The sequence below is a fragment of the Heterocephalus glaber genome, unplaced genomic scaffold, assembly GCF_053883595.1.
Source record: "Heterocephalus glaber isolate CG9 unplaced genomic scaffold, H.glaber_assembly_v1.0 deba00001452, whole genome shotgun sequence".
NCBI classification, from domain to species: Eukaryota; Metazoa; Chordata; class Mammalia; order Rodentia; family Bathyergidae; genus Heterocephalus; species Heterocephalus glaber.
The window spans coordinates 19,324,836-19,469,014 of NW_028258302.1; the positions used below are offsets into that span (position 1 = coordinate 19,324,836).

The 144,179-nt window shown below is 44.4% G+C and overlaps 2 protein-coding genes and 1 long non-coding RNA gene across 16 annotated transcripts; 2 read left to right on the top strand and 1 right to left on the bottom strand.

The window, feature by feature from the left end:
• The first annotated feature begins 13,847 nt into the window (after positions 1–13,847).
• Positions 13,848–62,860, top strand: Wnt4 (Wnt family member 4). 12 transcript variants are annotated; one of them, XR_015452802.1, is made up of 7 exons: positions 14,648–14,948; positions 27,210–27,445; positions 34,736–34,867; positions 34,958–35,100; positions 35,747–36,115; positions 36,522–36,587; positions 38,709–62,860. XR_015452802.1 is itself a non-coding variant. In XM_087215612.1 (6 exons), the coding sequence occupies exons 1-6, from the start codon at positions 14,872–14,874 to the stop codon at positions 36,525–36,527; spliced, it is 963 nt and encodes a 320-aa protein (XP_087071738.1). In that variant the 5' UTR covers positions 14,648–14,871; the 3' UTR covers positions 36,528–62,860. The 12 variants fall into 12 exon arrangements, 4 of the variants coding, with proteins under 4 accessions (XP_087071740.1, XP_087071739.1, XP_087071738.1 ...); XR_015452803.1 differs by having other exon boundaries at positions 43,844–62,860; XR_015452804.1 differs by having other exon boundaries at positions 47,154–62,860.
• A 4,209-nt stretch (positions 62,861–67,069) lies between these two features.
• On the bottom strand, positions 67,070–119,090 carry Cdc42 (cell division cycle 42). 3 transcript variants are annotated; one of them, XM_021263019.2, is made up of 6 exons: positions 118,939–119,089; positions 85,799–85,941; positions 82,021–82,093; positions 74,322–74,431; positions 74,016–74,213; positions 67,070–68,553 (listed from the first exon to the last, which is right to left on the bottom strand). In XM_021263019.2, the coding sequence occupies exons 2-6, from the start codon at positions 85,901–85,903 to the stop codon at positions 68,464–68,466; spliced, it is 576 nt and encodes a 191-aa protein (XP_021118678.1). In that variant the 5' UTR covers positions 85,904–85,941; positions 118,939–119,089; the 3' UTR covers positions 67,070–68,463. The 3 variants fall into 3 exon arrangements, with proteins under 3 accessions (XP_021118678.1, XP_087071741.1, XP_087071742.1); XM_087215615.1 differs by lacking the exon at positions 118,939–119,089 and adding an exon at positions 110,169–110,242; XM_087215616.1 differs by lacking the exon at positions 67,070–68,553 and adding an exon at positions 69,156–70,016 and having other exon boundaries at positions 118,939–119,090.
• Positions 119,091–137,346: 18,256 nt separating this feature from the next.
• LOC147827261 (uncharacterized) lies at positions 137,347–138,938 on the top strand. Its single transcript, XR_015452805.1, has 2 exons — positions 137,347–137,637; positions 138,625–138,938. It is a non-coding gene; the product is annotated as an uncharacterized LOC147827261 (long non-coding RNA).
• The last annotated feature ends 5,241 nt before the right edge of the window (positions 138,939–144,179 follow it).

The window sequence follows — 144,179 nt, forward strand, 5'->3', positions numbered from 1 at the left end:
CTGCCCCACCCCCCCAGCCTCTGTAAGCCTTGGTTGCACCATCTGTAGCACCTAAGGATCTCCCCTCCTCTGCCAACCTCAGCACACAGCAGGAATTGTACAAGAGAATAGTTCCCTTGCCCTAATAAATGTAAGTTGAACTGTGCACTTGATCCTGGTCCCAATATTTAGCCTAGAGGCCGAGGTTTCTCCATAAGAGGAACTGGATTCACTCAGTTCAAAAATATAATCACCACAAAAAAAAAATCAAAACAAAAAAATATATAATCACCACAATCACCCTAACACCTGCCACCAAATCTGTCACTGAATGAGGTCTTTTCCAGGGCAGTGCCACAGCCATTGATTGCACACCTAGTAAGTGCTGGGTATTTGATTCACTTTCACTATCTCATTGCATTCTCACTACAACCAGAGGAAACCCTCATTTTACAGATGGGAACTTTGAGGCTCACAGATGTGAAGTTCCTGCTCAGAGACCACACAGAGGTGGAAAAGGACTCAACCTGCTGTGGTCTATGTACTGACACCCTGCTTCTCAGGCCAAGGGAGCCCCCACTCTCCCAGTACTCCAGGAAGGGATTCTGGGGAAGCCTTCAGGGAAGTGCAGAGACCCAAGCACTTCTCTAACCTGTGAGCATTTGACAATTTCACTGAAACCCCATCTCCCCATATCAAGGGCTCCTCCTTTCTAAAACAAAACCCAGGCTTCAGGGTGGACCCCACTGCTTTTTTGGACCTCTGGAGGGGCTGAAGGTGTTGTTAGGATGTTGAGGCACAATTCTAGGGTGATCCAACCCAAAAATAGACACATGAGGATGAGCATCCCCAGATAAATGAATTCAGGGCCATTCTAGCCAATCAAGGTCCCGGTGTCACTGCTGGAAAATTTTCAGGATGCTCTGGGTCTCACTGGAAAAGTACAGTTGTGACTAATAGGTTACAGCTAGGCCCCAGCCATGGGCCTGGGGGCTGTCAGGGACAGCTCGCTGGAAGAGGGAGCATTTAGAAGGCCTTTATGGACAGAGAGGATTCAGGCAGGCAGACAGAAGAGCACAATCTCCAAAGAAGCAGCCTGGCACAATAGAGAGGGTGGGCCACGGTGATCAAGCAGTCCTGGATTTGAATCCGTGGATGGATGGATGAGTATAATGGTGGATGGATGGATAGGTAGAAGGGTAGTTGGATGGGTGGATTGCTGGGTGGATGGATGGATGGTTAAATACATGAAAAATATAAAGGAAGGGAAGAGGGATTGATTAACTCTAAGGATGCATCTCTGTTATTGTCCCCATCTGCCCCTTCCTCTATAATCTATCAGTAGGACACCCTGGGTTACACTGCAGTAACCAACAACTCCAGAACCTCGGTGTCTGAAAGGTCTAATTGTCCTCACACTCCACACTTGGGAGTGACTAGGCCTCTGTTCTCTCAGGATCCAGGTTGTCACCATCCTGCTGGGTACTGGTTGCAGTCACATTCTGTCAGCCAAAGCCAGTTACATGGCCACCCCTAACTCCAAGGAGGTGGGAAGTACAGTCCTACAGGGGATCCGGACACTTATGGGAAGCCCATTGTTGCCACACACAGTCCTTATCCCAGGTCAGCTGCCTGCAAGCACTATCCCCAAGTCAGTTGGAAAGGGACTGGGTTGGGAGGGGACACAGAAAAGACCTTGGCCCTGTCTCCTCATTCCAGGGACCCCAGTGGCCTTCGGGGTCTTCACTCCCAGCTCTTCAGCCTCTCTCTTGCTGTGGGTAGATACTTGCAGTCAGCCAGTAGCCCAAGTCCCCATAGGATCTGGAGCAGCAATCTGGTCCCTGTCCAGTTTCAGACAGACCCTTGTTCCTGACTGTGTTCTCATGGGCCCCAGGACAGGTTTATGGGACACCCAAGAGGAGAAGTATGGGTCATCCAAGCCCACATGTTCCCTAGGGTTTATTAATCCGAGCCTTTTATTTATTTTTTTCTTTTAAATGTTTATTTTTATTAGCATGTGTCTGCAGTATATATTGATTATATTCATCTTGCGTCATTGGTACACGTATATAACATATCTTAATTCTTTTCATGTCCCCTTCCCTTTGACCCTCTCATTTAGGGAGAAACTGAGGCTCAGAGAGAGAGTGAGCCAGATTCCCAAGGCTCCCAAGGCTTGGAGATTGCAAAGCTGTGTCTAAAAGCCCTGTCCCTTCCACTCTCCAACTCCAGGCAGGTACCTTTGCAATGGGATACAAGGGACAAGGGTAATCTGCCTGCCCTTCCCCTGACCAGAGTCCCCCTGCTGAGCTTAGAGGGCAAATGTGGTCCTGGGTAGCAGCTGTGGGGCCCTTGATTCCTCTCCCACTGGCCAGGGACCTTTCTATCTTCAGGGAAAGTCAGGCAGTCACATCCCAGGGAAGTCCTAACCCACTGACCTCTCTGGGCCTCAGTTTCCTAATCTGTGACATGGGGACAATGATGCCTACCCTGCCTGATTCACTGGGCTCTGGGAAAGTATGCTAATGTCTCATCCCTTTGGGTGTGGCCTGCAGAGCTAAGCAAGGCAATGCCTTCATCCCTTCTCTGAAGCCAGCCTCTCCAGGCCTGGATCCCCAGAGACTAGCACAGGTCTGCACAGAGCAGTGGTCTAGACATGCTCTGATGAACTGGATTTTTATGTTCTTATTTCATGTCACCAAGCACCACCAACTCTGGGGCTCATGCTCTGGGCAACAAAATTACAAAGTCCCTCAGTCCTGGGAGAAGCCCAGACACATCTGTTAAAAAGGCAGAATGAAATCAACCAATAACCAATGCTGGCGGGGCTGTGGGGAAAGAGGAACCCTGCTCCACTGCTGGTGGGAGTGTAGACTGGTGCAACCACTGTGGAAATCAGTATGGAGATACCTCAAAGAACTAGGACTGGAAGTCCCACTTGACCCCACTATTCCACTGCTGGGGATCTTCCCCAAAGAATTAAAAGAATCATATCACAGTGATATATGTGCACCCATGTTCCTAGCAGCACAGTTTGTGATAGCTAAAACTTGGAAACAGCCCAAATGCCCATCAACTGGAGACTGGATAAAGAAAATGTGGTTTTTTAATAAAATGGAGTACTACTCAGCCATAAAAAATGAGAAATTAGAGACATTTATAGCTAAGTGGGTGCACATTGAGGCGATACTCTTAAGTGACATAAATAGGACACACATGTATAAATATCGAATAGTTTCTCTGGTGCGAGAAACTGAAAGTGTAAATAAGGACTAAATGTATAACAGGTAATGTGAAATAGGAAGAAAAGGGGCAAAGGGGAAGGAAGTGGGAGGGCTAGAGGAAAGGATAGAAGGGAATGGGATTAATATAAGAAAATGGAAAAATAGGAACAAAATCTTTGTAAATAGGGAGGAATGGAGGGGTTGAAGGGAGGGCTGGGCAAGGGTGAAAAATAAGAACCAAGAGAGACTATGTAAAGGTGCAAATTTCCAATGACGAATGTCATTATATTGTATACCTAAAATGTACCAATGATTAGAATGAATAATCAATAATGTAAAATAGGAAGAAAAGGTCCAAAGGGGTAGGGGTAGTGGGAGGGGCAGGGGAAAGGAAAGAAGGGAAAGGAAAAATGATGAGAAATGGAAAAAATGGAAATAAAGTCTTTGTGTATAAGGAAGGGTGGAGGGCATGAAGGGAGGGCTAGGAATGGGGAGAAAATAAGAACCAAGATGCATTATGTAAAGGTACAATTCCCAATGAGAAATGTAATTGTGTTGTATACCTACAATGTACCAATAAAAGAATTTAATTTAAAAATAAAAAATAAAAAGGCAGAATGAAGAGGTACCCACGCCATGCTAGGTACTAGATGCTCATCTGCTGATTACTCCATTCATCAATTTATAGCTCATCTTCCCCACTTAAGTAGATTGTGCTCTGAGTAGATGCAGGGATTGTATTTGTCTTGTTTCCTAATAAATCTCCAGCATCTAGCCTGGGGCATGCATGTAGCTCATCTTCAGTGAGTATTTTCTAGTCCTTATTTTTCTATTACAGGGACAATAAACCCAGGGATCCTTTACCACTGAGCTATATCTCTAATGCTTTTTATTTTGAGACAGGATCTTGCAGAGTCACCCAAGATAGCATCAAACTTGTGATCCTCTTGCCTCAGCCTCCTGAATAGCTATCATTACAGGTGTGTACCACCTTACACAACTTAATTAATATTTATTGACTGAAGGCTCTTATGGGTTGCAGCTCCATTTGTTCATTGTTCCTCTGAGCCTCAGAGTCTTTATGTGTAAGATGAGGAAGTTGAATAAATGAACTGAGATAACAATGAACTTGGCCGGGCATGGTGGTGCACATCTGTGATCCCAGGACTCAGGAGGCAGAGGCAGGAGGATTGCTGCAAGTTCAAGGCTGGCTTAGGCTACATAGTGAATTCGCTTGATCTTAGCCAAAAGGCCGAGAAGCGATGGCTACATAGTGAATTCAAGACCAGCCTGAACTACATAGTGAGACTCTGTCTCAAAAAACCAAGGAACCAAATCAAACCAAACAACAAAAGCACCCCCAAAAACAAAAACAATGAATTTGAAGACCTTAGTTTGCAAAGCTCCTGGGTCACCAAAGGCCAGCAATGGGCACAGCTGCAATTGTCAACACGAATGTTAAGTGCTATAATATCGTAGATATAGGAGAGGTCGGTTGGGGGCTACAGAGGGTGGGGAGGGCTCCAGCCTGGTCCACAGTGTCTGCCAAAATCCCACACACTTTGCAGCCTGCTGCCACCCACAACTCAAATTCAGCCTCTAGACAATGGTTCTTCTGCCCGTGTTTTAGAAGAGGAAATTAAGACCCAGAGAGGTGAGAGAATTTGCAAAGTCATGCAGCACCTAAGAGATTTGACCATGCAAGAGCATTTTCTGTGTGTCCCTGAGCGACACTTCAGTACCTCATTGTATCACCTCCATCTTACAAGTAAGGAAACTGAGGCTCACTGGGTAGCCGGAGACCCACAGCCACATCACAAAAAGAGTACCTCCTGTGCCAACCCAGGGCCTCAACCTCAGTTCCCGGTGTCCACTCCACCCTGGGGGCTGGGATGGGAGCAGCAGCCTGGCTACCCTCTGCCGATCCGGAAGTGCCCCGTGTCTGCACCTTGATTTCCACGCCCACGGTGCCAGGAAAGCCCAGCAGGGGCGGCGAGTGGCAGGATATTTATAGCGGACATGCAGAAAAGCTGCCACCCCCATCTGTTTACCCAACACAGCTCCTCTCCTGGACACTTGCAGCCCTGCCAGCCACAGACAGACCCTCGCGGCCGCCTCATCTATTTTTTCCTGCCCACTTAATTTTGCATCATCCCAGCTTCCAAAATAAACTTCCCCAAACCAGCCAAGCTCCTTCTGGCCCCATCCCTGCCTGAGAGCCCCCTTCAGCCCCTGCCCCCACCTCGGCCCATGCAGAGCCACAAAACCCAGCCCGGCCCCTCGGCTGCTTTTGGCCTTGATTTAGAAGCAGCTGCTCCTGCCCCAGCAGGTTTCTGACACTCCACTGCCGGGGCGTCTGCATTGGTGGGGTCGCCAGGCAGGCATCTGTGTGCATGGTTCCTGGCTGGAGCCTGAGGGTGCTGCCCTACCCCCAGCTGACCATACACATGCACACACACACAGACCACCGTGAGCTTTATCCCCCCTGGCGGTTTCCCTCCCATGTTCCCTCTGCCCTCTTCTAGCCCCCCCCATCTGGCCACCCACCGCTCTAAACTGCTTCCATTCCCATCACACCAAGGGGCCTCAAACTTGCTGTTCCTGCAGTCTAGAAATTCTGTCCTCTCACCACTTGCCAAGTGACCCTTCCTAATGCCTCAGGTCTAAAGTTAGATGTCACCTCCTCCAAGAAGTCCCCCTGATCAACACTGGGCAGCAGGTGTTCTGGGCCATCCTACCTTCTTTCTCAAAGGCCAGGGTATGCTTAGAAGTCACATTCATTCTCCACAGATTCCTCAGTCCAGTCCCCAGCCCTACACACATGGGCATACCTTCCCCAGGAGAAAATAATCCTTCATCTCAAAGTCTAGTCCATCTCCCTGTTGCAGAAGCCAAGGACACCTCAATCCATCCAGAATTACAACCTCAATTTTATGTCCAATCCCTTGACTTGCCAGTTTTTCAAACTAGCAGTTCAAAAAACTAATTACAGCTGGACGTGGTGACACACATCTGTAATCCCTGCTACTCAGGAGGCAAGAGGGTGGCAAGTTCAAGCCCAGGCTGAACAACTTAATGAAACACTCATTTAAAATTTTTTTTAATTTATTTTTTATTTTTTTGGTACCAGGAATCGAACTCGGGTCCTTGTGCTTGCAAGGCAGGTGGCGAAACCACTGAGCTAAATCCCCAGCCCTTCAATTTAATTTTTAAAAAGACTATTTCTTCTGAGTCTTTTTTCAAGGGATAAGAATAAGTTGTTGTTGCTGTTGTTGTTGTTTTGCTGGGCATGGTGGTGTACACCTGTAATCCTAGCACTCAGGAAGCTAAGGCAGAAGGATTACTGCAATTTCGAGGCCAGCCTGGGCTCCATAGTGAGTTCAAGGCCAGCCTGGGCTATATAGTGAGACCTTATCTTTAAAAAAGAGTAATATTTTTTGCAAAAGAAGCAATGTTTGCCTGATGTATTGATTTCCATTTAAAAGGAGGATATACGTAGCCCCAGTTTTTTAGATGGAGAAAACGTGGTGAGGAGAATCACAGCTCACTCAGGCAGTGCTAACTGAACTCACACTGGGTGCTAGGCACCCAGCAAAAAGGTCAGGCACGACCTCAGCCCTCTCAGAGATCAGAATCCACCAGAGGAGACACATCGCATAGATAATCTTCCTAAGCTAATACCCACTTTTATCAAGTAGATAGTGCTTCAGAGAAAAAGACCAGGTGCCCAAGGAAGCCCCTGAAAAGTCCACAGATTCTTAGAAATTAGTCTTGCAAGGAGGACATTGAAGGCATTCCTAGCAGAAGAAACAGCACATGCAAAGGCCCAGCGTGGAGACAGAGGGACAGAATCAACAATTTGCTGACCACACAGCTAGGGACAGACAGGCCAGGGTCACAGCCCAAGGCTCACTGACCCCAGGGCCCTTGCTAGTGCCTCTGCACATGAGGACACCCCTGGGAGCCACTCCATTGCTTTCTCTTTGTCCAGAAAGTTGGATTGTAGACATAAATGTGACAGACATCAGCCGCATTCAATCCACTTGGAAATGCTTAAGAAAATTAAGTCCTCTACTAGATACTTTCATAACTCATTTTTTTAAAGGTTCTAATAAAAACAAGTCAAGAAAATAATGTCCAAGAACAACTTGGCACCTTCTGCAGCCACCCTTAGCTGTCATTTACATTCCATGTTACCATGAACTTGACAGAATGCCTCTTCTAACTTACCTTGACGTCTTCTTTACAAGCCAGACCTTTTTCTGATATTCTAGGAGTGCAGGTTTCTGAGGTTTGCTGGGCTGTTTCTCTAGTGTGTGTGTATGTGCAGTACTGAGAAATGAACTCAAGGCCTTCATACTGAGCCACATCCCCAGCCCTTTTCTTATTTTTTATTTTGAGACAGGGTCTCACTAAGTCACTAAGTTGCCCAAGCTGGCCTCAAACTTGCACTCCTCCTGCCTCAGCCTCCCAGGGCACTGGGATTATGGGACTGTGTCACCACGCCAGCTGTTTCCTTTTTTAATAATCACTACAGGGTTAGCTTTTGATTCCTCCAAGTCCCTCTGATTTCTTCCCTCAAAAATACTGAGGCTAGGAGCCAGGGTCCTTTGCATGCTAGGCAAGCCCTCTCCACTGAGCCACACTGCCAACACTATATGGATTACCTCTGAGAAAAAAAATCAAGTTCCTACTGCCCATCCCCAAGTTCCTACTGGGCAGTGAGCTGCCTTAGAGTTCTCCCACAAGGAAGGAGTGGGACTCACAGGTCCCTGAGACCCTGAATAGTTGGATTCCTAGGCTGGGTCCTGATCAATATAGCTTTTCTCCTAATAGCAGCTTCGATTCGGGCTTAGACTCAACTTTCTTGTTCAGATCACAGCACTAATGAAGCCTCCCTGTTTCCTGGACACAGCTCTGCTTCCCCAGGGATCCAGCAGGCCCTCTCGCTCAAGCCATTTTTCAAGATTAAAGCAGAAGGCTCTACTGCTTTGTCACAGCTCCCTGCTTCTTGAAGGAAAGAACAAGCTCCCAGCTACTTCAGCAGGGTGGTAAGAGGAAGAAAATGAAAGGAATCTGTGTCCAGAATTCGACTCAGTTTGGGGGAGCAGTTGAGGACAGGGCCCTGTCTGCAGATCAGAACCACCACCTGAGCTGGGTCAGTGGCCAAGATCCCAAGCCTGCTACCCAGGGTGCACAGGAAGACAACGGGCAAAGGTGAATGCCCCCACCCCCATCCTCCAGGTGGGTGAAGAAGGGATCCTCATCTTCTCCTGGGCAGGGGCTGGGAGCACAACAAAATTATAACCATGATCACCACTGCAAGCATAGGACTTAAATCCTGGAATCATAGAAAATGTGGGGTTATTTTTCCCCCTCTGTGCTAGAAGAGACTTGGAAGAGATAAGCTTGAGAAATTCCAGCTTCCAGGGAGAGAAAATGAACTTCACTTAAAGCAGGAAAGGCTGCAGTTAGACCTGAGGTAGGAATACCTGCCCATCCAAGTGGCAGCATCTGGGTGTGAACTCCAGAAGACTCCCACACTTCTTCATCCCGGGGAGACCGGAATGTAGAAAGACTTGCCCTGGCTGGTGAGGCCCAGTCAGAAGGGCCCAGCTTTCCTGAGTTTGACCACTCCTCCTTCACAGCAAAGGTTTCATAATGGGTGTATTTGGACTCTATGTTGATGGTTAAAAACTACAAAGATTTTTAAGATCTTTTAAAAACTAAAATTACTTTTTCTGTCTTTTTTTTTGGTACCAGGGATCGAACTTGGGTCGTTACACTTTCAAGGCAGGCAGTGGAACCACTCAGCTAAATCCCCGGCCCTAAAATTACTTTTTGATGAGTTTGTATTTCACTTATCACGAAATCACCTACAAACATTGAAAAATTAATTTTGCACCCCATACTATTTATAAATCTTCTGCCCTTCCTCTCTGCCTTACCCAGAAAGAAAAGTTAAGCTGAACCTATTCAGACTCAGGAGTATGTACAGGAAACACAGGGACAGAGGGGACATGTTAATCAACAGTACCAGCAGGCAATGCAGAATGGGGGACCCTCGGATCCTCCTGAGACTTCAACAATCAAGGGCACACAGGGAGGATAGGTGGGTTCTGCTCCAGATTGAGAGAAATTGTGACATTTCACAAGTAAATGTCATATGAGGATCTCCTTTGAGTCCTGCATAGACAGAGCAGCTACAAAAAGACTAGATTTTGAAGCTACTGGCGACATTTGATTTGGATGCTAGTGTTCATTCCATTAGGTGAGATAATAGTACAGTGATTGTACAAGAAACTGTCTGTGTGTTTTAGGTGGTGGTGTGCAGGTAGGGAGATGTTTAACAACAGACTTCCTGAGGTAGAGAAGAGGAGAGGCTCTGGTTTATAGTGGCTGCCAATTCTCATGGTGTAAACACTCCCACAATGGCTGATTTCAAGCTGCCAACGAGATGTCATTGAACACAGAATTGGGAAGAAACAGACACTACCAGATCTGGCCCACCACTGATTCTGGAAGTATACACTGAAGTAGGGATGGGAGAGATGGTAAGACATATAACAGAATTTTGAAAGAATTCAATTAAGATTTATTATGGAAAATAAGCTTTTGTAAATAAGGAGAGGAAGAGGGGTTGAAGGGAGGGGAGGGAAAAGGGGAAAAAAAAAGATGAATCAAGATAAATCATGTACAGGTACAAATTCCCTATGAGGAATGTTATTGTTATATATATCTAAAATGTACCAATAAAATTAATTTTTAAAAAGTACTTACTGAAAATTGGACAAAATATGAATCATTGTGGAATCTGGATGCTGCATCTATGGGGGTTTATTACACTATTACTCCCTTCAATTGTATTTGAACACTTTCATAATAAATAATTTAAAACTATGATCATTTTATATATATGAAGAAACTTTTATCCCAAGAATTCTAGGTGTGCACATTGGTCCCTAGACCCCTGCTCTAACCCCACAGTCCCCAGCTATGTGAAAGCCAAGGACAGGAACCACAAGCATTCCCAGGCCAGGCCTAAGTCTGGATCCTCAGGAGGCCACAACCAGTTTTCCAGAGGCCCATGCTAAGCACAGGGTGGAGAACCCATAAAAGAAGCAGAGACATGGTCTTGATTGGAAGTCCTGTCATACCATCTGCTAACTCTGTGATCTTGGGCAACTTCTTCCAAATCTCTGAGCCTCTGTTTACTGATTGAGAAAGAAGGATACTAATAACTGCTGGTGAGGAGGAGATGCAGTACATATGCACAGCCTCAGTCCCAGTCTCTGACACACAGGAAGACACGCTTGTCCTCCCCATGGGGCTCTGTCAGGGGCTGCAAGCACAGGACTGAGCTGCATAAAATGTGGCCCCTGCCTGAGGGCACAGTCCCTCTTCTTCATGGGGGAAAGTAGGCCTCCTGTTGCCAAATGTCCCCATTTTTTCAAGAGAAACTGGGGCTCCAGCCCCTATAAAATCTCCCAGTGGTGAAATGTTGTCAACAAATCCATATATTTGAAAACACTGGGCAGGCCAAGCAAAACACCTCTGCAGACCAGGCCTGGGCAACTTCTGCTTAACCACAGAACTGACAAGCTCACCATTTGCTGAAACCGGGCCTGTACTCTGAAGGCTTTACACATGCTGCGCCTTGACATCCCACATCTCTAATGAGCCCCTTGTACAGGTGAGGAAACCAAGGCTCAGACAGGTGAGGAGAGCTGATAAGACTGGGAACAAATACAGGTCTTTCCAAGAACTTGATGTGCCACTTCAAGGCTCCTCCAGATTCTCAGGCCAGAGAAGGGCCACACAAACACAAATGACTGGCTGGGACTGACCAGTTTACCCACTCCCTTCCTGCTGAGTCTGTCCCACCCTTCGCCAGGTAGGCAGTTCAGAGGGGACAGCTGTCAGATCTGCCCAGCCATACCTGCAACAGTGCAGGCCATGGTGGCAGAGAAAGAACCTCGCCTTTTATCTCCTTGAAAAAGCATCTGCAGGCATTAAAATATTCTAGACCTCAAGCCTAGGTCCTTGGTTTCTCCACTTCAAAACTGGGTGGAGCTAGACTAAAACTCCCAGGCAGCAGCTGTGCAGTCACTCCCCGACCAGGAGCTCCAGGACTGTGCTGGAGACAGGTCCAGCCACATTGCTGTGAACCCACTCCCTGAGAGCTGGTGGGAATTTAGACACACAGAATGCAATTCTTTCTGATTAAAAACTGGCTGAGGGCTGAAAATGTAGCTCAATGGTAGAGTGCATGATTAGCATGCTTGAGACCCTGGGTTTGATCCCCAGGACCAAAAACAAATACAAATAAAAAATTAAAAGTGGCCAGGCTTCTCTTCCTCTGTGAATTTTCCTGGTTGTAAGAAAAGAGAACTCACTCCCAAATGGGCTGCCCAGAAAGTTGAAAAATGGGTCCCTTTAGGAAAGATGTGCTCACATTCCATTATGGGTGGGGCACTTAACGCCCTGGGCACAAAGAAGGCTCCAGAGAGGAGCAGCTTGACCTCAGGCCTAGAGGACGGACAATAACCTCTAGGAGACTACAGAAACCCCACACGCCTTCCCCTCTGGCCTGGACACTGATCCTTACAGGTGGAAAGCTCTTGACTACTGACCAGGGAGGGCGGTGACCATTTGCACCTAAACCCTGGCTGGGCTGCTTACTAGAGGTGAAACCCAGAAAAATAATTTACCACCCTGTGCCTCCATTTCCCCATACAAAATGGGAATCATTCATGTATCAGGGCTGTTGGTATTTCTCATAGCACTTTAAAACAGCATCTGGGCATGGCCATTTGTAAATGAGATTAATACTAATATCTACTTCCCAGGGCTATGGCTAGGATTAAAGGGGGGGGGTGGCCTCAGGGGTAGGGCACTTGCCTCACTTGCTGAGGTCCTGGAATCGATTCCCAGTGTGCAAAACCAGTAAGAACCTTAGCAGTGGCAAAGCCCTTGGAACAGGATCAGGGCAAGCCTTTCTGGCCAGGGCTCTCTCCACCATGGTTTAGAGGGCATGGGACAGCACACCAGGAGAAGAAGGTGAGCCAGAGACCCAGGTTGTCCCCATCTGACAGACACAGATTCTGAAGGTCATACAGCTTGCCAAAGGTCATGCATGTACTTCAGAGCAGGAGCTCAAATCCAAACTCCTGAGTCCCTGAGTGTTTCACTTTCCTTAGGCAAATCACTTTCTCTCTCTCATAAAATGGGGAAAATAATAGCAGCTGCTTCCTAGATTTGTTGCAAGCCTTGAATAAGTGAGAGCATGCAAAGCACTCAGAGCCAATCCTGGCACATGGGGCTCCATATTTGGGCAGAACAATACATCCTAGGTTGCCTGGCACAGTCCTGGTTTATGCCTGATCCTCCAGCAAACCTTCCAACTAGGGTCCTCTATCACTCTTAAAAAGAATGTGGAAGAAATTTGCTCTGGAAGAAAATTATATGACCACCTTAAAATAATTGCCTGCTGCAGTTTAAATTATCATTTATTATTATTATTATTATATTATTATTATTATTTTCTGCCATACCACACTGAGTCTCCAGGAAGTGAATAGTTTGGCTGAAAATAGCTAAGTAATTCAGTACCACCCTCAGACCCAGGTTAGAGTGGTCCCCACCCTTGGAATCCCACTGCGGCTCTCCTGTACCTAACTTCATATCACAGGGAGAGGAGACCATGGGGCCCAGGGATGTGCCCACCTTGAGCCTGGATCTCCTTCACTGGGTCACACTGTGGGCATCCAGGGCCTAGGATTCCGTACATAGATTGCCCTAAACCTACTTCCAGGTCATGAGAGTCTTGTTCCCAGACCTGGCCCCTGAGAACAGACTGCACCACTGGGGTGCCCAGCTCAAAGGCTAAGAGGACCAAGGGGCAGCTCTCAGCGTGGGTAGAGGCTTAGGTAGGGGACAGAGCTTGCATACGCAGGCTGAGATGTTCACAAGTGTACATATGACCCCTTGGAGGGCTGGGCAGAGACAGATTGGGAAGGGTGGGGGACAAGCCAGCCACTAGGGGACCCTCTTCCTGTATCAGCATGTTTCAGTACAAGGTTCCAGGAGTCAGTGAAGTCTACATCCAAAGCAGGTCTTTCATGTTGTTAAGAAAGTATATTTGTCAAAGTAGAAAGCTAGAACATATTTTATTTCACATTTTGTTAGCTTGATTTATAACCTGCAAATATTTAGACATATGGTATGTGAACTTCCATCTGTACTCTGCTGAGTTCCACAAATCCCTGCCACCTTCTGCCCAGTCTCAGTGCCAAATGTTTACTGAGCCCCTCCTTCGTGCTGAGCCCCAGTGACTCCTCCGAGGGAAGGGCACCATCCCAGCACCCAAAAGTGATCAACACTGTGCCACCCAAGGTCATGCTCAGGAAATAGGACCATGGAGTGAGGGCATAGGCCTGGTCCTTGCCTCTGTCCCCAGCCCCTCTCTGGGCTTTAGTTTCCCCATTTAGAGAGAGGCTCCTCTCTCTGTGGGATGCAACCAGGGGCAGAGTGAAGAGGTAGTCGAATTAGGTCAGTGACCTGGACAGGGTGTGGCTAGTCCTGGGCAGATAACTGTCACGGTGTGGACTTGAGCTCGAAGACCAGCCCCTTGCAGCCTATTCCATTTCATTCTTTGTCCCACAAGCATGGCAGCCACCCACACACTGTGAGGCACAGAGCAAGTTGCTGGCTCTGCCTGGTGTGGGAGGATAAATAAAACACCACAGACAGCTGAAACACAAAGCAAGACTTGGCAACGGTGCCGCTAAGAGAGCTTCCCTAGGTACCTTCCATCTTCCCAACCCCAGCATGGTAAGTCCGCTCCGAAAGGTACGGAGTTTAATCGAGACCTTGCTGCTTCAGGCGCGCCCAGAATTTGCGGCTAGCCAGACTCGAGGTTTCGGGTTCCCGAAGTCTCAGGACACTGTCCCAAGCTGCCCGAAGGTGCCTGGCGGGGGCAGCCGGGCGACACCGAGCGCCATGGTGCGCTGCGCTGGGCAACGGAGCGCGATCGTCTGGTGCGCGCGGGTAGCAGCTGCGCCCGGTTCGATCCGCCGCAGCCCGTCCGGGATCTGGGCTGCAAGGCGCCGGCGGGGGGCGGGGCTGCAGTGCCCAACGCGGCGGGCTGGGGGAGCTGTGCCCGCCTGTCCCCAAGGCCCAGGCAGGGACCAGGCAGCTGGGGCGCTGGGCCGTTCGCTCTGCCCGACTGGGAAACGAGCGACCGTGCGTGCCTGGGGCGGGCTCCAGCCCCAGTCTTCCCGGGCCCCCGGCCGGAGAGGCCCCCAGAGAAGCCGGGTCCCTCGGGCTAGGCGGGCACTGCCGTTCCGGCCCGCCCCCGGGGGTGTCCCGGGCCGCTGGACCCGCCCAGGTAACCCCATCCTCGGCCCGCCCCCGGCCCGCCCCCCCGCGGCCTGCCCGCCTCTGCCGCCGCCGCTGCATCCCGGCTCCAGAGCGGCGCTGACAGTCTGGTCCGCACCGGGCAGCGGGCGAGCAGCGGGCGAGCAGCGGGCAGCGGCCGCAGGCACGGAGGCTCAGCCGCCCGGCCCGGCTCGCGCCCCACCCGCCGCGGGGCGCCCACCTGCCGCCCCGACGGGAGGCCCCCCGCACCCGCAGCCGCCGCTGGGGGCCGGGCACCAGCGGCCGCACCATGAGTCCCCGCTCGTGCCTGCGCTCGCTGCGCCTCCTCGTCTTCGCCGTCTTCTCGGCCGCCGCCAGCAACTGGCTGTAAGTCGGGCCGGGCCGGGCCGGGCCGGGCGGGCAGGGCGGGGCAGGGCGGGTCCCTGGGCAGCGGCCGGTGCCAGGCGGCGCGGGGCAGCGGGCGCGGGGGCGTCCGGCAGGTGCCTCGACCGCCGGGCGGGAGGCTGCTCGCTGGCGCTGCCGCCGCCGCCACTGCCTGGACTTCCTCTGGACACCCCGGACCCCTTCTGCCCAGAGAGGCAGGGCTGGCTGAAGTGTCCGCAACCATAGGCGGCCCCGGGTGCCCGAGGGCGCAAGGAGTGCGAGCGTGGGGCAGCGGCCCAGGAGTGCGGGCGCCGCCGGGCGCAGCCACCAGAGGTGACAGATCGTGGAGAAGCAACTTACAGGGAAGGGCTCCGGGACATAATAGCAGGTTAATCCCTAGACGTCTGGGAGAGCTCCCTGCGCCGAGCTGCGCCGCGCTGCGTGCTGGGCTGGAGGCGTGCAGGGACCTGTTTCTGCTTGGGGGGGCGGGAGCCAGGCACAGGAGGAGGGAAGGGACCGTGACACCGAGCCTCTGAGAGCCAGCGGCTGGCTCTGGCCCGACCTTAGTTTTCCCTGGGCAGGAAGAAAGTACTAACAGCCTTCAAAGAGGACAACAGCCCCCATCACCTCTGTGGGTCTCGCCCAGGAGGAACGGCGTGGTATCTGCTGGTGACCTATCTCTCCTTTACTGGTCTGCGCTCGGCAAGCTGCCTGAGAAGGGGCAGACACTTTCAGAGGAAAGGGGAGCTAAAGGGATGAGCTGTGGTGAACTGGGGTAATAGGGAGCAAGAGGACCTGGGACTCCAATGCTCCTCAGTGACACTTCCCCATGCCCCAGGCTTAACCCTGGCCCTAGCTCCTCCTGCCCAGAGCTCTGCCCCCCAGCAGCTGTGGGCCACCAGTGGGGAGCCAAGCCCCAGTATTGATCTGAAAAGCATGAGGTGGGAAGGGGGATAGCCAACAGTGTAGTTGAGGTTTCCATGGAGACCATGGGAGAGGAAAAATTTCTCTCTGCATCAAGACCAAAGAACAAATATCTCCCATGAAATTGCCCCCAGTGTCCAATGGCTGTTGCTATGAGGTCATTGTGGCCAGCCGGGGCCCTGCAGGCTGGAAGGAGTGTGTTTGTTGGGGTCAGAGCCACCCAGGGCTTGGGGGATGGAGGTGATGTGGAATTCTCCCAGCTGTTCTGAGAGCGAGTGACTCCAAGGCAGCCGAAAGTGGCTGCGGAGCTTTTGTTTTTCTTGGAGGCTTAATTTGATTAACACTTCAGGAGCAGTGGCAGAGTGTACAGAAACCAGGGCACCACCACCTCCTCCCTCTGCCCCCCTGCAGGCTGCCCACAGCAGGGCCTGGATCACAGAGCTGAGTTTGGACTTGGGGGAGCCCGGAGTCTCTGGAGCTGGCTCTTAAATACATGGGCTCAGAGCCGGGGTCTCCAGAACAAGTCTGAGCATCAGGAGGCACAAGGAGCAGAGTCTGCCTGCCGCATGCTGAAGGCTGGAAAAGGAGGGAAAGGTAGCAATTTGAGCACATGAGGCAGGTCTTCAAGGAACACAGGGACATCCTGCAATGGAGAGGCCTTCGGAACACCTAGTCTTTGGATCCCTTTACAGATGAGGAAACTGAGGCCCAGGGAGAAGCTACCTGCCAAACTCAGAGCCAAGAACTGAATTCAGGTGCTCTGACTTCCAGGCAGGGAGATCCTACACCTTCCTGAGGCTGCCCCACAGGAGGCAACCCAGCTTCAGGGTTTGGGTCATGCAAACCATGGGGAATTCCAGCAACTCAGTTCTTGAACCTTCACTGTGGGGGGTGGGTGAGGAGGGGCAGCCTGGAGGGAGAAGAGGTTGGTAAACCTGTTCTCTGCAACTGTGATGGTTCAGGTTGCCATGCAGCAGGGCTTTGGATGACCCAGCTCACTCCTGCTGCACCCGGGCTTTGAGCCAAGGGTCTCTGCTCAGCCCCGGGCAAGAGGAGCAAAGGGGCTTCCCAGGACCCTACAGAACCAGAAGGGCTCCAAAGAAGTCACCCCAGGCACAGTTCCCCACCACCACCAAGGTTACTGCCATGTATTTATCTTCCTCCATCCCCAGCCAGGGCTTGGATCAGCCTTGGGGGAAATAGGTGTCACAGCATGCTTCCCAGGAGCAAGGTGTAGGTGAAAGGACAGGATAAAAGCGAAAGCATGAATGGGTGGTAGTGTGCATGCCACATAGCCCTCAGGGGCCAGAGCTGAGCATGAGCAACAGTCACAGAGGGGACTTGGCCTGGAGGCCTTAGAATCATGACATCATAATTATAATAATAACTCCCACTGTACTATCTAAATTCTGATTACATTTAAAATCTACTTTACAAATGAGAAGATTCAGGGTCATAGAGGTAGCAATTGCCCAGAGCCCCCTAGCTAGTAAGTGGCAAAGGTGTCTGACCCAAAGCTTCCTCTTCAAGGAACAGCCTCAGCCAAGCAGCTATCCATCCAGGCCAGGTGGTAGCACACCATCATTTCAAGGGTGACTCAAGCTAGAGATCTGGCCCCAAGAGGATGGCTGGCACTGAGGCACAAGGCCTGAGTGTCTTGTCCCCTGCCAGTACCTGGAGACAGGCTTCTGTCCAGGGCTGATGGGCTGGCTGGCTGCAGAGCTGGTGCTATCTATTGTCTCAGGAGGGCAGGTGATCTGCCAAGGAGGCCAGGTGTCCTGCTGTGCGCAGCTGTTAAGCAGGACAGAGCCTGGAGCTGGAAGAGCTCTGCAGCCTGAGGCCTGGGCAAGCCCGGAGAAGCTGGAATCTGTTGATTAGGCACACATCTGGTGCCAGAAATGAGTTGACAGCTTGTGGCATCTCCCACATGGCAGGAGGGATGCACAGTCCCTTGGTGGAAGGAAGGCCTGGGCTCTGCCCTCAAAGGACTACCCTGCCACAGACATAGGCTCAGAGATGTTTCTGAATGGCCCCTCCAACCAGAGGGACACTGAGCTGCACCCAGGAGACCTGGGTTCCAGTCCCAGCTCCATGCCACATGCTGGCTGGGCTTGGCTGGGCCTCTTCCTCAGAAGTTTGTTCTGAACCCCCAGTGGAAATACTGGGAAGAGTAAGGGAATAGATAAGCTAAGGTTTCATTATTGTGGGTATCTGGGGGAAAGCAGTGGTACCCTGATCAGCACCCCCAGCAGAAGGGAGGAGGGAGTCCCTGCAGCATTCTAAGGCAGGCCAATGGAGTGAGAGCTGGGTCTCTGGAACAGATAGCCTAGAGTCCCATCCCAGCTCTGTCACTGCAGCTGAGTGACTTAATCTCTCAGAGCCTCTGCAGCCTCATCTGTAAAATGGTACCCATTGGCACAAATGGTACACAATGGTGTTTGGGAAGAAAGTGCATGTGTTGTGCTGGGCCCAGTGCTAGGCATGCTGATAGAAATGGTAGCCATGGAAGCTGCTGGAAGCTGAAGGCTCCTATTAGTGAGTTGTGGAGTTGTGTCCCTGTTTATAGGGATGATAAAGAGAATGGGTTTCTAGGCTGCTCCCTAACTTGTTTGTCCCATACTGTCCTGTCTAGATCCTGTGATCTTACACAAATAGGAGGTTAGGCCACCACTTCCCTGCTCTTCAACCAGGGCCTTTTTAGATTCTGCACACAGCCAGAGTTGTCCAGCCTGGCACACAGGCAAACCCTGCTGGGCAGAGGAGTTGTCACTGGGAACACCCTGCAGTACCAATGGGGGAAGTGAAAGAGGCATCACACACCTCAGTGGCTCTGAGTCCCACAGGGATGCATTTTCAGGCCAAGCTCCAGTAGAGCTGGGTAACTTCCTTAGCTGCAGGCAGTAAGGCCCAGCACTTGGGGCACACTTGCCCATCCAGGTATGGACAGTGCCAGCCCCACAAGCAAAGATGTGCCCCCAGGAAATGTCTTTCCAGTCCCCAGCTAAAAACAAGCCCTCTCTCCTCTCTAAAGAGTAAAAACCCATCTCCTGGGAGCTCCCCCAGTGGTTCTGAGCAGTGACTTACAATTACTAACATACCCATAGCACTTTACAGTTTGCACTAGAATTTCTCCCCACCTTGGTACCATTAATATTTGGGGCCAGATAATTATTTGTTGAGGGTCTAAAAGATGTTTAGCAGCTCGTTGGGCCTCTACCCATGAGATACCAGCAGCACACACAGTGCCTCCCACTTGGTGACAACCAAAATTGTCTGCAGACATTGCCAAATGTGCCCTAGAGGGCAAAAGCACACTCCCATGTTAAGAATGAATGGCTTGCCAGGGATTTAGCTCAACGGTGCGGTTGCCTGCCTCACAGGCGGTTGCCTGCCTCACAAGCGCAAGGTCCCGAGTTCAATCCCTGGTACAAAAAAAAAAAAGAATGAATGGCTTACAAAACACTTTCACATCCACTGCCCTACTTCAGCCACACATCCTCCCTCTCCCTCCACTTCCAGAGAGGAGTGGGTACAGCTTTCAGCCCCACTTCAGAGGCCCAGAGGTGCAGTGACTTCTCCGAGGAAGCAGGACTTGAACTTGACTTGCTCTCACATGTCAGAGTCTCCTGGCCTTCACCCCGACCTATAGAACCATGTCATGTCATGTGCAACAGCTCTGCAGGTGGCTCTGCTGCTTCAGGAGAGGGAAGCTGGGGCACCAGGGCCTCTGAGCATCCCCTAGTGCCTGACATAGGGCTGCCACACAGTGGGTGCTCAGTCAGCACTTGATGGATGAATGAAAGAAGGGCTGGAGCACTTCTAGATGTCAAAGAGTGGCCATCTTCAAAGACTTCAAGTAGGAGGGAAGACTCCCTTCCATTGCCCCAAGGCTCAGGTGTCACGGTGGGAATCAGGAAGTGTGGCTGTCACCCAGCAGATCCACAGCCCCGCCTCTCCTGCCTTGGCCAGAGTAGACCCTCTGAGCCAGGTTGAGCCGTTTCTCACCCCTCCACCAAGCCCTTCCTCACCAGGCTCTGCCTGCGGGGTTTGCTCAGGCAGCAGCCCCAACCCAGCTGTCTGATACGGTTTGACTTCTTCCCTCAGCCCTGGATTAGCAATTGAGCAACTCAGCAAGCATCTGACAAGACAGTGCACCCCAAACCTGTTGAAACTCGCCCAACTCGGGCCCTCTGGGTGCACTTGGAAGGCTGAGCATTTGCACCAAGCTTTCTCCTCTTCCTACCTCTGGGAGAAGAAGCTTGGGTTGAGCCAACAGGGAACCAATTGGCCAGGGAGCGAGGCCCTGGGCCAGCAGTGGGTGGCAGCGCCTGCCATAGGCCCCTTCAGTTACCTCTGTACTCACAGCTAGCTCGCAAGGGCCGCTGCTGGTTTGCTCAGCAAACGCAGCTGGAAGGAGAAGCTGCAACCCGCTGTTGCTTTCCAGATTTCCATAAGAGTTGCCAGGTTTTATCTTTGAGTCCTGAACTGCATCTTCTGTGATTCAGCCAGACCCAGGAGAAGGCTCGCTCCCTGCTGTGACCCCACCAGCTCCCCCTTCCCCCCATATAACCCCTCTCCACCTCCCCTATCTCCTGGCAAACTTGAAAACAAACTGTTTTTAAAATTCTCCACCAAGCCAGAGCCAAGTCAGAACCCCTGCAGCAGCAGAGAAGACCTGATCTCCAAAGAGAGAGGAAGGGAGGCAGTGGGAGGAGGGTCGATGTGTCCTTGGGAGGGAAGGAACCCCCCCACACACAGCTCACATGCATTCTTTGAGGGGCCCATTCACACAGCAGGGAATTACTGACGGGCCTAGTGGGGCCTCTTTCCTACTGGGACTCTGAAGATTCCTTCAACCTCTATTTCTCCCTCTGTTCATGGCATCAGCCTTGTAATCCTAGGATGAGATCCCAGGAAATTTTTCCCCAAAGCTGGAGACAGCAGAGTATTCCTTCCGGAATCAGGGGTGCCCTGCTGTCCTGGAACCCCAGGCTTCAAGGACAAATCACAGATACCAGGGCTGGGGAGTTTTCAGGAACACTGAGCCTCCAGACAGGGGAGTGCATGCTCTGCCCCTTGCAAACATGTCAGGCATTCACTAGCATTAGGCACTATGCAGGGTCACACAGCATATTGGTGGTAAAGCTGAAGCTCCATCCGGGTCTCTTGACTGTGCTCTCAGAATGCTACCTGCTCCAGATGAAAGCAGGTCTGGAGCCCCATTCCCCTAACCAGGCATTCTGTGCAGGAGAGGATGAGCAGCTGGAGCAAGGGAGGAACCAAGGTTTGCCCTCTTGCTCTGGTAGGGATGGGTATGGGGGGTCAGTCACAGTATCTTCAAGACTGGACCTTTAGAAGGTCCCTGCGCAGGCCAAGGGACTCACTGGAAACCTGGAACCTCACTCCAGGAAGCCAGCACTGGCTGCGGACAAGACAGAGAAGCCAGTTTCCTTGTCCCACACTGCTCCCCACCCCCAGCCTCCCCCATCCCAGCCAGGGAGGGCACATCCATGGTTCAGTGGCCACAGGGCATGAAAGGCTCTCTAGGGACGAGGGTTGGGTGGGTCTCCACAAAGGGGAAGCTTCTACTGCCAAGTTAGGGGGCAAGGTGAGGTCAGGATGTGCCTTAAACTTGATACCCACTGGCCCCACAACTACACCTGCCTCAGGCAGAGAAGGAAAATTCTTACCTCCTGGCACAGCACCGGAGCCATCCAGGCTCAGGTCCGAGTGGCTCCTTCTTGGCCGTAGGTCAGCCACCAGCTCCCCTGGGGAAGTGAGATGGAAATGGGAGGGGGGCTGATAGGAAGTGGGGGACTTAGAGCTGCCAGGAGTAGTTTATGGGATGAAGCACCAGGATACTGTAAGTCATAGAGACAGAGAAGCCAAGAGACAGAAATGAGGGTCCTGAGGCTACTGGGAATGGAGAGAAAGGGAGGTGGGATCCCAGGAGACAGAGAGAAATGAAGGCCCTAAGACACAGGAGACAGGTGTGGGCTCCCCTGAGGAAATGCATGTGGGGCCCAGGGAACTGGGCCTGGACACTGAAGGCCCTGGAATCCTGCCAAGGCTGGGAGAAAGTGGGGCAGAGGTGGTGCCTGCCCCCAGCCACCATGAGTGTCTCCAATGCTGCCCCCTCCCCACTGGGTGTCCTCCGGGGCTTTCAGGCCAGCAACAGAACCTCCTTCCATGACCCCAGCAGACACCTAGACCACAGCCCAGAACTCACTGTCCAGGCTGCCACAGTAGACATCACCCTTCCCAGAATCCCTCCTTCCTGGAAGCACCCAACATACTTGCTATGGTTTAGAAAAGACACAGGGGGGCCGGGGATTTAGCTCAGTGGCTCTGCTGCCTGCCTTGCAAGCGCAAGGTCCTGAGTTCAATCCCTGGTACCAAAAAAAAAAAAGAGACAGGGCTCTAAAAAGACCCATCCATGAAACAATCAGGCCACCTCACTCAGGCCAGTATCTGGTGATGCCAGCTTCTCCTGCCATCTTTGGTGCCTGAGCAGCCAGCCCTGGCCACCTCACTCAGGCCAGTATCTGGTGATGCCAGCTTCTCCTGCCATCTTTGGTGCCTGAGCAGCCAGCCCTGGCTCAGAAACCAGAATGACCTGTTTTCAAGTCCTGGCCACCCCTGGCTGACCACATGGCCTTCAATATATACCTCTTGGGGGACTGGGGATTTAGCTCAGTGGTTCCGCCTCCTGCCTCGCAAGTGCAAGGTCCCAAGTTCAATCCCCAGTACAAAAAAATGTATATATATACACATATATACACACACATACCTCTGGGGGCTCAGCTTCCCCATCTGTAAAGTGGGGGAAGACACACGAATGGCCAGCCCTGCACTGTTGTAATAAGGGTATGTTGACGCACGTGACTATTGGCTGATGGCAAAGATGACGGGATGGTGAGGCCCATGCTTCTAATCACCTCCCATTCCCCAAACCATTTTCACTTCTCCTGGGCACATCTGAGCTTGTCCTAGATGCCAACGCCTTGGCCCTTCTCTTGAAAGTGCCATCCCTCACACCCCAGGCCTCAGGCAGATGGGTCAGAATCACTAGACCATTCTCTGACGCTGCAAACTCCACATCTGCAGTGGGGATGGCAGTGGAAGCCATTCCCCCGCTCCTGATGGAAGTGTGTCCCACCCCCAGGTGTGCTCCGCCAAAGAAAGATGGGGACCCAGGTGTAATAGGGCAGTGAGAGCCCAGCCAATGAAAAATGAATGGACAGAGCCCAGTGTGGTCTCTCTGAAGCCCTGCCAAGGGTGCAGCCTGAAGGGCAGCAGGAGGCTTCCGGGGAAGGCACCCATCACAGGCACACTTCATTCATTTAAGCCTCCTGGGATTAGAACTACTACTGGCCCCATTTTACAGATGAACATACTGAGGCTCAGAGATGTTCACTAACTCAGCTGAAGTGACATGGAGATGGGATTCTGATCCCGTACATCCCCTTCCCACACTGCCTGCCATGAGGAGGAACAAGGGTTTCCAGGACCCTCCAGGAAACGGCAGGCTATGCAGACCATGGTTATAGAAACATTCAAAGATCTTGAAATGACAGGGGCTATGGTGAGGATCCTCAAGAACCATGAGAAGCTAGTCCTGGATGGGGTCTGTGGTCGTCTTGCTTCTTCATCCATGTTCCCCAAGGCGGCTATACTCAGCAGACACTCCGTTTCCTTCCGCTCTCCCGCCCGCCCACTTGGCCTCCTTCCTCCCTGGTATCATAGGCACAACCACTCCTGAGGAGGCTCTAAATGTGGCCCGGGCAGCAGGGAGGCCAAAGGGAGGGGGCAAAGAGGCCTGGGCTGGCATCCCATCCCCCACCTGGACACCCACAGGGCCAGGGCCTGGGACACTGACCTGCTTAGACTTCCAGCACTTCTCCACTCATTTTGACACACAGAGTCAGATCCCAGGAAGAGTCACAGAGGTGGGGATTCTCCTAGAGAAATTTGTATATTTTGTTTAAAAAAGCAAGCAAACCTGGAAAAGCTTGGGACAAGCCCAGCTAATTTTAGTTTCTAGTGAAAACAGCAGGTGGCCGAGAGGATCTGATCTCCCTGGCAGGGCCAGGGCCCTCCGGCCTTGCAGGCTGCAGGCATGGGCTGAGCGGGGAGGGCCTCTTGGGAGGAGCCTGAAGGACCTGCAGCCCCCATTTGAGACCAGGGCACAAGCGAGCAGGCTGGCTGCACAGCAGGGGCAGCCTCGGCTGGCAGGGTAACCTGATCAATGGCACAACCGTAGCTGGAGTCCTAGGTGGCCAGGGCAGGTGGCCAATTGCTAAGCCTATACTCAGCAGCACCAGGAAGAAGCCTAAAGTGGGGCAGTACAAGCAACCAGAACAGGAGAAGACAAAGTGATGGCTGGGGCCCCCACATGAGCCCAGGTCAGCAACAGTGACACCCAGTAGGCCCTGGCTTTGTGTCCCTCCAGAAATGGCCTTGCAGTCAATATCTGATCTCAGCCAGGCTCCATGGGCAGCGAGTGCCATACATATCTCAGAAGGAAAAGCTGAGCTACCATGGAGGCGGGCAGAGCTCCCAAAGTCCTCAGGACTAGTTGTGTCCAGCCCTCAGAAGCCCCCCATCTTTCTCCCTCACTCCTGCTCTTCCTTGCCAGTAGGTGAGCAGAGGGGACCTCATCAGGACAAAGCCTTCCATGCCATGAGCCATGGTGAAATTTTTTTCCTTTTTTTTGTACTGGGAAATTGAACCCTAGGCCATGACACTAGTCCTTTCTATTATTTAGTTTGAGACAGAGTCTTGCCAAGTTGCCCAGGCAGGACTCAAACTTGGAATCCTTCTGCCTCAGCCTCCCAAGTGCTACGATTACAGGCATATACCACCGTGACCACCTGCAAGCAAGCATTTACTGAACACCTTCTATGCACTGTATGCTGCATGAGGCCTGATGTGTTACACAGTGAGATGCCAGCCCCCAGCCATTCAGCAGGGCAGATCCACAGCCGGGTACAGGGGAAAGAGGGTTGAGACAAAGCTGCTTGCTGCTCACTAAGGGACTTTGCCACTTTGCAACTCCTTTGTTTCACTTCTGTGGGCTTCAGTGTGCTTGTCTATAAACTAATACCAGATAGCAGGACAAGCCAACAGAAAGCATGCAGCCCAAAGCCCATGACACCCAGGGTCCTGACTCTCCAGCCTGTGCCTCAGCTTTGGCACCCAGCCCACCTTCCACCTAGACAAACTCCTTTGATTGGGAGGGAGGGGAGCCTCCCATGCACAGAAGGGGCAGCTGTTGTGCCAGGTGAAGGCAGGGGCTGGCCAGTGGGCACTGGTGCCACCAGAAGCAGTTTCTCGTCTTCTTCCTGGAAGCTGTCCCAGTGACTCACAGCCATGGCAGCCTAACAGCTCCCCCTAAACCCTGCTGTTATTAGTTCAGCCAGTTTCCCCACTGTGCTTCCAAGCCTAGAGGAAGAGCGTGTGGCAACTTGGGCCTTCCTTTCCCCTGGTTCAATGGTAAGGGCTCCTTCTACTAGCCTAGCATGGGACCAGGAGGCCTTGGAGGCCTGGACTGCCCATATCTGCCAGTAGAAGGAGGACTACAGATTCCAACAGCAGGAAAGGCCATGCAGACCTATTTATTGTATGCATGAAGAGACAGGCCCCCAGTGGGGAGAAGGCTTGTCCCGGAGTCCCAGTAGGCTGGGGACTCAGCCAGCCTCCCTAGCCTGCTCCTCCTCCCAGAGAACCCTCACCCTGAAATGCCTCCCTTCACCAAAGGCCAGGGCTCTGCACGGCTAGACCTAGCCCCCCGCCCCAGCTGGGCAGAGAGAACAGAGGCCTAGTTGGGGACAGGCCAGTTCTGTGCCCCCACATCATAGAGGGAATAAAGGGCCCCACCCTGTTCCAAAAAGAAAAGATCCAATGTTAGGCTCAATTCCTTGTCCTCTCACCAAAGGACACCTATGGTCTCCCAAACATGGACCTGGCCCATCGCCAGTAGCTAAGTTCTTGGCGCCCCCTGCGGGCCAAAACAAATTTGTGGGACTGGTCCTGTAGGAGATCCCTTCCCTAGTGGTTTAAGCGGGGGGCAACCAGGGGGAGCTGGGGAGCCAGTCATCCCACCACCACCACCAGATGCATTCCCTTCCTGCCTCCTCTCCCTGGCCAGGACATTACCAGTCTCTAGGCAGGACCTGGTAGACAGAAAATAGGGGACAGGAGAGGGAACTTGGGAGACCAGGGAGGCAAGGGGAAGCTGTACTGCCTTGCTCTGAGACCACCCCTCTCCCACTCACCCACCTGCTACTAGGGAAGGGAGAGATCATCACAATTACCAGGCTCCTAGCATGGAAGGTATACCTTGAGCATCAGACACGCCACCACACCCAATCATATTCATTCCTCACAGCAGTCCTCTGGGATTGGAACCATTACTGCATTACAGATATGGAAAGCCAGATTGGATCCCATAGCCAGGAGCAAATGAGACTTGTCCAGAGGCTGATGCCACAGTGAGGTGGACAGCAGTGTCCCAGACTGAGGCCCCTTGGGTTCAGAAGGAAAAACCACCAATGCTTCCTCAAGACTGCTCACCAGGCCAGTGGCTTCCCAGCTCAGCCTGTGGACAGGTCCAAAACTCAGATGCACACCAAGCCCCACCTAAGGTGGGCCCAGGCACTTGTGCTTTCCATCCCCACAGATGTTTCCAATGCACAGCCAGATTTGAGAATCATCATTCTGTTCCAACCACATGCCTGACCCATAGAACCTGGCTGCTGCCTGGTGTAGGGAGGCAGGTAACTGACACTACCTTGGCTGAGATCCCCAGGCTGAGTGAACCCAGTCCTAGGAGACTCTGTCCAAACTGTCAGTTCTAGTCCTTGAGTCACATAAAAGAAAACTGTCACAAGGCGGTGAAGTCAGCAAAACCAGATTCAAATCCACTCTACCTCTCACTGGCTATGCAACCCTGCACACAAGGCAAATTACTTATCTGTGCCTCCATTTCCTTCTCTTTAAAAGTGGGGTTCATAGGCTCACTGAAAGGATTTAAGGCAATGATATACTTAGCCCAGTCCTGACTGGGTTTTATTTTTTAAAATTTAGCTACCCTTATTATCAATTGTCCATATTTTAATAGGACTATCTATGTACTTTTTGACTTGGTCATCATTCCTTCATTCAGTGGCGAGTTCCTGCCTCATTTTCTGAGACTGTGTCAGATTTTACACACAGACCCCAAGCCCTGGGAGGCAGGCAGGACCAGTTTCTGGGACAGGCAACTCCCAGAGCCCCAGTGTGGAAAGAGGAGGCTGAGGCATTGGGCTTGATCTACATCACTTCTGCCCCTGTCACCAGGTACCTGGCCAAGCTGTCCTCAGTGGGGAGCATCTCGGAGGAGGAGACCTGTGAGAAGCTCAAGGGCCTGATCCAGAGGCAAGTGCAGATGTGCAAGAGGAACCTGGAGGTGATGGACTCAGTGCGTCGCGGAGCCCAGCTGGCCATCGAGGAGTGCCAGTACCAGTTTCGGAACCGGCGCTGGAACTGCTCCACACTCGATTCCCTGCCTGTCTTTGGCAAGGTGGTGACGCAAGGTGAGGTGTCATGCAAGGGCTGCAGGGCACCAGGGTGCGGGTCCTGCCCAGGAAATGATACCCTCATGAATGGCCAGAAAAGTCAAAGTCTGAAGCAGAAACAATGTGAGCTGGGCCAATGGGAGGTTATAAGGAAGGCAGCAGAGGCACTGGACAGGATGATGGGGTGGAGGTGAATCCCGGACAGGGCCATCCACGCAGGACCCTGCTGCCTGCAGTGTGGTGTCTCAGGGGACTGTGAACAGGAGCTGCACTCCTTGTTTTACAGAGGGAAAAACTGAGGTTCAGGTAAGGGATGAGACTGAACTTCCTGGGGTTCCTCAGAGTAGGGGAGAGAAGACTCAGGCTTCAGACCTGGGACTCCAACCCTCACTCAGCCCAGTGCTCTTCCCACCTTAGCATCAGCCTTGGATACCTGAGGCCATTTCACTGATTTGCACATTGGACAAGCCCTGAGGAGCAGCTCCAACATGGCCAGCCCTGAGACACAGCTTTTGTCCTCTTGGGCACACAGGCTGGTGGGGAGACAGGCGAGTCAGCAACCAGCGCACAATAGGAATAGTGTTTTACACACCTATGGCACCAACAGTGGGCCAGACACTGTGTAAGTGTTGAAAGTAACATACTCATTGACCCTTCTGGGACTCTCATAGGCTTCCATATTGCATATGAAGAAACTGAGGTTAAGTCATTTGCCCAAGATCACAGAACTAGAAGGTGGTAAAGCCAGGACTTGAACCCAGGCATCGTGCTGCAGGGTCTGTACTCTTTCTTACTCATGATGCACAGGACAGGAAGTTGAACACCTTCCCTGGCTAGGGCTGAAGTGTTCAGAGAAGGCTTTCCCAAGGAGGTAGGTCCTCCATTGAAACCAGAAATGCAAGGAGGGACTAAACCAGAGAGAGGGGCCAGGGCACAGAGGAGCTTCTGTTGAACTGGAAGGCTCCTTAAGAAACACCAAGTCAAGCCCCACCTTCGAGGAAGTGCTCTAACCCAGCTGCCTCTTTTTCTATTTCCTGAGCATGAGGCTGACACTTCTGAGCAACCGATAATTGACACGGCCCTTCCTCTGGCTGCAGGAATGAATTGCCTGGGCCAACCTTTGTCTTGGCGCCTAAAGGCCTGGATAGCCAGGGCTGCTGGGCTCCTGGCAAGCCATTTGTTGCTGGAAACCAACTGTGATAGAAATTTGGAAACCATTCTCCTGGGAGCTGATAGGGGTCAAAAAGGCTTGGTCATGCTTTGCACTGCCGAACATCACTGCTGTTGAAAAGTAGCAGAGACCCAGTGAGCAGCCTGGCAGCAGAGAATCTCCCAGGATGAAGGTGCCACTGCCCAGGACCCAGTGATGCCAGGTTGGTGAGGCCCAGGAGCCCACCTCATATAGAGTAGACCTCAGCCTTAGGAACTCCCTTGCCACAGTGGGTATGCAAGGAGTGTGTTTTGGACAGATTGGTGTATAGATCCACAGGTTGCATATGCCAGATCTATCACACCCCTTCTTGACCAGTTGGTTCTCTCTAAGCCCTTCCCTCTGGGCTCTGAAGCTCTGTTTATACTGGGGGGCGGGGGGGGCCTCTTTTTGTAACTTTCTAAATACCATTTCAAACTTACAGAAAAGTTGCAAAAATATTACAAGGAATTCCTGTGCACTAGTTTTTAGATTTATCAACTGTTTACATTTAACCAATTTGCCTATCATATATATCTTTGTCTAAAACATGTATTCCCACTGCTTCAATGCACCTTTCAGACTGAAGAGTGATATCTCCCCGCCTGATTACCATCACTGAGTCCTCAGGTCATCCCAGGTGAGGGTGACAGCTCACTTACCTGTTTCCTGGCACATGACCAAGCCTGGCATGGACACAGTCAGTGGATGCCATCTAATAATGGAAAGCAGGTCCGAGATAAGGACTTGAAGGGGCAAAGGTGAAGTGTGTGTCAATGCTGGCAGGAATCCAGCAGAGGTCCTCAGGACCCCACCAGGAGTGCCCTCCTCACTGTGGGCAGAAGTCTCAAAGGGACCTAGACCTGGTCAGCTAGTTCTGGGGAATACAAGAACACTACCAGGCCTGGTGGAAGCTGCTCTGGACTAAAATTCAGTCAAGTGACCAGTTCCCTTGGAGCTGAAATCAGGCTAGCCACAGCAGGCAGATGCCAGTCACATTTGGCAGACAAGTCTGAGCCCTTCCACTCACCAAACCTTTTGTACCTTTACTTTTCTTCCATAGAAAAATTCCTCTTAGAACATTAAATGATCCCTGCTGAGCAAGAGGAAAAGGGATTTGTTCATCTCCAGACTGAACAAAGCAATGGCTCTCGGGAAACCCAGGGATTGATGAGGCAGAGAGCATGGGCAAGCAGACCTTGGGCAGGTGACTTCTCTTGACTGAACCTCAGGGTCCACACTTGTCACATGCTTACCTCATATGGCTGTCACCAAGGTTCAGTGACTTAATGTGTGGGAAGTCCTTCATGTATGCCCTGATCCAAGAAGAGCTACCTGTCCTTACCAATGGCTGTCATCTTCAGCAACCACCAGTCTGGGCAGGCCTGTTGTAATCCCCCTCACCCCTAGGGGTGAGGAACCTGGCAGGTGGCAGCATATGTGAGCAGCCTGGCTGGAGTCATGGCCTCAGGCACAGAAGAGGCAGAGCTAACATATCCCATCCTAGATAAAAAAAAGAAACCCTCATTTGTTGAGGGCCTATGGTGTGCTCTCGTGATGGCTCTGGGAGCAGAAGGGGATACTGCACCCAGGTCCTGGACCTGCCACCTCTTTACCCTCTATAAGCCCCAGGATCCTCTTTCCTATAAAATGAGGACAAACCCAGACCAGCCTCCTAGGATTCCAGGAGGATTCAGAGACAGTGTCTCTAAAGGGCTGCCCAGTTCCCACAGTGCTGGGGGTGGGGGATGGGGTCTCCCAGTGCCAGCACTGTCCTAAGTCTCACAGCCCCCAAAACCCCAAGCAGTGGAGGCCACCCCTGCTCCTGGCCTAGAGACAGGACAGATGGAGAAAGAATGATAAACAGTGAGGCCAGTATGTAATTTAGGGCCAAGCTATGTGCTCTAAACTGAAAAAACTACTTGATAAAGATGGTGTTCATGGCAGCCAGGAAAGCAGGAATGTGGCAATTCTTGCCTCAGTAGACATTAAGAGCCAGATGAGGGAGGTCCCCTGTGTCTCACAGCACCTGCACACATTGGGTACCAGCAAGCACATGGTACATGAATGGAAGGGTTTGAGGGTGGCAGGGAGGCAGTGGAACTTGACAGAGTTGTGCTGGGTCTCAAGGTGGACCAGCCTGAGCAGCATGAGGAAGAGTAGGAAAGGTAACTCCTTTCATGCTTTTCTCCACCTGTACAGTGCCAAGCCTCCTCCTGCCGTTAGCATGTCTTGCAGTGACCTTGATCAAGTTCCAAGATTCAAACAGCCCCAAGGTTCCTGCAGGCTCTGCCCACCATGGCGGGGAGGCAATGTGTTATACTGGCTGTAGCAAAGAAAGGTTCAAATCCAGGCCTATGTGTCTGACTCATCTAGAGCACCTTCCTGACCATCTCAGCAGGCTGGACTTAATTAAGTAAATGCTCCTCAGTTCTAGGTGGAGCCTCCCAAAAACCTGTGCTCTCTTGCTTTTATTCTTAGTACTAGTATCAGGTTAGATGCAGGGAGGGGGAGAACTTTCTTTCCTTCCCAGAGACCTCTCTGGCCAGCCTTCCGATGCCATCGGATGAATTTTAGCTCTCAGGAAGATGTACTCCAAAGACACTCCCAACTGGAGTTCCTGCAGGCTGCAGAGGCCACACAAACACATGAGACAACTGGAAGATAAAACTATCCATGGTCTGATTCTGATGGCATGAGGCAGGCAGGCCAGTTAGAGAGTCTGAAGTCCCAGGAAGACCACAACAGTAGGATGGGATACAGGGGACATATGAGGGCCTGGGCTGCTGAGGCAGCACTGTCTCCGTGTTACATTTGGGAAGCTGAGACTCCTCAGAAAGGAAGGTCACATCACAAATGAGTAATGGCTTTGTCTGGCCCCAAAGACTTTCTTCTTTGCCCCATCCTACATTGTCTCTTAAATCCAGAGGCTTCTTCAAAGTGGTTTTTCTCACAGACCAGAGCCTGTTTGTCACCCCCCTCCCTTGGACTTCCACTGCCCAGGGCATCACCAGGCCCATGGCTTCCTTGCTGGCCCAACTCAGTCTCAGCCAGTTCTCCTCCAAATGTCCTGAATGTCCTTCCTTCTGGCATCTGGGTAGACACTAATGTGCTCCACAGACCCCAGGTCTTTTTTTTGTCTGTTTTTGTTTTGGTACCGGGGATTGAACTCAGGTCCTTATGCTTGCAAGGCAGGTGGCGGAACCACTGAGCTAAATCCCCAGCCCAAGACCCCAAGTCTTGAGTCAGATGGGTCTCAGTTCCAGTTCCCACTCAGCCATTCCCAGCTGAGGGACCCAGGCAAGCCACTGGGCCGCACATTTTCTTCAGATTAGGGCTGCAGAGTGCTGATCACTAAGTCCCTTGGAAGAGGTGGCATTAAGGCTGAACCTAGAGGACTTAGACCTAGAGCCAGGAGATAGAGGGCTCCGGGAAGCAATCACAGTAGAAAGAAGATGGGTGTAAGAAGAGCAAATGGCTGTAACAGAAAGGAGGAAGGCTGCAGGCAGCAGCTGGAACCTGAGAGCTCTGCCTTACCCAGGTCTAAGAGAGGACAAAGCAAGGATGACCACCTCCTGCAGCAGCAACAGGCACAGCATCTTCCACATCGCTGGGGAACTCCCCACTGCTGCACTCCCGAATCCCAGTGCCCTAAGTATGAGCAACCTCTGAGGAAAGCAAGCTCTGTTAGGTCTTCCACTAGAAAACAGGGCTCCAACCTGGTTCCCTGGGTGAAGAGGTGTGAGGGGCCACAGCACTTAAGTCCAAAGGGTGGAGGAGCGGCTGCCATAGGCTTCAGGGGCATAGCAGCACACCCACACTCTCCAGGCCAACTGCTCACCACACCCTGGTGAAAACCCCACAAGAGAACTGGGCTTATGCACCACATGAGATTTAGGGCAGGGCAGACCTAAGGAAACCCTCCTTGGCTTCATACACAAGAGGTGCAAGAAGATCAAGTGCATGTGTATTCCCAGAATCCAAGGCCTCTGTGGGTCTCGACAATGTCAAGGTGTGAGTTCAAATTCTGGCTACACCACCTCTTGGCTGGGTATTGTTGGACAAGGCACTACTCAGTGCCTGTTTCTTCATCTGTAAAAGGAGGGCTAAGGGACCAGGGATTTAGCTCAGTGGTTCTGGCGCCTGCACTGCAAGCGCAAAGTCCTGAGTTCGATCCCCGGTACAAAACAAAAAACAAAAAAAAGGAGGGTTAAAAGGATCTACTTCCTAGGGTTGTTGTGAAGAGTATATAAAGTAATATGTGAAGTACTTAGTGCACACGCTAAGTTCTCTATGACCTTTAGCTTCTGTTATTACCTTAAAAGAGTCTCTTCCTTCAGGGCTACTCTCGAGCTAGGATATGGTGTCCTTGCTCCCATGAGGCCAGGGCAAAGGGGACTTGGAGTCCCAGTCAATGGATTCTTGTTTAGAAAATGAGGTACCCATCTCCCTCAACCACCTCACAGGGAGACCTGCACCCCAAGGTCTACTAACACTTAGAAGCAGAGGTCAGCCCAGAGCTGAAGTTGGGCCAGTAGTTGCCCGCGAGCCAAAAGAAGCAGAGGAGGAAGGACTATAAAAGACCAAGGACTGAAGTTGCTCACCAGTCCCATCATCCCCATTTCCTGCTCTGACTTCCCTTCCCCTTTGGTCTTTGGGGCAAAGATTTGTGCTGGTTCAGGCCTGGAAATACCAGAAATACCAAAAATTGAAGTCGTCTCCCTTCAGGCAGCCACAGCATAAAACCAACCAACATGATCCTGCTATTAACCTCAATTAACTTGGAGAAGATTCCATCTTAGGCTGTCGAGGCTCCATTGCTCCAGCCAAGGCCCTCTAATGCTGGCCCAAAATGCCCAAGCCAGAGCAGAGAGTGGCAGTGGAGAGGGTGGTACCAGTACCCCCAGCTCAAGGGTTACACCAAGAACAGGCCGTCCTGAGTGCTCGGGGCTGAGTTGCCTCCCACCCAAGTGCTCAGCTTCTCCTGCCTCTGTATACAGACCCAGGGACAGAGGAGCTGATTGTTTCTGTCTAACCACGGTGACTGCTCCCTGGGGCAGCTGGGAGTACAGACCTGGGTGTCACAGAGGTAATTGCCAACCACAGGGCCAAAGCCTGCCCCACCACTCTTATAGACACAGACCCTCTGGCCAGAGACAGAAGGACAGTCACAGCACACAGAGGCCCTCACAGGCCTAGAAGAGGAGCAGGGCCTGCTGTTTGGTCACACACCCAACCGAGTGCACTCTGCTCACATACTACCCCACCTCACCCCAGAAAGACATCTCACAGCAGCTACACCCCAGGCACAGCTCCTAGGATAAAAACATCCATTCAGGCAGGGAGGAGGCTGGCACCAAAATAGAACTGCAGAACAGTCATGGGTAGAGGAGAGGCAGGAAGAACTTACTGGAGTCCTGGTTCTGCAGCCTCCTGGCTATGCAACCAGAACCAAGCCCTTCCAACCCTCAGTGAGATGGATACAGCTAAAAGTGGTGGGGGTGGAGGGCACCCCAATCATCAGTAGGGAGGGGTTAAGTAGTGGAGCTGTTGGTATTATGGTTTAAAGTCGTAAGGAGGCACGGCATTTTCAGCAACAGGCCCAACCTCAGAGGAAGGGCCAGGCAGGTCATGGAGGCAACCCTCAGAGCCCCAAGGAAGTCGCTGGGGAATAGACCTAAAAGGGAGCCAGACATGGGGTTGCAGTCCAGGTCTGCAGTTGCACAACTCTGTAGCACTGGTAAATCAGCTGACCTTGCTGAACTGCTCAATCTTCCATAAAACACCATGACCATCACTTGTCTTCAGGAGACATTGTGAGAATAGTGACCCATGGGAACTGAGCACGGGCTCTGAGGCCAGGCCATCTGCTGGCTCAGCCACATGCTCCATGACAAAACATCTCACCTCTCTGTAAAATGGGGTGACAGGACTGCCTGGTGGGGCTGCTGGGAGGACAAGCTAGTCCACACCAGTGGAGTGGGCAGTGCTGGGGACATGGTGAGATCCATTCCACTCCGGGCCTGGCTCACTCTCTTTGCCTCCAACACTCAGCTGGCCCCTTGTGCCCCTACCTCTCCACAAAGGACCCACCCTTGCCCTCCCTCTGCCTCCCACAGGGACTCGGGAGGCGGCCTTTGTGTATGCCATCTCTTCAGCAGGTGTGGCCTTTGCAGTAACTCGGGCATGTAGCAGTGGGGAGCTGGAAAAGTGTGGATGTGATCGGACGGTACATGGTGTCAGCCCTCAGGGTAAGAGCAAGAGTGGTCAGAGGGGAGGGCAGGGGCGTGGGCCCCTGGCCCACACTCACTGTGGCCCTCTCTTTGCTCTCTGCACCTCAGGCTTCCAGTGGTCAGGATGCTCGGACAACATCGCCTATGGCGTAGCCTTCTCACAGTCATTTGTGGATGTGCGGGAGAGAAGCAAGGGGTCCTCATCCAGCCGGGCCCTCATGAACCTCCACAACAACGAGGCCGGAAGGAAGGTAGTATGCACTACCCCCCAGCCCTGAGTACCAACATAGGAGCAGCAGGCAGGGTCCCTGAAACACTTCCTCCCAAGCGGCCCGCAGGAAGTGTCCTTTGGGCCCTCACCAGCACTGTGAACCTTCCTGAGGTATGAAACCGGGCAGGATGGGAAGCAGGTTTAACACAGCCAGTGTACATGGTCCCATCCATATATGTGTATATGTGTGTGCACACCCAGCCCGTGTAATACACACACACTCCAAACAAGCAGCACAGCTGGGATTTGACCCCTTCCATCATCCATAGGTCATGTGCTTAACTGTGACACCATCTGCCTTCTCAATGCCTACTCCTGAGGTTCCTGTGAAGATTAAGTGCAGAGGATCCCTGCCCATCACAGCACCTCTCACCCACTGTTGCACCTAACAGTGCCCCTTAGGGGCAGTCCTCTAAGTGCTCAAATGCCAGGACAGCATCTTGTTCAATTGTCCCCAGGCCTACTTACCAGCCCAGCACAGTATACAGTGGGGGCTTAATACTGAGGAAGCATGACGGTGAACCCTTCTGCCTCTGCAGCATGAACCCCTAGGGGCCCCAATTCTGGGGCCCCCCAGCTGCTCCAAAGCTTCTACCAATGACCACTCTCCCTATCCCTCCCCACAGGCTATCCTATCACACATGCGGGTGGAGTGCAAGTGCCACGGGGTATCAGGCTCCTGCGAAGTAAAGACATGCTGGCGAGCTGTGCCACCCTTCCGCCAGGTGGGCCACGCACTTAAGGAGAAGTTCGACGGCGCCACCGAGGTGGAGCCACGCCGTGTGGGCTCCTCTAGGGCACTGGTGCCACGCAATGCACAGTTCAAGCCACACACAGACGAGGACTTGGTGTACTTGGAGCCCAGCCCAGATTTTTGTGAGCAGGACATACGCAGCGGCGTGCTGGGCACGAGAGGCCGCACATGCAATAAGACATCCAAGGCCATCGATGGCTGTGAGCTGCTGTGCTGTGGTCGCGGCTTCCACACGGCTCAGGTAGAGCTGGCTGAACGCTGCAGCTGCAAATTCCACTGGTGCTGCTTCGTCAAATGCCGGCAATGCCAGCGGCTCGTAGAATTGCACACGTGCCGGTGACTGGACGCTGCCTGTGCCCAGCAACCACCTACGTGGCCCAGGGAAGGCCAGTAATTTAAACAGTCTCCCACCACCTTCCCCAAGAGATACTGGTTGTATTTTTTGTTTTGTTTTGGGTTTTGGGTCCTCATGTTATTTATTGCCAAAACCAGGCAGGCAACTCCAAGGGCACTAACTGGGGCCTCCCTAAAGCCTGAGCCTTTGTGGCCGCCACTGACCAAAGGGCCCTTGCTCATGCCCCTGGCTATTCACAAATGGTCATGGCTGACCACTCATTTGTTATCTGTGTCCATTTTTCTACTTTCAGATTTAATGTGGGTAATGAGGAATGTTACAGCCACAGGGCTACTGATGCTGCCATCTAGGGAAACAGGTAACTTTATGGCAAGGAAAGTAAGTACAATCTTGATGGAAATCACACTGCCTAGAAAAGAGCTCACACTCTTCACCTCACACATACACAGGGTCCTGTGGCAATTTGAGCCTATAGCCTTTTCTCCCCAAACTCCTGGAAAAGGAATGAGCAGTTACCAGGGCAAAGGCAAAGGGTTCATTTCAGCCTTTACGTGGACAGCTGGATGTTCAACCTATGTGGGGGCCCTTCCAAGCAGGAAGTGCAGGTGAAGTTCAAACAAGAGAAGGCTATACAGTCCTGCCCTGGAGCCCAGCCTGCTCCAGCCTGTCCCCTCTGGAAGGGAAACTCCCCACCCCCTAGATCCTCCTGGGCAGGTTTAGGCTGCCATCCTGGATCAGATCCTGCCATGGGCCTTTACAATCATGTCCCTGTGTGAGTCACCACCATAGGGCTGTCCTCATTGAAAGTGAGGATGGAAATCTCACACACCACAGGACAGAGAGCCATGCAATGAGTCCTTCCCATCATCTCATTTAAACAAAATTGATTCAGCAAATACTGAGTCCCAGGCCCTGCACTGAGGCATCTGGTCCCTCTGCCACTCCTTCTTGGCTCCTGTATCCAAAAACACAGATACTGCAGGTCTCCTTGGGTCTGATCTATGGGAAAGGGGGTCTGGCTGGGAGAAAAGGGACAGGGAAGCAGAAGCCAGAGACCACAGGCTGGGCTGGTACTATGTGGTGGCTAAGGGAGAGCAGGCTCTGAGGCAGAGCTAAACAGCTGGAAGACTGAATAGTGAGATCTCAGCAGCTGAGACACTACATCCTAGGACCTCCAGGTACCACAAGTACTGCAAAAGATTCCTCAAGAGACAGCACTAGCAGCCCAGGCTTGATCCTGTCCAGCAGCCAAAACAGGATCCCAGCCCAATCTTCCCTGAACAAGACACACAAAGACTCAACTGCTTCTCTGCTGGCTCCCAACCACCAGAGGAACTGTCAGCTTGGTCTCCAAGCTGCCCCCACAGTGCAGCTCTTGGCTCCAGGTCTGAGGGCTTGAGCTCTGGAGGAGTCCCCACTTGGGGCTGAGACCCTAACCTTTTGGATCCTAGGTTCAGTGGCTGAATACAAAGTCCCAGATTCGACATAGGGGCTTAGGCCTGCAGAAACTCTCCTCCAGGTCCTGTGGTTTATACCTTCTGGTATTGGCTCTGTCATGAAAAGGGTCAACACCCTTGGCCCCCAGCCAAGCTTTCTGCTCAGTGTCCATGCAAGAGGGAAGCCAAAGCCAAGTGAGATGCTGCAGCCACATTCAAATGTGGAGATAATCTTGAGGCAGGCTGGCTCTGATGTGGATGAAAGCTGAGCTGAACAAGGGTCCCCACAGCTACCAGCTGGGCCTATTACTCCTCTAGTGGACTTGGTTCAGCTGCCTGCTCCATGTCAGGGAAAACACTATCCCTCACTGACACAGCCAGATCCAGACAAGTGAGCAGTAGAGACCACCCCCTCTAGAGGAAGATGAACCACTCTCTCCCACTCAGGGGAGCAGTGGGTCTGGGCTACTTGCCGGTTTGATGGGTACTGCCCCAGGAAACAGGGAGAAGGTATGTGCCTGATCACAGGCTTCAAATTCCCACTTGCCAGGGAACTCGTCAAAGTAGATCAATCGTCCTGGGGTTCTGAATGTTGTGGCCTAGATCAATCAGATCACATTCTAGGAACCAATGCCGAGGCCTATTGCCATACCCAGCACTGCCAAGGCCAATGTAATCGACAGCCATAGGAAAAAGAAGCTACATCCCCAGCTGCAAGCTGTCCTAAATTTAAAAAGAAAAGAGTAAGAACTGACAAAGGTCTGATATAGGCTGCCCTCTCTTGGCTGTGCACAGGTCTGAAAACTGGCCAGAACTGCTCCTCACTATTCCTGTCCCAAAGCAAAAGTGAGGTCCTCTGAGGCCTAGGGTTGGATAAACCCCAGCTCTGGATGCTGCTACCCACTCTTCTGCCTCACCCCAACCCCCAGTTTTTATACTAGGCTTCTTGGCATTGTGACATCCTTTTGACATAATCTGATGCACGATAAAATGATTATTTCTTTATCTGGCAACTGTGATAGTGACCTTTTTTTAATAAACAGATTAAGAAGATAGACTTCGGGAAGGACATAGGAAAAGCAAGTAAATAGCAAATGCTACAGATATGAAAGTCCCCTTTGCCTTTGCTCTTCTGAGGGAACAGTTTTGAGGCCCACTGCTGTCTGAAAGTCCATTAACTAACACACAGTCGCTGTCTGCATTTCACTGAACTTAAACCTCAGCCTAAATAAGCTGATCAGAACTTTAATGAGTATTGATGTGAAGAGAAGGATCTGATGAATGGGTGCTGACACAGGTGGTAGGGGATAATTAAACTTAGCTCCTCACTGGGACAAAGGAATCCAAGGCCTGTGGCTAGAAGTAAACTCCAAGATTTGAACCAGTCAAGGATGCAGAGTTGGAACAGAGAACAAGTAAAAATCCTCAGCGCAAGAGGATCCCTGCTGATGAGGAGACCTAGTGGCTCCTCAGGATCTCTCATTCATCCTCACCAAGGGAGCCCAGGGCCTCGCCTTCACTTGCTCCAGTGCAGGTGAGGGGACTAAGGACCACCTGAGAGCAGTCAGGCTGTAGGGTTGGCTTTCCAAAAGCTTAGCGAGGTAAAGGATTGAAGAAAAGTACTTTGAGGACAGCAAGGTATGAATCCATTTGTGAAGAACTGGGCAGATGCTGTCTGAGGTAGGGATGAATAAAAAAGGGCACTTCATCCTCAAATGAAGGTACAAGGCATGAAAAGGGACTGGGGATATTGAGAATCCAGGACAGTAGAACACAAAAGCCAGTATCCAGGGCCAGTTATTTTCTAGAACTGTGAGAAAGTCCCAGGCTTTGAAACCAAACAAGCTGGGTTTGGATCCCACCATTGCCAGTTCTTCACTATATGGAACCTCAGATAATTCATTGTCATCTCTGGGATTGATTTCCTTATCTGTAATGTGCCCGTTCCCCTATAAGAGAATCTATTTCTTGGAGATATTAAATTAGGTTATACATATATATGTATGTATGTATATATATACACACATACATACATATATGTATCAACAAACAGCAACTTTGATTATAAATATTATTATTCCCTTTCCAGGAACATAAGAGAGAGGGTTAAGGTAGTTAGAAGACTAAGGAGTTAAAACGAGAAAGAGACAACATGGAACAGGTTAGGGACTGGGGCAGGCACCCTGAATTTGACCCTGGACATCAGAAGCAGGAGATCTCTGAGGATAGAGAGCTCCACATAGGGGTGCAGAGTCTCTCAGGGGTCAGGATACTCAGGCAGCAGCCAGCAAGACTAGGACAAAGCTTCCCTGAGTCACCAGCTGGAGGAACTATGCTGAGGTTCCACTATGGGAAGAAGGATGAGGTCAGGAAGCCGAGGTCAAAAACACTCAGTCAAAGGTGGAGGTGGAAGCGGCAGAGCCGAACAATGGGTGCAGAGCAGGCCCTAAGAGCTCCACCTGTGGGACGGAAGGCTTTTGGCCCACAAGCTGGGTCAGCTGGCACAGAGGCTGTGTCCAGATGCCATTCTGGACAGCTGCTGCCCTCCGAACTCAGGGAGAGTTGTAAAAACAAAATGATAAAGTGGACCCCTTGCCCTCTGCCTCTGTCCTGACAACAAGCAGTCCCCAGAAAGTACAGAGGGACCAGAGGCAAGCTTAAGGTCAACCAGGGGCCAAGCAAGAGCAAGAACAGAGGGCAACAGTGTAGAAGGAAAGTGAAGGAATGGGGCAACTGTGGGGAGGGGGTCAGAAGGGCTGAAACTTAAGTGAGGAAAATGTAGAGGGAGGGAGGAGAGATAGGAATACAGGGGGAAGGCAAACAAAAGTGCTGAGGGACCTAAGGGCTGAGGCTGAGGTGAGCCCAGCAGCTTCCTAGTAAGAGGAGAAAGTGCTGAGCTTCAGAAGGCATCTGATGCAGAAAGGGTGGGAGGGTTGGCAAAGGATGTGAAGGAGAGGTATGGAGTGTGCCTGGCTTGGCCCAGGAGATGATTTCATAGGCATCTCCCCCCACCCATTTCTTCCTGAGCCATCAGTCCTGGTGAACCCCTGCCTGCATCTCAAGGGTCTAGGCCAAGCAACCACTGACATGGGAGAGAAGGGGCCCTTCTGGGCCAGACCACGAAGGCTGGCACTGTGCCTGCTGGAGGAGGAGGGGATTAGAGACCCAGTCCTCATCAGCATCCCAGCCGGCACTTCGGAGGCAATTAGCAGCCCAGCTGAGCTAATCCCCCGCCTGGCTAGGCCAACACAAACAGGCCCAAGCCGGGTGCACACTTGCCTCCCTGTTTGCTGAAGGGCCCAGTGGCCCGCCAAGAACAACATCAGTAACCCAGGGCCTTCTCTAGGTTAAGAGTGGGACCAGGCTAGGTTAAGAGTGGGACCAGGGCTTGCTGAAGAGCTGATAGTGCCCGACAGAGCACACTCTGGATAGGCACTCTGGCTGCCCCAGAAAGGCAGCCACTGTTCCCAAACCATGGGTCAGTGGGAAGAGGAAGCTAGACACAAGGAGCCATGTATTCTGATTCAACACACACTCCCACCTCCACCATGCCACCTGTGAGAGAGAAGGCACTGCCACTTTGGCCAGCCCAATTGAAGCCAGGAGAGGTAGACCCTCTGATCAGAGCCTAAGGACACAGGATCCATACCAAGAGAAAATTTAGACCTTACTCTTGCCGTCAAGGAGCTCACAGTCTAGCAAGAAAAGCAATTATGTGTAGGACCCTGGAGCAGGATCAGAATCTAGCCCCAGTCAAACTTGGCAAAGCTGCAGTAGAACTTCCAAGAAGAGAAGGCAAAGGGGATCCAGGAGAAGAAACAAATCAAGACCCACAGATTGACAAATGGGGCAGATGGCACCAAGAGATGAAGGACCTAGGACAAGTTCTGCCACAACGTGGTCCTGGACCAAGAAATGAAACCAGGCCATCCTTCTCAGGCACCTCTGCTTCTGAATTCCAGACCCATCCTACCCGCATCAGCCCTAGGCCTGGGGGTATCTTCTTTTAGAACCAAACTCTCCATTCTCAATGTGGTCTCTCACCTACCCCAAGACCCCTTTCTCCTCAACCTCCAAGTCCTCACAGGTCTCCTGCCAAGAACAAAGGCCACAAACAGACTTTGCAGTAGAACTTCAGCCTCTCTGGAGTTTCCACCCAGGGAAGCAACAGCCACGGTCTCCCTGTGTGGGTCATACCTCCTCAAGACACTGTGTTCATCAGCTGTTCTCAGCACCACCACCATTTACAGAGGAACTTACTTATCACAACACCATACCAGTATCACCTCAGGGCATGGGCACCAGCACATAACTGAACATAAATATTCCCCACTGGGTAAGCCAGCCAAGAGGCAGATACATAATTTATCTGTGCTTCAGGGATGAGACTGAGGCTCACAGAAGGGAAGAGACTCCCCCAGGCCTTTTGGCTTCTAGTCAGGATGCAAGGTCACCAGAGCCTCTCCCTACTCCACAAGCCTCCACCCTCCCTTACTGCTGGCCTAGACCTGCCTTTGGTCCTCTCTGACCAGGGGGCCATAGAACCCTGAGCCCACCTTCTCCTCACAAAATAGTATCATCTATCCCTGGCTGGGCCAAGCTGAACTCTGACATGCTGCTGGGGACCTACACATTACTTTGCAGAAAGCTCTCTCTTTAAGGCCAAAGGGTGAGGGAAGCTGGAGTTGACTGCCAGGGCTGACAAAGTCAAAGCAGGAAACAGCAGGCCTCCCCACCACCCTGCTTCAGCTGGTGTGGCAGAAGACTTCAGGCCCAGGTCCAAGCCTGCCAGATGGACTGTCAGGTTCCTGCCCACAGCCCAAAGAGGCTGACAACCCACAGTCCAAACTCCTCTTGGGGTGCTTCCCACCCAGCCCTAGAACACTAGCCTGGACCAAGGTATAGATGAAATGACAAGTCCTTTCCCCCTTCAGTTCAGCCAAACAGGGAAGTGTTTTTTCAAAGGTATTTTACTAGGACACTGAAAGAAAACAAAAAGATAAGCACACAGAAATAAGCAGTTTTCTAAGCAGGACTTTAACCAGCACCCAATCAGAGGCCTACAGATGCATCTCCCTCTCATCCCCCATCCCTCAGGCAGCCTCTTTCTAGGCACTGGGAGATCTGGGGCCTTATTCTAACTCCACTGCTGACAGCTTGTGAATTCTAAAGCAAGTCAGTAAACCTCTCAATCTCATCTGTAAAACAGAGATGAAGATAATATAGGGCCAGGCCTGGACTAATCTGAAGCCTCTGTTCTACACAGCTTGCCACCCCCACCCACCTCCACCATTCTGGCTGTAGGAAGACTAGGTGAAACACAACTGTGGACACGCTCCATGGATTGAGAAGCACAGTCAAGGAAGCTGATGGTAGTCACTGGCCAGAACCTGCCTTTCCTTTAAGAGTGAGGAAAACTGTGTTTTGAGGTATGGAGGATGGCACTGTATTCCTGGTGCATCAGGTTTAGCTGACATGAGGGTTTGCTGAGTCTCTCTTCCCCTTGGAGTTCTTCTATCCCTCTTCTTCCCAGCACCTCTTGCAGCCTGGGCCTCCTCCCCCATCTCCATCTTGGACAGCAGCTGGAACCACCTGGAAAGCTTCAGGAATGGCTGATGGTTATCACAGCCAGGACAGGGCAAGTGGCTGTCCCTCAGATTCATCATAGAGCTGGAGTGGATCCAGAGAAGTGACCATGAGGATGTGGGACTGCTGCTATGAACTCAGACTGCCTCAATCTAGAAAGAGAAAGCCTGAGAGGGGGCAGCTCAACCACTCAAATCAGAAGAGGTATGAAGAGGGGACCTCTGAACAAGCATGGCGTGGCAGGAGAAGGCTGAGAGCCAAAGTTGTCCAAATCTGGATGGGACCCCTTCTAGACTTCCCTGGCTGGGTGACCTCAGATGAGTTAACCCTTATGAGTCTCAGCTTTCCCATCTGTACCATTTCAGAAGGCTACCATGAGAACTGAGCCATAACTCAGGTAGGTGGTCCAATAAATAGTCCCGTCTCCCATTCCCTTCATTTCTGACCTGGGTCGTGTACTCTCCTCTCCCACCTGGGCCAAAGACTATGGCAACACTCCACATACATGTACCTCAACCCTGTCCTCTTAGAACCTAGAATATGACATATGATTCCTGGTGGAAGCTGCTCACACACCCATTTTCAATTACAGCAACATGTCCCCTCAGTCTGACAGGACCCCAGCAGGAGCAGCAGCAAGAGAGAATGGCACGAGGCTCCCCTCCTATGCATCCCATGCAGCTCTCCCTGCAAAGGAACTGCTTCTGGGCAAGGAAGAAATTCTCAACCCTTATAGTCTCTTCCTATGAGTCACAAAACCCTGCCTTGTTCATTCCATCTGACATTTCAAAATAAATCTTGTGACTAAAACCAAATCTAGGGCCAGGGATTTAGCTCAGTGGTGCTGCGCCTGCTGCGAAAACGAAAGGTCCTGAGCTCCATCCCCAGTACCAGCAGAAAAAAAATCTAAGCAAGAGATTTTTAAAAATCTACACATCTGTCCATCAGGTATGCTACTACTCTCAAGACAATCTAGTAGTTAAAAGGTCTAGAGTCAAAATAACCCCACCTCTACTACTTCCTACCTATGTACATTGGGCAAGTTGTTTCACCTGCTTCCTCAGTTACAAAATAGAAATGAAAAGAGCAGCCATCTCACAGAGCCAGGTCAGGATAAAGCATGCAAAGTCTTCACACACTGATGGTCACTCACCCAGGCCTTGGTCATTAGCTATGACCACTGTGAATATGAAAGAATGCTTCCATCCCAATCCTAAGCATTCTGATCCAGCAGTTGTTCTAGGTGGACTCCCCAACTTTAGTTAAGCAGAAGACATACCTGACAGAAAAAAGCGTTAATACCCTTTTACAGGCTTGTTTCCCTCAGGCATATGACACATCATGAATACACACTAGTTCTTACATGTCTATATTCCCCTAAAACTTCGAGCTCCTAAAGAGGGGGATCTGGAACTTCTATTTCATATGAGGGTCTGGGAAGTAGAAACACTGAATAAAGATCACATGAACTGATGAGGCATTCAGGCCAGGGGGAGAAAAGCAACACAACCATCTATGAGCACCATACAGGTACATGACAGAGTAACCCCAACAAAAGGCAGGACGACAGGAAGCTCCAATCCTTTAAAATTCCAAAACACTACAGCTCTGTTTCCCTGGACCCCTCCCTTCTCCAGATTAAAGGAGTCTTGGAAATGGGTTAAGCTATCTCCTACTACTGTCCCTGAATTTCAACACTAACTAGCTCCTCCTTTCAGGGCCCCAAAGAAGAGCCTTGGCCTGGGTATGTGACCTTTGATCCCTGCACAAGGCCTCTCCGGAGGGCCAGCCCATACGGCTTGGTTACAAATGAAGTCCTGGACAGCCATCTGACCCACTGTCCCTTGGTCTCATCTCCAAGTTCCTAAAGCTTTAGCCAAAGACAACAGTGTGGGCTCATTTCTTTGGGGCCAAGAGTGGAAGGCTCCCCAGCACCTGGGAGCAGCTGGACACTACAACTCAAGGACGCTTCGAGGCTGGTCTCCCCATCCTGTGCCAAGTGCATCTGTAAACAAGTGCTCTCAGTGGCTCCCTGCAGCTGCTCCCAAAAGGGTCAAAAGGGAGAGAAACAGGCTAGAACCAAGGCAGCCCATAGCACACAAGTGAGAACTGAGCCGCTGGAGCCTGGTCTAACAAAGGTGGTCCCTGGTACTGCCAGGCTTGCACTGCTGGCCCTGTGCCCAAAGCCTTAGATGGGATCACCAAAACCCAGGACTGTTGCCTTGTGCCACGCTGCTCAGACCTCAAGAGCCATGGGGCCTGTATCAAACTACTACAGGCCCCACTGTTTTACAAGTTGGCAAGGAGAATGCACTCGCTGGGGTGGAGATGCCTGGATGCTGTGCTGTTGTGCGTGATCCTGTTTGCTATAAAACAGCCAGACATTCCTAGGACCTGGAATCACGCCGAGGCCATGGAGCTAGCCTTCCCAGCCGTATATCTCTAGGTGGGGGACAGGCCTGAGACATCTGAGATAATAAAGACATTATTGTCTCAGCCCTGGGGCTTGTCTCCCCTTTGTTCCAGGGCTCAGCAGCCAGCAAGAAGTTTAAAGACATCCTCCCCCTTCTCCTGGGAAAGTACAAATTCATCAGATTCTATAGCCCCTGGGGTAAACTTCCCAAGAACCAGGCCTGGGGCTGGGATGTCTGCTCTCAGCTTACCCAAATACAAGGCAGTCAAGGGCCTGCCAGTGGCAGCACACAGGAAGACCATGGATAAGTAGGATGTGGTGAACACTCATGACACACCATTCTCCATGCACATGTCTCTAGTTCTCACTTTACACATAGGAACTATTTAAATTTAGGATGAAGAAACTAAAGCACAGAGACACTAATGGACTTTTCCAAAGTCACACCTATTGGATGGCATAGGGAGGTTGTAGAATCTACATCTACTATATTCCAAAGGCTGTAACTTCTAAGGTAATGCTAAAGCTGCTTTTTCCCCTGTGCTCCTTCTTCCCAAACTCTCAGTTTCTCAACCTCAAAGGGAGAGAAGTTGCTTCCCTTTAACATCTGAGGGGCAAAATTCATAGAAGGGAGGCAAAAATCCAGGCTCCTGAATCTTGAAGTCAAAGCAACAGCTGTCAGACTGATCTCCTGGGTCACTTCTACCTCAATCTGACCAAGTGATATCAATAGCCTGCCATCAGTTGTGTGGCTTCATGGAGCAAATACAGGGCCATGAGAAGGGCTAAGGATGAACCAGGCCACTTAGTGGAAGGTCAGCACTCGTCTTCTTGCCCTTAGAACTCCCTGGAGCTAGAAAAGGCATCACTCATACAAAAGCAGGGGGAGCATTTGTTTCAGAGCCAAAGGGCTGGTTCAACCTGTGAAATCTTATAGAAGCCCAACTCTAAACCAGTTTTCTCATTTATAAAATAAATACCTGCTCTACCAGCCTCATGGGCCTTTATGGAGATGAGCATGAGAGCATTTTATTACAACTTTATAAACAGATGGTATTGTGATCCTGGTGCTTTCCCCCTGTTGGTTTCTTTTGCATTCCTGACATATGCTTCTCCCTCTCTTTCTTCTCTTCAAATACCTCAACTAACTATGTGCTCAATATCATACTGGATTCAAGGATAGGCTCAAACATCAGAAAAGATGAGAGACTCAGTAAGATCATCAGACTGTGTGAGCCCAGAACCAGCTGGTTCCCTGTGCACTGCAGAGCCAGATCTGGAAAGGCCAGGGTCCATTTACTTTCTGTCTAAGGTTCAGGCCTGCCCAACCCTTCTCAGCTTGGCGGCAGAATCTCAGGACTAGAGGTTTACCTTCCCCCATTAGGTAGGTCATTCATTAGGTGACCACACAATCTCTCCAGGCTACTTTCAGCCCAAGAACTTACCAACCTTCCTCCAACTCATCTGCTTTCCTATCCTCTCCTCACAGATCTTTGTGAACTAGGGAGCCTCCACTCTAACAGACACACAACTGTCCTCCTTGGAAGAAAATGGGATCGGAGAGAAACCAAACTATAGGAATCTTCCTGAATGGACCAAGAAAAAGCTAAACATCCTCCCTACTGCCCCATTCTGGTCATCTCAGCTCAAAACCTTATGAAAACGTGGAGGTCATATGGTCTATGGTCCCGAAGAATGCCTCGAAGAGGACTTCTCTGCAAGCACACATTCCAACCAACCTAAACTTCTCTACAGTCCTGAAATAAAGCAATTCCCTAAGCCCCAATTCACACACAGATATTTCACTATTCCTTTGACAGCCCAATTTTGATACCACTCCTAAGCATAGAACATGTCTGTCTACAACAGAGGATGGATTGGTCTTCAAGCTTCCCAAAGACAGAGTCTATACCAAGGCTTAATCATGATCCAAATTTTAAAAATTAAAAATTAAAATTTTAGGGCCAGGGATTTAGCTCAGTGGTTTCATCGCCTGTTGCGCAAGCACAAGGACCCGAGTTCGATCCCCAGTACCAAAAAAAAAAATTAAAATTTTAAAGGAGAATGAAGACTAATCTTGGCTGAAGGTTACCTGAAAAGTAGGCAATTTCCTAAGAATCAAGCAGACTTGAGTCCAGGGAATTGGCAGCAATTATTTGAGAAACATGAAGAATGATCACTGGCTTTGAAGGATAGTAGAGGTATCCAAGCACAGACTACTGGTATAGAATGGCTATGGAAGGGCTGGGAATTTAGCTCAGTGGCACTGTGCCTGCCTTGCAAGTGCAAGGTCCTGAGTTTGATGCCTAGTACCAAAACTAAAAATTTAAAAATTTAAAAATAACCAGGTGTAGTGGCACACACCTGTAACCCCAGAACTGGGGAGACTGAGGCAGGAGGATCACTGCAAGTTTGAAACCAGCAAAGGCTACAGAGTGAGTTCAAGGCCAGTCTGAACTACATAGCAAGACCGTGTCTCAAATAATAATAATGATGATGATGATGATAATGATGATGATGATGATGATGATGATGATGATGATGATGGCTATGAGCAGCAGGCTCTTTGCCCAGAAATTTCACAGTGTACTCTCCTCTTAGGAACAGTGAGAAACTCAAGAAACTTTGCTAAGTCCAAAGTGCCTAACAGTCCAGACTTTTCTTGCTGTTTTTCTACCATCTAGTGGCCGCTCTGAGTCATTACAGATCCACCTCAAGGCCATTTTCTTTGGTCCCTCCAAGTAACTACCTAAGTGAGGAATAAATTGGGTGCTTGACCTACAATATTGCTAGTCTTCACAGCACTGGCCTCCCGTTTCTCCGTGTAAAATGAGGGACTGCAGATAATACTGAATCTCTTCTAGATGTACAAGATCTTGCCCTAAAACCTATGGTTAATATTGATTTGCCTGAAAAACACCACAATTAACTGGGCAAAAAAAGATACATGTTAACTAGAAAATACACAGTCCTGGTCAGCTGCCAAACTTCCAGCTGCATCAAAGTGCCAAACTCTACACCAAACTGGGCTCCAACTGTGAGCCCATCTCTGTTCAGAGATTTGTTCTAGTTTTAAAAATAGAATAAAATAAAACTCCCAAGGAAGACTGTAACATCCTCAAGACAATTAAAAACCAGAGGAAATAAACATAATATGAAAGATTAGCTCTTTAAAATACTTATAGTGGGGCCAGGGATTTAGCTCAGTGGTTTTGCCACCTGCTGCGCAGGGCACAAGGACCCAAGTTCTATCTCTGGTACCAATAAATAAATAAAATAAAATACTTACAGTTCTATGAGACATACAAAACCTACATTGTAAGAAGCAATTTTTCCCCTTTATGGGCTTTCAAGACTTCCAAGGATACACTTTGTAAAATCCCAGAAGTCTAAGGAATCAGAGCTGATGAACAGTGGAGTTCTTTACTGTTTTTTCTACAGCACTTAACACGATCTCTGACGTGTCACAAATTTCACTCACGTGTCTACCTCCCGATACAATATAAGCACCACAAGCAAAAGGAATTCTGACTATTCACAGGAGACATGAAGTATTTATTAATAAATGAATTAATGGACAAATAAATGAACTGCAGTTAAGTCAGTGATATTCAGAAGAAATTCACAATAGATTTGACCCTAAAATCAGGTACACTACCACAGCACACGACAGAAAAACAAACCATGGTGAGAAATAAGAAAGAGTAAGAGTATCTCTCTACTGAAATCAGAGATGTTCACAAAGTCACTTCTAGCCACTCTCAATAGGGTAAGCAACACTTTGTTTCTTCTTTTTTGGTTATTTTATTTTTTTATTTTTATTTTTTTGGTACCGAGATTGAACTCGGGACCTTGCGCTTGCGAGGCAGGTGGTGGGCACCACTGAGCTAAATCCCCAGTCCCTGTTTCTTTTTTTTATTATTACTATTATCATTCATAGAGGTGCATCAGGCCCACCTCTGGCCCTGGAGCAAGTACCACAGCCTCTGACAGCTCCCTGAGCCAGAAAGGCACTGGCTGCCACTCTCACACCATGGTCACAATACCTGGATCACAGGTGAAACCCCAGTAACCCAGTAACGGTACCCCCTAGAAACTCCATCAAAGCAGAGTAAGACCAAGTTACCATAAAGAACACAGACTTAAGTACAAAGAAGCCTGGAGCTTAGTTACCAAATGGCTGTGCAAACCTAAGCAAATTGTTTTCCTTCCTAGAGTCTACACCATTATTTTTTGTTTTTGTTTTGTTTTGTTGGTATCAGGGATCGGACTCGGGACCTTGCGCTTGGCAAGGCAGGCACCAGAACCACTGAGCTAAATCCCCGGCCCTACACCATTATTTTAAAATGTAATCACATCTCTATACCTGACTTGCCTACCTCAGAGATTATGCGGGAATACTGAAAGGAAGTAAAACAGTTCATTATTCCTAGAGAGGGACTGGACATCTGTGTCTCTCAGCACTAGCTGGGGTCTTACCCACAGGAACTTTCGAGTTTATCAGGAATATTGACAGAGGAAATTTTCAAAACCGGATTTTCAAACCGGACACTCTACCCATCCGAATTGCAGACAGTACTCTATCCAAACATTATCTGTCATTCAGGGTACCTTCAATGTTTCCAGACCCCTAAGCAACAAGTTCCCCTCAAGACAGTAGCACAACAGCTAACAATAACAGCCAAATACATTCTCAGCACCTTACACAAGTGAACTCACTGAATCCTCACAAAACCCCTATAAGGTAGCTACTGTGCCAAGGAAACATCAAAGTTCATACAGCTGATGAGAAGTGGAGCCAGAATTCCAACCTGAGCAGTGTGGCTCTGGAGCCCATGTTCCCTCTCACTACTCTGTACTACCTCCTGCCCAATGGATAAGACACAGACCAGCATCTCTGCAGTGAAGGAATGCCTAAGCCAGTGAAGATAAGTACCTGACCATGTGGTACCCACTAACATTATAAAAGAGGATGCTCTTCTGTGAGGACATCCTTTCATCTGACAGCTCACTGAGAGGAGAAAGAGGAGGATACAATATCCCTTATCTTTATGATAGTTCTGAAGAAAGCAAGACTCAAAGACTAAAGTAACTTGCTCAAGCAGAGCTAGTTATTAACAGAACCAGGTTCAGATTTAGGTCCTTCAACTCCAAAGTACACATGGTTTTCTTACTATTTAAACCCTACTGTTTCTCTTTAAAAATTTCTACACAGGGCCAGGTGTGGTGGCAGACACCCATACTTCCAGCACTCAAGAGGCTGAAGCAAAAGGACCGATGGGAGTTCAAGGGAAGCCTGGGCTACACAGTGAGTTCAAGGCCACCCTGAACTACACAGCAAGACCCTGTCTCCAAAAGGGGGTGGGGGAGGTAGCTCAGTGGCACTGCAACTGCCTTGCAAGTGCAAGGTCCTAAGTTTGGTCCCCGGTACAGGGGGAGGGGTTGGGGGGGGAGATTCTGTTTAGGAAAAAAGAGATCTACTGCTAACAAGACACAAACCAAAAAGGAATGGAAAATTGAAACACAAAGTACAACTTACCCATGGAAATTCTGATGCTCCAACTAGAACCAACAACAACAGTGTTATTACTATCATAGGAAAAATGAAAAGATAATACTAAATACAATAATGTAACCTAAAAATAAAACTAGGGCTCAGGTGAGTGTTACAGTGCGTGCCTACTTGGAAGATTGAGGCAGGAGGCAGGATCACAAGTTTAAGGCCAGACTGGGTGACTTAGAGACCCTGTCTTAAAAATAAAAAGGGGACGCCCACCAGCCTCCAGCTTGGCCATGCACCTGGGCAGAACAGGCACGGGCTGAGTGCGCCCTGCTGTCAGGCTCACTCCGCCCACTTTCGACCAGGAGACCAAGCAGGTGAGGACCCCCGGGCACGCCCACCAGCCTCCAGCTTGCCCCCCGCTCCGACTCTTGGCTATACAGCTACTTGGATCCATACTACAGAGGCACAGGGGAGCATAAAAGCGATTGTCCTGAGCTGCAGAAGTGAACAACAGAGAGAGGGCCTCTCTCAGGCTCCCTGATGAAAACTGAAGCCCACTGGAAAAGTGAAGAGAATCTCTTCAATAAAGGCACACCAGACCAATGTGCTTGGTAAGTTGGAGGGATCATCACCTCCCATCAGAACCTGGACTATCTTCAGGCGAAAGGCAGCTGGAACCTGCAGTAGAACCTTGCAGAGTCCAACCCTGCAGAAGGACAAGGAGTTCAACTTGGGACTTGCAGCCAGAAATCTGCCTGAATCTCACGAGTCTGTGACTGGCTTACTGAGACTCATTGACTTATAACTGCGCACTGCTGCCCACATTGTCTATTGTGACAGCAGAGACATACCCTGAAGGAGGCCCTGCATTTTTATCTATTTGTTATTTTCAAAACTACCACTATTTTTTTGCTCTTATCTTTAATTTTTTTCTTTGCTACTCTTTTAAATTTTTTTTCTTTTTCCTTTCTTTTCTCTTTTCTTTCTCTCTCTCTGCCTTGCTCCCTTGCTGTCCCACATTGTTCGTCATCTCCCTTTGTGCACCTGTTCTGCCCGATTCGTATTTCTTCTCTTTCTTTTCTTCTCTTTCCTTCTCTCGCCTATGCCCTCTAGCCGCACTGCTAACCTTCCCCTATCCTTCTTCTAATTACCTATTCCTCCCTCCCCAACTCCTTCTAACTCCCCATCCTGAAGGGTAAAGTTGCTATATTGAAGAGTTTATTCACTATAAACATATGTTGACTTGGTCCTTAATTTTGATTTAATTCAGACAGTTAAAGGTGATAGATTAATAACTACCACAAATTGTCATTTTCTAAGAAAGTACTTGATGCTATTGTGTTGCTGATTTTATCACTTGGGCTAAGGTGTTGTGACTGATCTAATCAGTTGTCCTTCCTGGTATAATGAAAATAAGACAGCCTCAGAGCCTTTAGAGAATCAAAACCTAAAGACCAGCTATATCTGGAAGACAACTCTGAGAAGCAGTCATTCCATAAGGGTTCTAAACACATCAACAAAGATATTTACAATAAGCAACTTCAAAGTATTAACCCAGGAATTAAACCAAGGACAGTACCAAAAACAAAAATGAAAAGACATTTAAATAAGGCACAAACTCAGACTTCCACCCCCACAAAAGGCAAATTCTGGGGGAAACGAGGTGGAAAAGTCTGATGATCAACCACTTGGACACCCTGAACTGATAGCACAGGAAGTAACAAAACAGAAGAATGAGGCTCTAGAAAAATTCAAAACAGAAATAATTTCCCAGATAACTACAGAGATGGTGAGCAGAATGAAAGACGTGACTAGAGGCTCTAGAACAGAAACAGATTAAAAAAATAGATGAGCTCAGAAACATGCTGGAAGCCATGAATGCCCAGCCTAAGAAAGAAATGGAAACCATGATCGCCCAACATAGGAAAGAAATGGAATCCATGAAACAGATTCAAACAGATATTCAGGAGATTAAAAACTCCAATGAAAGCATGCAGAGCAGATTAAGGGAATATGAAGATAGAATATCAGATATAGAAGACAGGATTGCAGTTAAGGACCATGAAAACAGAGATCTCTTCAAAAGAGTAAGGGACCATGAGAAATCAATCCAGCAGCTGCTAGATGATGCAAAGAAGAATAACATAAGACTGATAGGAGTCCACAAAAAAACAGGAGAAAGTACAAATGACATAAAAAAAAAACCTGTTCACAGAAGTAATAGTAGAAAACTTCCCAGATAGAGGTGGAGAATTGGACATACAGGTAAGTGAGGCATATAGAACTCCAATTAGCCATGATCAAAAAAAATTTACACACAGACATATAATAGTCAAGATCCCAGAAACCCAACAGAAGAACAAAATCCTACAGGCAGTTAGAGAAAAGAAACAAATCACCTACAAAGGAAACCCCATCAGAATCACAGCAGACGTCTCAACACAAACCCTTCAAATCAGGGAGAGCCTGGAGTGAAGTATTTCAAGCACTAAAAGAAAATAACTTCCAACCTAGACTGTTGTATCCTGCAAAATTATCTCTCAAAATCGATGGGGAAATTAGATACTTCTATGACAAAGAACACCTGAGAAAGTTCATGAACACCAAACCAGCACTCCAAACAATTCTAAGCAATATCCTAGAAAAAGACAATGAAGGTCACAACTCCATGATGCCCAACAGAGGGAAGCCACCAGGCAAGGTAAGAAACTAAAGGGAAAGGGGGGAAAAATAAGAAATAAAAGAGCCAACAACAGCAAAACATTAAGACAAGGATGAGTCAATATCTATCAATTATAACTCTCAATTTTAATGGCCTCAATTCACCAATCAAAAGAAATACACTGACAGAATGGATTAAGAAGCAAAATCTAGCAATATGCTGCATACAAGAAACGTATCTAACTCAAAAAGAAATTCACAGACTGAAAGTAAAAGGATGGAAAACAGTTCTCCATGCCACAGGAACCCAGAAAAAAGCAGGGGTAGCAATCTTATTTGCAGACAAAGTAGATTTCAAACCAAAACGAATTAAGAGAGACAAAGATGGTCACTACATCCTTGTGAAGGGAATAATCCAAGAGGAAGAGATGACAATCCTAAATATATATGCACCAAATACGAGAGCCCCCAACTATACAAAACAAATATTAATGGACATGAAAAGTCAAATAAGCACTAATACAATTGTAGTGGGGGACTTCAATACCCCACTATCACAAATAGACAGATCATCTAGACAAAAAATTAACAACGAAATTCTAGAACTGAACCAAGCTATTGAACAAATAGACTTAATAGATGTTTACAGAGTGTTCCACCCCACAAAATCTTTTCGGCTGCACATGGGTCATTCTCCAAAACAGACCACATGCTAGCTCACAGGACATGACTAAGTAAATATAAAAGAAATGAAGTTATCCCCTGTATATTACCAGACCATACTGCAATAAAATTGGAGGTCAATAACATACGAAACCACAAAACTCCCACAAACACAGGGAAATTGAATAACACCCTTCTGAACAACCAATGGGTCACAGAGGAAAATAAAGAAGAAATTAGACAGTTTCTACAAGTAAATGACAATGCCAGTACAACATATGGGGATCTATGGGACACAATGAAAGCAGTTCTACACAAGAAATTCATAGCAGTGAATGCCCATATTAGGAAAACAGAGAGAACTCAGATAAATAACCTAATGAAGAACCTCAAGCTCCTAGAAAAAGAAGAGCATAACAAACCCAAAGCTTGTACAAGAAAGCAAATTATAAAGATCAGAGCAGAAATCAATGCAATGGAGACTAAGAGAATGATACAAAAAATTAATGATATACCTTTAGCCAACCTTATCAAAAAAGGGAAAGAAAAAGCTCAAATCCATGCAATTAAGAACAAAAAAGATGAAGTCACAACAGACCCAACAGAAATCCAGAGGATCATCAATACCTACTTTGAGAACTTGTACTCTAATAAAATGGAAAAGACAGAAGAAATGGACAGATTCCTAGATACATACGAATTGCCAAAGTTAAATGAAGAAGATATAGAAATTCTAAATACCCCAATTACAATGAGTGAAATTGAAAATGTAATAAAATATTTACCAACAAAGAAAAGCCCAGGTCCTCATGGCTTCACTGCTGAATTCTACAAGACATTTAAAGAACTATCGCCATTACTCTTTAAACTCATCAAGGAAATTGAAAGAGAAGCAAGGCTTCCAAATTCTTTCCTGGAAGCAAGTGTTACTTTGATTCCAAAACCAGGGAAAGAAAGACCCATCCCAAAAAGAGAACTACAGACCAATCTCCCTAATGAACATAGATGCAAAAACCCTCAACAAGATACTGGCAAACAGAATACAGAGGGTCATCAAGAAGATCGTATACCCTGACCAAGTCGGATTTATCCCAAGGATGCAAGGATGGTTTGACATTCTTAAATCAATAAATGTAATACACTATATCAACAGAGTCAAGGACAAAAACATATGATCATCTCAATAGATGCAGAAAAGGCATCTGACAAAATCCAACACCCACTCATGATAAAAACACTACAGAAAATTGGAACAGAAGGTCTTTATCTCAACCTGATTAAGGCTATTTATGAAAAACAGTCAACATCATACTAAATGGTCAAAAATTGAAAACTTTCACACTAAAATCAGGAAAAAGACAAGGATGCCCACTATCACCACTCCTGTTCAACATAGTTCTGGAAACATTAGAAACAGCAATTAGAAAAGAGAAAGAAATAAAAGGAATAAAGATAGGAAAGGAAGAAGTTAAACTGTCATTATTTGCTGATGATATGATACTTTACATAGAAGACTCAAAATACTGCCAAAAGACTTCTAGACTTAATTGACAGATTCAGTAGAGTAGCTGGATATAAGGTCAACACAAAAAACAACAGCTTTCTTATACACAAATAGCAGACTCACTGAGAGAGAAATTTGGGGAACAATTCTTTTCACAATAGCATCCAAAAAAATGAAATATCCAGGAATCAACCTAACAAAGGAAGCAAAAGACCTCTACACTGAAAACTACAGCACTCTGAAAAAGGAGATTGAAGAGGATATAAGAAAATGGAAAGACATCCCTTCTTCCTGGGTAGGAAGAACCAATATAGTGAAAATGGCAATACTTCCAAAACTACTATATAGATTTAATGCAATGCCAGCTGAAATTCCAACAATATACTTCACAGAACTAGAGAAAACAATCCAAAAATTCATTTGGAACCAGAAGAGACCTAGAATAGCAGAAGCAATTCTAGGCAACAGAGACATGGCTGGGGGGTATCACAATCACCAATTTGAAACTATACTACAAAGCTACTGTGATAAAAACAGCATGGCACTGGCAAAGAAACAGAACCAAGGATCAGTGGAATAGATTAGAAGATGCAGAAACAACCACACATATGCTCAGCCACCTCATCTTTGACAAAGGAGCCAACCACCCTCATTGGAGGAAAGATAGCCTATTTAATAAATGGTGTTGGAAAAACTGGATTTCAACCTGCCAAAGGTTAAAATTAGAGCCATACCTATCACCATGCACTAAACTAAGATCAAAGTGGATTAAAGGTCTAAATATTAAGACAGAAACACTAAACTTGCTGGAAGATAAGTTAGGTAGAACTCTTGAAGACATTGGCACAGGAAAAGACTTTATAAACAAAACCTCAATAGCATAGGAACTAGCACAAAGAATCAACAACTGGCATCTCATCTTATTAAAAAGCTTCTGCACTCCAAGAGAAACCACCAACAGAGCTAAGAGACAATCTACAATGTGGGAAAAAAATTTTTAGCAGTTGTACCTCAAAGATCTACTGTCTAGAATATATAAAGAACAGAAAAAAATCAGACCCCCCCAAATTTAAAGACCCAATTCAAAAATGGGCATCTGAAATGAACAGACATTTCTCAAAGACGTAAAAGCAGCAAATAAATATATGAAAAAATGTTCAACATCACTGGCTATATGAGAGATGCAAATGAAAACAACACTGAGATTCTACCTCACCCCAGAAAGAATGGCTGCTATCAAGAAATCAACCAATAACAAATGCTGGCGGGGGTGTGGGGATAAAGGAACTCTTCTCCATTGTTGGTAGGAGTGCAGACTGGTTCAACACTGTGGAAATCAGTATGGAGATACCTCAAAGAACTAGGCTTAGAGTAGAGGTCCCATTCGACTCAGCTATTCCCCTGCTGGGTGTCTTCTCAAAATAATTAAAAGAATCATACCACAGTGATATACGTGCCCCCATGTTTATAGCAGCACAGTTTGTAATAGTGAAAGCTTGTAAATAGCCCAAGTGCCCATCAACTGGAGACTGGATAAAGAAGATGTGGGTTGTTTTTTTTTTTATAAAATGGAGTACTACTCAGCCATACAGAACGAGAAACTAGAGACATTTATAGCTAAATGGATGCATACTGAGGCCATACTCTAAGTGAAATAAATAGGACACACATGTGTAAATACCGAATAGTTTCTCTAGTGTGAGAAACTGAAAGTATAAATAAGGATTAAAATGATTAAAATGAATAACTGATAATCTGAAATAGGAAAAGGTCCAAAGGGGTAAAGGTGGTGGGAGGGGAAGGGGAAAGGAAAGAAGGGAAAGGAAAAATTATGAGAAAAGAAAAAACAATGGAAACAAAATCTATGTAAATAGGGAAGGGTGGAGTGGGTGAAGAGCGCACAGGTAATAGGTAAAATAATAAGAACCAAGATACATCATGTACAGGTACAAGCACCCAATGATAAATGTAAATGTATTGTATACCTAAAATGCACCAATAAAAGAATTTTTTAAAATAATAATAAAAATAAAAATAAAAAGGGGTGGGAGAAGTAACTAAGTGGTGAAGGGCTCGCCTAGCATACACAAGGCCCTAGGTTCAATCCACAGTACTGCAAAAAAAAAAAAAAAAAAAAAAGTCACATTATATTTACAAAAGGTTCAAGGTTCCTAGGGGGCTGAGAATGGTCTGGAATAAACTGTCATCCAAAATGAGTCTTACAGCAGCAGAAGAGATACTGTAACTGCAAACTCAGCCTCCTGCAGTAAAGTCATCCTCACATGAGGCCAGTGAAGCATTCAAAGAGGTCTCCCTAACCCTCACAAGCTGCCACAGATCTTGTGAATCTTTTCACCAAAAAAGGGCCAAAAAGCTGCATCAGAGCTACACAGTGGGTCTAACACTCTGGACACATTTCTTGTCCCATCAAAACTGAGTAGAAATTAGATGTACAAAGGGTGATTAAAATATACAGTGAATGTTTAACTTTGTAAATCTATTACAGTGAAAGACACATTGCCATTAATCCCCCTCAAAATACACACCCCCACATTTTGAACACCTCTTTTAAGAGGTGTGATCAAAAATTCACTGTCAGATGCCATTCAACACAGTGCCTGGTAGGGGAAGGCTTTTAAAAACGTTAATGGTAGGGACGAGAATTTAGCTCAGTGGTGCCACACCTGCCTTCCAAACGCAAGGTCCTAAGTTCAATCCCCAGAACCAAAAACAAACAAAAAAAAAACAGTATGCCCTCATCAACCTTACTCATTGGGTCTGACACCGTAAGACTTCTGGCTTTTCCCCCAAAGTCAAAATGCCCATAAATCAACATTTTGAATTGATTCAGGACATTGAGAGGCAGCCACAACACTATAACTAAAGATAATCAAAAAAGAGAACTTCCAGAACTGCTTCAAAAAGTGGCAAGAATGATGAGATAACTGTTCAAAGAAAGACAGAATAGGGCCGGAGATTTAGCTCAGTGGCACCATGCCTGCCTCTGAAGTGCAAGGTCCTGAGTTCGAAGTCCGGTACCAAAAACACAAACAAATTAAGAGTATTTTGAGATATTAATGGCAATGTCTTTTACTGTAATAAATTTTTCTAAAATATTCATCGTATTTTTTCAGTCAAACCTTGTAAAAAGAGAATACACTCTCAAGCTCCTGAAGGCCTTACCCTACTCCTAACGATGGACTAGCGCCCCTCACTCATCTAGAGCCTAAGACTCAGAAGCTAACAAGGTTCTGTACTCCTAGTTTGCTGTGAGCCAAATGGTAACAGAACTGATGACAACTACTGTGCTACTTGTCCCATTTATAGACAATAACTGCTACTTACCAGTTACTGTGCTAAGTGCTTTACATATAACAACTCACAACTTTCAGGAAAAATATGGTTATTTTCATTTCAAAGGAAAATGCAAGGCTCTAAATGTTTAAGATACTTGCCTAAAGTCAGAAATCAACTTGGTGGTACAGCCAAACTCAAAGCCAAAGCCTATATATACACTCAATGCCACCACAATGCCAAGTTGTTTGGCTTCAATTTTGCCACCTGACAAATAACTTCATCTATACCTGCCTCTCTTACAGAGTGGTGCTGAAGGTCAAGTGAATTCACATTTGTGAGTTTACTATCTAAACTCAATCCTGATTGCTGGGCAGAAGAAGCAACTAGAGCGCAATCCCTGCCCTAGATCTGAGTCAAAACAATGAGAGAAGGAAACCCAGTTTTAGAGTTGGCTTCCCAACTCCCATCAAGGTCCAGCTTTCTTATCTACTCTACCAATTCACAGGGCTGCTGTTGTGAACACAGGGGCAGCTGGAGAGACTATCCAAAATAAAATCCTAGTTCCCTCACTTATCTCTGTAGGCCTGGATGAGCTATGTAACTAATGATAACATTCCTCAGTTTCCACATCTGAAAAATGGAGGCTGCTAAGAGGACTCAATGAGTTAATTCACTCAAAGGATTAGAGTACGGAGTAAACACTCATGTTTTTTAAAGACCAAATGACACAATGGACAGAGACCCCAAGACCACCCAAACTAGCCAGGCATGGTGGGACACACCTATAATCTCAGCACTTGGTAGGCTGAGGCAGGAGGATCACTGTAAGTTTGAGGCCAGCCTAGGCTATATAATGAGTTCAAGGCCAGTGTGAACTATATGGTGAGACCGTGTCTCAAAAACAAAACAAAAAAAAAAACTACTCAAACCTCTGTCAAGGAAAAAGTATTATTCTCTAAAGCCTCTTCTCCAAAACAATGCTACCCTACCCAGTTAACATACCCTTGCACGTGAAGACTTTTCTAGTGTTCCACTTGTCCTGGCCACCATAAGATGTTCAAACTACAATTCTACTAATTCTGGCTGGAAACACTAAACAATTGTCTCACAGTCCTTCTCTATACAATGAAGATATCTGTAGTGTCAACCTCAGAGAGCCATTAGTGTCTTCTGAACACTGGTCTTCTTATCCCTTTCTGCTGCTAGCTTCAGAAGTTTGACCAACCTGAGCCAATCCTGGTAATTCTGGAACACAGGGGAAACCACACACCTGGCCTGAACTTCAGCTTTGATTCCCTGACTCCTAGGGGTCCCAAAAAGAAAGAGCAATTCTGAAGGGGAAGCACCTAAGAACTCTTTACAAACAATGCAAATATTTGCATAGGGCCTCTGTGTTTACAAAAGACTTTCAGGGCTGGGGATTTAGCGCAGCACCTCACAAGTGCAAGGTCCTGAGTTTGATCCCCGGTTACAGGGTGAGGGTACCCCTATCTCACAAAAGACTTTCACCTATATTATTTCATTTAGTCCTCACCCTCCTGAGGCGATATTACCATTATTCCTTGCTGATGTAGCTCAGGGACACCAGCAGACTATTCCAAGATTACACAGCTAGTGAAGACAGAGGCAAGGCTCTGGGCAATTACCTTCCTAGGACAGACATTACTTACATTTTAAACTGTGATTGCCTATGGATTCCCAAACTGACTTTTTTTTTGGCGGGGGGGGTACTGGGGATCGAACTCGGGGGACCTTGCACTTGGCAAGGCAGGCAGTGGCACCAGAACTAAATCCCCGGCCCACCAGACTGACTCTTAACAGCCTCTCTTAAATAATTCAGTAATCTCTCCAGTACCTCAAGGTACTGTCTCAGTCTCTACTGCTTTCTGTCACTGATCAAGGCCTCATAAGGAAATGGTGTCCATGAGAGAACCTCAGATTCAAACACCAAAGTTTCAACTTATATTCACCACTAGGTGGCACTCGTCTCAACTGTCCAAGAAAGCTCCTGGGCTAGCTCACTGGAAAAATAGCACAAAGGGGCCAAAGTTAAAATTAACTTGACAAATTGTTTAAAATAAGCAAGAAATACATATCCAAAGTTCATGATCAGGGATTTAAAAGAACTTTCAGTTCAAGGCTCATGGCTCAAAAACAGTGAGTCCTATAAACCCATGAGGCACACCCTTTCCAGTTCCTGCCTCAGAGAAAATTGCTCATGTGACTGGAGTCACAGCTGAACCACAACAAAGGAACTAAAACCATCCAATCAAATATCAAGCCATCATTATCAAGCTAATCCAAAAAAGCAGCAGCTACCTGTTTAATCATTCAAACTTAAAAATCAACCCACCTAAAACTACGTGGGAAAGGGGGACATATTAACACTGGCCCAACACCCTGCCCAAAGGTCTGGCTCCTGTAACAAAGGAACAAAGCAGACCTTGGGGGGGGGGGCTGTTTTTTGGTACCAGGGATCGAACTCGGGTCCTTGCACTTGCGCAGCAGGCAGCAAAACCACTGAGCTAAATTCCCGGCCCAGCAGACCTTGTTTTTCAGTTAGCAAGAGACTTCATTTCCCTAGAAGTCCAATTTAGTATCCTGGGAAAGCTTCAATTTCACATTCACTTCTAGCACTAATTTATACTATTTGGATTTTGATCCTGTATATCCTCTGTGCTTGTATTAAAATATTCCTGAGGAAAAGTACATCCATCAGCAGTGAAACTTATACAGAACACTTGTCTTAAAGTTATTAGGGAAATAGGGCATTCTACATATAGCTTGGGTTTGAAAACTTCAACTGATTTCTACAGTTCAAATACCTGACCTCTATCAAATGACTGCGTGTTTAAGAACCTACCCAAACCATCTTAGCACCCACCACATCTCCAATAAGATCATTTTACTCTGAACTTTGTAAACCCTCTTCTGATTGAGGAATTAAGAACTGGATGTTGGTTTTAACTACAGATTCAGAAAACCTTACTCCTCAAAAATAAAGAGCCAGGTATTTAGCTCAGTGGTTCTGCCGCCTGCCTTGAAAGCGCAAGGTCCAGAGTTCAATCCCTGGTCCCAAAAAGAAAGGAAAGAGAAGAAAGAAAAGAGAGAGAAGAGAAGGGAAGAGGAATAGAAAGGCAGGCAGGCAAGCAAGCTATAATGATTTATATCCTAGTATTACTCCAAATTTGTGACCTACATAAAACAAACCTTGATGGGGATGTAGCTCAGTGGTGCCATGCCTGCCTGGCAAGTATAAGGTCCTCAGTTTGATCGCCGGTGGTCGTGGTGGGGGAGGGGGGTTAAGACCTTAAAACTCATGTCATGATTCTCAAACTGGTGGTTTCAAAGAAGTGCCCCTCAAAAATAATTTTTATTAAAAATAATAATAATAATAATAATTTTTATAAAAACCCAGGCATTATTTTCCTTTTTTAAAATTAGCTCCCTAGGTGACACTCACACTGAGCTTCTGGGGGCCGGGGATTTAGCTCAGTGGTTCTGCCACCTGCCTCAAAAGCGCAAGGACCCGAGTTCAATCCCCAGTACCAAAAAAACAAAAAACAAACACACTAAGCTTCTGAAGGTTTGAGTTCTGTCATCAAGGTATGCACTGGTCCTGAAACATATCTAACCAAAGCTCTGAGAACTTTGTAAAACATGCCTGATTTCAAATCCCACACCATACCTGTACATTCAGCATCTCAGAACAATGTATTTTTTAAACCTTCCCATTTAACTGTTAAACAACTAGGTACCTGACTTACATTCCAACAATGACCAAGTATACAATTGGTTTATAGATAAGGAGGCCAGGAAAGTGAAAGCTACTTGCCAGGTAAGAGCAGAACTACAAACTATATGGGATTTCTGTTTAAACTAAAGGCCTAGTCTCTGCCCCACCACAAATTCAGATTCATTAAGGCCTAGAGAGTCCAAGAATCCTAGTGATTAAGAGAAGTGTCCACAGCTCACACTGAGACACTGCTCTACAGGATGTCTCACAGCAAAGACAGCTGGTTATGATCTTGCATTCTGATAGGTAAAAAAACGCTATGCTTACATTTGTCTTAAAAATCCATCACTTTACTTCAGAAAAAGAATGCAATGACAAACTAAACATCATTGACAACTATGAGACTGTTCTAAATTCAGGCCTTTCCTTACATCTTGACCCCTCTAATCTGCAAAGTGATTTTAAATCTCCTACTCTATTCCTTCATTAGGTATATTTCACATCTTTCTACAACACAGGGCTTTTATGACTCACTGGATATACCTGTAACAGGCAACTTTCTACTTTTACAAAAGTTTTAAGAGTTCTATCAAGGCTAGTTTTAATGCCCAAATTACACAAAGGCAGCAAGAAAATAGCACGGTAAACATTGTGAAAGGGAAATCAGAAATGTGGGTTCTAAGCCCAGCTCCGCCACTATACAGTATGCAGTGATAGGCAAGTCACATATTTCCTCACCTTTACTCATCATGCACAAAATTAAGGGGTTACAACTAGCTGTTCGCACGTCTGTGATTGTAGCATATGAATCAAGGACTACAAAACTGTTCCCCTACCCAACTGTCCTTAACCTATTTTAAATCTACTAAGAAAAATGTAAAATAACAATCACCTCAATATTATACTGACTACAAACTATGTAACTTGTAGACCACACAAGAGTACCACATCTAAAGAAGTACCATTAGGCTCAAAGTAGATTTGTATATTTAGCATAATAATTCTGGCATATGGCAGACATTTGTCTGTTGGGGGGGCACGACCCAGAGTATTATTACAACACATTTATAAAGTATTTGGGAACTTCAGACACTTTTTAATTGGCAATGGTCCAGATACCTATCTAGGGGCTCCAGCTCTGCAGCACATGCACATGGAATACAGTAGGGCATCCTATGGGACATTTTTGTGGAAGTCCCTACCTCTGCTTGCTTATAACTGCACTGCTTCAAACTCACTCTCCAATATCTCCAGTGCCCAAGTACTTGATAAATAATGGCAAATGAATGTGTGCAGTGGGTATGTCCCCACAGACAAGCCTCTAACTTTCTTGGGAGCAGCTATCTAAATAAATAAAAATAAAATCCCACTGGAGGTGCCAGAGCATCCCTGTAATCCTGGCACTTTGGGAGGCTGAGGCAGGAGGACTGCCACAAGTTCAAGGATAGCCTGGGCTGCATAGTGAGTTCAAGGGCAGCATGAACTACATAGCAAGACCATGTCTCAAAAAAAACAAAAAAGATTGGTCAGGGATTTAGCTCAATGGTTCCGCCGCCTGCCTCACAAGCACAAGGTCCCGAGTTCAACCTCTGGTAACAAAAAAAAAAAACAGTATGCAAAGACCTGAGTTCAATTCCCGGTACAAAAAAAGAGTAAGTATGATTTGTTGACTTTAATAAGTGGCTACAGAATGAGTCACTGGCACTGACTTGGACTTGGCTATATGGCATTCTCCAGGAAACAGAATATGAGAAATCTTCAATACGCTTGACCTTGCCCCCTTGGCCCACCATGAGAAATTCACTCTAAAGTAGACACTGTTCTCTGCAGAGAGGCTCCCCAGTGAGAAATATGGAGCCTACTTGAGCCCAATGTGAAGCCTGGAGCCAAGGCCAACTGAGAAAAGAATGAAAAAAATTAACATTATTATAAACTACCACCCACATGGCTTATGATACAGCATTACTCCAGCAATAGCTAATAAAATGAGGTTTTTTTAAAAAACCTTGAGAATACTTTGGAAAAAGACTCAAAGTAATACTTAAAAGTATTCAAACAGGGCTGGGGATTTAGCTCAGTGGTTCCGGCGCCTGCCTCGCAAGCACAAGGTCCCGAGTTCAACCTCTGGTAACAAAAAAAAAAAAAAAAAAAAAAACAGTATGCAAAGACCTGAGTTCAATCCCCGGTACCAAAAAAAAAAAAAAAAGTATTCAAGCACCCCTGGGAAAGTATTGTTAAGGTCTTCAGCCCTGGGAAAGTTTGGTAAGGTCTTCAGTTTTTCTATGTAATTAAGTCACCATGCTCCGAAGTGAGCACGGAGTAAGAGCCACAGAGCACAAGGAAGCTAAAATAGAGTATTTAAAGCCACTGTCCTCATATAATCAGAGCTAGATACTCTGACCCTGTAAAAGCTCAGCCCTCTGAAAGATAAGGGGTTGCTGCCTCCAGGTGAGATGTTGCCTCTTCCCCAACACTACTGTGTATGTCAGGTGTGGGCTAGCTGTTCCCACCAAGGACTAAACTTCAATCCTTCTAGAGCAGGGACAAAGGTAGTAACTGTAAGATGCCACTGATTTAATAGCAGCTTTTCAGAACCAAAGGGGAAAAAAAATCAACTACTTTAAATCTATACAAATTAGAGGTATTCTGATGTAATATAAAATGTGAGAAACACACCTTAGAATAAAGGAAATACTGCACAGTTTCTTTCAAACCACACCTACTAAGCCAAGACTAAATGAGCTTGCTGAGACAAAGAGAAAACAATATTTAAACAGAAAATCATGTTACCTTCATCCATTTGCTAACTGATACGGGAAAGCCAAATTGAAAATATTTAAACAAAAAAACAAACTAGCTTCAATCAATTCCTTTGTCACCCTTGTTTGTCTGATGCACGAATAATTCATCAACACAACTACCGACCTGCTTTATCTGACTTACTCATTATCATGTACCCATCCAAGGACTATGACTATTTTTAGAGTGTTATGACTATTTTTAGAGTGTTACCGTGGGTCAAGCACTACTTTAGGATTAGAATACAACAATAAAGGATCTATATGCCACTGTACTAAGAAGTCAGGAATATGTCTCTGCTCCCCAAGATATCACAGCATGACTTCCATACTTCTCCCTAATATGGTCAATAAGGAATAAGAAACATTGGTTAAAACTGGCAAAACTTAGATCTGCCTCTCTTCCTAACTCCTTTCCTAACAACCGTGCTTAATGTACAATAGGAATCATGTCTCCCTATACAGAACTACTCTGTAACAACCCTAACTGGATTAAGGTGCTAAGATTCGTGAGCAGATCAGAATAATGCCCTTAAAGTAAATATATCATCCTTGCCACCTAATGAAAATGATTCAGATTCACAGCACAGAATCTGCAATCTGAGACTCATAGGGACAACAATCTAGGAGCAGTGGTACTCAAATTAGAATTTAGAGAGATACCTGGAAAACTTTAAAATTCTAAGGCTGCTGAGGTAGGAAGATTGCCATGACTTTGAGGCCAGCTTGGACTACATAGTTGAGTTCAAAACCAGCCGAGACTACAGAGTGAAGCCCTGTCATTTATTTATTCATACATTCATACATACATACATACATACATACATAACACTGCTGAAGCTACACTCTAATAAGTAGTCAAATTTGAGAGCAATCAACTTAAGAGGAAAACTGGCTGCTTTCCACTACTCTACGGACCACAGGTGTGCACTGTGTCTTCTCACTGTGAGCAAGGAGCTTCCTGAACCTACTGTACTAAGAAATGCCACAGGCCTAATCAGTACTTAATCAGTACTTACAAGAAAGAGTTTCATGACTGCCTGTCAAGCTTAGGGAAGAAAACACAAACCTAAACATTTGAAGGAAAAATACCTAAAACTGAATGTCAGAAAAGATAACAATAAAGCTATAAAAATCTTATTCCAAAATTTGTTAGAAATTGATATTCTGTAAAAGTCAAGTTCCAAATCCCAAATACCTGAAAAGTAAGAGGCGGAGGGAAAATAACAACCTTCAGGCTGGCTTGTGAAGGGCTTTTGTTTAATACATCTGAAAAGAATGCATATACAAAGATTGAGACATGAGAAAGCATTGGTTCAACACTAATGTAATCTCTACAAGTATTAGGATTTTGGGGAAGGTGAAAAAAAATACCTAAACATTTTAAAACCTGGAATCTGTAACAAAAATAAGCTGATAAAACCCCTATTAACACTTACGAAAACAGTCTTCATAAGACTCCTTGTATGATCTTTATTAAACTAGAGAGCCTCAACCGGTTGCTATAGAGTTCCTCATATGCAAAACAGAAATAAGGGGATTTCCCTAGCTGGTCCCCATGTTGGTAAGTGTTCTTCCCCACCCCACCCACCCCCAGCTTCTTAATGAAGCAGGCCTGCATCCTCATAACCTGAAAGAGGATGCTAGTTATCCCCCAGGCATCTGTCTTGTAGCACCACCCCTAATATTTCCTCCGTGTGTAAGATTTTCAGCTGGGTTCTAGGAACACCAAACACCACTGAGTTACAAACCTATGCTAAGCGTATAAGACAATGACTGACAGGGAGAAAATTTTTTAATTACAAACTCAATCCATTTGGTGTATTTCAAAAGATGCAATACTTTTCTTCATTTATCAGTGAAAGAAGTTAAAATTAACTTCAAAAAAGAAATTAGCAAATGGCAAACAAATTTCCTTGAAAGTCACAGTCACATATAGAGTGCATCCTAGAAAAGAGGAGGGGCAAGACAGCTTCCACCCACTTTCATGAGTTTCATCAAATACTGGATCTACTCAAGGGTGGAGAGAAAAAAGGCAACTTTCAAAAAGGAGTATATTATTAAATGAGGCATTTACTATACTCCTTCCTAAGAGCACCAGGTAGGGAACACGTTTTTCTAAACTAGATCTAGGAAGTGGAATGTGGAATCAATCCGTCCTCCTCCCCTAAGGGCTTTCCACTGGTTAATGAACTAAAAAAACAAGACTAAAAAACAAACCCCCACACACACTCCCCCCCAAAAAAGAAGGGAAAAAAAAAAAATACTAAGATGTCCCAGATTACTCTCAAGTGGAACCAGGGAGCAGCTTCAACAATTCAAATTAGTCTGTTACAGAGTCATCACAAGCATGCCTTACTTTTTAAACAACAACAAAAAAAGTTTTTTTGAAACAACAAAACAAAAACTAGTACTGATCACTTTTCTGACAATCACAATTACTCAAAATTAACTAGTACTGGGAGGGGTGGGGGGCATACCTATTGGCCTTGTTTCACACGAGTGCATGTGGGTAGGTGAAGGGCATTTGTCATTATTGCAGAAACGAATTTTAATTTTTAATCTTTAGTTTGATTTAAACATTGCTTTTAGTATGATGCCGACACCAGCTGTGCAGAAAGGGATCTGGAGAGATGTTCATAGCAGCACACACCTGCGGCTCTTCTTCGGTTCTGGAGGTTCCAGGGCAGCCAATATTGCTTCATCAAACACATTCTTTAGGCCTTTCTGAAAAGGGGTAGAAAGAAGAAATGGGCAGTCTGATTTTCAGTATAATAGAGCTGGAGTTCAAGTTTAAAACAGTTAAACCCCCAAGAGTGGGCAAAGAAAGAAACATTAAATACAATCCTAAATATCAAGCAATAGTCTCAACTTCAAGTTTTTTCCAGGCAGGGCACTGGAAAGATTCAGCAGTGCAGGAGCAGAGGAGCAGACGTTCATGAGTGAGACAGTGGTCCTTTGAGAAAGCTTTTTGCAGACCAATGTATGTCACAAGAAGCAAACAAGCACATGTGTCATTTGCTCATTCAATATGAGTTTGTAATGTGCTGTTGATACATTTTACATAAAAACAAGGGAAGCAGCTCTGCATTCAAGTAAAACAGCTGGATGTGAAACAGGACTGAGAGGATGCCTGGGCAGTGGCATCCTTATTATATGGAAGGCACAGCAAAGACAGAGAGCAGATATGGCAGCTGCCATAGATATTCATTTTGAACTCCTTTATCCCACCAATTAGAGCCAAGGGGATACAAACAAACAGGTGGGTACCTGATACATATGAAAAGTCAGAGCCAGTCAGTGTAACAGGAATAAAGCTTCACCAGGCATTATACAAACAACTGTATATTTTTAATTTCAAATTTTAAAAGTAACCACAATTGTATGTTTCCTTCACAACAATAAAATCAGAAGCAGGAAAATATAAAGATGGCAGCTTTACATCTCAACATTAACAAACCTAAAGTCAACTATTAAAATGGATGCTATCTTAAAAAATAATGTAACAAATAACTCATAAAGCAGTAGCAGATACATATCTTCCCCACCCCAGACTGACAAATACTCCACTACAGCACAGACAGCCAAAGCAATAGCAACACAAAGTTTTGCTGCACAAAGAAAACCAGAAAAGAATCCTCCCTTCCCCATTACACTCTACTAGCAAGTCACCCTTTTTCCATAAAGTTTGTCATGCAATTACAATTAACAATTGATCATAAGAGTAAAATGATGTTTGTTAACTTTCTCCATCTAGAACTATGATCTAGAAATGTTAAAACTCTTATTTTCTCCAAGAGGACATTCTTAATGCCAGACCATGTTCCCTTTTGTAATAGAAATCCAAACCAAAAAGCTCTGAGCATCAGGCAACTCAAGCATCAGAAAGTTAAATGAGTCCAACTTGACTACTGATCACAAAAAATATTCTATTAAGATATTGCATTCTTGATCAAAAACTAATACAGAGGTTGCTCTAAGGTGGTGAGTAAAAAGACGCAGAGGCTTTCAAACAGGATGGTTTTATTCCTTTGTTTTTAAAAGATCTTTCTACAGTAGTGGGACAGGAAGCAGCAGCAAAGAGGGGAAGGAGAAACAGTTTAGAATATACAGCACTTCCTTTTGGGTTGAGTTTCCGGAGGCTCGAGGGCAGCTAGGATAGCCTCATCAAACACATTCTTCAGACCTCTCTACAAGACAGAGGGGAGGAGAGAGAATAGCAGCCAGGTTAGAGGATTAGAAAGACTAGCAGATACAATAGCAGTCGGATTAAATGAGCTGAATTCACAGAAGCATTGTGCTTAAAGAAAAATAAAATCCTAGAATACTAGATCTTAAACACAATATTGGTAAAGTAGATAACTGAAAACTACCTCAAAACGGGGGAGACAGGGCCTACTTGAGAAAGAAACTTTTATGAAAATGTACCATGTTAACTGAATGGAAAAGAAAATTTTAAAAAATAAAACAAAATACAGACCAAATATCCCCCCCAAATTAAAGGAAAAGATAGAAAATGTACCATGTTATTTCTAAAGTAAACACACAATGAAATCTAATATTGTTAACATTTTATGAAAATAATGCCAGGAAATAAAAAATGGGTATGTAGGGCCAGGTGTTGTGGCACACACCTATAATCTTATCACTCGAGGCAGGAGGACTGTGGTGAGTTCGAGGCCAGTCTGCGCTATCTATAGAGTTCAAGGCCAGCCTGAACTATATAGTGAAACCCTGCGGCCAGCACCCCCCCCACCGCCCCGCAAAGGATATGTTCAGACAAGACAGATATGCTGGGTAATTAAGCCGTGTACAATCCCCAGTACTTCTACTGATAAGAACAGCATATATATTTTGGAAAAAGACCTATTATAATTTCAGGCTTATGTGAATTCAGCCCCTGAAAAACTGAAGTACACAAATAGCAGAGTAACAGGCATGCTACATGTTTCTAGGTTCAGTGATATAACTGGATTGGATTAATCAGGATTTCAGAGTAAATCAGTTCCCCAGAACAAAAAGGTTCAAAGATTTAGGAGTATTTACTGTGCAACAATAGCAACTGGGAGGAATTTAAAGAATGGACTCTAGAAACAGCATACACTTCAGTTATTCAGAAATGTTATTTGAGCAAGTAACCACCACCCAAGTTATACAAAACAAAGAATGGGGCCCTAGAATGAGTTTTAGCAAGCAATCTAGTACTTTCAAATATCTACATGGGAATCATAGCATAGAGCATGGAGTGAAAACAAAGAATAGCCTCAGATCTACAGGGATTAAGATGTAGAAATACACTTACACCTCCGCCAGAAACTCCAACATCACAGTGGACTCAGTAATGTGGTACCTTGAGCCCAGGTCTACAGACTCATCTAAACTCACCTAAATCTGAAGCCACAGATTTACCACCCAAAGCAATCTAACATATTCTTTAGGTCAGTTTAATCTTAAGTAAAAATGTCCCAAAAGTCCCAGAACATGGCTCCAATTTTAAGTACCAACCCAGACTACCCCAGATATTACCCCTTCATACTCTATATTCCCACAATGGCATTCCAGAGGGCCGGTAACCACACATTCCATTAGATACAAAATAAATAGGGCTGGGGGTGTAGCTCAGTGGCACTGTGCCTGCCTGATAAGCACAAGGTCCTGAGATTGAGCTCCGATACTGAGGGGCGGGGGAGTAAACAAAATAAATGAGATAACAATCAGTACTTAAAGAAGGCAAAAGGTTTTTAAGATCTTCTTCTTTATTCTACATCATTTACAATGTAAAATTCTGTACCAAAGCTAAAGTTCTTCTGCAATTCTTTCTACACATCTAGGTACAAACTCTCATAATTAAATACAAAGAAGAGATAAAAAGGGAAATATGTTTTATGAAAAACAAGGAAGAAAACCATTAGAAACTAGGGTATATATGCCATAACAAGAAGGAAATCTTTTCTTGCTTATTGTAAACAAGGATCAACAAATACTCTATGAAACAAAACTAATCTAGACTTTACCCACTGTCTGTTTATATAAAGGTTAGTTTTAAAGGAATCAATAAATAGAATCTGGAGTCCTAAAAGCTCTAGTTCCTATACACGAGTCCTAAAAGTTGGCCCATTTTCTGTTTTCTCCTCCTCTGATTTCTCCTAACTTCAGAGTCTGGTAAGAGGGCTGGGGATTTAGCTCAGTGGTTCCACCACCTGCCTCACAAGTACATGGTCCGGGAGTTCGATGCCCGGTGCCAAAAACAAACAAACAAAAACAACAGAATCTGATAAGAAAAAGGTAACTGCTACAACTTTTAAAAATTTTCCTGATCTCTGCAAAGTGATTTATCATATAAACTTGTTCATACGTATATACCTTATAATGAAGCATCCACTTATCTAAAGCCTCACCACCAGGCATGGTGGTGCATACCTATAATACCAGCATTCTGAGAGGCTGAAGGAGAAGGATCTCAAGTTCAAGCCCAACTTAGTAAGACCCAGTCTCAAAACAAAAAAACAAAAAAATACAAAAACGCAGGGTCGGGGAGCCTGGGGATATAGCTCAGTGCAAAGGCCCCGGGTTCAGTCCCTAGTATTGTAAAAAATAAAATAAGCTTCATCAAATATTAGGTCCATATGGCCTACTTGCCTCCATTTCCTCAATAGCAGCCTATATCTAGAGAACAGGGAGTAGCAGCTGCAAATGGAGTTACTAAGGTTTCACACACAGCCTTTTCCACTTTCCCAATATATATATTCACCTGACAGTTTTCTGGGAATGCAGTCAGAACAGAAAGAAGCATCAGGCATTTTTTTGTTTTGGAAATCTCAGTCTGTGCTGTGTGAGAAAATGTGTAAATTTTACTGAACTTTGAAATGTCCATTTTTACAATAGCATTAAATAGCCAGAAAAACTGGGTTTAGCAGAATGTCTTTAAATCACCTAATACTAAGCCTTGAAGTTATCCTTTAAAATATCTAGTTAGGGCTGGGGATTTAGCTCAGTGGTTTCGCCGCCTGCTGCGGAAGCGCAAGGACCTGAGTTTGATCCCCAGTACCAAAAAAAAAAAAAAAATCTAGCTAAACATAAAAGCTTTATCTTTAAACATCTAACCAAGCACAAAAATGGGAGTTTACTGGGTCAGGGATTTAGCTCAGTGGCACCACACGTGCCTCACAAGCTCAAGGACCTAAGTTCAATCCCTGGTACTGCAAAAAAAAAAAAGGGGGGGGGGGGACTTACTAAAGTATGTACAAGGCCCTATATAATAACTACCTAGTGCAAATGTAATACATGTAATTGTGTAATTGTATATGCCATTTACCCTAGCATACATATAGTCAAGAATTGGTGTTTAAAAAAAGCAATAAAAAATGAACAATAACCTGAAAAGGCATGATTAATATAAGTGGACTTAGTATAACTATTAGTAAGCTCTATTTTAATTAGGCATGTCTGTTCATTGTTCAAACTTCAAAGCAAGCATTCTGTGCTAATTATTTCTATAATTCTTTCCTTTGCCCCTAGAACAATACTCAAAGGAGGGAATCTGCAATACTATGAAAGTAAAGAGGCCTTAACCACACAAGCTAGTTAACACTTTCACTCATTGCTCTGTACTTTGAATCTAAGTTTCCTATAAAATTACAAGAGGAATTCCAATCAAAGCACTCGGAAACGGCCAGAAGGAAAAGGAGGTAGGTCCACATGAAGAAAGAATGACTCTAAACACATAGAAATGGAGATTCTATTATAAAGCATGCTTGAGGAGTATGACAGAAATAGCCAGGGTAGCAAACTTTGACACAGTCTCAAATACTATGACTAATTCTTTGTCTGGTTGACTTATCCCCAGAAATTGCATAGCAATTCGTAAATAACAAAAAATCAGAAATATTTAAATGAAAATTAAATTTCTAACGGGAAAAAAAAAATCACTCACATATTCTCTTGAAAGTCTGTGCTAATCTGGACTACTCCTTTAAGTATTTTTAGCACAACTCGGACATGGGAGTTCACCATACAAGAGTTTTAGAGACTATTAACATTCTCTATAAGTACAGAGGCCTCCAACAAGCAACACACAGTATGAGGCCAATCATATTCTGCCTAGGCAGCTTTGAGTGCTGCTAAGCACTGTTAGAAATCTCAACACAAGAAACTACTCAGCCATAAAGAAAGTTCCACACAGCCCTTACCTGTGTGAGTGCAGAACACTCCACATACTTGACAGCCTTCAGATCTCGGGCCAGCTTTTCAGCAGTCTCTGGAGTGATAGGTTTCTGTTTGTTCTTGGCAAGTTTCTCAATAGTAGAGGGGTCATCTCTGAGATCAATTTGGGTCCCAACAAGCAAGAAAGGAGTCTTTGGACAGTGGTGAGTTATCTCAGGCACCCACTAAAAATAAAGTTATTTTTGTTAATCCACTGCCTCTAAAGCTAATAAAACAGGGTCAACAGAAATTCTATGATGACCTTTTACAGAGGAAGTTATCGAACAACTTACCTTTTCTTTCACATTTTCAAATGAGGATGGAGAGACCACTGAAAAACAGACTAGAAATACATCTGTTTGTGGATAACTCAATGGTCGTAGTCTGTCATAATCTTCTTGTCCTAAGAAAAAAATTGAAGAGAAGGCAACAAGTAAACCTCAGTGTTCTTAAAATCACAAGTCAACAGATTAAGAATTCAATTTAAGGAGTCAGGCCCAGTGGCTCATGCCTGTAATCCCAGCATCTGGGAGCCTGATGCAGGAGGATGGCTGCAAATTCCAGGAGAGGCTGCCTGGGCAACATAATGAGTTCAAGACCAGCCTAAACTACACAAGACCTTGTCTCAAAAAAAAGAAAAAAAGGGCGGAGGGTGGATTTAGCTCAGTGGCACTGCACCTGCCTCACAAGCACAAAGTCCTGAGTTTGATCCCTGGTACCAAAAAAAAGAATGCAACTTAGTAACACACTGATCATTAGGCATAAACCAACTTATCTATTACAATGTATGATTTAGTAATATATTTGGGCAACATTCTCAGTTAATTCTATTTATATATTTCAAGACTTCTGAAAAACAGTGTATTTGCTGCTATATTCTTTGCTTTTATTTCTAGTTTGTAGTTTTCAATCTTTGTCTCCATTAGTAAAGCAACAATAATGCAATAATAAACTATTGCTACAGATGGGTAAAAATGAATCCTAAGAAGCAATCACAGTGAAACTATGCAAGGAAACAAAATAAGCAATTGTCCACCATGACTACAATGCTGGTCACATGTTTAGTTAGTATGTGAATGTAAGACCAGTATCGGAAACTGTGATGATCTAGGGGGGAAAATGTTGGCAAGAAACAATGGATATTCAAAAAGAAGAAATGCATTTAGAAATTAACCAGGAGTGAACAATTTGTACAAAGAAAATCATAAACACTGCTTAGAGAAATTAAAGAAGACACAAATAAATGACAACACACCTCATATTCATGGATTGGAAAAACACTGTTAGGATGTCGATACTACTCAAAGTAACCTACAGATTGAATGCAATCCCTATCAAAATTCCAAAGAATTTGTTAGAAAAATTATTAGAAATAATGTTTCATTGTTAGAAACAATGAAATTTCAAGGGAGGGCCAGGGATATAGCTCAGCACTGACGGGCCTGCCTGGCAGGCACAAGATCCTGAGTTCAATTCCCAGTACCAGAAAAAAAATTTCTTTTTCCAAGGGATTCTAAATACCCAGGGCAATCTTGAAACAGCAAAATAAGCCAAAAGACCCATACTTCTGATTTCAAACCTTACTACAAGGCTACAGTAATTAAGCACGTAGTGATGCTGACATAGAGCAGACATACAGACCAATGGACAAGAGAACCCAGAAATAAACCTTCACATATATGGTTAAGTGAATTTTGACAAGAGTGCCAAGACCAATGTGAGATAAAAGAATACTGTTTTCAACAAACTGGTCATCCACATGTAAAAGAATATAAAGTTAGAGATGCTCCTACAACCATATACAAAAAGTAACTCAAAATGGATCAAAAACCTAAAGACCTAAAAATAAAAAATTCTCAGAAAATATGGGGCAAAGCCTTACAGCATGACACTTGGCAATGACTTTGGGGGGGGGGGGATAACATCAAAAGCATAGGCAACCAAAGAAAAACTACACAAATTAGACTTTGTGAACATTAACTTTTATGTACCAAAAACAAGTATCAGGGCTAAGGGTAGAGCTCAGCGGTAGAGCGCTCGTCTAGCATGAGCCAAGCCACCGAGTTCTATTCCCACCTCCAAACCACCCCCCAAAAAAGACAATATTAATGGAGTAAAAAGGCAATCCACAGAATGGGAGAAAATACTTGCAAGTCATATATTTGATAAGGAATTAATCTCCAGAAGCTATAGAAGACTTTTTTATTTAATTGAGACAAGGTCTCACTATGTAGCCCAGGTTGGCCTCAAACTCGTGGAGGTCCTCCTGCCTCAGCTTCCTCAGTGCTGGAATTACAGGCGTTCGCCACCATGCCTGGCCCATAGAAAATGTTAAAACTCAAAAAAATAAAAAAAATAAAAAACCAATTGAAAAATGACCAATGTTGCATACCCATAACACTAGAGCACAGGAGGCTGAGGCAGAGTTTAAGACCAGCCTGGACTATGCAGTGAGTTCAAGTTTGGTCTAGATGACATAGTAAGAACCAGTCTCAAAAACAAAAACAAAAAAACCAGGGGGGATACCCAAAGGTCTTAAATATTTCTCCAAGCCACACAAATGAAAAGATGTCCAATATCACTATTAATTAGGGAAACGCAATTCAAAACTACAAGGAAGCCAGGCATGGTAGCACACACATGGTAAATCCAGCTACCAGTCAAGAAGACTGCTTGAGTTCAAGGCCAACCTGGGCAACATATTGAAACCCCCATCTCAAAAATGAAGAAAAAATATCATGTAAATGTATAAATTCCCAATGATGAATGTCATCATACTGTATACCTAAAATGTACCAATAAACTTAATGAATAAAAAGAAAAGAAGAAAAAAAGAAAAACAACAACAAAAAACTACAATGAGAGACCACCTCACATTTGTTAAGATGACTACTATCAAAAAACAAAGTGTTGACAAGGATGTGGAGAAATTGAACCCTTGTGCACTGTTGGTAGGAATGTACACTGCCACTGTAGAAAAATGGCCCTCAAAAGATTAAGGACATTGATATTGATATTAAGGACATGAATATTGATACAAAAATCCTCAACAAGATACTGGCAAACAGAATACAAAGGGTCACCAAGATCAACATACACTTCAATTCCCAGTACCAAAAAAAAGAAGATCATACACCCTGACCAAGTTGGATTTATCCCAGGGATGCAAGGATGGTTCAACATTCTTAAATCAATAAACGTAATACACTATATTAACAGACAAGGACAAAATCCATACGATCATCTCAATAGACGCAGAAAAGGCATTCGACAAAATCCAACACCCATTCATGATAAAAACCCTACAGAAAATTGGAATAGAAGGTATTTACCTCAACTTCATTAAGGCTATCTATGAAAAGCCAACAGCCAACATCATACTAAATGGTCAAAAACTGAAAACTTTCACACTAAAATCAGGAAAAAGACAAGGATGCCCACTATCACCACTCCTGTTTAATATTGTTCTTGAAACACTAGCCACAGCAATTAGAAAAGAAAGAAATAAAAGGAATAAAGATAGGAAAGGAAGAAGAAGTTAAACTGTCATTATTTGCTGATGATATGATACTTTACATAGAAGACTCAAAATACTCTGCCAAAAGACTTCTAGACTTAATTGACAGATTCAGTAGAGTAGCTGGATATAAGGTCAACACTCAAAAAACAATAGCCTTTTTATATACAAATAACAGACTCACTGAAAGAGAAATTAGGGAAACAATTCCTTTCACAATAGCATCCAAAAAAATGAAATATCTAGGAGTCAATCTAACAAAGGAAGCAAAAGACCTCTACACTGAAAACTAGCACTTTGAAAAAGGACACTGAGGAGGATATAAGAAAATGTAAAGACATCCCTTGTTCCTGGATAGGAAGAACCAATATAGTCAAATTGGTCATACTTCCAAAACTACTATACAGGTTTAATGCAATCCTGATTCAAATTCCAACAATATATTTCACAGAACTAGAGAAAACAATCCACAAATTCATTTGGAATCAGAAGAGATCTAGAATAGCAAAAGAAATTTTAGGCAACAGAGATATGGGGGTATTATAATCCCCAACTTGAAATTATACTACAAAGCTACTATGATAAAAACAGCATGGTATTGGTAAAGAAACAGACCCAAGGATCAGTGGAATAGATTAGAAGATGCAGAAACAACCACACATATGCTCAGCCACCTCATCTTTGACAAAGGAGCCAACCACCCTCATTGGAGGAAAGATAGCCTACTTAATAAATGGTGTTGGAAAAACTGGATTTCTACCTCCCAAAGATTAAAACTTGATCCATGCCTATCACCATGCACTAAATTAAAATCAAAGTGGATTAAAGATTTAAATATTAAAAGACAGAAACACTAAATTTGCTGGAAGATAAGTTAGGTAGAACTCTTGAAGATATTGGTATAGGAAAAGATTTTATGAACAAAACCTCAGTGGCACGGAACTTGCACAAAGAATCAACAACTGGGATCTTATTAAAAAACTTCTACACTGCAAGAGAAACTACCAACAGAGCTGAGAGACAGACAAACTACAATGTGGGAAAAAATTTTCAGCAACTGTACCTTAGACAAAGGACTACTATCTAGAATATAAAGAACTGAAAAAAATCAGACGCCCCAAATTCAAAGACCAATTCAGAAATGGGCATCTGAAATAAACAGACATTTCTCAAAGATGTAAAAGCAGCAAATAAATATACGAAAAAATATTCAACATCACTGATTATTAGAGAGATGCAAATGAAAACAACACTGAGATTCCACCTCACCCCAGAAAGAATGGCTGCTATTAAGAAATCATCTAATAACAAATGCTGGTGGTGGTGTGGGGAGAAAGGAACCCTTCTCCATTGCTGGTGGGAGTGCAGACTGGTGAGACCACTGCAGAAATCAGTATGGAGATACCTCAAAGAACTAGGCTTAGAGTAGAGGTCCCATTCGACCCAGCTATCCCCCTGCTGGGTATCTTCCCAAAATAACTAAAAGAATCTTACCACAGCGATATATGTGCACCCATGTTTATAGCGGCACAGTCTGTAATAGTGAAAGTTTGGAAACAGCCCAAGTGCCCATCAACTGGAGACTGGATAAAGATGTGGTTTTTTAATAAAATGGAGTACTACTCTGCCATAAAGAACAAGAAACTAGAGATATTTATAGCTAAATGGATGCATACTGAGGCCATCCATCCTCTTAAGTGAAATAAATAGGACACACATGTGTAAATACCGAATACTTTCTCTGGTGTTAGAAACTGAGAGTTTAATTAAGGATACAGACGGATGAAATGGCCTAATAACATTTCTCGGATTGTGTTTCCAATGTGTGTCATATGACTGTATCGAAATTTAAATTAGGGAGAAGTTTGGCTTATGTGGAGTCTGCTAACTGGAGTATTTTTTCCAGAACATTATTTGTTCAAAGTTGGTTTGGGGGATCTTTCTGAAACAAATCAAATCCTCTGGTGTCTTGTTGGTGCTTGAGATGCTTTTTTAAGTTATATGGAAAAATGTTTACATGCTTTTCAGTTTTGTTTTGGTTGAGTTCTACTGTATTTTAATATTATTGTAGTTTTTTCCTGTTGCATTGTTCTTGAGTGGTTTTAATTTTTTGTATGTCTGTTTGTTTGATAATAAAGTTATTTAATAAAAAAAACTTTTTTTAAAAAGATTAAGGAGGGCCAGGGATTTAGCTCAGTGGTTTCGTCGCCTGCTACGCAAGCGCAAAGACCCGAGTTCGATCCCCAGTACCAAAAAAAAAAAAAAAAAAAGATTATGGACAGAATTACCACATGATCCAATAACCCCATTTCTGGACACATATGCCTAAAAGAACTGAAAGTAGAGACTCAAAGAGATATTTGTTTGCTTGCTTGCTTGTTTTCTAAGACATGAGCTATGTACTTTTGATTGTCCTTGAACTCACTACATAGCCCAGGCTAGCCTCAAACCCAGGGCGGTCCTTCTGCCTCAGTATCCCAGGTGCTGGGATTACAACTGTGCGCCACCATGCCCAGCGTCAAAGAGGTACATATTTGGAAACTCATGCTCACAGCAGTATTATTCACAAGAGCTGAAACATGGAAGAAGCTCATGGACCAATGTCCATAATAGCCTAAAACTGGAACCCAAACATCCATCAACTTATAAATAGATAAACAAAGAATGTTATGTTCACGTTATGTTCACAGAATGGAATACTGCTAAGCAATAAAAAGAAATAACTATTGATACACTGAACAACATGACTGGCTCTCAAAGCACTATGCTAAGTGAAAGTAGTCAAACACAAGACTACCCATTATATGATTCTATTTATATGAAATCCCTGAAAAGCAGAACTATAGAAACCTAAAAGGCAAATGTATCGTTGTCTACACCAGGTCAGGGAAGGAAAGGATTGACTGCAAAATGGCACAAGGACACTTTTTAGAATGACAGAGTTATATATCTTAACCATGGAGGTCAAATTTATCAAACTGTACTTGAATTTTATTGTACTATACATCAATAAAACTTTTTAAAGTATCAATTAAATATGTAAAGGCTCACAAAAAATAAGCTTTGAAATTTGAAAATATTTTTAATTCATTTTCAACTAAAAGTAACCAAACTGTCTTTTCTCTGCATATAGATTTCCCTGTCCAAAGCCACAAATAAACAGAAAAAAATCTATCATGAAATTATGAATCATTATTCTATTTTTTCTATTTTCTAACTTTATTACTTTGATAATGTTTAACTCATTAAAAGTTTCTCTAAACTTATTTACTATTTTCTTTCCATTTCACCTTCCCAAATCCAGAACTGTAAACCTAGACAATTCTTCAAAGAGGACAGTATAATGTAATCTATGAGAACAGTGTGTCCGCTGGCAGACAATGACAGAGTAACTCATAAAAAGAAGAAAGTTTAGGGCAGGGGATGTAGGTCAGTGGCACTATGCCTGCCTAGCAAACACAAGGTCCTGAGTTCAATCCCCCGTACCAACAAAAAAAAGAAGAAAATTTAGAATTCCTACATATTAAAAGGATACCTTTCAGAGATTTTCTTTTGGCTAATTGAGCTGACAAAGAGACTACAGAGAGAAAGAAATTAAAACGTGCAGCCTCTGTTAAAAACAAACAGGAAATACAATGAAGAATTAGGTACATTTAAGGAAGAAAGTAACTTGTTCTTACAATTTGGACAAATGACAACAAATGTCAATACTGTAAGCTAGATACTAGTTCACTCTCAAAATACTTTCATAGGGCCAGGGATTTAGCTCAGTGGTTCCGGCTAAGGTCCCGAGTTCAATCCCCAGTACCAAAAAAAAAAAAAAAATACTTTCACATATAATATAAATAACACGCTACTTATCATAAGCTCTCTAAACATGCTGCACAGACAACATATAAACTACAGAAGCCTTCATATAAAAGAATAAGCATAATAAACACCACACATGGCTTACAAGCTTACTCTGGGCATATTCAGGAAACTATGGGCTTTACAAAAGGAGACGGTCAGGAGGAAGGGAGAGACAGTAGGCATTTTTCCTCTGAATTTATTTGCTTAGTCTCTTCCTAGCCACTAACACAGTCCCCAAGTCACTACAAGGTACACACATCTATTACAGCGTAACTTGGCCAGGGATTTAGCTCAGTGGTGCCGCTGCCTGCCTCACAAGCGCAAGGTCCTGAGTTTGATCTCCAGTACCAAAAAAATAGAACAATTAGAGCATACCTAATAACCTTTGCTTCACTCTGTCTTCCACTACACCACCCACCCAGAGTACTCCAAACTCTTATTCATCATCCTAGGTCTGAGACTGCTCCTTCATCATGCACCAAGCATAATTGTATTTAATCTTGAGAAACTATTAATAAAAGTTAAGTGGTCTGCTAATTTCCTAAAAGTCCAAAAAAAAGACACACAATCACCAACTGTTACAGTTACAGATCAAAACATTATAAAGATATTTAAGTTTTTACCTGCAGTATCAAAAAGCCCAAGAGTATATGGCTCTCCACCAATCATAACTGTGACTGCATAGTTGTCAAAAACCTAAAAACAAAAACATACAACACTGTTAGAGGGTAAGAAGCGGGTCAGAATGGGATAAGACAATTTCTAAAGCAATATTTCCTTCCTAAGATGTTATCTTCCTTTAGTCTATCTTGCTTATATAACCAACCTTCCCACCTGCGCTCTTTGTTCCATGAGTTGAATGGTTCTTAGAAAAAGTGACACAGTATATATCCTGGGGGTGTCTGCTCTGCCCCAGCAGACTGGATAAGGAGCTATAAAGTGCTGGAGGTAAAACATGAGTGAGTCCTCTAGCTACACAAAATTATCCTGGTTCAAGTTTGCAACTTTTATTGCAGTGGTTCACCTCAAAGATCAATCTGATTTCTAAAGAAGTATTTCTTCACAGAACACTTTCTTTTAATCTAGAATTAAAATCTCCTAGATCCATGATAATCTTTTTTCCTTTCAGGGTCCCAGATGCGAAGAACTTCAATGCAAACAAACTGGGTTGAAAGAAAGAAATTATTTAAGCAAAGTATTGTATCTAAGAAAAGGGTGACAAATTATTTGTTACAAATTTCATGAATAAAATTCACATTGAACTAGAGATGTAGCTACTGGTATGGCGCTTCACTAGCACATGCAAGGCCCTCGATTTGACCCCCAGCAACACAAATAATAAAATTTTTTAAATTCCTGCCACTCTGTACAAACCACATGACCTATAATATCTCCTTGGACTAGATGCTTTATTTGTAAATAGACCACAAAACCTTTAACAAACTCAGCATATAACTAACACTGGTTGTACTGTACTATTATTTATGAAAATGGGAGATAAATGCATTAAATGGGAAAAGACCAAACAGTAATTCATGGTTTTCTTTAAAGTACTCTATAATAGAAAAACAATGTTTTCATATACAACTATAATTGTGTCAATTTACAAAACTTTTTAAAATTTTTTTTACTGAGTATATTTTTTAAAGAAGAAAAGCAATGCTTTCCAACTGAGAGAAGTGTGCTACATTTGAAGACCATCCCTGCTTAACATTCACAATGGGGCCGTAATCTGCATGTCTTGCTGCCAGCTGGCTTGAACTACAGGTGATACATGAATGACTGTCCCTTTGGGCAGCTTTTAATTTTATTAGTAAAAATTTGGATAAAAGTGATTAGATCTGTTTGCACCACCAGTGGTATAAGCCACCCAATAGGATAGCCATGCATGTACCACATGGCAACCAGAACATGTTAGTCTTTTAACACTAACTCTAATTTTTTGGCTTTTTTATTTTGGTCTTTTGAGACACGGTCTTGTTATGTAGTTCAGGCTGGCACTGAACTCACTATGCAGCCCAGGCTAGGGAACTCGTAGCAATCCTCCTGCCTCAGCCTCCAGTGTGCTAGGATTATAGGCTTGTGCCACCATGCCCAACTAGTTCAAGTTTTAATGAGTTATTTAAGAGCTTTGTTTAAACCGGGCATGGTGACTTTAAGGTCAGTCTGAACTACATGGGAGTCAACAACAAAATCAGAAAAGAAAAAAATACAAAAAAGGGTTGGGGATGCAGGGTATGAAGGCCCTGGGTTTAATTCCGGTACAGTACTGAAGGCAGGGGGGCAGGGGGCCTTAAAAAGTAGCCCTCATTTGCTGAACTATTCAAATACAAAACCAGACTAAGAATCAAAGAAGTGTTAGGCACAATGGTGCAATCCTGTAGTCCCACTACTCAGGAGGCTGAGGTAGGAGGACCACTTAAGCCCAGTAGTTCAAGACCAGCTTGGGCAACATAACAAAACCAGAAGTAAAACAGAACTAAAAGAATCAGAAAACCTGTCATCTACATCCCAGACAATGTTCATACTAGTGTTTGATTACTTAAGACTGCTAAATCTCATCCCTAAATTGGGCCTGAATTCCCTCATCTTTAGGAGATGAACAAGGTGCTAAGTACAATTCTTTCAGCTCTAAAATTCTATTTTAGAAATGGTAATTCAATCCATAAATGGACATAATATACATTTTACACCAAATCCATTTCCATAATAACTCCTTATTTTTTTGGTACCAGGGATCAAATTCTGGACCTTGAGCTTTTGAGGCAGGCGTGGCGTCACTGAGCTAAATCCTCAGCCCCTCCATAAGAACTTTAACAGGTACCATGAGTACACTATTTGTGTTTCATGGTCTATTTACTTAAGTAGGATCTTTTACAAATTCATTCTATTATTCTTCCTCCACCCTATCCTTTTTCCAAAGACTCACATAAACATAAAACAAACACAAGCCCACCTTCAATGTAACACCAACTAATAAAGTCTGAAAATAGACTCAGAAACCATGCTCACAGATAAATAACATTAATAGACAAAATTCGGATGGTTGTCCTAGTTTTGAAACAAGATCCATGTATCTCGTAAAGTTCTTCACAATCTCTCAAAGTCTTCCATTTATACTATTTCCAAATATATACCAGCTCAAAACTCTCTCTCTCAAATAAACTGCATCTTCTTTCTTCCTATATCCTGGTCCTAACTCAGTCACTTTACATGCCTGGGGATAATACAGAGACTGTCACTTCTAACTGAACATAATTACCATTTAACCTGTATTCACCTTCCTGATGAGGCTCTTTGTATCTCTGAAGATTAACCTGAAGTACTTATATATGTTCTTCCCTCTCACTTTTAAGAATACTAGTCCCACATTAACCACACATCAGTTCCTTAAAATCCCTAAATTGGGCTGGCATGGTGGCATACGCCTGTAACATCAGCACTTAGGAGGCTGAGCCAGGAGGATTGCCGAAAGTTTGAGGCCAGCCTGGAGTTCAAGGCCAGGCTAAATTACATAGTGAGACCTGTCTCAAAAACAACAACAACAACAAAAAAAAAATCCCTAAAACAGCTCACTTAACTGAGATGTTTACTGCCATGCCAGGCCAACCCCAACTTCTTTCTCACCACTGATCAGACAGGCTTTTCACATCATCATACCACTGTTCTGGACAAGCAACTTGGGACAAACAATGGATCCCCAAACACCTACTTTCACAAGTAAGTATTACTCTTTTCCCTCCTTACCTTTATTATTCCTAAATTTCCTCTACCCTTCCATGGAGCTGATACTTTCTGTCTATAGTCTTAACAAAACATGTGTTCTCTGCCCCTAGGAACCAGTATGGAGCTCCATTATTGCTAAGAGAGCAGCTCTACAAAGTAAGTGGAGACACACTACTTTTTTTGAAGTTACAACACCTCAGCTGGACATTCCAGGAGGCTTCCAAGCACTGATCAATCATTACCCAAAATATCAAAGAAAAAAAAAAAGAGGGCTAGGGATTTAGCTCAGTAGCACCACACCTGCCTCACAAGTACAGGGTCCTGAGTTCGATCCCAGGTACCAAAAAAAAAAGAAAAGAAAAGAAAAAAAAAGGTCACCTCATTCAAGATGTAGAGCATACTTCTTTTCTCCAAACTGAGACCACCACTCTTTAGAATCTTGTCTACTGAAGTTCTGCCTCCCAGCATTGCTTGCAAACCCTTGTCTCACCCCTTCTGACTTTCCACTGATTTCTCAGCTGTTTAAAGTGTATATAATTTACCCATGAGAAGTCAAGATCTTTAAAAACAGGAAACAAAGGCAGACAATAGAAAAATTTCAGTGCACAGAGAAAGTTTTCAGACGATTTCAAATTACAATACATTTCACTAATAGATGGAAGCCCTTTTACTTACGGTTGGTACATATTCAGATGGAAATTTGTTTGTTGTATAAGATATCAGGAGACATGTTTTACCAACAGCACCATCGCCCACAACAACGCACTTAATTGTCTGCATTGTGGAAATAGTTTAAATATTTCAAATTTGATGTTGACCTACAAAAAAAATTAGATATTTATTTTATGGATTTGAACTTATATATGTACTAGCAACAGATTCAATCATTCAGAGAAAGAGCAGCACTAGAACAACAACAAAGGATGAAAGAGCCTAAAAGGAAAAATGCTGACAGGCTCAGAGGTACAGTAACAAAGAGCCAATTTTCTAAGTTTCTCATTCTTGGTTATTTCAACTCTTTGTTCTATTTTGTTTTGCTTTTTCAAATCCAAAGCAGTGCAATGAGCAGTAAATTTCTTTTTATAATGAAAGAGGAGAGGCTATATCAGGAAGAGTTCCATACAGTGTGCTGTCACCTAGATGTGTACACACATGTATATGCCCACATGCAAACTACACCACAACACAAAGGCCACTGATCTCCCCTCCCAAAACTGGGGACTGAATCCAGGTCCTTTGCACTGAGGAACATCCAAAGGCCATTTTTGGGGTTTTTTTTTTTTTTGTACAGGGGATCGAACTCAGGACCTTGCACTTGAGAGGCAGGCGCCAGAACCACTGAGCTAAATCCCCAGCCCTTGGGGTTGTTTTTTGAGACAGGGCCTCAAATCTCATTTTGGAGTTGAGGCTGGCCCTGAACTCACGATATGTAGCCCAGGCTATACTCAACTCTCAGCGATCCTCTTGCCTCAGTCTCCTGAGTGCTGGGATTACAGGGGTGCAGCTACCACACCCGGCCCCAGACTACTGCTTTAAAGACAGTTCATTTACCCAGCCTTAGAGCTATAGTTAGGCTATAACAAGCAGCAGACCACCAACCACCACTGGCCCTGCCCCCAGATTATATGAGAAACATGAGTAACTGGACAAAGATCCTTGATCTAAGCAGCTGTTGCTCCAACAAGCTGCCTAGTTACTAGCTCAATATTCATGGCATGAAGAATCCAAACCCTACATTTTTACAATGAAAAAGTTTGATCACTAAATTATAATGGCTTATAAACAATCACTTTACCTTCTTACTGCAATCCTTCATTCTAAAATAGTATTGATTTTAAATGCACTAGACTTACTGTATTTCATCAATATTGAAATATGTGTCACATTTAAACAGAATGTATAAAACCAGAATGTCTTTATTGAGAGCGCCTTACAATCATTATTAGTCTTTTCCACCCAAATTTTGATACCTATGAAATTTGATGTTGTAAGCCTATAATCCCAGTACTGTGGGAGGCTGAGACAGGAGGAACAAAAATTCAAGCCCAGGGCTGGGCATAGTGGTGCATGCCTCTAATCCCAGCACTTGAGAGGCTGAGGCAGGAGGACTGCTGCCAATTCGAGGCCAGCCCCTGAACTTCCTAGTGAGACCCTGTCTTAAAAAAAAAAAAGAAAAGAAAAGAAAAACGGCTGGGGATTTAGCTCAGTGGTTTCATCGCCTGCTGTGCAAGTACAAGGACCCAAGTTCGATCCCCAGTACCCAAAAACAAAAAACAAAACAAACAAACAAACAAAAAAATCAAGGCCAGCCTGGGTAATTTCGCCACACCAGGTATACAAATTTAAAAAGGGGTAGGAGACATGGCTGAGTGCAAAGGCCCTGGGTTTAGTGCCCAGTACCGCTAGGAGAAGAAGGAGCAAGGGAGGGAGGGATGGATATTGGGAGAGAAAGAATGGAGAGGGAGGAAATGGGATAAAAGAATCTTAAATTCGATGAAATATTTACTTTTCTGGGAGAATTTAAAAATAAAGACCCTGTGCATACAGTGCCTAGATTTTAAGATACAGTCTCATTTCAATTATAATCCTGAAGGAGTTACAATTTCTTGTTGGCTAGATCTGCTACCTTATTAAACAAAAATGCAGACCCACCTAACTTACCTAAATATGGACACACAGACTAGATGTCATGCTATGTACTCCTATAGCTCCTTTTCACAGTTCAGTTCAGTTTTTGCTTTGTTTTTTGAGACAGGGTCTCACTCTGTAGTTCAGGCTGACCTTGAACTCACTATGTAATTCAGACTGGCCTTGACTTCGAGGTGATCCTCCTGCCTCAGCCTCCCAAGTGCTGAGATTATACTTGCACAACACCACTCCTTTCACAATATTTAATCATGATTTATAAATGCCTATTAATGCCTCTGTACTTAAGTCTATACCACCCTACATACCACTGTACTTTGGGACACTTGGCACAAAGACTGGCACATAGTGAATAGTTGAATGGATGGAAAAATCACATTACAAAAGAATATGAAAGTACATTAGGTGTGAGTAATCACAGAAAATACACTCTCCCATTATTCGTCAAAACTAGACTAAATTTCTCTTTATTTAACTTCCTTTCATTTCTCCTTTTCCTTCTCCTTTCCTTACTATGCACTAAAAAGAGTCACACAAATACTGTATAGTTTTGTTGTGTTTTTTTTTGATACTGGGGATCGAACTCGGGTCCTTGCGCTTGCAAGGCAAGCGACAGAATCACTCAGCTAAATCCCTGGCCCATGTATAGTATTTTTTAAATGTATAACTTTATTATCAGCCGGGGATTTAGCTCAGTGGTTTCGCCGCCTGCTTTGCAAGCACAAGGACCGGGTTCGATCCCCGATACCAAAAAGAAAGCAACAACAACAACAAAAAAAATTTATTATCATTCACTAAACACACATATATACAAAAATTTTAATTATTCAAAGAAAAGCAATGCAAGGGAAAAACTATAATAATATTCAAATATAATAGAACTCAACCAAAGCAGAACTGAAAAGTACTTAAACATTTTTCCATATAATTTAAAAAAACATCTCAAACATTAACATGACATCAAAGGATGTGATTTGTTTTAGAAAGATTTTCAAAACTACTATTGAACAAATAGTGGTCTGGAAAAAAAATTCTAATTAGCTACTAGACTCCACATAGGCCAAATTTTTTAAAATTAAATTTCAATAGTCATGTGACACGTGATGGAAATATAATCAGAGAAATATGTTAGGCAATTTCATCCGTGCGTATTGCAAAGTACCACACAGAGTGCCAACGTCTAAGTGCAAACCAAGAAGATATACATCAATCATCTGTGATAGCCCCTTGATATTATCCAAATACGCAGTTAAACACGAAATACATGAGGCTACCATTGGCATAGCAGCACATTGTTTTACAGTAAACTCTTTTATATAAGTAGGATTATGCTCTAAAGGATGAAAAGCACAGCATGTTATGATAAGTACATAAAACAGTAACAGTCATTTATCACACTATAGTTGTAGATGCTTCTTCTGGAAACACACCCTACTCTCCTTTGATCTCAGTAACTCTTCCTTCCCAACCCACTGATAGGCTCCAGCCTAGTCTCCATCTACATCTCTTCCTAGTTTTTTTTTTATCTTCCTATAGTTTTAAACACAATCTATATATAGATTCTTTCCAGATTCCAGCCTGTAACTCTGATCTCTCCCCTTCCCCTCTTGCCACCCCTAACCCTTTGAACCTTTTCTTCCTATTTCAAATTATCAATTGTTCATTTTAATCATTTTAATCCTTATTTACACTTTCAGTTTCTCACACTAGAGAAACTATTCGGTATTTACACATGTGTGTTCCATTTACTTCACTTAAGAGGATGGCCTCAGTAGGCATCCATTTAGCTATGTCTCTAGTTTCTCGTTCTTTATGACTGAGTAGTACTCCATTTTATAAAAAAACCCCACATCTTCTTTACCCAGTCTCCAGTTGATGGGTACTTGGGCTGTTTACAAGCTTTCGCTATTACAAACTGTGCTGCTATAAACATGGGGGCACGTGTATCACTGTGGTATGATTCTTTTAATTATTTTGAGAAGACACCCAGCAGGGGAATAGCTGAGTCGAATGGGACCTCTACTCTAAGCCTAGTTCTTTGAGGTATCTCCATACTGATTTCCACAGTGTTGAACCAGTCTGCAATCCTACCAACAATGGAGAAGGGTTCCTTTCTCCCCACAGCCCCACCAGCATTTGTTATTGGTTGATTTCTTGATAGCAGCCATTCTTTCTGGGGTGAGGTGGAATCTCAGTGTTGTTTTCATTTGCATCTCTCGAATAACCAGTGATGTTGAACATTTTTTCATATATTTATTTGCTGCTTTTATGTCTTTGTCTGAGAAATGTCTGTTCATTTCAGATGCCCATTTCTGAATTGGGTCTTTGAATTTGGGGGGGGGTCTGATTTTTTTCAATTCTTTATATATTCTAGATAGTAGTCCTTCGTCTGAGGTACAGCTGATGAAAATTTTTTCCCACATTGTAGATTGTCTCTTAGCTCTGTTGGTGGTTTCTCTTGCAGTGCAGAAGCTTTTTAATAAGATGAGATGCCAGTTGTTGATTCTTTGTGCTAGTTCCTATGCTATTGAGGTTTTGTTCATAAAGTCTTTTCCTATGCCAATGTCTTCAAGAGTTCTACCTAGGGCCGGGGATTTAGCTCAGTGGTTCCAGTGCCTGCCTCACAAGTGGAAGGTCCCAAGTTCGATCCCCAGTACCAAAAAAAAAAAAAAAAAGAGTTCTACCTAACTTATCTTCCAGCAAATTTAGTGTTTCTGTCTTAATATTTAGATCTTTAATCCACTTTGATCTTACTTTAGTGCATGGTGATAGGTATGGCTCTAATTTTAATCTTTGGCAGGTTGAAATCCAGTTTTTCCAACACCGTTTATTAAATAGGCTATCTTTCCTCCAATGAGGGTGGTTGGCTCCTTCGTCAAAGATGAGGTGGCTGAGCATATGTGTGGTTGTTTCTGCATCTTCTAATCTATTCCACTGATCCTTGGTTCTGTTTCTTTGCCAGTGCCATGCTGTTTTTATCACAGTAGCTTTGTAGTATAGTTTCAAGTTGGAGATTGTGATGCCCCCAGCCATGTCTCTGTTGCCTAGAATTGCTTCTGCTATTCTAAGTCTCTTCTGGTTCCAAATGAATTTTTGGATTGTTTTCTCTAGTTCTGTGAAGTATATTGTTGGAATTTCAGCTGGCATTGCATTAAATCTATATAGTAGTTTTGGAAGTACTGCCATTTTCACTATATTGGTTCTTCCTACCCAGGAAGAAGGGATGTCTTTCCATTTTCTTATATCCTCTTCAATCTCCTTTTTCAGAGTGCTGTAGTTTTCAGTGTAAAGGTCTTTTGCTTCCTTTGTTAGACTGACTCCTAGATATTTCATTTTTTTGGATGCTATTGTGAAAGGAATTGTTTCCCTAATTTCTTTCTCAGTGAGTCTATTATTTATATATAAAAAGGTTACTGTTATTTGAATGTTGACCTTATATCCAGCTACTCTACTGAATCTGTCAATTAAGTCTAGAAGTCTTTTGGCAGAGTATTTTGAGTCTTCTATGTAAAGTATCATATCATCAGCAAATAATGACAGTTTAACTTCTTCCTTTCCTATCTTTATTCCCTTTCTTTCTCTTTTCTAATTGCTGTGCAAATACTGTATAGTATTAATGATCCTCACTTCTTTTTTTTTTTTTTTTTTGGTACCAAAGATCGAACTTGGGTCCTTGCACTTTCGAGGCAGGCGGCGGAACCACTGAGCTAAATCCCCAGCCCCTCACTTCTAACCTTAATCAATTACTGCTTTAACCTAAAACAGTTCTCAACTAATAGTGATAACAGCAAATACATTAACTTAATATATCCTATGTTAACCTCCTTTTATAGCCTGGGATGTAGCTCAGGGCCGGGGATGTAGCTCAGTGGTGCCATGCCTGCCTGGCAAGCACAAGGTCCTGAGTTCAATTCCCATGGAGGGGGCCTCCTGTTAAATTACATATTTTCTAAGTTCTTAATATTTTTGGGATCAAACTGCACTTTGAGAATCTTCAGAGTTAAAGCCCATGAAGTTTTGTGGGGTTAATGAACTACAGAGTTAAAAAGGCTACTGATTCCAGGCATCGTGACACACATCTGTAATCCCAACTACTCAGGAAGCTGAAGATCCCAAGTTCAAGCCCAGTCTAGGCAACTTAGCAAGATACTGTCTCGCAATGAAATTTTAAAAGGACCAAAGATATAGCTCATTACTAGAGTGCATGCCTGGCTTACACAAAGACCTAGGTTCAATTCCCAGTGGGGGGGGGGGGCCAAAAACAAAGAAGCTATTGAATTCTCTCTTTAGTGTCATTATTACCATCTGGTTTCCAACTACACATAATTTCTGGGGAAATGATTTCTAAGGAGGAATGGGAATATCACAGTGATACATGTCCTATGGTTCTCATGACCCAGGTTCATTCTAGACAATTCATATATGACATATTAAAAGACTGAAGATTATTTGCTAGTAAGTACACTTTTGACATTCAAAATCAGATTGGGCCAGGGATTTAGCTCAGTGGTTCCACCGCCTGCCTTGCAAGAGGAAGATCCCGAGTTCAATCTCCAGTACAAAAAAAAAATCAGATTATAACACCCATAAAGCTAAGCATTAATAGTAAATTAATGCTTAATTTCCTATATGAAAAAAGACATCAAGTATTTTAGTAATTCACTAGGATAATATTTCGCCTTTATCTCCAGTTCCTGGCATAGAGCTTATAAAACCTGAGAACAGGGTGAGTGATGAGTCTCTGAGTCTCTAGTTATTCTCAACAAAAAGTCACACCTAAATTTATGCTAATATGGTGAAACTGGGTGGGGTCTCAGGATGGGGCTGGTCACCAGAAACATTAAGAGCTGAGAAAGTTGTACCTTTCAGCCCCATTCCCCAACCTCCAAGGGAAAGGAGGTTGAAGACAGCTCTGTGAACTCTTGGCCACAGAGACCAAAAGGGCCTCAAGGTTTGTGACCATACTGAGGTGCTAGAAAGGTGATACACTGGGAGAGGGTGCAGAAGCTCGTTTCACCCCACACCTCATTCTGTGTATCTTTTCCATCAGGCTGTTTATAAGTTACAGCCTTTATAATAAAGAAGTAAACATAAAATGTTTTCCTGGGTTCTGTGCGTTGTTCTAGTCAAATATCAAACCTAGGAGGTCATGGGAACCTCTAACTTTGTAGTCAACCTGAGCAAGAGGTACGAATAGTTTAGGTACCCCATTTGCAACTGGTGCCTTAAGTGTAGGAGGTATGATGGTACTAAGCCTCTTAATCTGTGGGGTAGACATGTAAGAATATAACTGACAGAAGTGGTATGAGATTAAAAAAAATGATATTAGGGCTAGGGATTTAGCTCAGTGGTGCTGCCGCCTGCCTCTGAAGCACAAGGTCCCCAGTTCAATCCCTGGTACCAAAAAAAAGTTATTACATTTACACTAATCCAAATATTACACTGATAATAAAAGCTGTTCCCACTTAAAAGGAATTTGGTGGGGGCTGGGGATGTAGCTCAGTGGCACCGTGCCTGCCTTGCAAGCGCAAGGTCCTGAGTTCGATCCCCAGTATCAAAAAAAAAAAAAGTTAAGTAAAATGCATTTGGCTCTGAAGTAACCATTTTCATCCTAGGAAAAAAAGAAACACTATAGGGATCCAGAGAAAAATGACTCAATCTCACAAGTCTTTCTTACCAACCTAACAAAACTACTCTGGTACAGGACTGAAGAGAGTAAATAAAATTGAGACTTTTTATCTCTCCTATCAAACCTATTCCAGGGACTATCTGTTCTAAGTTAGAATATCTAAAGTATACTCTTTTAAAACATCCACCCACATAATTCTTAAGAAACCACACTACTGAAACTACAGAGATATAGTCCTTACATTCATATGTATGCAGGTATTCTAACACATTGTCTTGTTTGGTTCCACATCATAGAACATATGTGGGAGAAAAAAGACATACAGATGATAACAGATGACTGTATACATTTAACAATACACTATTTCTTAGAAATCCCTACCCAAAAATTCTACTACACCTCCACCTGTCGTAGTTTAGAAGTAGAGTGTCTCCCAAAAGGCTTATGAGTTCAGAGGTTAGGGCTTTTGGAAGGTGATTGGATCACAGGGGACACTACAGCTGAATATGCTGTGAGAAGGTGGAATCTGCTCAGAAGAGGTGAGTTACTAAGGGTATGACCTGGAAGGGAATTATCTCCCTCCCCAGCTCCTCCCTTCACACTCTGCTTTCTGCTAACCATGGTATGAGCAGCTTTCCTCCGTCAGACCCTTCCACCTTGCCCTTTCTGCCTTAGAGCCAGCTGACTATGAAATGAATCATCTCAAAACCATGAGAGAAAATATATTTCTCCTCCTTTATGTTATGCATGTCAGATATTGTGTCCCAGCAACAGGAAAGCAACTAAGACAGATTCTGGTACCAGAGATGTGGGATCAATGCTTGGAATCCTACCCATGTGGTTAAGAACCCTTTGGAACTGGTTTGGGATGGTCCAGAGATGCCAGCTAAAGAAGTCCTAGAATGGCTGTAAGCTAAGCTTGATAGGAGGAGATTCTGGTCAAAGCTCAAAAGACCAGAATGCTGACAGAAATACAAACAGTAAAGGCCAGGCTCAGGTTGCAGTTGGAAACAAAGACTCCACTGGCTGTTGGATTACTGGCCATGTGTCATGCTATGGCAAAAAAATCTGTCTACATTTTGCCCATGTCCTGAGACTGCTGTAAACTGAGACTAGGAGTTGTAGACTAATTAATCTGGCAGAGGAAATTTCAAAGCAGCCCAACATTCAGGCTGTGGGAATCAGTACTGCTCACTGCTTTCAGTCAGATTGTTTTTTAAAGACAGGCTTTTGCTATGTCCATAGTTCAGGGTGGCCTCCAACTAGCAATGATCCTACTGCCTCAACCTCTAGTGCTGAGATTACAGGTGTGCACCACCACACCGAGTTTTTAGCCAGATTTATAGTGAAAATCAGAAGCAAAAATTAGAGCCAAGATACAAAAAGTTTCCAGTTCAACAGACAGGAAGCATCTGCTAAGTTGGGACTATGGAGCAAGACTGCTAAAAAGACTAACATTAAAAAGAGAGGGACAGGAGAGATAGCTTGAGAGCATCTCTGGAACAAGCAAGACACCCCCTTTGCAGCCTCAAAGGTGCAAACATAGCCAGGAAGGGTATTGGCAAATGCTTGTAATCCCAGAACTCAGAAGCCTGAGGCAGGAGGATCGATGCAGCTCCAAGGCCAGCCTGGGCTACAGAATGAGTTCAAGGTCAGCCTGAACTATATAGTGAGCCTGTCTCAAAAAAAACCCCAAACAAAAACAAACAAACAAACAAAAAAACCCAAACAAACAAAGAAAACCAAAGGTGCAAAAGTAAAGACTGCTTTGAAAACAGAGCCCTAGGGAGTCCAGCTCATTAAGGCCCAACTAGGGAAAAATTTCTGAGAGTTCAGTCATCCAGGCATTCAAAAGCCTCTCCAGCCATGATGTAAGGAGACCTGGCTGGTGCTAGAGCTGGCAGCAGAACTTTGCATCATCCACGTGGTGGTTTTAAGGGCATGCAGAACATAAAAATTGTGGGATCAAGAAGGCTTCCACCCAAATTTCAGAAGAAGACCTGGTAGGCCAAGAGGTGTGCCCTTGGAGGCCAGTGCATGAAGCTGTAAGACTGAAGCCAGCAGTGCAGTGAAGACTCCAGAAAGTTGGAGGTGCCAAGAATGTAGATCATCTGCTGAGGAAAGCTGCAGGAAGTGAGTAGAGCCACCCCAAGAGAGAGGCCATGAGGACTGCAACTGACAATGCCATAAGAGTGGGGCTGCCTGAGCTCTTCAGCACTCACATCTCACCATAACTTCCCCTGGATGCTGGACATGGAACTACAGGATATAATGATATAGTATCTGTCCTGCTGGATTTCAGTCTTGCTTTAGTTTCATTCCTATCCCATTTTTCCCTTTGAGAATGGGAAAGCTTACCCTATGCCATTCTATATTGGCACTGTTTAACTTTCTTTTTTATTTTTACAGGGGCTGACAGCTAAGAGTTTGCCTTCCCTTGAGCCTCAGAGACTTCAGACTTGGGTTTTTTAATAATGCACCTGTATTTAAATTTTGCTGAGTAAGCTAAGAATGCAAAGCCCTGACCATTCTAATCAAGTACCTTCCCAAAGATACAACTTGAAGGATTCAGTAACACTTCCCACTGAACAAAAAAGTAGGCTTGCTTACTGTCTGCTGCTGAACAGTGGGTTCCCCAAATTCAGTGTTCCTCTACTGTGAGGCAAACTCTCAGTTGCTAGGCTTCTGCATTTCCTTCATGGGTCCTGGGGCTAAGGGGAAGCCATATACATAATGATCTCATGCTGCTTGCTGTGCCTTGAGTAATTAAGTTCTCTGCTTCTAACTTAGGAGTCCCAGGCCATGTCAGCATCCATAAAATACTATCAGGTTAACACATTTGCTTCTAAGTAGGGCAAAATAAAATCCCTGATCATTTTTACATAATTGATCAAACTTTGTTAGAAATAATTTGTTTTATATATAAATATAGCAATTAGTTTCTCAGCATAATAAAGTAAATGTGAGGCAATAATATCTAATCTTAAATATTTTCATTACTAAACCATTTTCTTTATAAAACATGTTACTAGAAGTTTTTTAATTTTTTTTCCTACCTTCTTCCCCTCATCCTAAGCCACCTAATACAACTCTAGGAGTTAACTGGTTGTTTTCATTTGTTTATATTCCATCTATTCTAACAAGACGAAATTCATGAAGATCAAAATCTTGCCATTAGGAAAGATGGTAAGGTAACTAGCATGGTGGTACAAACCTATACCTAGCCACTCAGGAGTCTGAGGCAGGAGGATCACAAGTTCAAGGTCAACATGGAAAACTTAGCAAGACTCCATCTCAAATTTGAAAAAAATTTGGGGCTGGTCCTGGTGATGCACGCTTAGTAATCCTAGCACTTGAGAGGTTGAGGCAGGAGGTTCACATGAGTTCAAGGCCACTTGAACTACACAGTGAGACCCAAAAGAAAAAAGGCTGGGGATGTTAACTCGGTGGAGTGCTTGCCTAACATGACAAGGCTTTGGGTTCAATCACTAATACCCCCATCCTCAACACACACAGGAAGATGGTAAGGCAAACGATGGTATAACAAAAGGTAACAGTATTGGCTTCTCTCAAATCTTCCAAATCACCTATTTGATACTTTTAGTGATAGCTATGAGGAACCACCCCATTGATTATGCTCAAAGCAGGCTCAAAGCAGTGCAGGCTTTAGAGTTAACTCCACAATTGGCTTGTTTCGAGAAGTGAGTCCAATCAAAGCCTATGTGAGACTTGATAACATGGCAGCTGAGGTCAGAGTGACTTGCACCCAAATTCCATTTCCAAAATTAAGAATGCTTTGTCTCTTCTCTTACAAGCCTTGCCTACATCAGCAACATTTCCCTAGCAACCACACGTAGACCTCTCACCGTAACCTAACTATGATGTCACCAATAAATATCACCAGCTTTTGCTGGCCAGGGTCTTTTGCTGCTTGCTGAGCATTGGCCATCCTGGCTCCCCATTTTTCTCTTTAATTCTGTCTTTTGAGTTTTTCTTCTCACTTTGTGCCTTAGCACTGAGCAGGAGATCAAAACCCACCACAAGGGTCTCCAGTACATGGCAAACCCAGAAGCCACTTATTTATCACAAAGTGCCAACACTGCAATTAAACATGAGTGCTGAGATTTTATTTAGAAAAACCAACTCATACATTTAACACCTTTTGTCTTAAAAGAAAAACATGAACGTTCACCATCTCTGCTCTAAAGGGAAACAGGACTGAAACTGAGCAGCCAGCTTCTATGCATCTTCCCCTACCCATCTAATTAACTGCTAACTACTGCCTGTTGCTGCTTATGTTGTATAATATGGCTGGTACTTATTCAAAGCCTATGCCTTTATTCCCATAAGATCCCCAAACCGTCATGTACGGCCTTACAACTCATTCTATTTCTATCCTAACTTTCCACCTCAAAATCTCACCTTCTGAGATCCGTTCCCTAACCATTCTAGCTATCAGAAACTGTCCCAACTGTCTGGCCACCTCCTACAAGACGAATATTTGTATCCCTCCAAAATTCATGATAAAATTCTTACTTCTGGTATTAAGAGGTGGAGGTCTTTTGAAAAGTGGTTATATTGTAAAGGGTGAGCAGGAGCAGCAAGAAGGTACCTTCTCTGTACTAGAAAGCTGCACACCACCAGAAATCAAATCTGTTGATATCCTGATACATTTCACTACAGCAACCCAAAGAAACTAAGACTACTCCCATAGCAAGGCCCTTTTTAGCTCTCAAATCTTTTATCTTGTCCTCCTCTCCCCATCTTCACTGTCCCTACTGCAGATACACAGGTCTCTACATCCTTAAACTTGCCAGGCTTTGTCCTCCATTCAGGTCTTTAAAAAGACTGCTTCCACTTGTTCTTGAAGCTGCCAGAGGTAGGTGGGTGGGTGGGTGGATGAGTTGGTTGGTTTGGGTGGTACTACCAAAAATTAAATCCAGGGCCTTCACTCAGAGCTATGGCCCCAGCCCTTTATTTTGAGACAGGCACTAAATTGTTCAGGCTGGGCTCAAACTTGCAATCCTTCTGCCTCAGCCTCCCAGAGTGCTGGGATTTCAGGTGTGCACCATCACATACGGCTAAAGCTACTGATTTCTAATCCTTCAGATCTCATTCAAATCATCTCATTCTTAGAAGTCCCCCTCTGACCACACTATCCAGAATAGCTCCCTCTCTCTTTATACTGTCATATTGCCCTATTTATTTCCTCTATAGTACTGTCACAATCTATAATTATCTTGCCTATTTGTACTATGGCAGTAAAAGAGACATTTAAAAATAATAAAATATCAGCTGGACATGGTGGCACATGCCTGTAACCCCAGCACTCTAAGAGGCTATGGCAGGAGAAGAGCAAGCTCAAGCCCAGGATTGGCAATTTAGTAACTTAGCAAAACTCTGTCTCAAAATAAAAAATAAAAAAGGGCTGGAGATGTAGCTCAGTGCAAATCAATCAACCAATCAACAACAACAACAAATCTCCACAAAGGCAAGGATTCTGTTGTACACCCCCCACCAAAAAAAAAAAAACAGTTCAATACCACCACTCGGTAGGTATTCACTCACTGAATCAATCAATCACATTAAATCGTGCTACTTTTATTCACATGTTCTTGTATTTATTCTGGGGAAAGAACTAGGCTTACTTCTGTATCCCCCTCCGAAGGAACTTAATGTAGTACTGAGCCATATATTAAGAGCAAGAAAAAATTAAAATTTTTAATATTTTTAAAGCTTTGTTGACTAAAGTAACAACAGGGTAAAATTATGAAGTCAGGCATTATAGACCAGGTCTAATCCTACCACTGGGGAGTTGATGCAGAAGGATGATGAGTTCAAGGCTGGCCTGTGCTATATTGCAAGACCCTGTCCTCCCAAAATTTTAATTTTAATTTTTAAAAAAACACAAGATTTTCAGAGAAAAGCAAACATGAGTTTCAATCTCAATTCTACTACTTACATGTGTGACCCTGGCAAGTTACTTCACTCATATACCTTACTTCTCTCATCAACAAACTAACATCTAATCCACACTACTATACAGAGAAATAAGGTAATGTATATAAAGCAACTAGTACCCATTTATACACATTATAAATACCTGATGAGACACCTTACTGTTATACCCAATTAAAACTTGCAGAAACTAAAATGATCCCTATCAGAACTACCACTATTAAGCAAAATATCCGAACACTAAAACTGCCCAGGCTGAGCTTAAATTTAGAATGTTCCTGCCTCACTCTCATTCTTTTTTTTTTTTTGAGACAGGGTCTCACTATGAAGTTCAGGCTGGCCCTGAACTCACTATGTAGCCCCCAAACTGGCCTAAACTCTGGATGATCCTCCTGCCTCAGCCTCCCAAGTGCTAGGATTACAGGCATGCACCACCACACCCAGCACTTCATCCTCATTCTGAGTGCTGGGATTATAGGTATGCACAACCATGTCTCCTCTTCTACTTGACAGGGTTGCTAATTTGATCAATGCTTTCAGAAATCTCTTCATTCTGATTCTGGAGCTAAATGTCACATAAACTAAATGTCACATTTGTAGCCAAGGGAACAGGAAAGTTACAAAGAGCACCCACTGCTATTTTAAGAAGAGACAAAATAACTAATTAATCATACAACAAATGTTTCCAAAGTCTCCAACATGCCCACTGGAACACAATATAAAATAGCAATCAACAGCATGAACTTTCAAGGCAGCAGCCTCAAAGCTCCTACTCCATCTTTTTTTTCTGTTCAACAACCGCCCCCCTGTTGGTACGGGGAATTGAACCCAGGGCCTTCACACTGAGCTACATCTCCAGCCCTTTTTTTTTTTTTTTTTTTGAAACAGGGTCTCATTAAGTTGCCAAGTGGGCCAGGCTGGGCTCAATCTTGCAATCCTCCTGCCTCAATGTCCCAGGGTGCTGGGATCACAGGCATGCACCAGCAATTCTGCCACTATGCCTTCACATTCTTACAAAGAATATGATTCAAGTGACCATAGGCAAGCTTCATTTCCTCATTTGTGAAATGGAGAAATAGTATTAACATCATAGATCGTTCATGAGTATTAACTGGATTACTTCACATACAGCACCTAACACTCAAATATCAGCTTTTATTATCCTTGCAAAATAAACAGCCAATTTAGAATCCTATCTTACCAATCTTCTATGCCAAGATGTATTCCACACTCCAAGAAGAAAGCCACACATGCACTCCTGAATACAAAATAACAGGACTAATAAAGTAACCCATTAGGAGAGAAAGGAGATTACAGTAAGATTTCGCTACTCTGCTGATTTGGGGAACAGACCTCCACTGTGACACCAGGCCCTGCCTTTCCTGTCTCACCTAGGGATGGAGGATGGGGGTAGATGTGAACTCATGAGAGCCAAGGGCAATCGGTATGAAGTCTCAGCAGGAAAGGAGGGGAGCAGGGGGCGAGGGAGAAACCCACTATAGAATTCCTTCCAGGGGACAAGCAGACCCCCTTTTCCCCTGCTGGAGGTTCCTTTCCTATGCCCTGTCTACTGAGACACCCATCTCTTCCTGTCTGCCATCTGCCAGATCCTAGAGCTCCAACTGGGTGGGCTCCATGCCAATAACAAGTGTAACACTCCAGCTGAGTGTGGTGATCCCCTCAATCACTGTCCCCTTACCCACCTTTCCCTACATGCTGCCAGTCCCCCAGCCTGATGTGCTGGGATGAAATTCAGAGTCCCCAGCATTCTATATTCCCAAGAGGTTCCTTAACACCCCCAAACCTTTTTCCTCCACTATAGATGAGGTTGGCAGCTGATCAAGACCTCAGTAATTTTATACTGTTTGAGGTTTTTTGGCGGAGGGTACCAGGGATTGAACTCGGGTCCTTGAGCTTGCATGGCAGGCAGCCAAACCACTGAGCTAAATCCCCAGCCCTAATTATTTCCTACTCTTTTTTTTTTTGGTACCGGGGATCGAACTTGGGTCCTTACGCTTGCGAGGCAGGCGGTGGAACTGCTGAGCTAAATCCCCGGCCTAGTAATTTTATACTGTACTATAAGCTCTTTGAATGTGCATATTCTTATTTTTTACAATCATTTCATTTTGTATTTAACATTCATGGACTGTTAGATTCAGTAATAATTGTAATGTTCATATTCAATATCTTACAGTGATACAGTTTTGTATTTATATATAAATATACCAACATGATCCCCCTCCAAAAAAAAAGACTTCCTTCAAAATATTAGGAGTACGCCAGGCATGGTGGCACATACCTGTAATCCCAGGACTCGGGAGGCTGAGGCAGAAAGATTGCTGCAAATCCAAGGCATTTATTTTTTTATTTTTTGCAGCACTGGGGAATGAACCTAGGGCCTTCACACTGACCTACATCCCCAATCACTCCCTCATTTTTCATGAGCAATTAATATAGCTTTATTTTTTAATTTTCAATCACAATTGATGCTTCTTGTTCTCAACTTGAGTAGTATTACTTATTTATTCTAGTTCCCTAATGTAACAATCATAACCCACAGGGCTGGGCACTATCTGACACATGGGGAAATTACTAAAACAGACCCAGGTGCGGTAGCACATACCTAAAATCCCAGCACCTCAGAGACTGAGGCAGGCAGATCACTGTGAGTTCAAGGCCAGCCTGAACTCATAGCGAGACTGTCTCCAAAAAAAAAAATAAGAACCAAGATGCATTATGTAAAGGTGCAATTCCCAATGAGAAATGTAATTGTGTTGTATACCAGTAAAAGAATTTAACAAAAAATAAAATAAAATAAAATAAAATAAATAAAAACTACTATGAGCACAAAAGGCAAGTTTTTTTGTTTTAAAAAAAATCAAGATTAACAAGAAACAAGTCTTTCATGTCAAGAACACTACAATAATAATAGGTATATTCTTTGATCTGGCAATTCCATTTCCTTCTCCAAGTATGAACAGTGGTAAATACAAAGATATTCACTGCAGACTTCCTTGCAGGAGCAAAAGACATATCTACACATGCACAAGGAAGAAACTGGTAAAATAGGTCATAGTTTATAAACAGCTAACGTAGAAATATTATAGGCAGTCAGACAGAGCTAGGCCTTTGGAAGAAGTCAGTGCAGAAAACAAGAACACATTACAACTGTGGCTGGAGGCTGAGGAGCATTTGTTGAAGGGCAGGCCTCAAGATAAAGATAAAATGACTACAAAAGATACTTCCCCAAGGGATAAACAATAATGACTGATATTCTAAATAGGCATCCGTCACCTTGGGAAAGGGACCAAGACCTCTTGACCCATCCCTTCCAGGAAAGGTCCTTGGTTCTTGCTACGTAACTTGGTTCCCACTGGATCAGTATTACCTAAGCAACTATACTCATAATCTTATAAGTTTGACCACAGTTTTATCTGCCTTACACCCACCTCATGATTTTGTACCCACCTCATGATTTTGCTCTATAAAACTTCTTTGAGAAATGGGCTCATGGACAACCCATTTTCCGGGGCCCTTTCTGTCCCTGTCAGGCAGGAGGTGTCTATCCCTCAATAAATATTTCCTACTCAACCTCCTTTGTTCCTAGAATTCATTCTTCAATTTTAGAGAACATGAACTTGGCATATTAGACATCTAACAGGTTGAGAGTTATAATATTGCCCTTATATCATTTGGAGGTCCTTATATCATCCCTATATCAATAGTACAAGGAATATTATGCAATTATTAAAAAGAATGAGCCACAATGGTAAAGTGCTTGCCTAGCATATGTGAAACTGAGTTCAATCCCAATACTGCAAATAAAACCAACACGCACAAATATACTTACACAATGAGCTATATTTTATGTGCTGGACTGCATCTTCCTTGAAACTCATATATTGAAGGTTTAACCCCCAGTACTTTCAGAATTAAGACTGTATTTGGAGATAAGGCCTTTAAAAAGATGTTATGTAAAATGAGGTCAGATGGTAGACTTTAATCCAATATGACTAGTGTCTTCCCCCCACACACACAGGGATCGAATTCAGGACCTTGCACATGTGAGGCAGGCAGTGGAACCACTGAGCTAACTATGACTAGTGTCTTTATAAAGAAGATTAGGAGCTGGAGGGGTATAACTCTTGGTAAAGTACATGCCTACCTAGAATGACCCTAGGTTTGATCCCCAGTTCAAAAGACTACCCTTCCACAAGAAAAGATTAGAACAGAGGTAAAAACCATATGAAAACAAAGTTGGCCATCTATAAAACATGGAGAGAAGTCCTAAAAAGAAATCGGACCTGCCAACACTGTTTCAGACTTCTAGCCTCCAGAAGGCTGTAAGTAAGGAATTAAATGCATTTAACTCACCTAGTTTGTGGTACTTTGTTATGGCAGCCCTAGCAAAATAATAGTATGCCAAAATGGATGTGCTCCAAAATATAGTAAGTTTTTAAAAACCAAGACACATGCTGGGCGGCGTGGCACATGCCTGTAATCCCAGCATCCTGGGAGGCTGAGACAAGAGAATTACAAACTCAAGCCCAGTGACTTATCGAGACCTTGTCTCCAAATAAAAAATAAAAAAAGGCTAGGGTTGTTGCTCAGTGCAAAGGCTCTGGGTTCAATTCCTAGTACAAAGGAAGAAGAAAGGAAGGGGAGGGAGGGAAGAAACAAGGAAAGAAAAGTCAAGGTGCAAAACAACATGCACAACATACCAACTTACGTGAATTTTTCTTTAGTGGAAGAGGTACATAAACTTAAGGATGCAGGGACCATCTACAAACACAAGAAACTAAACAGTGCTTCTGGGAAGGAAACATTGCTATCTGGAACGAGTATTCATTTTTTTGTCATATTCCCTTTAGTACTAAAGTTTTCACCTGTGCATGTAATATTTAATTTTAAACAGAATTACTTACTAAAATGAAAGCATCTATAAAACATATTCAACTCAAAAAAAAAGAAAAAAAGCCAGGTGTAGTAGCACATGCCTGTATTCCCAGCACTTGGGTGGCCAAGGCAGGAGATTGGCACAAGTTCGAGTCCAGCCTGGGCTACATAATGAGTTCAAGATCAAGACCAGCCTTAACTACATGGTGAGACCATTTTAAAAAAAAAAAAAAATTTTTTTTTAAACATATTCAACACCCAGGAGTGGTGGCACATGCCTGTAATACTAGCACTCGATGAGGCATGAACTACACAGCATGACCTTGTCTCAAAACACACACACACCAGGCGGGGATTTGGCTCAGTGCTTCTGACACCTGCCCCTCGCAGGCAAGCACAAGGTCCTGAGTTCAATCCGGGATATAAAAAAAGCAGCAGCAGCAGCAATGGAGGGCCAGAGGTTCACTCGGTGGCACTGGTGTCTGCCTGACAAACGCAAGGTCCTGAGTTCGATCCCCAATACCAAAAAAAAAAGTATCAATGTAGGGGCTGGGGATTTAGCTCGTGGGCCTGCACAAGGTCCTGAGTTTGATCCTATACCAAAAAGAAAAAAATTAAAAGTATCAATGTAGTACAGATAGCAAGAATGCCAGTATTCCAGCTCATTTACATAAGAATCATAGTATCTTCTATCCTAGGAAAGCAAGGGGGGCTGGGGATATAGCTCAGGGGTACTGCGTGCCCACCTATCACAGCACCTTAAAAATGTCAAGAAAACAAGATAAGGGTAAGAGTTGCAAGACTGAAAAATAGCCAATATATATTAGTAACAAATCCATCTTTTCAAGCACACTTTGAAACTAAGAGCAATACAATGTTGGCACAAACTCCTACCTTGACTATCAATTGTTTCTTTGGATATTATACAAGATTTCATACAAAATCAAGCATGCTAACACTGTCACAGATTGAAAAGTTATTAGTTATTCTCTCTTCATGGAATGCTCTTGCCTGGATGACTGTCACATTCCCTACAATTCTTTGCTCATAAGTTATTTTTGGAATGAGAACTTTTCAGACTACCCTATTTTAAACTACAACCAAAGTTGTACTAGACCCTGAAATACTTCACTCTACCCTATCCCCAGAAACCCCTAACCCACTCCCGTCAATTTTCTCCAAATATTTATCTCCAACTCACACACTAGTAAATTTAGTGAGAGCAGAAATTTGCTTTGGCCTATTGTAGTCACTGCCATATCTCCAGAGCCTAGAACAGTGACTATCACAGCGCAGCTACTCAAAAAAGTAGTTAAGTTCATAAATTAGTAAGATACGGGTTAGACATGCAAGTTTCTTTGGACTTTATATCCTTTAAGGGCCAGGTGTGGTGGCACACGCCTGTAATGCCAGCACTCAGGAGGCAGAGGCAGGAGGACTGCCATGAGTTCGAGGCCAGCCTGGGCTACATAGCGAGTTCAGGGCTAGCCTGAACTACAAAAAGTGAGACTCTTGTCTGTCCCAAAAAAACAAGAACAAAAACAAAACAAAAAAAATATCCTTGGGCCAGGGATTTAGCTCAGTGGCACCACGCCTGCCTGGCAACCACAAGGTCCTGAGTTTGATTCTTGGTACCCCCCAAAAAAGTTAAAAACAAAAGAATATATCCTTTAAGATATCCGCTAGGCTCCTAAATCCTCTCCTATTACTATCTGGACAAAGAACCAAAAAAAAAACCAAAAAGAAACTGACACTCTTTAGAAAGAGAAAAATCCTATTTTTATCTCCTAAGTTCATAACCTAAATGAAGTAAACACCAAGTGTTTAAAGCCACTCAGTACCATTTTCAGAGGATAAATACATCCCTGGTAGCTGTGAGAGATTGGTTCCAGGAGCAATTTCAGACACCAAAATCCAAGAAAACACAAGTCCCTTATTTAAAATGGCACAGTATTTATATATAACCTATACATTGTTTTTTGTAGTTATGAGAATTGATCCTTAAGCAGTACCTTGCACATGCCAGACAAAAGCTCTACCACTGAGGTACATCCCCAACCCCATAAATCATCTCTAGAATACTTATAATACCTAATACAATATAAATGTTATGCAAATGGATATTACACTGCCTCATTTAAGGAATGACACTAGCATTCCCTGTACAAGTTCTCTATAGACACAATTTGTTGGGATTTTTTTCAAAGTATTTTCCATCTGTGATTGGTTAAATCTACAGATGCAAACCTCATAGATATGAAAGGGCAACTGTACTTTGTATTGCCGTGAGCAACTCTATACTGTTGAGGGAAGACATAATTCTACCAACTTTTAAACTAAGCAGAGAAAAACAAAAAAAGCATCTCCAAAAAAGTGCCTATGTATCACACTGGAAATGTATCACATTGAAACAGTAAATGTAAATAATCTTATACTCAGTGGTTTTATAATTGAAACGTCTGGATTTTGGAACAATTCATTTAGGTATTAATTAAGCTAGTGTATAATGTTAAGGAATCAAATAAATGCAAAGAATTATCTCCAGAATTTAAGTCCTCCCAAATATCTCTGCTGTTGATTAGCTCTACTGCTTCTATGCATTACTTTTTAATTGTAAAAACTCATTTTATCTTAATACTTAGACTGACGAGAGACATTTTTAAATCAAGAACAAAAGCTATCAATTTGTACAACTAAAAATAAAGAATCTGGGGTCAGGAGAAAAATAAGCTTTCAGATCTTCAACCCAGAACATAAATTAATCTTGATCCTAAGTTAATCTCTGATCAATTATCAAAACAATAATTTTTAAAAGATACCCCATCTAAGTCCTTAACCCCAAACCTGACATACAAAGGTCTACATTTCCCCATTCCATCTCTTTTGAATAACTGGTAACAATGAAATAATATGTGAAATGATTTATCTGCTTGTGGCTCTGATTTAACTAGAACCAAAGGCAACTTTTAAGGCTAGTATATCACTATTTCTTTGTAATACATGCTAGGAGAGAGAAATATACCTAAAAGATGGGATCTGAGTTTTTCAGGGTAGAGAGAGGGGAGTTTGGGTAGTATGCATAAGAAGAAAAAGGCCTGGGGATTTAGCTCAGTGGTTCCGCCGCCTGCCTTGTAAGTGCAAGGTCCCGAGTTCAATCTCTGGTACCAAAAAAAAAAAAAGAAGAAGAAAAAATTTTGCACTAAATTATAAAATAGAAATAATTTATGGATCATTACTACATTCTCCTTAAAAAAACTTCTTGTATATATAAGCAATTATTAGGAAAACAATTTATAGTAATAATATCAGACTGAAATTCTTTGGATCACAAATAGAACAATTACAGAACTTTTAGAATGTTAAAAATATTGGCTCTGAAATTACTGCAAGCTTTTCTGGAAAACAATTACTCAACTGGATCACTGACCCAAGAACAGAATAAAGTGGAAACAGTAACTCTATTTCCAAACTTTCCTTGCACCCAGTGGACAATCACTTTTTCAGTCCCAAAATTGTTCTGCTTCTCCCTTCTTATATCTTTGTCCAATGTTAAATTCAGAAGGAGTTAACTCCCTCACAGATACCCCGAAGATCTCTTTCATATAAAACATGATCAGGCCCATCTCAGTCCCTTGTAGCTATACAATTCTTTTAATTTTTTTATGAAAAAATAAAACAAAATTTCATAATCACATAATAAAAGAACAGTAATAGTTATTACACTATGTATTGTTAACTTCAACATAGTTACTCAGTACAAGATATAAAACACACCCTTTTAATCAACTGTAAGTTATTTAAAATAAATTCCTACAACTTAATGGAGGAGAAAAAAAAAAAAGATATAAACTAGACCCGGGAGGCTGAGGCAGCAGAATTGCCGTGAGTTCCAGGCCAGCCTGGGCTACACTGGGAGACCCTGTCTCAAAAAACAAAAACAAAACAAAAGACATAAACCAAAAAGATTCTTTAAAAAATAAACAGATAATAACACAAATCTTGAGCCAGGTGTGGGGGTGCACGTCTGTGATCCCACCGCTTGGGAGACTGAGACAGAAGGATTGCCGCAAGTTTGAGGCCAGCCTGGGTTACACAGTTAGTTCAAGACAAGCCTGAACTACAGAGTGAGACCTTGTCTCCAAAAGCCAAAAAAATAAAAATAAAATAATACAAATCTTTCAATGAACTAAGACAAACTAGTAGTATAAACAAAACCAATTAGTATATATGCTGAATTATTTTTAAAACAATAGAATTTGGGGACAGTGATTTAGCTCAGTGGTGCTGCCACCTGCCTCGCAAGCACAAGATCCCGAGTTCGATCCCCGATACCAAAAAAAATAAAACAATAGAATTTGTAATTTGAGGAAGTATTTGAACTCCCTATTTCCTATTTCTATTTTGCTCTTTTTGTTTCTCATATACAAGAAACCATGCAATATTTGAGCTTATGTGTCCGACTTACTTCACTTAACATTATGTCAAGCCGCATCCTTTTACCTATGAATGTTTCAAGTTTATCTTTCTGTATGGCAGTGCAGTACTCCACTGTGCATAAATACATTTTCCTTATTCATTCATCTGTTGACAGACATATATGCTGTTTCCAAGCTCTAGCTATTACATATTGTCCTGCTGTATACATGGGTATGCATGTATCCCTGTAATGTGATGATTTTAACTCTTCTGGGAAGATACCTAGAAGGGGGATAGCTGGGTCAAATGGAGTGTCTACTTTTTAGTTTTCTGAGGCATCGCCACACTGATTCTCAACAATTCTGTGGGGTTTGGTCAAAACAGAAATTCTCCATTCCTCTGGCAAAGTCTCTACAATTCACCTGTCTTGGGAGCTTAGGGAAAATTTTTCCAGTTTTTCTACCCACAGCAAATGTTACTTGGACACACCAACAGCACTGGTGCCTACACAGGGCTAAACCAGAGACACCAGTGTCTCCTGGTCCATTATCTCAAAACTCTATAAAGAATGTTCCATGGGAGGGGGGGGGGGGAACCACCTCCACCAAACAAGTTTCAGAAACAGTTAAATAAATGCTCTGAACCTTCAATAAACTTACATAAATCATGAGTTTGCAAGATGGAGATATAACAACTAGTTTCCAATTTGATAACCAACCCCACAGAAACATCCTTCTGAATGAAATACACTAAACAACACAGGCATTATTCTAAAAACTGAAACTGCTTGGAGTAGGGGCACACACCTGTAATCCCAGCCCTCTGGGAGGCTGAGGCAAGAGGATCACAAGTTTGAGTCCAAGCCAGGCAATTTAGTGACTTAGAAAGACCCTGTCTCAAAACTAAAAAATTGAAAAGGGCTGAGGATATAGCTCAGTATAAAGGTGTGGGGTTCAACCCCAAGTACATCAAAAAATTAAAAAATAAAATTATCGAGCTGGGGGCTTAGCTCAGTGGTGCCAACGCCTGCCTCGCACACACAAGGTCCTGAGTTCAATCTCCAGCACCAAAAAAAATACTTATAAACAAAAAATAGAATTATCTTTTATTATCCCCATCTTTAATGATTTATAAACTATACCTAACACTTCTCTTTTGCCCTCCAATGAGCAAAGCAAATAAAAATAACCTAAAATATTTCAAACACTTCCTAGTTTATGTGTCAAGATTATTTTTTTTTTTGGTACTGGGGATTGAACTCGGGTCCTTGTGCTTGCAAGGCAGGCAGTGGAACCACTGAGCTAAATCCCCGGCCCAGGATTATTATTTGTATTACTTTCTGAAACCAATGAAAATACTGTTTAAACCTTATATTCACAGGAATTATTCGTTTTTTACAAGTTGCCTGATAAATTACTTACATGTTAAAAATCTAGTAATTCATTTACAAATCTTACTGTCATGCTGAAGGTATAGCACTGTGATAGAATGCTTGCCTACCATGCATGATGAGGTCTTGGGTTCAATCCCACGCATCGCAGAAAATAGAATCAAAAATCTGTCAATCTTAAATATGGTTCTGGAAATACAATAAGTAATATAGGTGGTTTAATTCTATTTCAGAAGGGATGTAAAGCAGAGTCCCTCTCAAACAGTATTCAACCATTGAAACAAGTACTAGCAGCTACAGTGAAATCATATTATAATGAAAATCCCTGAAATCAGATAGCAATCATTCTTGAAGAAAACTTATTCTTCCAAACTTCCCGTTCCACTTTGTGTATGTTTTTCAAATAGACTTAAAACAAACCAAAAATACTACCAATATTCTTAAACTCCCTAACAACAAGGAAATAGATGATAGCTGAGCTCTTACTTATACTTTCTTCTACTAAATTTATTCTTTTCTCATACTGTTTAATATTAGTTAACATGGGCCGGGGATTTAGCTCAATGGTTCCGGCACCTGCCTTGCAAGCACAAGGTCCCAAGTTCAACCCCCTGTAACAAAAAAAAAAACCCAGAATATTAGTTAACATGATTCTTTTATTCCACCTCCACTTTTTGCTCCAGTTTCATCAGTTCTTCATTTGAACTGTTCTCAGCTCTTTTCACAACAACAAATAGTGACAATCTTTTCACTGAAAAGGAGGACTGTGGCATAAAGCCAACAATAGATGGCTTCAGATTGCCCCTTGGGCCACAGAGAAGGGACAAGTGTGCCTGAGACACTGAACTCCCAGCTCTCCTGGCATCTTTGGTTTATAGCACACCTCTAGCCAGGAAAGGGAAGTCTTTCCAGTTACCCTAGAGGGGCACACAAATATTCTTCTACGGCTGCCTTGATATGGATGCACTGCTCTAGCATATACTGCATAAAGACACTGCTGGAGACTCTTTCCTACACCAAATAGTTAAAAGAAAAGAAATATATTAGAGAAATAAATTCAATCTAGTCCTTAAAAAACAGAATTTGTTCAGGATAGTAGCCCTAAGACTAGATTTTATATACTAACATTTTTCCTTCTGATTGTAGATATGGTTTATTAAAGCAAAGAAACCAGGCAACATTCTACACTGGACCAGTTAATGCCAGCTATACATTTCAAGTAAGTCTTCATAACCAATATGGATTACCCAGATCATATACTTAGACTATCCTATTCATTTTAATTAGTTTTCAATAAAATGTCATTTAAGGGCTGGGGATTTAGCCCTGTGGTTCCCCACCTGCCTCACAAGTGCAAGGTCCTGAGTTCGATCCCCAGTACCAAAAAAAAAAAAAAAAGTCATTTAAGCCAAGCATGGTGGTGCACGCCTGTAATCTCAACACTTGGAAGGCTGAGGCAGGAGGATTACCAGACTGGACTCTATATATAGGGAGTTCAAAGACAGCCTGAACTACATAGTGAGACTCTGTCTCAAAAAAACCAAAAAAAAAAAAAAAAAAAGTAAAATAAAACGTCATTTAAGTTCAAATGTGTAATTCACTTACTAAACTAGAATTTAATATTATTTATTACTAAGGGAGTGAAGGCACTTTAAAAACATTATAAATTGGGCCAGGGATTTATTTAGCTCAGTGGTGCCACTGCCCGCCTGCCTTGAAAGCACAAGGTCCCAAGTTCAATCTCCGGTACCAAAAACAAATAAACAAAAAAAGATTATAAATTCACCAGTTCCTGATAATGAGCACAGACAGGAGATGATTCTATACAACAGACAAGAAACTGTAATTCCTGTAAAAACCAGCTTCCAGGGCCGGGGTTTAATTCAGTGGTGCCACCACCTGCCTCACAAGCGCAAGGTCCCAAGTTCAATGCCCGGTACCAAAAAACAAACCGGCTTCCAGCCAGGCGTGGAGATAGAGCTTTTGTAAATGGAAAGGGGACCAAAAGATGGAAGGAGCAGAGAGGAAGGGAAGAGGTAGGGGATAAAAAAAGAATTAAGATGTGTTATGTAAAAAATAAGAACCAAGATACTCATGTAATGGTACAAGATCCCAATGATGTATGTAACTGTATTCTATACCTAAAATGTACCAATAAACTTAATGGGGGGGGGTGTTATGTGCATGTATCAACTCCTCACAATAAATGTAATCATTATGTATTGCAAACATGTATGAATAAAAATAAAAATTAAAAGGACCGGGGATTTAGCTCAGTGGCACCACTCCTGCCTCACAAGCGCCAATGTCCTGAGTTTAATCCCAGTAACAAAAAATTAAAAATTAAAAATTAAAATTAAAAAACTAAAATGCAGAAAAAAATGGAAACCAGGTATACTCAACACTGTTTCTAAAATATCTTAAAACACCACTCCAGCAGTACTGAAAAAGATGCTTTAAGTTTTAATATGCATAAAAGTCATGCAGGAATCTTGTTAAAATATAAATTCTGATTCAGTAGGACTGGGATGGATCTTGAGATTTTGTGTTTTTGTGGCGCAGTGGATCACACCCAGGACTTCATGCATGTTAGGCAAGCAAGAATTCCACCACTGAGCTACATCCCCAGTCCTTTTTTTTATTTTGAGATAGGATAACTGCTAAGTTGTCCAGGCTGACCCTGAGCTCACAACCAGAGGAGCTGGAATCACAAGTGTGTGTCATGGTGCCAGCTTGGGCCCAAGAATTCCAATTAAATCCCACTCCCATGCTACCTGTGTTGCTGGCCCACACATGGCCAACCTGAGGCCTTTCACCAATGATGGCAAACCTTTTAGAGCTTTCAATGATAACAAATTGCCCACTGAGACACATGGGTTCACCACCAATGCCTTACACCCTCCCTCCCTTATATGACACCAGTAAGGATAACTGACAAAAATGTAAGAAGACATAAATTCCTACTTTATTTTAAAATGCTTGTGAATTCGTAATATTAGTCTAAGGAAGGAATAGTTACTACATGTCTATGGACGTTGGGCTTGGTGGGGCACACCTTTAACAACAGCCTCACACTTGGATGCTGAGGCAAAATGATCACAAATTTACGGGACGGAGATGTGGTTACAGGCCAAGGATGTAGCTCAGCAGCACAGAGCCTGCCTGGCAAGCATGAGGCCCTGAGTTCAATTCCCAATACCAAAAAAAAAAACGTAGCAAGCATGGTGGCACATCCCTGTAATCCCAGCACTCTGGGAGGCTGAGGCAGGAGGATCACTACAAGTTCAAGGGCAGCCTGAGCTACATAGCAAGTTCAAAGCCAGCCTGAACTACATAGCAAGACCCTGTCTTTTGTCAAAAGAAAAAAAAAGTCACAAATTTGAGCTCAACCTGGGCTACATAGTGAGACCTGTTTCAAAATAAGTTTTTTAAAAATCTGGGGGGTGTGGCTCGTCCCTGCCTAACAAGCTCAAGGTCCAGAGTTTAATCTCCATCACTGCAAAAATAAATAAATAACAAGTAAATAAATAAAATGTTTATGGTAAACACAGCCTCTCAAAGGTGAGGGAGCAGAAATTATAATAGTGACAGTTAACTACCTACATAACACTATGTGCCAATGAACAGTCTTAACCACATACATTAACTGATTTAATCTTCAACACTGTGAGGTAGGCACTACTGTAATACTATTTTACAGGTAGAAAACTCGGATCAAAAAGATGTTACTTAGACTGCACACAGCTAAATGGTAGAGCCAGGATTTAAACCCAGTCTGGTTCCAGAGTCTATGCCTTTAATCACTGTCACAGTGATTAAATAGTTGCACTGTATAATGCTCAATACACAGCAGTAGAATTAGCACAAGAAGTGGAAATATATAGCTTACTTTCGGGCAAAGGGTGTTATTAAAGTATAAGATGTTAACAAAAGTAAGCAACAGAGTCAAGTCAGAGGCTCTCTTCAGGTGGCAAAGCACCAACACTTTAACATAACAGCCAATTCCAAGCTGGGCATGTTGGTTCAGGGTCAGCCTGAATTACACACCAAGGCTGGGTCTCAAAAACACACCAAAAAATGCCTGAGGATGCAGCTCAGTGGCACCCCACCTTCCTGGCAAGTGCAAGGCCCTGAGTTAGATTGGGGGGGGGGGGGGGAACAATAGCTGATTCCAAGGTCAAAATTTTTTTTTTCTCAAATTGCAAAGAGGGATACCAGTTTAGTGGCAGAACACTTGGTTTCACTTCACAAAATAAATAGTTTGAGACCAATGTTCCAAGAACGACTGACTAGTGAAGAGTTCTGACATCCAGACTTATGAGAGCAGCAATGGCAGACACAGCTGAACTGGCACTAATGAAAACTGCTTTAGTAAAACTACTTTGCATTGAAGAAATGAGTAACTAAAAATAGAAACTCATAAGGGACAAAGCATAACATGACCAGGAATCTGATACTGTAAAGGGGCAGAAGTGGCAAAAATAAGCTATTTGCAAACAAAAGATAAACAAATATTAAGTCTAAATAATCTTTAGTAGAATAAGAAAACTATCAAGCTGGGTGTGGTATCACACCCTATAATCCCAGAAGTCTGAGAGGCTCAGGTAGGAGGATCTCAAATTCAAGCCCTACCTGGACTACTCAAGGAGACCCTGGGTTCAATCCCTAAAGGGGGTGGGAGAGGGACACTAATCATCTGAAGATGTTGTTGTTTTCCTGATGTAGTTCAGGCTGGCCTTGAACAAGTGGCAATCCTCCTGCCTCGGCCTCCTGAGTGCTGGGATTACAGGTATGGGCCACCATGCCCAGATCATCAGATTTTCTAAGTGATGGCAAATGGTTCACATAGTGCAGCTGCAGAAGATGCTGGACTGAACAAATGAATAAGGTCAAGCAAGTGGAGACTGGTAATCAACATTTCAATGAACCAAAATATAGATATGGCTGACCAAGCACAAAATTTGTCTCAGGAAACAGTGAAAAGGCCTATGGAACATGCAGAAAGGGAAAATGCTAATCCTCAGACATCATCAAATTAATTCGGCAAAACTTGTTAAAAACCTACTATTTTAGGTGCTAGGGATGCAAGGATGACTATACTAGACCAAAACCTTGCCCTCACAGAAGTTACATTCCAGGGCTGGGGATTTAGCCCAGTGATACCTCGCCTGACTTGCAAGTGCAAGGTCCCGAGTTCCATACCCAGTACCAAAAAAATAAAATAAAATAAAACTAAAACAATTAATACATTTAAAATGTCTCTATATGGGCCAGAGATTTAGCTCAGTGGTTCTGCAAGGTCCCGAGTTCAATCCCAGTACCAAAAATAAATAGATAAAAGGTAGTGTCAGGGATTTAGTTCAGTGGTGCTGCCGCCTGCCTCGAAAGTGCAAGGTCCTAAGTTCGATCCCTGGTACCAAAAAATAAATAAATAAAATAAATAAAATGTATCTATAAATAAAAATATAATTTGACTTTTACTTCCAAGAATGGCTGCTGGGGATTTAGCTCAGCGGCGCTATGCCTGCCTTGCAAGCGCAATGTCCTGAGTTCGACCCCCGGTACAAAAAAGAAAACCAAGAATGGCTGTCACTACTGTTCTCCAGATAGACAAAGTAAATTGTACTTCAAAGTTTTCCAAGCTTGACAGCTCTTAGATAAAAATATTTATTAGTGTAACTATCTTAAAAATAACTAGAATCGCTCTCCTCTTAAACCATAAAATTACAAGTGAAGGGGGCCCGGGGATTATTTAGCTCAGTGGCTCTGAGCCTGCCTCTCTAGGTCCAGAGTTTTTTGTTTTGGGTTTTTTTTTTTGGTACCAGGGATTGAACTTGGGACCATGTGCTTGTGAGGCTGGCACCGGAACCACTGAGCTAAATCCCCGGCCCTAGGTCCTGAGTTTGATCCCAGGTACAGGAAAAAAAAAATTACAAGTGGAAGCCAGGAGTGAGAGTGGAAGCCAGGGCACACACCTATAATCCCAGCTACTCAGGAGGCTGAGGCAGGAGGATCTTGAGTGCAAGGCCAGCCAGGGCAACTTAGCAGGACTCTGGCTCAAAATTTAAAAAGGAGCTGGAGACGTAGCTCACCAGGTAGAGTCCCCCTGGGTTCAACCCTCAGTTTTGGGAGGAAAAAAATTACAAGTAGAAAAAAAGTTTCCTAATAAAGAAAAAAAAATCTTGACATTAGCAAAAATGTCAAGATTTGGTCTTGGTGGGCTTTTTTTTTTTTTAGAGACAGGGTCCCACTACATAGTTCAGACTAGCCTTGAGCTCACTATATAGCCTAGGCTGGCCTCCATCTCACAGCGATCCTCCTGCCTCAGCTTCCTGAATGCTGGGATTACAGGAGTGTAAGCCACTTGGTGGGCTTTAAGAATCTCACTGTGTCTGGGATGTGGCTCAGTGGTAGAGTATTAGCAAATCCTTTGCAAGGCCCTATGTTCAATCCCCAGCACCACCCAAATGAACGATCTCATACACTGTTTCAAAGTCCATACAGTACTCTAGGCTGCAACAGCTGGCTTAGATTCCTTATAAGAATCAAGTTTACTAAGCACAGGTGTTGGTCATAATATGGAAATAGTTTACGGATAAATAAAGGATATGGTATCTTTCATGCCTTGAAAAAAAACAGTGGAAAGGAACTCATTTTTTTTTTTTGGTACCGGGGATTGAACTTGGGTCCTTGCAATTGCCAAGCAGGTGACGGAACCACTGAGCTAAATCCCCAGCCCAAGGAACTCATTTTTAATACTTCGTTAATACCAATCTCTTAATTCCTTGGGTCAGTCTAAACAACATGAAGTTCATACTATTCTTACATTTTCAAAAGATACAAGTTGGTGCTATATATACGTATACAAATTTAAGTACAGAGGATTCAAGAAATACAGCAGTAAATATGTGTTCCAATTTTACCTTCCTAAAATGCCACATGTATTTCTGAAGCTCCAAGTCCACCCCTATCTAGTTATCAATAACACCTACACACTACAGCAAGCTCATTTGAACCTACCACTCCTTTAAGTGATTAATAAGCAATCTGTTCTCTCCGTACAAATAAGCAACAATGGGAGAGTACTTGTTCCAACATGAACTACCCTTAGAAGGATGCGTTACACAACTGGACCTCATAAGGTTCACTATGTTCAGATTTTTCTATATTACTCTACTCTGTTCTCTTTTTTCTTTTTTTTTTTTTTGGTACTGGGGATCGAACTCAGGACCTTGTACTTTCGAGGCAGGCGCGGTGCCACTGAGCTAAATCCCCAGCCCTGTACTCTGTTCTCAATAAAGGATGTAAAATTTAGGATGTATCTAACCTCCTGGGAAAGTGTGATTCCAAATATCTGAAAATATCACTCCATTTTTTTGGTTAAAATTCCAAATCTTGAGCTGGGCACTTATACCAGTGGCAGAGTGGTTGCCTAACCTGCATGAGGCCATGAGTTCAATCCCCCGCACCACGCTCTGGCGCGCGCTTACGCGCACACACACATAAAATAAAATCCCAACCTCGTCTTTAGTGATAAAACTCAAGTATCTTGCAAGCAAAGATTACGCTAATTCTTTTTTTCAACACAACCTTGATTTGAGTCAACTTGGACAGGTTCTCTACATCAAATAAGTCGTTAAGGGAGAAGTCAGTCTGGGGAAGTCATTCTGGATCAAAGAATTCTTCCCACAAATAAGTTCACTCGGGTACAGTCAAGGGGACCTTTAAAGTTAATGCCTACGCAAGTGGATGTAGGTGTTGCCTTACGCCTTATTTCCCCTGGTACAAGTTTGTGCAATTTTAAACCTTCCCGGCTTTTAGACATCTTGGAGGCGGCCATGTACACAGGTAACAAGATTTCAAAAACCCATCTCTGAACGTGGAATGTGTTGTAAAGCAGCAGGATGAGCCACTGGGTGACTACGGCTGCAAAATTCTGTTTTAATTTGGTGAGTCCCTGACTTGCAAGAGTTAAAACTCTCGCCCCTTCTACTGCGATGACGTAATCTTCAACACTGCATTTCTCTTGGACTTAAAGGAGAGGGTTAAAAAAAAAAGAACAAAGGAAATTTTCCCCCTGTAAGAGTAATTAAGCAAGCGGCCGAACGAAGGTTTCAGAAGTGGTTAGGTAACTCCTTGAAAAAGAAGCTTCAGCTGAATAAGCAGGGAGAGTTGGAGAAGCAAACGGAAATAGGACGAATTCAACCCAGGGCAGGAACCGCGGGGACTGGAGCCGCGGGCTCAGACCCACACAGCGCGCGAGGCGCAGGGCTCGGGGTCACTGGGGTCGCGCAGTACAGGCCCTCCGCGGTGGCCGGGGCGGCCCCCCTCCCCGCAGCCACTTCCCCTCCACTGCTGCAATTCCGCTCCCCTCCCCCGCCCGCCGCAAAATGTCCGCGGCGGCGCCCCGCGAAGCAGGAAGTCGGAGCTGGGGCGCGGTGGCCAGAGCCCTGCCTCCTCCGAGCCCCAGCCCGCGCCCGCGAGCAATTCCACGGCCCCGACCCCAGCGGCCCGACCCGGGCCGGCTGGAGGGGGAGAGGAGCCGGCGGCGGGATGGGTGTGACCCCTTCATTCTACCGCCCGGTGACAGCCCAGCCCGGCCTCGCCCGCAGGCCGGCACCCCGAGCCTGGCCACACACGTATCGCAGGCGTGCGCCCCCACGGTTCCCACCGCGACCCCTCCCTAGGCTTCCCTCAGAACCCGGACCCGCGCTCGACCGCGGGCGCACACAAGTCCGGCGCTTCCTCGCGTTCCGCGCTTCCAGCTCCCGGGCCCCAGAAACGGGGTGCCCTCGAGGATAGAGAAAAGCGTGAGACGGCGCGACTAGGACAGAACAGTGGGACAGACATTCCCGCGGGAGCCTTATGCCCCACACTCACCTCAGCTTCTCTACCGGGGCGTTGGCAGCAGTGCGCGGGGTCTCCTCGGCGGCCGGACAGGGGCACGTACCTGACGTCAACACGCAAGAGACGTACGGTTGGGTGCCCGCGGAAGTGGGAGGGAAGAAGAGAAAGGGGCTGAGGCTGCCAGGGGTAGGGCGGGGCCGAATTTTCCCTGGGGCCTGGCTCAGCCCACCGGCCGCTCACGCGCACGCGCACTCCATCGGCGCCCCTCGAAGGTTGGGGGTTTCCTTCTCTACCTCTATTCCAGTGGTAGTATTTGTAACAATATTATAAACATGAGTGTACAAAGCGCTGCCACAAACGTTAATTTTGATGCTTGCAACCTTGTGAAGCAAATATCTCTTTTTTGCTTTTCTTGCTGGAGATCACAAGCTACTAGAATACTTCCTGAGGCCCCTAGGCCTGTTCAGTACTCCTGGTATGGGAGCTGAACGGTGCTCTTCTTATCTCTCCTACACTGCAGTGTCACTGGGCTGCAGTCACGTGGGTTTTCTTTTAGTTTAGAAACTTCCTCCCCACCGCAAGACCTTACATTTTTGTGTGCCTTCTCTTCTCAAGACTTTTGGTTGACTATCAGTCCTCGCTGCTTTGGTGGACCTATGTTCACAGCACCTAATTGTTCCTTACGTCTTTCCTAACAGTGTGCAAGCGGCAGAAGAATAGGAATATTCCCTGCCTTATTCTCAGGTGCTTCCCAATGTTAAAAAAATAATAATAATAACTTATCTTGCTGGGTGTGGTAGCATATACCTGTAGTCCCAGCACTTGGGAGGCTGAGGCAGGAGGATTTCTGCAAATTTGAGGCCAACCTAGACTACATAGTTCAAGGCCAACCCAGACCCTGTCTAAAAAACAAAACAAAGGGCCAGAGGTTTAGCTCAGTCGTTCTGCTGCCTGCCTCAAAAGCACAAGGTCCAGAGTTCAATCCCCAGTACCAAAAAACACAAACAAAGCAAGATTTAATAGTGTACTTACTAATTACTACCACATTATTTAGCCAAGAAAGACACTTAATTCTAATATATTTGATTTAACAGCCATACTTGTTTTTAAATTTTTCAATTATACAAGAATAACTACATTTTTTTTAGTTTACTACAGGCCTAGTACTAACAGGTCTGCGTATAGTAGTAGCTAATTTAAGGCAGCCATTCTCTGAGTTAAGGATTATTACCCTTATTTTATGAATACCCAAACTGGTGCTCAGAGATGTTAAGGGGCTTGCCCCTGGTCACCAAGCCAAACAGTGGCACAGAGTCTTGTGCCACTCTAGTATCACAGTACACACTGGGCTTATGTAGAGAAATCACAAGAAAACCTTAGTCCTACCCCTAACAAACTGTTAATATTCTGGTGTCCCCATTTCTAGACTTGTTTTCTATGGATATGTATACTTGTTGCAGGAAAGAAAAGTAAGTCTGTAATCCACTTTTCTCTCTTAAAACTACATTGGCCGGGTGTGGTGGCGCATGCCTGCAATCCCAGCACTCCGCAGGCAGAGGCAGGAGGATCACCACGAGTTTGAGGCCAGCCTGGGCTACAAAGTGAGTTCAGGGCCAGCCTGAGCACAAAGCGAGACCTTGTCTCAAAAAAAAAAAAAAAAAAAAAAAAAAAAACTACATTGTTGTTTGTAGGGGCCAGGGATGTACTCAGTGGTGCTGCGCCTGCCTGGCAATCATAAGGTCCTAAATTCCACATAGGAGCACCCACATGGTTTGTGAACATCTTCCCAGGTCAAAGAAAGCACCATTTGTAAAGGCTGCATTCTACTGGGTGGGCATTACAATATTTATCCAATCTCCTACTGTTGGAATTTAGGTTGTTTTGGCTTGTATAAAAATTTTTTTCAGGGCCGGGGATTTAGCTCAGTGGTTCTGGCACCTGCCTTGCAAGAGGAAGGACCTGAGTTCGATCCCCAGTACCAAAAAAAAATTTTTTTCAGTGCTGGAGATCAAACCCAGGACTTTGCACATGCTAGGCAAGGGCTCTGCCACTGAGCTACACCACCAGCCGAGGCCACTGTTTGTTTTTTACTATTGCGAAAATCTGTAAGCTTAGTGTTGTTGTTGTTTTGGAGTTTTGTTTTGTTATGTTATATTTTGGGGGTTTTTGGGGGTTTGTTTGGTTGTTTTTGGTACCGGTGATCAAACTTGGGTTCTTGCACTTGCGCTGCAGGCAGCAAAACCACTGAGCTAAATCCCTGGCCCCATGTTTTGTTTTTCTGAGACAAGCTGTCTCTACCTACTTCAGGCTGGCCTTGAACTTCCGGCTATCCTCCTTCCTCAGTCTCCCAAGTGCTGGAATTACAAGCAAGCACCATCACACCCAGCCATAAATTTAGTTGTTTTTGTTTTTGTTTTTGTTTTTGTTTTTGTTTTTTGGAACCAGGGATCAAACTCTGGACCTTGCACTTGCAAGGCAGGCGGCAGAAACACTGAGCTAAATCCCCAGCCCCATAAATTTAGTTTCTTCAATTTGCTTTTCACCTCCACAAGACTAGTTGGCAGTGCCCTTCCCTTCGTCCCATCTCACAATCCCATGAATGTCCCCAGAGAATGTCTGCCCTTTCCATCCACAGCAGTATCTTGATGGGGCAGTCACCCAACTATTTGGCCTTTCCTGCCTTTTTATTCTGAGGACAAGGACTCCCTTAGCATTTTGTTAGGTTAGGCTTTTGTCAAAGGCATCTCCTGGCCTTTTCACAGCCCCAAATCGGACTGGTTTTACTACTTGACCCCAGTCTGCCCTGTGCTTTGCTGCCAGGCCAGACTCCAGCCTTGGGGCCTTGTCCCTGCCCATAGCTGCTCTACTGACAGGAGGGGCGGCCCTTGACACCATTCCAGAGTCATCCTTCCTCTTGCAACTGCACTCCCTTTTCTCCTGGAGCAGCCCCTACCCCAGCTCTCAATCCCTGTTGCTCTAGAAGTGACTCCATCCTCTGTACAGGTACAGACACATGACATGGGGTTAGCGAATCAGAGCTTTTCTTTTTCAGTACCAGGGATCAAACTCGGGACCTTGCACTTTCGAGGCAGGCGCTGGAACCACTGAGCTAAGTCCCCAGCCCAGAGTTTTTTTTGAGAGGGTGTCTCACTATGTAGTTGAGGCTGGCCTTGAACTCATTATGTAGCCCAGGCTGGCCTCGAACTCACAGTAATCCTCCTGCCTCTGCCTCCTGAGTACTGGGATACAGGCATGTGCCACCATACCTGGCTAATCAGAGCATTATGGAGAGCCCTGTAGCTATCATATTTCAGCAATGGGCTTGTGGCCCAGTGAAGTTCAGTTCTGGAACTCTCCCATTCAATAAATTCATTTGCTAAGGGCAGGATGTAACCCTGGCACTGCTGGCAGCCAGCTTCCCACTTGGAGGAGAGAGAATGCCAGAGAAAGAAACCAAGCCAGACAGGGGAAACCGAGCTGAAAGACAGAGATTCGAAAGCAAGTACCAATGGTATTGCGGGAGCACCTGGGGCCAGTCTTGCTTTGGCTGTCAGTCATAGTGGTCAACAGAGTCCCTCTCCTGCCTGAACTAGGCTGAGGAGGTCTCTGCAACAAACAAGACTCTCGGTGAATCACTCTGCCACCCTGGTCCCTTGACTAACCCTGTGGAGTGCTTGTTAGCATCCTCTATGCAGATGATTTCCAAATCTCCACCTCTTCTATCCCCTATTCCCCCCATTTCCAAATTTCCAGCTACTCAGAAGTTCCATCAGCATTGTCAAAGTCCTTCTCCAGCTCCTGCCTGCTCCATAGGAGCCACACCTAAACCTGCCTTTGGTTCCTGCACCCTTGTAAATCCAAGGATTCCCAACCTTTTCTGAATCTTAGATCCTATTCCTACAAATTTGTACCCAGTTTTTAGAAGCTTCCTTTAAGAATCTCTGCTTTACTTCATCTCACCTAGTACAGCATTCATCTTCCCAGATAACAACTCCTGATGAGTCATTCCCCTGCTCCAAAATCCTCAGAGTCCTCTCATTTGTCTTCTGAATAAAATTGAAAATCCTTTAGCTAGGTGTACTGGGTCCTCTGATATCTACCATCACTTGCCATTCCAGTTATTTCCTCTTCCCTTCTGGTCCTCCGGAGAAACAGAATCAATAGGATATAGATAAAGCGAAGGATGGAAGGATGGATAAATAGATAGATAAGGGAATTGGCTCTGACAGTTACGGAGGCTACAAGTCCTAAAATCTGCAGGGCGAATTAGCAAGCTGGAGTTCAAGGAAAGCCAAAGGTTTAATTCCAATGCAAATTCTGAGGCCTGAGAACCAGGAGAGCTGACAGTTTGGTTCAGTCCAGAGGCTGGCAGCTTTGATATCCAGACAGAATCAATATTTCCATTTGAATCTGAAAGCAAGAAAAATTCTGCCTTACTTAGGATCAGCGGGTTTTTTCTACATTGGTCTTCAACTGGTTGGATGAGGCCCACCTACACAAAGCAGGGCAATCTGTTTTACTCAGTATTCTGATTCAAATACTAATCTCATCCAGAAACACCCTCTTAGACGTTCACAATGTGTTTGACCAAATATCTGGGCACAAGTCTAGTTGACACATAAAATTAACCATCATTCCTTTTTTGTGTGTGAAACAAAGTCTCACTATGTAGTTTAGGCTGGTCTTGAACTAACTATGTAGCCCTGGCTGGCCTCAAACTCACAATGATCCTCCTGCCTCAGCCTTCCAAGGGCTGGGATTACAGGCATGCACCACCACGCCTGGCTACCATCATTCCTTCTATCACAAGTCTTATGCCACAGCTACCCTGACCTATCATTATGTAAGCAGGTGCTATGATTTCTTGCCCTCTGCCCCTGCTCATGCTGTTCCCCTTACCTGAAACTCCCTTCCTGTTCATCCACCCTATCTATAAAGTCCCAATCTCCCAATCTTTCCCACCATGAACCAATAAAGTCTCAATCTTTCCCACCATGAGCCATGCCTTTTGCCAACACTGATGTTGTGTCCTTTCCCATCTCTGTACAGGTCTTTACAGGCTCAAGAGAGTCTCTCTTTCTTCCACACTCCTGTTCTCTCCTCTTTCAAGGACTAACCTAGGCCTGAGCCCTAAAGCCTCCTAGATAATCTTCTTAGCCAGTGGCCAATCATTTCTATAATACTTGGTGTTTAAATCATGCCATACTGAAATCATTTGTATCTATGCTAACTAAATCATTAGGCTAAGAACAGGAAGAGACCTTATTTTACTTATTTTGTATCCTTCTACTTAATTCCCTGGCACTCTGCTGACCTTCAAAAACATCTGATAAACGGGGCTGGAGGTGTTCAGTGGTAGGGGTGTTTGCTTAGTATATATGAGGCCCTGGGTTCCATCTCCACACTGAAAAAAAATTTTTTTTTGTACCAGGGATCAAACTCAGGACCTCACACTTGTTTGTTTGTTTTGGTACCGGGGATCAAACTCAGGACCTTGCGCTTTCACAGCAGGCTCCGGAACCACTGAGCTAAATACCCAACCCTGGGACCTCGCACTTGTGAGGAGGCAGCAGAACCACTGAGCTAAATCGCTGGCCCACAGGAAAAAAAATTTTGATAAGCCAGGTGTGGTCACACATGTCTATAACCCCAGCATTCTGGGAACTTGAAGCAAGAAGATTGAAAACTAAAGCCCAACCTGGCCAGCTTAGTGACTGAACAAGACCCTGTATCAAAACAAGAAATGAAGGCTGGGCAGAGGCGGCTCTGTTCCCTTGGCAGTCCAGCTCACTTCCCCAGACTTTAGCCTTTGGAGTGCTAAAGTTCCTCCTACAATGCTGGACAGAAAGCACCACTTTCTGTCATTTCTTTTTTTTTCTTTTTTTGGTACTGGAGATTGAATTCAGGACCTTGCACTTGTGAGGCAGGCGCGGTGCCACTGAGCTAAATCCCCAGCTCTCAGATCTTTTTAAAAGACTGTAAGCATTGCTGAAGAAAACAAAGAAGGTTCAGTATTTTCTTTTTACTAAGACATATCCTTTCAAATAAGTTCTTCACCCTCAGGAAGAATCCTTAGGGGAGAATAGGAAAAAACAAATATTTTTCCAGTTCTATTTAACCCTTTTTTTTTTTTTGACATAGAGTCTCACTGTGTAGTTCCGGCTGGCCTTGAACTCACTCACTACGTAGTCCAGGCTGGCCTTGAATTCACATCAATCCTTCTGCCTCAGTCTCCTGAGTACTGGGATTACAGGCTTTTGCCACCATGCCCAGCTATTTAACCATTTCTTTTTTTTTTTTTTTTTTTTTTTTTTAAGTACTAGGGATTGAACCACTAAGCTAAATCCCCGGCCCAAACACTGATTTTTTTTTTTTTTTTTGGTACCAGGGATCGAACTTGAGTCCTTGCACTTGCACAGCAGGCGGTGAAACCACTGAGCTAAATCCCCGGCCCTTAACCATTTCTTAATATGTTTCTAAACAAACAAAAACAAACTCAATGGAAGGGAAGGGAAGTTGTTTCTTTTTAGCTGAGATGAAAGCTCACTCCTCTATATTATATAGTCTAGAAGTGAAAGAGGTGGTCATATTTACCATGTAGAGTGTTAAGAGTGGTTACATTTTATGGATATATCTATAAAATTTTTCTTTTATATTTCATATTAAATTGAAAAGTTTATTTCCTCAGTATTATACTTGTGGAAATATAAGCCATTTTACAGAAAAAGTCTTCAAAGCCTATTAAAAGAATCTCACTATGTTCGTGAAAATAAATAAATAAATAAACAAACAAACAAAGGCTGGGGATGTTGCTCAGTGTGAAGGCCCTAGGTTCAATCTCCAGTTTAAAAAAAAAAAGGATTGGGCCAGGTATTTAGCTCAGTGGTTCCTTCGCCTGCCTCGCAAGCACAAGGTCCCGAGTTCGATCCCTGCTACCAAAAAAAAAAAAGAGTTGATAAACAACCTATGTACAAGCATAATGCCAGCTCTGCTTCCCACTGCCAAAGTGGCCCTTGCCTCTTCCAATCCCCCAGAGCATTGTGGGAGCCCTTCCTCAAGCTCTTCAGATGCACTGCTGAACACTTAAAAACTGGCTGGATGGGGCAGGCCTCAAACTCCATTCTGTGCCACATGGCACAGATGGCAAATCCACCACCATCCGCCTCCTTGGGGCCTGGAGAGGCTCACTGAGGAGAAGGATCTATATGAAAGGGGCCTGTCCTCTGCGGTCTGCAGTTTTAGGATTTAAAGGAGAAAATCATAATTTAAGATTTTCAGTGTGATTCGTAGCCAGCACACCAACAGCAAAAAGCAATGAAGGATTATCATAAAAACCCAGCTAATGGCTGCCTCTAAAGGGGGCTATAATTTGAAAAGGGTGGAGAATAAGGTACTCACAATGTTCATGATCTTACTGATAACTGTGTGGGTATTTTCTTCATCATTATTCATTGTAGTACATTTGTCTTATGTGCTTTTCTCATGTGTAACATTTCATAGAAATAAAGGTTAATAGGCCGGGGATTTAGCTCAGTGGTTTCACCACCTGCTGCACAAGCGCAAGGATCATAGTTCGATCCCCAGTACCAAAAAAAAGAAAGACAGAGAGAGAGAGAGAGAGAGAGAAGGAAAGAAAGAAAGAAAGGTTAACAGTGGCTCACACCTGTAATCCCAGCACTCAGGAGGCTGAGGCAGGATACCGAATTCAAGGCCAGCCAGTGCTACATAGCAAGACCCTGTCTCAAAAATCTCAAGAGCAAATAAAGAAAAATGAAAATCATTACATTACATTACATTAAGTTAAAGTGTCTCTGTTGTTTCCTAGAGACTGGTGTTGTTGTGTAAATATGTATCACTATCCCTCAAGCCACCCCTCCCTCCAGCTTCCCCTGACTGCTCACCCACCCTGTGCTAGGATTCCAAGTGTGTTCCTGGTTTGGCCTGAAGCCCTGTAAGGGGCTGCAGCTGAGGCAGCTACAGACTGCTCCAACTGAGGGACCTGCCCCTTCTGCTGTCCTTCCTACTGTCCCTCCTCCATTTGCACCCACATCCTTATGCTTGCCCAGGGACCTGGACCTTCTTGGAGTCAGAGAAAGCAGAGGAACTGACCAAACCTGTTTCCTTTTCCCCTTTGTTCTAACCAGCCCAGGCTTGCTCCTTCATCTCAATTACACATCTCCTGTGGAGATAATCTGGGTCACTGAAGACATGTGCCTGATATGGGATGGGGGAAAGAGAAAAGTCTAGAAATAACTGAGCACTTCATCCCCATTCTGCAAGGTTTAGTGAGAACCTGCAGGGACATAGAACAAAGTTTCAACCTGAAAACAATTGAGAATCACTTATGTGGGCCAATTGGTCGTGTGAGCATGTTGTGACCAATATTCAACAGTGAGTATCTTTGTTTTTATTTTTGTTTTTGTTTTTTTGTTTTGTTTTGCGGTACTGGGGATCGAACTCAGGACCTCAGGACCTTGCGCTTGTGAGGCAGGCATGGCGCCACTGAGCTAAATCCCCAGCCCTTGTTTTGTTTTTTCATTTGTTTGTTTTGAGACATGGTCTCCCTGTGCAGCCCAGGCTGGCCTCGAACTCACAGCACAGCAATCCTCCTGTCTCAGCCTCTGGAGTGCTGGGACTACAGGCATGTGCCGCCACACCTGGCAGCAGCAAGTATCTTTCGTGCCCAGCACATTGGATGCAAAAAAGACAGATATCCCTCTGCTTAAACCCTTCAATGCTTTCTCCTGATCCTCAGAATGAAGTCCAAACCCATAACCTACCAGGTCCTTAACAGCTGGCCCTTGTCCCTCTCTTCAACTTCATCTGGACCATGAACTTGCTCATTGAGCCTATCATGATCCTTTTTTGTTATTCTTCAACACTGTTTATTGTGCCTCAGTGCCTTTGCACTTGCTGTTCCCTCTCCTGTGCATATGTCTACTCCTTTCCACCTCCAGGGATCTTTGCTCAAATGCTCCCTCTTCAGGGATCTTTGCTCAAATTGCCCCACCCAGTTTAAGTAGTACCCCAAACCCAATACCCCACACTGCTTTACAGTGCTTCATAGTGCTTATCACTACTCCACATTGTCCTGTTTCTTTACTTTTCTTTTCTTTTTTTTTGGTACTGGGATGGAACTTGAAACCACTGAGCTAAATCCCCAGCCCTTCTTTACTTTTCTTATTGTCTTCTCCTATTAAAAAGTAAATTCAAGGGCCAGAGATTTAGCTCAGTGGTTCCGCCACCTGCCTTGCAAGCACAAGGATCCAAGTTTGATCCCCGGTACCAAAAAAAAAAAACAAAACACAATTCAAGTGGGGGATTTAGCTCAGTGGTGCTGCACCTACTTCACAAACACAAGGTCCTAAGGTCCTAAGTACGATTTCCGGTAGCACCACCACAAAAAAAATTACTAAACAAAAATCAGGCGTGGAGAGTTTGGCAATATTTGCCCAAAGTCATGCAATTGAAGACAGACGAGCTGGGACTCATATCCAGAGGTTTTCCAAAGGAGGCAGGTTTGCTCTGGCTTCCCAGACTGGCTGTGCCCAGGGAAGAGATGTCACAGGCACGGAAAACAGGATGCTTGGGGAATGGAGGATTCTCACAGATGTAATATTGAACACAAGAAGCTAGAAACAAAATGATCTCATGTGGTTCAGAGAACAACAACACTACTCTAGGGCAACAGAAATCATATTAGTTTTTCAGAGGGTTAGTGGCTGTAGAGGGCATAAGGAAGGTTTCCAGGGGACTTTGGTTTTGTTTGGTTATCCCAGAGTGCTGGGATTACAAGCATGCACCACGATGTCTGCCTAGTTCATAAAGCTTAATCAAATGGCCTAAGAAATGTGTAAGAGCCGGTACATCTGTATATCTGCATTCCAGATTAAAATGCAGATATTGTGGCCAGCATGATGGCACACGCCATCCCATCTACTCAGGAAATGGAGGGAAGAGGATCACAAATTCTAGCCCAGGCTAGGTAACTTAGTGACTTAGTGAGACCCTGCATCAAAATAAAAAATAAAAAATGACTTTGGGTGTAGGCCCAGTGCAAATTCTCCATGCTCCAAACAAAACAAAATAAAATCAGGATTTGATGAGTAGAAATTAGAAATGAGAGCCTCACATGGTGGCACATGCGTGTAATCACAGCACTTTGGTAGGCTGAGGCCGGAAGTTTACAAATTCAAGCCCAACATGGACAATTTAGCAAGACACTCTCTCAAAGATTAAAAAATAAAAATAAAAACAAATAAAAAGAGGCTGATGGGCCGGAGATTTAGCTCAGTGGTTCTGCCACCTGCCCTGCAAGCACAAGGACCCAAGTTCGATCCCCAGTACCAAATAAATAAATAAATAAATACATAAAAAGAGGCTGAGGGTGTAGCTCAGTGTGAAGGACCTGGGTTTAATCCCCAATAACACAAAAAATAAGAATATGGGGCCAGGGATTTAGCTCAGTGGTGCCACCACCTGCCTTGCAAGTGCAAGGTCCTGAGTTCAATCCCCAGTAACACCCCCCCCCACTAAAAAAAAAAGAGTATGGAGCTCCTGCAGGATCACATACAGCAGGGTTTACTGAGGTTTTGTGTGTGTCTGGTACTGTGCTAGGATGACTCTACCTGGGACTGAGACAGGGACAAGACAGATGTATAAACTGAGGCTCCAAGAGGTGGTGAGACTTGTCAGAGATAACACAGCCCGTAAATGGTGGAAGTGATCATTGCTAGAAACTTCCCATTTGTGCTCCAAAACACAAAGTACCAGCCCCAGCTGGGGGCGGGGTTTGGCCTCAAAGGAAGTGAAGAGGAAGTGCCGGCTGTTTTGGCCCAGCTGGTGGGCCACACCCAGCTTGGAAATCACCGTTCTGGGCAGTCAAGGTCTTTGCTAAGTACTAAAGGGGCCCTTGAGCTGTCAAACAGCAGAGCCTGCCAAGGGCAGTTAACCTCAGCTTAATGCAAGGTCAGGTGCAAGCAGGGCAGGCAGCAGCCACCTGAGTGAAGCCTCCTCCTTCTCTTTCTCCTCACTCCATGCTTTTTTTGGGGGGGTGGGTACTTTTACTTCCATATCTAGGTCATTTTTTGTTCCCTTCCCAACATAACAATTTCTTCCTCCTCCTCCTCCTCCTCCTCCTCCTCCTCCTCCTCCTCCTCCTCCTCCTCCTCCTCCTCCTCCTCTTCTTCCTCCTCCTCCTTTTCCTCCTCTTCCCCCTCCCCCCCCTCCTCCTCAGATTGAACCTAGGGCCTTCACAATGAACTACATCCTAACCCCCCTTTTAAACTTGGAGAAAAAATTAATCTGGAGACAGGTTCTCACTAAGTCACTAAATTGCCCAAGCTGGACTTGAACTTGAGATTCTCTTGCCTCAGCTTCCCAGAGTGCTAGGATTACAGGCATGTGCCACCGTGTCTGGCTCCCAATAGAACATTTAATGGCCAGCTAAGAATTGTACTTATAACCACTGTGGAAATCAGTATGGAGATACCTCAAAGAACTAGGACTGGAAGTCCCATTTGACCCAGCTATTTCCCTGCTGGGTATCTTCCCAAAGAATTAAAAGAATCTTTGGGCCCGGGATTTAGCTCAGTGATTTTTCCACCTGCTGCGCAAGCACAAGGACTCGGGGTTCAACCCCCAGTACCAAAAGAAAAAAAAAGAATCATACCACAGTGATATAAGTGCACCCACGTTCATAGCAGCACAGTTTGTAATAGTGAAAGCTTGGAAACAGCCAAAATGCCCATCAACTGGAGACTGGATAAAGAAGATGTGGGGGTTTTTAAATAAAATGGAGTACTACTCAGCCATAAAAAATGAGAAATTAGAGACATTTATAGCTAAATGGATGCACATTGAAGCAATACTCTTAAGTGAAATAAATAGGACACACTTGTATAAATACCGAAATAGTTTCTCTAGTGTGAGAAACTGAAAGACTAAATAAGGACTAAAAGGTATAATAGATAATGTGAAATAGGAAGAAAAGGTCCAAAGGGGTAGGGGAAGTGGGAGCGGCAGGGGAAAGGAAAGAAGGGAATGGAATTAATATGAGAAAGTGAAAAAATGGAAACAAAGTCTTTGTAAATAGGGAGGGATGGAGGGGTTGAAGGGACGGCAGGGGAAGGCGGAAAAATAAGAACAAAGAGAGATTATGTAAAGGTGCAAATTTCCAATGATGAATGTCATTATATTGTATACCTAAAATGTACCAATGATTAGAATGAATAATTGATAATGCAAAATAGGAAGAAAAGGTCCAAAGGGGTAGGGGAAGTGGGAGGGGCAGGGGAAAGGAAAAATTATGAGAAATGGAAACAAAGTCTTTGTAAATAGGGAAGGGTGGAGGGGGTGAAGGGAGGACTGGAAATGGGGAAAAAATAAGAACCAAGATGCATCATGTAAAGGTACAAGCTCCCAATGAGAAATGTAAATGTATTGTATACCTAAAATGTACCAATAAAAGAATTTTTTTAAAAAAGAACTGTACTTATTTGTGTTCACTAAAAGGAAACAACTTAAATTAAGAAGCAGCCATACGTCTCCCACCAAAGTCAAACTGTCCTTGAGGATCGACCACATGCAGACCTCATGTTGGATGCCAAGAACATAGAGTCTCTCTTCACAGAGCTCACGTGCTCCTGGAGACACAAATTGGACATGGCACTGCAGTGTGGTATTAGAACAGGGCATAGCATGTTAGGTATATCATACATAGTCACTAAATGAACAGGGACAGAGAGAACTAAAGCCAAGATGTTAAAGATGTGCACTGAAAAAAAAAAAAAAAGATGTACACAGGAAGGTTTCAAATGCTGGTTCATGGTAGAAATCAAAGAAGCTTTCACGAAGAGCTGGTGTGTCACTGTAGCTCAGTGGCAGAGCACTTGCCTAGCATGCATGAGGCCCTGGGTTTGAACCTCAGCACTGGAAAAAATAAAAAATGAAAAGAATTCTTATCTGCCCATGAGGTACGTGCTTATAGTCCCAGCTATTTAAGAGGTTAAGGCAGAAAAAAAAAAAAAAAAGAGGTTAAGGCAGGAGGATCACTTAAACCCAGGAATTTTGAGGCCAGCCTGGACACCATAGTGAGTGAAATCCCAGCTTTAAAAAAACATGAATAGGGGCCAGGGATTTAGCTCAGTGGTTCTGCCCCTGCCTCATGAGTGCAAGGTCCCAAGTTCGATCCCTGGTACCAAGAAAAAAACCAACCAAAAACATGAATAGGAGTAGGCTGGCAGTGACTGGGGGAGGTTAAGAGGAGGGGCCAAGGGAAAAAGTTCAAGAAATGCATGGCAGTGGGTGGAAAGAAAATGCCTAGCAAAATAGTCAAGTCATTGTCAAGTGCCCTCTACACAGCTGCCTATGGAAAGGGACAGCACGCAATGCTCCTGGAAAGACTAGCTGCACTTGAATTCTCCAGCCACCACCCCCATCGTGGCGGACTCTCGTGGCCCCCACAGTAGAGCTTGCCTTCTCTCCAGCAGCCACAGCCTGGCACCCGCTCACTGCTCAGGGAGTAACTGTCCAACAGATGACATCTTTTTCCATTGCACCAGCCAGTTGCTAGGAATCTCAGATTTCCCGTGGCCCCAACATTGGTTTTCACCAGCAGCTGCTTGGTAAAAACATTATTCAATAACATCAGAAAATTCAGAAATACAATATAGATGTATTTCTTTTACATTGCACTCCTTCTTTTACATCACTCTCAGGACTGAGAATTTTTAGGATTCTTTCGAATTGGGATCTAGACTGAGTCAAGAAATGACAATGCTCTGTGTAGTGCAAACTGGCTACACAGTCAGCACAGATGCCAGGTAGGGGTTAGCATGGGGTGGGTGGGGGTGCACACCTTTACTCCTGATTCTGCCTCAGAGCCCCTGAAACACTGGAGCTGGTCTGCTCTTTGACATTCAGTTATTATGACCTTGTGGCAAGGGCGCAGGCCTAGAGCCAGATGAAATGGAGATGAACTCTAGCTCCTCCGATTCCTGGGTTTGCACGGGACGATAGTTTCATCTATAAATTCACATCCTTGGCAAGGAGCTAGTAACACGTGTTGCTGGGAAGTAGTCCTGGTTTTAAAACATGGAGGATGTCGAGCGAGGTGGTGCACACCTGTAATGCCAGCACTGGAAAGGCTGAGGCAAGAGAATCATCATGAGTTCAAGTCCAGCATGAACTACATGGCGAGACCCTGTCTCGAAAAACAATAAAAAGAGCCATTGATGCAGTACAATGCTCCCTAAACTCAATTCCAAATACTGCAGGAACAAAACGGAAAAGATGAGTGTTGTAATGCTTTCTGTTGTTGTTGTTGTTGTTGTTTGAGGGGTTTTTGGGGGGCAGTACTGGGGATCGAACTCAGGATCTTGTGCTTTTGAGGCAGGTATGGAGCCACTGAGCTCAATTCCTAGCCCTGCAATACTTTGTTTTTAATCACATGATATTAACAATTTCCTTCAAAGTCTCAAGTTGGGCATGATGGCACATGCCTGTAATCCCACACTCAAAAACAAAAACAAAAACAAGAAAATAAAAATTAAATGCCAGTAATTCATTCTTTTAATCATAAAAGAGTCAGTAATTACACTTTCCTTTTTGTTTTGTTTTTTGGGGTTTTTTTGGTATCGGATATTGAACTTGGGTCCTTGCACTTGCACAGAAAGCTGTGAAACCACTGAGCTAAATCCCCAGCCCACTTTCCTTTTTTTTGGTACCGGGGATCACTTGCAAGGCAAGTGACAGAACCTCACTTTCCTTTTTGTTTTGAGAATATTAATACTGGTCACTTTTTTTTTTAAAGACAGAGGTCTTGCTATATAGTTCAATCTGGCCTTGAACTCACTATGTACCTTAGGCTGGCCTCCAATTTGTGGCGATCATCTTGCCTCAGCCTCCCTAGGGCTGGGATTACAGGGGTGTGCTATCATGCCCAGGAATACTAGTCACATTTTAGACATTTTTGGAAATCAGTTTTTTAAAAATCTCCCACTTTCCCACATCTCTATATGGTTACTATCCTTTTGTTGATTCCTTCTGCTTCTTTTTCTTTGCATTTAGAAAACTTATCAACAATTACATTCAGTGGACATGGGCTGAACACATCCTGATATTCTGTGTCAAGCATAGGTGAAAGAGGAAGATGACACAAACTTGGCGGAGTCCATAGTGCAGCTGGGATTCTGGATTCCCCAACCCCAAAGAGGGACTATGACTTGGCTTTGGGTTATAAGGGACCCCCACAATGATGTGGGGCCCAGGGAGCTGGGTTCACATGGTAGCAGGAAAATTGGAGGTCTCAGTGGCCCTTTCATCCAGACGACAGAAGCATTGAGGAGTTCCAGGCAAAGGTGAGTCTGTCAAACTTCCTTTTGTCAGCTGACATCAGAGACATGGTGCTGAGAAGCCTTGTTCTCCAAAATCAGAGACTGTCAGAAACTTGGCTGTTTGGAGTCACATCAGTGAGGACAGAACTTCCCACCCTTATCTACTGGGTTGGAGGCAGATTAGACACAGAGAAGCAGCTTGCATATCCATCCCAGGTGCAGAGTTTCAGCAAAGGTTTTGTTTTTTAAAAACACAACTGTCCATTTTAACTTTGTGGTGTCCAAGGAAACAGAACCATGAGTCTGCTTGTTGGCCTGAGCCAGATGTTGACCTCTTTGCACATACCCAGGTTTGTTTTGGGCCCATCAACACTGCTCCATTCCAATTCCACCTCCATCCCACCCTACCCAAATCCTGTGGCAGTTCTGTTTCTTCCCTTGGGGACACACTCTGCAGTGTCCTTGGTGTGCTGTTTCCCTTGCTGTAAACTCAACTTTGTTAAATTACGGCTGTCCCACATGATCTTTATCAGATTGGCTTTATCATAAAATCCAAGCTTCTCTGTTTCATTCACTCACTGATTTGACAAATGGCTACCCAGACTGGGCTTAGTTTTAATTGCTGGGGATGTGGTGATGAGAGGAAAGACGTCTTTGACTCTGTGGACCCTGCCTCTAATGGATGAGATACAAGTAAACAGGTACAGTCATCCTTAACTACTCGGGGAGATGTCTGAGAAATTTATCCTCCGGCAATTCTGTCATTGCAAGAACATCCAAGGATCTATTTCCATGTATAAACTAGGATGGCTATGATGTCACCTGGCAATATAATCTTATGGGACTACTGTCCTATCTGTGGGCCATTGTTGACCAAAGTGTCATTCTGTAGCACATGGTTGTAATATTTTTTAAATGCCAACAGGATAAAGAGATTAGATTCGTGTCTTGGGGCAGGTTGACAAGGAGTGGCGAAGTCTGCTCTGTAGAAGTTACATTTGAGTTGGAACCTGGGTGAAAAGGCCTCAGGGTGAAATGATGCCATCACTAAAATCGATTATCAGCAAATGGGGTAAAGACAAGCTCCTTAGGGCTCGGGATTTACCTCAGTGGTTCCGCTGCCTGCCTCACAAGCACAAGGACCCGGGTTTGATCCCTGGTACCAAAAACAAAAAAACAAACAAACAAACAAACAAACACAAAGACAAGCTCCTTGGGTTTGCAAAATAATAAGATAGCCAGTAGGCTCAGAGCAGAGTGAGTAAACAGGAGAGTGGGGAAATAAGGAGGGGAAAATACAGTTTGAATATATCTTGAATTGTAAAATAATCTTATATAGACTCCCAACTCATCATTCATATATGTATATGAATATATATGGTTTTTGGGGGGTTTTCTTGTTTGGTTTTTTTTTTGGTTTTTGTTTTTCTGGTGCTGAAGATTTGCATTGAGTGACATTCCCAGACCCTTTTTATTCTAAAATAAATTTTTGCTTTTTTGAGACTGGCTCTTGATATGTAATTCAGGCTACCTTTGAACTCACTAGTCCATACTGGTCTTGAACTAGAGGCCTCAGCCTCGTAAGTGCTGGATTGCAGGTGTGCACTCTTTATTTTTAATTTTGAGACAGGGTCTTGCCCAGGCTGACTTGAAATTCTCCTGCTTCAGCCTCCCAGGGTGCTGGGATTACAGGCAAATGCTACTATTCGCAGCTTGCTTTTGTTTTTTGGACACAGGGTCTGGCTATGTAGCCTAGGCTGGCCTTGAACTCAAGGCAATCCTCTTGCTTCAGCCTGCCAAGTGCTGGGATTACAGGTGTGCACCACTACACCGGCCATTGAGCTTGCTTTTATAACCCTTTCTAAACCTATAAAATTGGAGTGGCTTTGGAACTCAAGAGTGTCATCTTCTCATCTCCTGCAGTTTTCTGAAGCACGTTGGAGCTTGGAAGACACAGCTGGAAGTCCTGGACCAGTCCACCCTCTCATTTGACAGATAGGGAAACCAAGGCTGAGAGAGGAGCTGAAAAATGGAAGCATGGGTGTAAGAGTGACTGGCTAAGGGTCCACCCCCTTGCCAAAGCAAAGATTCCTGGTTCTTGAACCACCAGCTGGAATATTTGGCCATCTGGGAGTCAACAGCCCAGCAGTGGCAGTGTGGACAAAGGACACATCTGCCCTTCCTCAAGGATGCTGGCTCCATGGTGATAACTCAACAAAGGGGAGTCAAGGTGTCCCTCTTAATCCCCAGCTCACCCCATTTGTACAGGCTAGCTGGACAGATAGGACTAAGTCAACTGAAGGCCTCTCCCTAAAAGCCAAGTTTCTTTCTCTCACTAAAGAGCAAAGTGATTGTACATAGGGAGGGGAGGGGGCGTTAAGGGAGGGGAGTGATGGGTAAAATAAAATTCATTTTTAAAAAAGAGCAAAGTAGCCGGGGATTTGGCTCAGTGGTTTCACTGCCTGCTGCGCAAGCTCAAGGACCCGAGTTCGATCCCCGGTACCAAAAAAAAAAAAAAAAAAAAAAAGAGCAAAGTGAGCAGACTCCCTTAGCATCTCTGTGCTTCCTCTTACTGCCTGTGCCCTGTAATCTGTGTGCCCAGATTCAATCAGATCAATGTGACTTAAAATTTCGGTTCTTTTTTTCTTTTGGTACCGGGGATCTAACTCAGGACCTTGAGAAGCAGCCGGTGGAACTACTGAGCTAAATCCCCCGCCCAAAATTTCGGTTCTTAATCATCGGGCTACAGAGCAGCCTTGTCTGTTACCAACTGGAAAGACTGGGGAAGAGGCATACAGGATTAGGATTTAGGCTCCTATACAGTCCGTTCCTGGACAGACTGGCTCAGACTCCCAGGACATATGCCCACTACTTGGGTATACTGAAGCCGGACCTATCTAACAGGCCATCCCATGCCTCACCTGGAATGACTACCCGGCGCCCTACAAGACCACTGGCTCCAAATAGTAGCCAGCCAGCTTTCTCTTCTGGTTTCTCTCCTTTAAACTATGTAAAGGCCCTAGGGCGTAACCTCAGGGTGGGGGGGCGCTACTCAGCTGCAGACGGGCAAGTTCATGCAGCATCTCAGTTCCCGCTCATCTCTTTTTCCTTTTGCAACTGGGCAAACTTCGGCTCAGAAAAACAATGAACTTCAGCGAAGCGTGAAAAGTTTCCTGGGTTTCGGGCGGAAAGAAGGCTTAAGGACTGAGAACGACCAAGCTCAAGGCTTAAAACCATGAAGCTGCGGCGCACCGCCAAGGCCTAGAGAGACCCGGTTCCTCTAATTTCGCCCCTTCCAATTTCCGGCGGAGATCTATTTCCGGTTCCGGTAGCGCGATACAAAATTCCGCGCCGGAGAGACGGTATTCTTTTCCGGGACGCACGTCCGGAGATGGAGGTACATCTTCGGTCAGCCCGTGTTCCTCCTGTACCCCAGCTCTCCCACGCAGCACCTGCACCTGTGGATGCTCCCCTCCTTCTTACTCCCTCGGGCCTAGTCCGTTGTGAGCGGGCGGCTCATGTGGCTGTAGCCCCGGGAGCGGGGAGGCCCTCACCGTAAGATTAGAGGCTCCGTAGGCAGGCAGGGCCTTCAGTCCCGGATGTGGAGATTTCTGTTTCGAGCCCTAGAAACCCATTTCTGAGCCGCGCCCCTAAGATGGGAGGAGTTGGGCTCAGCTCCCCTCCCAGATGCTGAGGATTCCTTTACTAGTTCCAAACCAACTTACTGCACTGCCTTCTGGCTCTGTGCGCATGGGCATCTTCTATCTCAGTAGGAGTCTCAGTTTCCATATCCATATCCGTGAATGGAAGTGACAATGTCTGCCTGTGGGTTATCGGGAGGATTAGTTGAGAGAAACCTGGGTAGCTAACCTTTAAAATTCAACAACTGGGGCAGCAGTTCTATCAAGACTTTATTTGGGCCGGGGATTTAGCTCAATGGTTCCTCCACCTGCTTCGCAAGTACAAGGTCCAGAGTTCGATCCCCGGTACCAAAAAGAAAAGTTTATTTAACCTTAGTGGCTGAGAGGACCATATTGAGGAGGATGTATAACGTTCAGAGAGCCGTGGAGATTAACTGGCAAGGGTGAGCTTTGTATTTGACACGTCTTCTAAGACTGATAGGATTATTAAGATCAGCTGTAGAGCTGTCTTTCAGAGCTAACCTTGACAGTTGGTTTGCTGACAACTGATACTCTTCGTAGAAGAGGGTTGTAGAGATCGTGGGTGCTTGGAACTAGAATTAATAAAAGTTTTTCCTAAGTGGGTCAGGGATTTTTACTCAGGTTTTGGGCAGAAGGGAAAAATTGAAAAGTTTCCTAACTCCTGAGTTGTTATGAAAGTAATACATATAACCCAGTGTGGTGACTCAGACCTGTAATCTCAGGAGTCAGAGGCAGGAGGATCACTGAGTTTGAGGCCATCCTGAACTACAAAGTGAGACTCTGTCTGAAAGAAAAAAAAAGGTAATACATATTTGTAGTTAAAGTGATACAGAAAGGTACACAATGAAAAATGTTACTGCCCTTAGAAGTAAAAGCAATTATATTTTGATAACCTCCCAGATATTATTTGTGGTTATATATGGTTTTGTGTATTTTTAAAGTTTATCAGATGAAATCATACACCTGTTGATCTGTACCTTGATCGTGTTGTGATATGAATTTCTTAGCATTCATAGGCCTACTTTTTTTTTTTTTTTTTAACAAAGCCATATAGTGTTCCATAGAATGATTGGCAGTACTTTAATAATCATTTACCTATTGATGGTCACTTAGGCGTTGCCCTAGATTTTGCTTTCCTACATTTTTTTTGTAGATAATCTCACTGTGTAGGCCACATTGGCCTTGAACTCTATATAACCCAGGGTCTCCTCCAACTTAACAGTCCTCCTGCCTCAGCCTCATGAGTTCTGGGATTTCAGGCTTGTGCCACTATGTCTAGCTACTTTACTAAAATATTTCTTTCAACCTTTCCTTGACTAATTTTTATCCAAGCCACTTGTATTAATGTTTTTCTGTGACTGTAGCAAAATACCTCAGGCTGAGTACTTTAGAAAGAAAAGAGGCTTAGTTGGGTCACAGTTTTGGAGGTTCAGGGATGTGGTGCTATCATTGGCTTGGCTTTGATAAGCACTCCTTGGCAGATAGCATCACAATGGCAGGAGTTTGTGAAGGGTGAAAGATCAAATGGTGAGACCGGAGAGACACGAAAGAGACCAGGGAGGTGCCACTCATGCTTTTTATAACAAGTCATTCTCTTGAGAACAACTAACTCCTTCCAGGAGACCAGTGTCAACTTTTTCTGAAGGCAGTACCTCCAGTGATCTAATGACCTCCCACTAGATCCCCACTACCCACCACACTGGGGACCAAGCTTCCAACACATGAATTTGTGGAGGGTAAACTACATCCAAACTACAGTAGCACTCTTGGGCTCTAGGGCTTTTTAAAATTATTTATTTATTTATTTATTTTTCTTGGACCTTGCACTTTTGAGGCAGGTGCCAGAACCACTGAGCTAAATCCCCGGCCCCCTTTTTTTTTATTTTTTGGAGTCAAGGTCTTGCTATGTAGTTCATCCTGGTCTTGATGAACTAATTATGCAGCCCAGGCTGGCCTCAAACTCACAGTAATCCTGCCTCAGCCTCCTGAGTGCTGGGATTAAAGGCTTGCATCACCAAGCCCAGTGGGCATTTTGCTTTTGCTATCTTCATCACTAGCAACAGCTTAACTTTTGGGGAAGAGTACACACAGATAATGGGAGAACTGGGATATCCAAGAATGTCCAAGATACAGAGCTTTAAATCCAGGGCTTTGAGAAAATGGGTCAGAAAGCTTCAGTGAAGAGAAGTAGGTGTTGGGAATAGTTAACAGGGCAGGTAGTGTTATTGTTGACTTCTGTCATTGCCCAGGAAACGAGGCTCACTGAGGTAGGAGGGATTTCAAATGTCAGCACTCCTGCTGTTTTTGGGGTTTTTTCGGTACCAGGGATCAAAATCGGGACCTTGCACTTTTCGAGGCAGGCAGCGGCACCCCTGAGCTAAATCCCTGGCCCACACTCCTGCTACGTTGATTGGAGAGGAATGTTGATAAGATCTTCAAAAAGGCTTATCATAGGGGTGGCACCCTTTTATTGGACATATCCTGACATGAGAATTTATTCATTTATGTTTTCTGTTCTGTCATTTGAAAGATCTCTCACATATAGAGGATGGGGTTTTCTTGTAAGTAACCCCTTTTTTGAGGTTTTTTTTTGGGGTACTGGGGATGGAACTCAGGACCTTGTGCTTGCGAGGCAGGTAGCAGAACCACTGAGCTAAATCCCTGGCTGTAACACCCCCCCCCTTTTTTTTTTTTTGGAACCGGGGATCAAACTTGGGTCCTTGTGCTTGTGCAGCAGGCAGCGAAACCACTGAGCTAAATCCCTGGCCCTGTAACCCCTTTTTTGGACAGGGGTCCTAACCCAAATGAAACAAAGTTGTGGGTTTTTTTTCTGTCATTGTACAGGTAATTGATTTGTTCAACTCTCCTTCCACTATAGCTAGTTTGATAATCCTGGAGCTGTCAAACATCCACAGGGTTGGTGGATGACTACACTACCAGGATTTTGACAAGTTCTCATACACTTTGGAGGATCTTTTCTATCCTTTCCTTCCTCTTTTTTTTCCTACTGGGAATTGAACCCAGGATCTTCATACTGAGCTACATCCCCCAACCCCCCAACCACCCCCCGAGGCCCCCTTATCGAGACAGAGTCTCACTATGTAGTTCAGGCTGGCATTGAACTCCTGGAGCCTAAACTGGCCTGAATTCATGACAGTCCTCTTGTGTCAGTTTACTGCGTGCTGAGATTACAGGTATATGCCACCATGCCCAGCCCCTAATCCCTTTTTTTTTTTTTTGGTATCAGAGTTTGAATTCAGGACCTTACACTTCTTAGGCAGGTGTGGTGCAACTGAGGTAAATCCCTGGCCCGAGGCAGGCTCCAGAACCACTGAGCTAAATCCCCAGCCCCTGGAAGATCTTGATTTTAACATAGAGGAGTATTTTGATTTTTTGAGACAGGATCTTGCTCTGTAATTCAGGGTAGCCTTGAACTCACTATGTGGCGCAGGCTGGCCTTGAACTCAAGGTGATCCTCCTGCCTCAGGCTCTCTAGTGCTAGGTTTACAGGAGTGTGCACCACCATGCCCAGTTTAGAGGAGTATTTTTGTTTTTGATTTTGCCTTATGCCCCACTCTGGTAGTTGTTCTTAAAGTAGTAGATGTTTTGTTTGTTTGTTTTTTGAGACAGGGTCTTACTATGTAGCTCAGACGGCCCTTGAGCTCACTGTAGCCCAGGGTGACCTCAGACTTGCAGTGATTCTCCTGCCTCAGCCTCTGCAGAGAGCTGAAATTACAAGTGCGTGCCACCACCCACCACGCCCAGCTCAAAAGTGGTAGTTTTTAAACATTTTTGTTTGTGTATTTTGGAGACAGGGTCTTACTTTGTACTTCAGGCTAGCCTTGAACTCACTGCAGCCCACGCTGGCCTCAAATTCATGGCATTCCTCCTCCTCCAGCCTCCAGAATGAGTGCTGGGATTACATGAATGTACCATCACGCCAGTGACACTTGTGATTCTTGCATCTTGAAAGAGTTGGAGGTAGAAAAGACTGCAGAGTAGCTATTAAAGGACAGACCTTTTTCCTTTTTCTTATTTTAGCACTCTTCATCATTGGCATTAGGGACCTGGCAAATGTTCCATAGAAATGGTCAAAAGAAGTGAACACTGTAATTTTAAGGCCCTGCCACCATGTGCATATACAGTTGGTTTTGTTTCAAACTAATGTAAAGCTATGCATGGTGGTGCATGCCTGTAATCCCAGCACTTGTGAGGCTGAGGCACAAAGAGGCTAACCTGGCTTATACAGTGAGACCCTGTTGAAAAAAACCAAAAACAAAAATTGTAAAAGCTTACATGTGGTGTCACCTATAATTTCAGCTACTTGGGAGAAGGATCTCATTTTTTTTTTTTGTATTAAATTCTTTTATTGGTACATTGTAGGTATACAACACAATTACATTTCTCATTAGGAATTGTACCTTTATATAATGCATCTTGGTTCTTATTTTTAGAAGGATCTCAATTTTGAGGGTAGCCTGGGCAATTTAATGACTTACAGAGACCCTGTCTCTAAACAGGCTGAGGATGTTGCTCAGCATGAAGGCCCTGGGTTCAATCCCCAGTACTAGGGTGGAGGGGATCAATAGGGGATGGAGATACAGCTCAGCAGAACACTTGCATAGCATCCAAAAGGTTCTAGGTTCAATTCCCAGCACTGGGCAGAAAAGTCAATAGGAATGTACTGGGCAGTGAGACTACGGGTCATTTTTGGTTTTTAAAGGTATTTTTCAGATGACAGGCCTGGTGGTGCACACCTGTACTCCTACCACTCAGGAGGCTAAGGCAGAGGACCACCAAGAGTTCAAGGCCAGGCTAAACAACATAGCAAGACCCTGTCAAAAAAAAATCTGTGTCAAATGGATCTAAGAAATGTTAAATTATAAAATACTTTTTAAAGCAAAAGAAACACCTCCCATGTAAGATTCTCAGAGGACATTATGAAATTAGTATTTCCCTACATGAGGGATAAAGCCCAAAACTAGGATAGACAGCCAAGTCCCAGATTCTAGCTACATCACTTATCGGCCATGTGGCATACCTGCTAGCCCTCAGTTTTACCATCTGTAAAAGAGGTGCATTTCATATTGACCTCACATGATGTTAGGATTAAATGAATCATGAACGCACTTAGTGCACACCTGGCACACAGGAAACCGTCGCCACAAGAGCAATCCAAAGCCTACTGATTTGGAAGTAGAGCACTGACCTTCACACCAAAGAGCTGAAGACAGCCAGAGTCATTGTCAATGCCCACACGCACAGGGGAACCCAAAGCTCAGCCTACACCACTCTGGGCAGTGACATGCCCGGGGCCAGGGTGGAGGGCAATCTGTGTCATACCCAGGCTCCAGGACCCCGCTGGTGTCCCTTTTGAATTCTCCTCCTACTGACCAGCACCCTGAACAGCGGCAGTTTTGTCATCCAAGGGACATTGGCAGTGTCTGGAGACACCTTTGGCTGTCACCTCTGGGGGGATGTTTCTGGCACTGAGTAGGTAGAGATTAGGGATTTGGCTGAACATCCTCCTGTGCCCAGGACAAGCCCTAAACAGAATCGTCTTGTCCAAGATGGCAAGACGGTCACGTCGACAAACCCATACTAGCTCCATGGGATTTATGAAGCCTCAGCCACCTTGCCAACAAGCCGAGGGTGCACATTTCTTAGTGCACCTGTGAACTTGGTCCTGGATCTCCTCGCTGAATCCCAGAGCACTGAAGCAGGGAGAAACTGGTGCAGGCTGGCAAATTGCTGCACACAGGACTTCCTGACCTCTGCAGATAAACAGAAATGTCTTCAGAGAGTTTGGGACCCTCTGAAGTGCAGATGCTGTGACATGTCGGGATCACTTAACTCCTGGGTCAATGTGTTCATTTTTGTGCGGTATTAAGGAGTGAGCCAAGGTCCTTCACACTGAGCTACATCTCTGGACTGTTTTTAAAAATTTTTCATTTATCTTTTTTTTTTTTTTTTTTTAGGCAAAGTCTCACTATGTAGCCCAGGCTGGCTTCAAACTGGCCATTCTGCCTCAGCCTGCTGAATGGTGAAATTACAGATGTGTGCCACCGCACCCGGCATTATTTTTAATTTTGAGATTGAGTCTTGCTAAGTTGCTCAGACTGGGCTTGAAACCCGTATTATGATCCTCCTGCCTCAGTCTCCCAGAGTGTGGGATTACCAGCATTAGCCACGACACCCAGATGCCAGTGTTCATTTTAACTGCTCGAGTACAAAAACCCAACCTAGAGTTAATGAAGGGCCTAATTTACTCATCTGA

What these genes read in the sequence shown, in the direction of transcription:
- Wnt4 (XM_087215610.1), top strand. Translation starts at nt 14,872, where the DNA reads ATGAGTCCCCGCTCGTGCCTGCGCTCGCTGCGCCTCCTCGTCTTCGCC. An exon ending in GCCGCCGCCAGCAACTGGCT is followed by an intron (nt 14,949 to 27,209) that starts GTAAGTCGGGCC and finishes CCCTGTCACCAG; the next exon opens with GTACCTGGCCAAGCTGTCCT. An exon ending in ACATGGTGTCAGCCCTCAGG is followed by an intron (nt 34,868 to 34,957) that starts GTAAGAGCAAGA and finishes TCTGCACCTCAG; the next exon opens with GCTTCCAGTGGTCAGGATGC.
- Cdc42 (XM_021263019.2), bottom strand. Translation starts at nt 85,903, where the DNA reads ATGCAGACAATTAAGTGCGTTGTTGTGGGCGATGGTGCTGTTGGTAAA. An exon ending in TTGAAAATGTGAAAGAAAAG is followed by an intron (nt 74,214 to 74,321) that starts GTAAGTTGTTCG and finishes CTTTATTTTTAG; the next exon opens with TGGGTGCCTGAGATAACTCA. An exon ending in AGTGTTCTGCACTCACACAG is followed by an intron (nt 68,554 to 74,015) that starts GTAAGGGCTGTG and finishes ACCCCTTTTCAG; the next exon opens with AAAGGCCTAAAGAATGTGTT.